Source organism: Phodopus roborovskii, unplaced genomic scaffold (genome assembly GCF_943737965.1).
Source record: "Phodopus roborovskii unplaced genomic scaffold, PHOROB, whole genome shotgun sequence".
Taxonomy (NCBI): Eukaryota; Metazoa; Chordata; class Mammalia; order Rodentia; family Cricetidae; genus Phodopus; species Phodopus roborovskii.
Window position 1 is genome coordinate 17525994 of NW_026126588.1, and position 114987 is coordinate 17640980.

General features: G+C 43.0%; 3 protein-coding genes across 3 annotated transcripts; 1 reads left to right on the plus strand and 2 right to left on the minus strand.

Annotated features, from left to right (window-relative positions):
• The first annotated feature begins 335 nt into the window (after positions 1-335).
• Rab23 (RAB23, member RAS oncogene family) lies at positions 336-20579 on the plus strand. Its single transcript, XM_051204375.1, has 7 exons — positions 336-380; positions 3719-3942; positions 6745-6830; positions 13274-13430; positions 14885-14967; positions 16223-16315; positions 17264-20579. Exons 2-7 carry the CDS (start codon positions 3788-3790, stop codon positions 17401-17403), a joined length of 714 nt encoding a protein of 237 aa, XP_051060332.1. The 5' UTR covers positions 336-380; positions 3719-3787; the 3' UTR covers positions 17404-20579.
• A 3743-nt stretch (positions 20580-24322) lies between these two features.
• Bag2 (BAG cochaperone 2) lies at positions 24323-35313 on the minus strand. Its single transcript, XM_051204381.1, has 3 exons — positions 35003-35313; positions 27060-27169; positions 24323-26075 (listed from the first exon to the last, which is right to left on the minus strand). Exons 1-3 carry the CDS (start codon positions 35113-35115, stop codon positions 25666-25668), a joined length of 633 nt encoding a protein of 210 aa, XP_051060338.1. The 5' UTR covers positions 35116-35313; the 3' UTR covers positions 24323-25665.
• A 4263-nt stretch (positions 35314-39576) lies between these two features.
• On the minus strand, positions 39577-96537 carry Znf451 (zinc finger protein 451). Its single transcript, XM_051204365.1, has 15 exons — positions 96358-96537; positions 95646-95729; positions 86350-86430; positions 65942-66067; positions 63428-63539; positions 61914-62064; positions 61074-61200; positions 57811-57964; positions 57061-57208; positions 54452-56040; positions 51393-51533; positions 49321-49451; positions 48124-48310; positions 44667-44750; positions 39577-40269 (listed from the first exon to the last, which is right to left on the minus strand). Exons 1-15 carry the CDS (start codon positions 96376-96378, stop codon positions 40223-40225), a joined length of 3183 nt encoding a protein of 1060 aa, XP_051060322.1. The 5' UTR covers positions 96379-96537; the 3' UTR covers positions 39577-40222.
• Between the last annotated feature and the right edge of the window lie 18450 nt (positions 96538-114987).

Genomic DNA, 114987 nt, shown 5'->3' on the forward strand with positions numbered 1-114987 from the left:
TGCGCGGCCTCGGCTCGGGGCTGCGGGCTCCCGGCTCCCGGGCGGCGGTGCCGGGAAGTCGCTGTGGGCGGGGACCGCGGCTGCGACGGGCGGCGCTCGCCTCCCCGTCCCGGGCCCTCGTGGGGGCTGCCCGCGCGAGGACCGGCCGGACCGCTCCGTTCCATCCCTCAGTGCCGGCCGCCGCCCGCAGATCGCTGGCCGCGGTTTCCCTGGAGCAGGGACCCGACTGTGAGAACTTCACTCCGGCGGGCGGGCGGGCGAGGCGCGGTCCCCTCCCCCGGGGCTGCGCGACAAGAACCATCCCTGTGCTCCTCCGATCGATCGATCGTACAGGCTGTTGCTGCACGACGTGAACATCAAACCCAGCAACCCTTTCCGTAGTAAGTTGACCCATCCTTTGCTAACCTGAGCGACTGTATTGGTTGCCAAGGGGTTTAAAATTAAGTTGAGAGGGAAGGATATTTGTAATTACTGCCTGTTTTTAATTATACTCAGAAGTGTGCCTTTCTAATGATGCTGTGTGTGTGCGTGGTGAGTGTGTGTGTGTGTGTGTGTGTGTGTGTGTGTGTGTGTGTGTGATTTGGAACTCACTATGTTGCCTTGGCTGACCTGGAACTTGCTAGGTAGACAGGCTGGCCTCAAAAACCCTTGCCTCTTCCTTCCTCCTGCGTGCTGGGATGCAGTGTTTAACTCTAAGTTTCTAAGAATCTCAACAGTATTTGCTGGAGCTACAATCTGCTTCTGCGTCTTTATTATTTTTTAACTTTCATATGGTAAAAATAACCCTTTTGGAGAGTTTTCGTGTCGTGTAACCACCAATACAATCAGGATATAAAATCAGTCCTACTACCTATTAAAACCTCGTGCTGTCTTTGTATCATAGTTCTTATTCCCGATCCCTTGAAATTACTGGTGTTTTTAGAATGTCATTTAGTGTAACAGTTTGGGATATCGATAACTTATTCACGGACTATATATAATGCCATTGACATTCAAGATGCATGCATGCACGCATCCATCCAGTTCTATTGAGACCCGATCTCAGGTGGCCCACACTAGCCTCAAACTTGCTCTAGTAGCCAAGAAAAACCATGAGACTATGATTTTCTGCCTCCTCTCCCAAGTGCCTGGATTACAGATATGAGCCACCACGCCAGGTGTGTGTGGTGTTCGGCATGGAATCCTGGGCTTTGTGGGGCTAGGAAAACACTACGCCAATTGAGCAAGTTATCTGTCCCACATTGTTTCCTGGATGAATAATTTCCTCCTGTTTTATTGTTAAGTAGTGTTTAATTAGGTGGGTGTGCCAAATATATCCAGCCACGTTGTCCACCCATTGAAGGATGCTTGGTTAGTTTCCAGTTTTAGGCATTTGAGGTAGCCTCTGCACAATTGCTCAGGTTCTTAGTTGGGGTCATCCTTGTAGATCTCTGGACATTTCCCTAGTGCCAGATTTCTCTTTAGACCTATAATGACTCCCTCTGTTATGGTGTCTCTTTTCTTGCTCTCCTGTATCCCCCTCCCCAATCTTCCTGTTCCCTCATGTCCTCTTTCTTTCAATTCCTTTTCCCCTCCCCCGCCGCTCCTAATTTGCTCAAGAGATCTTGTCCCTTTTTCCTTCTCTGGGAAACCATATTTGTCTCTCTTAGGGTCCTCCTTGTTTCCTAGCTTCTCTGGCAGTGTGGATTGTAGACTGGTGATCCCTTGCTCTCTGTCTAATATCCATATATGAGTGAGTACATGCTATGTTTGTCTTTTTGTGACTGGGTTACCTCACTCAGGGTGGTTTCTTCAAGTTCCATCCATTTGCCTGTGAATTTCAAGATTCCGTTGTTTTTCCCCCCCCCCCCCACCGAGTAGTACCCCATTGTGTAAATGTACCATATTTTCTTTATCCATTCTTCATTTGAGGGGCATCTAGGTGGCTTCCATGTTCTGGCTATTACAAATAATGCTGCTATGAACATAGTTGATTAGATGTCTTTGTTGCATGAATGTGCATCTTTTGGGTATATGCCTAAGAGTGGAATTGTTGGGTCTTGAGTTAGACTGGTTCCCATTTTCCTGAGGAACTGCCATACTGATTTCCAAAGTGACTGTACCAGTTTACATTCCTACCTGCCATGGAGGAGGAGTGTTCCTCTTTATCCACATCCTCTCCAGCATAAACTGTCCTTGGTGTTTTTGATTTTAGCCATTCTGACAGGAGCAAGATGGTATCTTAGAGTCATTTGGATTTGCATTTTCCACATGGCTAAGGATGCTGAGCACTTTCTTAAGTGTCTTTCAGCCATTTTAGATTCCTCTATTGAGAATTCTCTATTTAGCTCTGTACCCCACTTTTTAATTGAATTTAGTGTTTTGGTGACTAGCTTCTTGAGTTCTTTTTATATTTTGGAAATCAGCCCTCTGTCAGATGTGGGGTTGGTAAATATCTTTTCCCATTCTGTGAGCTGCTGTTTTGTCCTGTTGACTGTGTCCTTTGCCTTACAGAAGCTTCTCAGTTTCAGGAAGTCCCATTTATTAATTCTCAATCTTAGTGTCTGTGCTACTGATGTTATTATGTTCAGGAAGTGATCTCCTGTACCAATTTGTTCAAAGGTACCTCACACTTTCTCTTCTAACAGATTCGTTGTGGCTGGATTGATGTTGAGGTCTTTGATCCTTTTGGACCTAAGTTTTGTGCACGGTGATCAGTATGGATCTATCTGCAGTCTTCTACACACCATCATCCAGTTGTGCCAGCACCATTTATTCAAGATGCTTTCTTTTTTCCATTGTATAATTTTAGCTTCTTTTTCAAAAATCATGTGTTTGTAGGTGTGTAGGATACTATTAGGGTTTTCAGTTCGATTCCATCAGTCTACCTGTCTATTTTTGTGCCAATACCAAGCTGTTTTCAGGACTGTAGCTCTATAGTATAGCTTGAAGTCAGGGATGACGATGCCTTTATTGAACAAGGTTGTTTTGGCTATCCTGGGTCTTTTGTTTTTCCCATATAAAGTTGAGTATTATTCTTTCAAAGTCTGTGAAGAATTGTGGCAGTATTTTGATGGGGAAACAGTTAACCAACAGCTCAGTGTGACACGTGACTATACATCATTACACAAAATGTCTCTGGGGGTACATTTTAAAAAGTTACCTCTATGGCTGGAGAGATGGCTCAGAGGTTGAGAGCACTGGCTGCTCTTCCAGAGGCCCTGAGTTCAATTCCCAGCAGCCACATGGTGGCTCACAGCCATCTGTAATGATATCTGGTGACTTCTGGCATGCAGGTGTATGTGGAGCGGAACACTGTATACATAATAAATAAATAATAAAAAAAAGTTACCTCTAAGGTCGAAAAGCATTGTTCTCAGGTTTTGTTTCTGATAATGCATTTGTTGTTACGCTGTGTGGGATTGTATTACATAAAATGAATATGTGCATGTGTAACTCACACATTGCTAAAGGTCTCACATGTATCCTTGGTCGGCAACTCTGTGAGATGGATATCGTTGCGGGGAAACTGAGTCTTGGAGAGGCTAAGCAATAAATTAAATACTTCAACTTCAGTGCCAAGTCTTTGCCTCTGTGAAAGAGACAGTTGTGAGGATAAGGGATCAGCGTTGACCTTTCTAAGGTTAACAAGGAAAAAGGTGGGTTGGGAGCCCCAGCCTTGGGACAGATTGGTATAATGTAATGTGACTGTTTCTTGATAAAATAATTTTATGTTAAGTTACAGGTTTGCGGGGAAGATCTGATCACCTGGAATTCGAGTTGGTCCAGAGACTGTTCTTGTTTCAAAATGATGGAGGAAGACATGGAAGTAGCCATCAAGATGGTGGTCGTAGGGAACGGAGCAGTTGGGAAATCAAGTATGATTCAGCGATACTGCAAAGGCATTTTCACAAAAGACTACAAGAAAACTATTGGTGTTGACTTTTTGGAGCGACAGATTCAGTATGTACTTGGAGTTTTAGCCTTTGGTTCTGATTTGTAAAGTGTCTAAGACTCTACGGGAATGAGAAGCTGCCTTGCTGTCCCAGCCAGGAAGCAAGTGGCAGTGGTCCCCGGAGCAGTTAGCGCTGTTGGGTTTTGTTGCTTTTTGTTTGTTTTGTTCATTCTTTTAAACAAGGCCTTATGTTACCCACACTGGCCTTGAACTTGCCATGTGACCAAGGATGACCCTAAACTCCCAATGTCTTCCTTCAACCTCCCAGGCACTTTATTGCACAGGCTTCAGCTACTACACCTGGCACTGATTTTTGTTTTTGAGATGGTTCTTACTGTCGTAGCTCACACTGGCCTCAAACTATTCTCCTCCTCCTCAGCCTCTGAGAGCTAAGAGTATAGGTATGTGTCATCATGCCAGGCCTGGGGTAGTTTTCTGTGGAGTTTTGTTTTGCTAGCTTTTTGTTTTGTCATATACTTTAATCTTTGACTCTTTTATTTTTCCCCCTTTCCTCTGTTGGTTTCCCTCTTTACCCCTTCCTTCTCGTCCTGTGTGTTTTATATTTATTAGTGACATTTGGGGACTTGATAAACACAAACCGACTTGGCTGATTTCTCCCTGCTCTGTCACTTACAAGGAACATCTCAGCTGTCTTACAATTTTCATTTGAGAGGCTCCTTTTGTTTACATTGTCTCTTTTAATTTTATTTTTTTGAGCCAGGGTCTTGTAGGTGTCCAGGATTACGTTTGCTCACCCACCACGCCTGGTGTTTCCTTAAAAAAAAAAAAACAACAAACAAATAAACAAAAAAAAAAAACTGAACAACACTACATAGAAGTTTGAGATACAGTAATAATAATATACTTTTGTCCTAAAGAATAAAAGAAGAAGGGTTTAGAAGTATTAAATTTGCCCACAGGAAGGAACTCCTATTTCAGTAAATCTAACTGAACTCTAAAATACTTGGGAGTGATGCTTTTTGTCACTAATGTTGAGAGCCTTCAAGCCTCTTTTGGATTGTACCTGACTCACTGCCCCATTAATAACTTGCAGCGGAGAAAATGGTCATCATGGATTCTGGTCTTTCTTGATATGCCTCTGTATATCCATTTTTGCCTCCTTAAAATACACTTTAAGAAGGCTCATTTTGTCTTGACGATATTTGTATTTTGTACTTATACCTGAAACAAAATTAATTAATATTTAGGATATAGTTGATTTTCATTATTCATAGGCCTTTATAAAAACGATTTATTTCATTTTTAATTGTGTGGTGGGGGGGTGGGCATGTGCACATGAATGCAGATGTCTTCAGAGGCCAAAGACTCCAGATCCCCTGGGACATGAGTTACAGAGACACCAGATTCCCTGGAACATGAGTTACAGAGACACCAGATCCCCTGGAACATGAGTTACAGAGACACCAGATTCCCTAAACATGAGTTACAGGCAGATGCAGATGTTTGCAGAGGTCAGAGACACCAGATCCCCTGGAACATGAGTTACAGAGACACCAGATCCCCTGAACATGGGTTACAGAGACACCAGATCCCCTGAACATGGGTTACAGAGATACCAGATCCCCTGGAACACGGGTTACAGGCAGTTGTGAGCAGCCTGCTGTCCGTCTGGGGACTACACTTAGGTGATCTGTAAGCGCAGTGCGTGTCTGCTTTTAAACACTGAGCCATCTTTCCTGCCCTTACTCATAGGCTCTTTGTTTGCAAATTCACCTACTTGCTAAAAGTTACTTGAAACCACAGTCTCTGCTTTTGTGGTCACTTAACTGGACAGACAGACAGACAGACAGACAGAGGGCTACAGAAACATTCGCGGTGTCCAACATGTACTTTCCCTGCTGTGGTCAAATGAGGAGTTACTTCTTGTTTTAGCCCTTACACGATAACCCTGTCCTGTTTTGTTTTGTGTAATGCACATTTTTCACCTCTCCTTTCGTGCTGGTGATTTGGCGTCCCACGTGGCTCCCAGCTGTAGTGTGGCAGCTCTGTCAGGTGCCTCTGAGTAAGAAGGCTGTGTGTGCCTTACAGAGAAGAGCACCGTGTTAGATCCGGGTTCTTCATACAGCAGTTACTTGCTCTGGTGCTGGGCATGAGCTCAGTGAATTACTATGTAACAAGGTGTCTTTAGTAGGTAGAAACACATAAAGCAAGGCTAGGTCAGTGAATGACACAAACTGGTAGTTCCTTCCCTTTTGTTTTGAGACAGTGTCTTTAATGTAACACAAATTCAAGATTGTCCTGCCTCAGAATCCAGTGCTGGGATTACAGGTATGCATCATCATGCTGAGGAATCTGACCTTTTATTCTCCCCAGGAATAGGATGGCTCTTGTTTTTGCTAATTTAACTTTCACATTAACATTTGAAAGCAGAGGGTATAACTCGGTGGTAAAGCACATGACCAGCATTGACTAGCATGCAAAGTGTCCGGGGTCTGCTCTCCAGCATGGCAAAGTGACATAGACCATAACTGCTGAGGTGAGCATCAACTATATGACAAAATAGAGGCCTGCCAAGCAGGCTGCTTCCTTCCCCATTTAGAATGGCGCAGGGAAGTGATCTGACCCACAGGGTTCCCCTTTCCCAGTTCTGCTGGTCTTAGAGCCACGAAGACTGTCATTGTTGGAAACACCGGCAGACAGAGTGTAAGGTCTTAGCTGTGCCGTTACGACTGGAAACAGCCCCATCGTTTAAAATGATTTTGTTCAGAGTGAAGTCAGACTTAGGGTCTGAAGAATAAAAACGTACACCTTTTTCATTTTGTGCAGAATAAATCCCTCTCTTGTTTCAGGGTCAACGATGAAGACGTCAGGCTAATGCTATGGGACACCGCAGGTCAAGAGGAGTTTGATGCAATAACGAAAGCGTACTATCGAGGTGAAGTGGGAAACTCTTCGGGCCAGATGAGGGGCATTGCTTTTCTGGCTTCTGACTGGGGGTTTCTGTTGCTGTGATAAAACACCATGACCAAAAGTGACTTTGGGAGGAAAGGGTTTATTTTGTCTTACAATGCTCACTCAGATCCCGTTCCATCACAGAGGGAAGTCAGGGCAGGACCTGAAGCAGAGGCCATGGAGGATGCTCATTACAGGCCCACTTTCTTCTGCCGTCCTGGACCTCCTGCCCACAGTGGGCTGGGCCCTCCCACGTCAGCCACTAACATGGAAATGCCCTGCAGACCAGTCTGATAGAGGCATTTCCTCTTCACAGACATGTCTAGATTGACATGATGACAGTACCAACCAGCACACTTTGTTTTCTGCTTAGAAGCTTCTCTTTAAGAATAAGAAAAGGGCTGTGGCGTAGCCCTGTTACAGGGCTTACCCAACATGCACTGAGCTCCCCCAGAGTTCAATCCCCAGAACCAGAGAATAACAATAACAACACAAAGTATTGGCCAGGTGTGGTGACACGTGCCTGTCATCTCAGCACTAGGGAGGCAGAACCAGGGGCAGAGCAGGAGGGTTATGACAAGTTTGAGTCCAGCCTGGTCTGTGCTCCAAGCCAGCCAGGGATCTACAGGGAGACAATAAAAATAGAGTTCATTCAAAAGCTCTGGTCCAGTATCCTTCATTGGCATCGGGCTTATTTTCTTCTCCATATTGTGTGAGACTCTGATTTTGCAGTTTTAGTTTTCATGTTTTGGAGCTGCTGAGGCTTAAAACTTGGGCTAGGCACATACTCTTGGGTTCTCCTGCCTCAGCCTTCTGGGTACTAAGATTACAGCACTATACCACTGAGCCTGTCTACGTCAGCAGTTTTTAGGTAACCTCAAATCATACCATTTCTCTTTAGTATGTTTATAAAATACGTTCTTTGCCAGAACTAAAAAAAAAAGACCATCATGTAGCTGCTTGCATTCTGAACATGATATTTAAATTAGTTTCTACTGTTCCCCTTGGATGAAAAGGCTTTAAATAGCTTTGGTTTCTGTGAATTTATCATTTTAGCTTAAAGTGGCCTTAAGTTTGTCAATAGAGTCCTGTTAAAAGCGCATCATAATAATATAACTAACTCTTTATCCAGTTATGTTAAAATGGCAGGGAGGGAGGGTAGGGAATTGATGGTTCTTCCGTATGGTTCAGGGTTATGAAAATTCCTGAAACAGTCACTGTGTAACCCAGGTGCTGATCTTCCTGTTGGCAAAACTGCATTTTGTATCTTGACACTGTATGGCCCTTAGCTAGTCACTGCAATCAGATCGTATCTTCGAGAGTTAACCTGTAAAGGAGATCACGATCAGGTCATTGACTTACTGCGTCGGGGTAGACTCCTGAGAGCATTGTAAATCAGACCTAAGAATTTGAGAAAACTCTGTGGGACTTTAAGTGTATCCCCATGGCATTACAATGCACATGTATGCCTGATTCTCCTACATGATGGCAAACCAATATTGGCTGTTTCACTTATCAGGGACACTACAAAAGGCACCGCAAAGATCTGGCATGGACAAACAGGCTGCTTTTAGAATAGGGTTAGATAACAAGATGTGTGGATCAGGTACCACTGGCTGGTGAGGGATGGCTTGCCTCATTTATGGCTTGGAGCTCCCGTACAAACTGACTTTCTCTTCCCTTGGCTTCCTTGTCGGTCCTGGGGTGTTGCAAGGGGTTAAAAGCCCTTTTCTCAGAATTCCTCTGTGGGGTTTGTTCCCGTTAGGGCTTCAGGGGGTACCTGTGAAGGAAGGCTATCGGTTTCCTCTTTTAGGGATCGTCTGACCTTCATAGGTGATGTGGAGACAGTGGGGGACCAGAGGATTCCTGTGTCCCCAAGTCTGAAATCATCTTTCCCTTTGGGGAGACGGAGCTATGACTACTTTGTGTTTGTAAAACATCATGTCCTGACAGAGGAGAGGGACACCAATCACCAGTGGAAGGGTTGACCGTTTCTCCAGCTGAAAATCCACAGGGTTTGTCTTAGAGGCAGCTATGGGAGTTCAGAGACCTCCACCGTTGTAGTTTTACTTTTCTATGAGGGAGAGCTTTTAAACGCGGGACTTAAAGCAGACAGCAGCTCCTGTACGAGCACGGCCTTTGCTTCCTCTCAGTTAATAATTACTGTTGTTTCTCCCAAGGCATAACTAACAGAAAAAGGAAGGACTCAGATCCCCCCAGAGCAGCTGTATTCCAGCTTAGTGCTTTCTTTCAAGGTCTCTCAGGTCTCTTGTCCACTTTGGGAGAGCATCAATTTCAGGTTCTTCGAGTTTTGGAATGTCCAGGCCTTTTACAGTAGTAAAAGGTAAGAGGAGTTAGTAGGTCCCTTTGTCTGGAAGCTTAACAGTTTTAATTACAAGCTTTTAATTTGGGCAGTGAGTTGATCTTCTAAGGTGACGAGGGCATCTGTGGGAAGCGAGGGCCATGCATGCCTATTATTCCGCTCGACCAAACTGGCCAAATCTTCCCGCCTTTCTGTAAGTGCAGAATTTAACAAGGCATCACTTTGTTCTGTAAGTCCTCAGGGGAATTTTATTAATGAGAAACAACACAGGCTGTTGCCATTTCTCATGGTTTCCCACCGTCTCCAAATGGCATAATCTTGTTGCTGAAGACGCCACTCCCTTTGGATAAAGAACATAAAGGAAACTCTCTTAGAGAGCTAGCTTCTGTAGGGCTGGAAGGCTCTATGCCGGCTCTTGGAGGAGAAAAGACAGCGGTCTCATTCAGCACTGGACCTTGGGTGCTGGAATATAGCAGACATCCCTGGCAGCACGTGCCCACTGGTACAGTAGTGACCTGGCAGTTACAGAGGTGACCTTCCTCCTTCCTGATTGAGTATGGCACTGTTTCACAGGAGCTGCTGCTGCATAAACCTAGTCAGAAGCCCACGGCCGAGGAGATCTTAGGTCCTCGGCGGGGAAACCCACTGTCCATTTGTTAAATGGCCTTCTAATTACCTGTGCCTATATCTGCAGGTTTATGTCGCTGTCAACCACAGACGGCATGCATCTGCTTATGTTGTCAGTGGTTGATACAGACATTCATAAATGGACAAAGTGCTGAGGTAACTGAGTGCTCAGCTGCGGATTAATCATCTGTTTCACCCTCCCCCCCCCCCAAGTCAAAGTGCAGAGACATGGCTGTACAGGGCTGGGAAGTATGTTAGTTAGAGCTGCCAGAAGGGGAAGAGGGCTGTGCAACTCTGACTTCTGGGCACAGCGTGGCTGTTGTACTCAACTCACAGCAGCTGGGCTTAGCTGCTCAAGGCCTGTTGTCCCTCAGGTCAGGCCAGTTAAGACTCCAGCATGTGTGAGGGAAGGGCCCTGACACGCTACATGTTGCCAGTCGGTGGCTCCTGAGGGTGGGAGTCAGTCACTGCCCTTCAGGGGAGGTGGCCATGTCCCGGTGAGATTAAGCTAGCTGTGTGTCTGGTCTGAGGCTCACTGTCCGGCTTGGAGATTTGCTTGTTCTCTTTCCAGAGAGTGAAGCTGGTTTTAGGACTTCCTTTTGTTGTCTCTGCGTTCCTGTTGGTGGTCCGGCTTTTATTGATGTGTTTGGTGGCAGTTTTGTGTTGTGTCTACTTCCCTTCACACAGGATGACTCCAGCTTTCTCCTACGGAGCCGTGGACAGTTTTTTATTATGGTCTTTGAAAAGTTTCTCCTTGAGCCCCACCCCCACCCGGTGATTTATTTGGGGTGCCATCCTAGGAAGAGATAGAAGACTTGGGGGGAGTGGGGTGGGGAGCAGTGATCCGGGAAGGGGGAGCTTCAGTAGCTAACCGTCACTGTAGGAGACTAAGGGCCAGTCCTTTTAAAGAAACTTGCGTAGCTGCCTCAGGAAGCTGGAGTAGTTACCAGGTCCTCCTGGGGATGCCCTAAGAAAGCCAGTACTCCACGGAAACAAGAAACCACAAGTAAAAACATAAACCCCTTGGGGGACAAGAAGAGGAACCTGCTGGAGGCGGTGGGAAACCTGTGACTGGCATAGGACAGGCCTCGTCAGCTGTCCCACAGGAAGGGGGACACAGGTAGGGGCTGTGCCAGGGCCAGTGTCGGGCGGGTGTCCACCAGTTGCTTAGTAACTCTGCCATCTCAGTTGCATCCGTGTTACACTTTCCTGTCCTCTGACACCCCCCCCCCCCCCGTGGCCTCTGCCCACCTGTCACCTACCTAATAGCTGGAGGGAGGCCATGTTTTCCCTGGCCCTTCACTTCTGAAATAACATCGAGCTCTTTCTCCCTCTTCCTGGTTCATCTGGCACAGTTAGCAGAAGTGGGGGTGGGGGTACTGCTCCGCCCTGGCCCCGCGGCAGCCTACCGCATTGTCTGAGGACTCTGAAGTAGAGTTAGAGTCAGTTGATCTGGAGAAGAAAGAGACGACAGCACGGATGCCAGCCTCTTGGAGAGTCTTGCTTCATTACCGTTACACAACTGGAATCTGTTCTTTCTGGCAGGGGGCTTAGCTGTTGTCGTCAAAGAGTTTTGGAGGAACCTAAATGAGAGCCCAGGGTGGCTCCTGTGACCCACAGGAAATGACGTAGTGTTTTCTGAGATTCCAGAAAATTCTCTGGAGCCTGTTCTGTCACTTTCATAAAAGGGCACAGTAAATACACTGAACTGGACCACTGTGGGTAGAAAGAAAAGTTTACTGGGGAAACAAACTGATGGGAGATGTCATTCTGTATATGTTTCTCATACTGGTTAATGAATAAAGCATTGTTGGCCAATAGGAAAGGAAGATAGGAGGGACTAGGAGACAAGGAGGAAATAGGAAGTAGTAAGGGGCCAAGATGGAGAGACCAGGGAGACCAGATGCCTGCCCCACTCCCCGGTAAGAAAAGACCACGTAAAAATACATAGATCAGCAGAAATGGGTTAATACTTAAGACAGAGCTAGCCGATAAGAAACTAGTAACGGGCCAACAAAATTATATCAAATACAGAGTCTCGGTGTGTTAATTGAGACAGGCACGGCGGCGGGACAAGACTGGCGGCAGGCAGAAAAACCTAATCCTTACAACAAACTACTGGTCTACCTTCCCGAATAGACGACGGCAACTGGATGGGATGCACACAGACTTTATATAGTCAGCAGGGTGGAAATTCTGAGCTGTTATGGGCTGTTACGGTCAACCGGGAACTAGATGCCCAGCCTGAGGTGGTTGACTGTTGGGGTGGATAAGGAAAGACCCTGAGGAATGCTGAATTTAGGCCAATGTCAGAGTCCTTCCTTTTAGGACGATGTCACCAGTATTTGCTGGTGGGGAGCAGGGTAGGGGCATGTTGGGCCTAACATCACCAGGGTTTTTCGTCACCAGGGTGTGAGAATTAAGATGGAGTCACTGCTTTTTCCAGGGGGTTGCAGTTTATTTATTGTTTTGAGATAGGGTCTCAGTACGTAGACTTAGACTGGGCTGGCCTGAAACTTGCTGTGTTCCTGACTCTGCCTCCTAGCGCCCGGCCTAAAGGTGTGCACCACCACACCCGGCTCTGTTTTCAGTCTTAGATATCATTTGCTTAATATGGCAGCTGACAGCTAAAATTTTGTCAAAAGAACAGTGAGGCCATTATGGTGTGAGTGTGTGGGCTCAGGGCACTGAGTGTTGTATGGTTTTTTAGATCACTGTGCTGGCTGGTTCATGTCAACTTGACACAGCTCAGTCATTGCGGAGGGGGGGAGACTTGAGACAATGCTCCCATGAGATCTGGCTGTAGGCAAGCTTGTAGGGAATCTTCTTATTAGTGATTGATGGGGGCGGAGTCACCCGTTGTCAGCCGTGCCATCCCTGGGCTGGTGGTCCTGGATTCTTTAAGAAAGTGGGCTGAGCAGGCCAGCAGGCAGCGCCCTCCTGCCTGTGAACAGTCCTGCCCTGTGTGAGCCCCGCCCTGTATGGGACTGGGAGAAAAATAAACCCTTTCCTCCCCAAGTTTATTTTGGTCAAGGTGTTTCATCACAGCAGTAGTAACCCTAAGACAGTCACTGATATTCTGACGAAAATAATACAATTTAAAAGTAAGTAAGTAGGTCAAGTAAATCATTTGCTTTCTTGGAGTTTCCTGAGACCTGTGCTATAAGCAGATGACAGATCTTAACCTGGAAGCTTTTAGGAAAAGCTTGTCGTTCCCACTTAGCTTTCTGCCCTTCCCGCCTCTCAGTTGGAATAAGCCATGCTTCATAATGTTTTAAGTCTGACATGTTGGGGTTTACATTGACACTTTGGCCATTGGTGCTTCGTAAGAGCCTGTGCTGAAGTATAGGAGACTGTTAGAGCGCGTGCAGTGTGGCTCCACCCGAAATTTGTCTGAGTAGGTAGAAGCTGTCCGTGCCCTGCACACAGCCGCTGTGCCGCTTGGGGGTTAACCGTTTCCTTCTGTGATCTTACAGGGGCCCAGGCTTGTGTACTGGTGTTTTCTACCACAGACAGGGAATCTTTTGAGGCAATTTCCAGCTGGAGAGAAAAAGTGGTTGCGGAAGTTGGAGATATACCAACTGTGCTTGTCCAAAACAAGATTGACCTGCTGGACGACACATGCATCAAAAAGTAAGACGACTCACACATATCTGTTCTTCACTATTCATGTTTTGCTGACTTCATACACTTGCTTTAAGTTTTCTTTCTCATGCTGTCGTCTTGCTTTGCTTTTTGAGCGTGTGTGTCTCCCACTGTGGCCTAGGCTGGCATAAGCTCCTTCCCCACCCAGGTTAACCTCAGACTCATCCAGCCTTGGCCTTGTACTTGCTGGGTCTGTGTCCATGACCAGCACACCTGCCACAGGTCCGCTGGAAGGTGGCTCACTCACTCAGGGGCAGCCCTCTTTAGGGCTAGAAATGTTCTCCACATTCTTACAACATGGCGGCCATTTCCTGGCGAGGAACTGAAATGACTTTGATGACCTCTCAGAAGCGTTTTATTGGACACGGACCAACCTTGGTTACAGGGTGGGGAGAAGTACACAGGGGATGCACAACAGGAATTTGGGGACTGCATGGAACCATTTGCAGCAGGGTGACCACAACCTCAGTAAATCTACAAACAAAACAGTTCTCTTGAAACTAAAATGTACTCTTGTTATAAGTATGCTTCCCACCAGCCTGGTCCCACAGCCGCACCAGCCCCAAATATCCCACAGAGACGCTGTATTAGATATAAAACTGCTGGCCAGTTACTAGTGTTTCTTATCGGCTAGCTCTGTCCTAAATATTAACCCATTTCTATCAATCTAAGTATTTCCACGTGGTCTTATCTTACCGGAGAGAGGGCCCGGCGTACTACCCTGTTGGTCCTACATCTTGAAACTCCTCCCTGCTACTTCCCATGTCCTCCTTGTCTCCTAGTCCCACCTATCTTGCCTTCCTATTGGCCAACAGTGCTTTATTCATTAACCAATAAGAGAGACATATTTACAGAATAACATCTCCCATCATACACTTACTGATGTGGCCATTAATGTGCTCTATTTAGCATTAGAGTAAAATAAGCAGTTTACAGTGTAACCAACTCAAATAGTGTTAAAGAGAATCTTTTACGGTGGTCTCATATAACCCAGACTGGCCTGCAGTCCTTGTAACTGAGGGTGACTTTGAACTTTTGACCCTTCTTCTGTCTCGCTCTGAAGGGCTGGAATTCACAGTCCTGCAAGCATTCTACCAGCTGAGCTATATGCACCAGCCCCAAATTAAGATGCTCTTCAAAGAAAAGTGATGCATAGTTGTTCCGTGACTTTATAGCAGTGCATTTGTTCACAGTTGCGGTGGGGGACTGGTGTTTGTCCCACTAGAACAGTGAAGGCGAAGGTCCTGTCTGAGCATTGAACACTCAGCGTTCCACACATTTTAGTTAGTTAAAGGGGAGCCACGTCAAGCCTCTTCCGAAAGGGCCCTGCAGCCCTCCTCCTACCCTCCCCCTCCTCCCACCAAACCCCCACCCCCTACCCCCGCCATGCTCCAGTGTTACTCATCAAATCCGACTGAAAAGTTTGTTTGTTTGATGTGCAGTGAGGAGGCTGAGGCTCTGGCCAAAAGGCTAAAGTTAAGATTCTACAGGACGTCTGTGAAGGAAGACCTGAACGTGAACGAAGGTAGTCACCTCTTTAAAGACATATTGCAACAAGAATCTTGTGGGGGGGGGTCTTTAAAATGCAATTTCTGTCATGCTTAGAAATTGGATTTCAAAACAGTGTAAGAACAAAAGTTTCTTCTTGTCACAAAATGTTTTACTCATGATTACTTGTTACTTACTCCTGAGATTTTCAGTAGGCTTTTTATTTTATTTTTTTTTTTTTTTGCCTGTTTTTGTTTTTTATCTCCTAAAATCTAAGCCATAGGGCCAGCAAGATACTGGGCAGATGGAGCTGCTCCCTGCCGACCTCTGACTGTGTGTGTTCAACCCCTGGGACCCACAGAGTGGGAGGAGAGGAAAAGCTGCTCCCACAAGCTGTGTTCCAGCTTGCACACACTTGTGCCGCACACACAGTAAAGAACTGAAAGAAACATTCTAAAAAACCTAAGTATGGATGTATACATCTATGTAGTTCTCATGCATAAATTTTAGAAGTTACTGAATTGCTTTATTATTGTGCCGTAGTAGAGACTCCACCAGACAGCAAAACTTTGTCAGTATTTTCAAGTTTAATAAAACAAGGTTAGCTGGGCATTGGTGGCGCACACCTTTAGTTCCAGCTCTCGGGAGGCAGAGGCCGGCACATCTCTGAGTTCGAGGCCAGCCTGGCCTACAAAGTGAGTTCCAGGACAGCCAAGCATATAGAGAAATCCTGTCTCAAAAAGCCAAACAAAAGAAAGTAAGATTAAAGAAAATTTTGAGAGGTTTTTTTTCTCTCTCATTCTAGAATTTTCATTTTTAGATTGTAACTGGGTGATCAGTGGACTCTTTATTCTGTATAGTTTTCCTCAGACAAGGAAACTGAAAGCAAACTGGGTTAAGCAGGGCATAGCGGTTGGGTGCCTGTTACCCTAGCACATAGAAAGCAGAGGCCAGCCTGGGCCTTGTCTCAAAACAAAAGCAGAAAGGGATGAATCCTGTTGTTGTTAGTGGGATCGTTCATCATGATCCAAGGTTTTCAAACGGCAGAGCCAGTGTGTACAGGTGGACTTCCATTTCTCACTGGACACGCTTTACATATACTGCGATTATCACCGTTCTCGGATACTGTACAAGTAATTTTTAAAAGTGGATTTTTTTTTTAACTAAATTGCATGCTTCTAATCTAATGTGCTTTTAAAATTTATGTAGTAAATCCAAATATTGCAGTATGAAAATTGATTTACTTGCATAGTCATACTGTGTGTGTATGTGTGTGTGTGTGTTTATTCTAGTTTTTAAATATTTGGCTGAGAAACATCTACAAAAACTCAAACAACAAATAACCGAAGACCCAGAGCAGACACATTCAAGTAGTAACAAAATCGGTAAGTGCTTGGGAAATTGCAGCCCTTGTGTTTACCTGGGACTCACTCCACGTACTGTGTTGTGTTTACCTTTTTTACGTGCAATGTGCTCATTTCCTTAAGAAATCTGAGCTAAACTGTCAGAATGAGATTGCTGAGCTCGGTGAGTATCCGCTCTCTTGTTGAAAGCGTTTTGTTACTGCTGAGTTTCGGCTTCCCCCAGCAGACACGCTAGTGCTTCTGAGAAGACCCGTGTGTACACAGCCAGGGTCCACAGCATCACGTCTTCCAGGCTAGTGCTTCTGAGAAGACCCGTGTGTACACAGCCAGGGTCCACAGCATCACGTCTTCCGCGTGTGTAACCCTCTCCTGCTTTTCCCTCCTACCTCACCGCTTCTTACTGGTCTCTCTGCTGTGTTAGACACTGTCCAAGTTTAGCGGTCCCTGAAGTCTACGTTATCATCTTTTCACAGTAACTGGCCATGGATTTGGGCTTGCACAAGGTTGAGAGCCATGCTCGGTACATTGTCATGTAGTATCTACCTGTATGTTGTACATCACCTGTTAGACTGCAACTTCCTATGGGCAGGAACTGGTCTTGGATTCTGTTTCTTTGATGGTGTCTATGCCCAGAGTTTCATGTGTCTAGATGCTCGGGCGCTTATAAGTTAGAGGCTCCATTTTGAGCGTAGCACATTTGAAAATGTAAGCACCCGCCACTTGTCACTTTTCCCGTAGGGCCAATTTGATTATGGTATTTGAGCCTCAGAACGCAAGGAGGTAATGGAACTGGGTAGTGGCGGAGCAGCCTAAAGTTTAATAGAGCTGAACCTGCCTGCCTAAAACGTTTCTGTTCCAGTATAATAAAGATGAAAACCACCGAAGGTACTGAATTATATAGTAAATAATGTGTATGTGACAGGTGACTTTGGGGTGCATCAGTCATTCTGTTTTTCCCAATTTATACAGGTGTCTTTAATACGTCCGTTGGAAGCCACTTGGGTCAGAATTCAAGTGCCCTTAATGGCGGAGACATCATCAGTCTTAGACCTAACAAACAAAGGACCAAGAAAACCAGAAATCCCTTTAGCAGCTGTAGTATCCCCTAAGTTGTTTCGGGGAGGAGAGCAGAATTGCATTCGCAGTTCACCGAGGAGCTCCCAGCGCCACAGTGTGTTCGAGTCTTAGTGGGCCTTGCACCTCGCTCTGAAAGCTGACATTGTAACGTTGCCCTGCCACGCTTCTCAGAATGTAGATGGAGACCTCTGCTGGGAAATTCCTGCCTTGTGGACTCATTCTAGTCATTCTAGTTCTTTACGTTAGACGAAGCTTCTCCTGTTTTTGAAGGGACACCATAGGACATGTCAAAAACGGGTTTTGCTGAATTTTAAATGCGGAAAACAAAAATGAAATGACTAAATATATTGGTTCCCGTTTTACTCTTATGGACCAAGGCGAGATAGCAAGCGTTCTTTTTCTGGAACTGATCATCTAGCTTTTCTGGAATGTTCATTCTGAATGCGTACAGAAAGTACTGAAGGGAAAACTCAGCCTGCACTGGTGTGTGTTGTCAGTGGCCCTTGTGCAATATCTGTAACGTGTAGGCTGTGGGAGTGTGCATGCAGACACCTGGCCCCAGCAAATGAAGGTCTGGGTGCTACTGAAGGGTTTGTAGCTTCTAAGTAGGTCACCCATACAACCATTTACACATTGTGTATCTCTCTGGTCTCACATGAGAACTTGGAGGCATGTTTTACCAAACGAACTTGGACTTAAATGTGCCGTGTGCCAAAACAGCCCCCTAATTTTTATAGTGCTTTACTAGTAGGATTTGTACTCGTGGCATCTTTTAAAGGCAGCGTCCTCTCTGACACTGTAGGTGAAGGGAATGTAAAGATCCGAATGCCGCCTCTCCCTAGTGAGAGTTCTGCAGTCTTCTCCATGGCCACTGTAGGATGGCGAGCTCACACTGTCACAAGCCACTCAGAAGACCCTGGGAAGTGTATGCACATTAGCTTCTAGGCTGCTGACTGAGACCCCAACTCTGAACTTTGAAGATGAAGGGAACCCTTTTTTCAGAATGTACAAAAGGTAGTCTTTGGTCCTGACCCAGGGTATGGATTTTCTGAGCCTTGCAACTCTGAAGTATCCTTCTGTTTACACACCTTGTATAGCATTTAAAGATAATTGCTTAAAATTTTGTGGCCTTTGGTTTACATGGCACCTTATCAGGAGCTGTCAGCACAGAGATGTCTGTAAAGAAATGACCCAGTATGTAAATGATGCTTGCAAACTTTTGAGTTTGGATACTAGCCTGCCAAAGAGAGATAATTTCATGAGGTCTTCTAAAAACTGATTATTCTTCATTGCTGGTTTTGTTTTTAAAGTTCCAATTACTTCTGTCCACATTCCTGGTTTTCACAGGACTTCAAAATATAAAAATGATTTTTTATAAATGATTTTTTTCTTGGAGAATGTGCTGTGATGTCACTGTCTATTATTTTTACCAAAATATATAACTGATTGATGTAATTGTTCTTTTTTTGTTTTTGAGTTAACGCCCATTGTAGCACCCTGGTCCTGCCCACATTAATGTTGAGAGCATAGTAAAAGTCATGGAGTGCCCTTGTTACGTAGTCCACACTGAATGCTCACCTTTCACAGGAAAGGGTCTGTCATCCATCCCCAAGTAGTGAAGATGTTTGTTTTGTGTTATCCGTTGATAGCATTAGCATTGCTGGCGATGGGCTAAGAGAGGGGACACCTTGGTTCCTAACCCAGGGTCCCTAGGTACCTGTGTGAGTCATGGTTTCTCTCTTCACCTACAGTCGCCTTAGTTTCTGCACAAAGCGTATTTGGTGGCAAATGGTCTTGTCGTCTGTAATTGGCAGGGTTAAATCGGAAGAATTCATTATAGAACACTGTAGCTTTATTCATAGTCACTGAATGCGTGGTAAAAGGGTGTGTGGTACTTCTCTATACAATAATGACCCAGTCTGAAGATGGCTGCTGATTCCTTGATGTTTGTAACAGAACTTTACGTACTTTGTTTTATCTTTTTTTTTTTTTTTTTAGTGAAGTCTTTGTTACACATTTGAATTTTTACTTTGCATTGCTGCATTTTATACTTAACTATGAAAGGACTAACATCAGCCACAAGAAATACTGATTTATCAATGTATTCGATCCTAAAACCTTCAGAGGTCACATTGTTTTGTGACTGTAACCTTCGAGAATTTTAACACGAACTTCTGGTGAAGCCCCTAGCTGACGATGAAGAGAGCCCTGTCCATTTGCGCTCCTTTACTCTTTGCATCTCCGCCAGGGTTTAGTGTCAAGCACACAGCTGTGGAGTAATTGCCACACCTAAGAGTCCCTCAGGGTTCTTCAGTCTCTGCCTATGAATTAAATAGTACACAAAACGGCCATGTAAGGCAGTACAAAGAACCGAAGGTCGAATTGTTTCTTTTTAGCCACTCCAAGTGACAGCGCACATGTCATTTCCAGAGTAAAGCTAACACTCCCACAGAGAAGCTGTGCGTACCCTTTCCTGCAGAGTGAAGTTAGACAGTTGCTTCCTGAGTGGGAAGCCAATGCTGAGAAGCAAGAGTGTGGGCCGCCCTGTGCCTGCCACCAGGGACTGGGGGCTTGTCAGAACACTGAGGATGAGGGGTTGGCCCGAGGACCCGATGTCTCACCCTGAAGTGTTGCACCCCTGTCATCCTTTGGAGGGATTCTGGTACCTGCTGTGAGGTAGTCTGGGGATGCCTCACTGGAGCATCCCTCACAGACGGTCTGCAGGGGACCCACAAGGCCAGCGTGTCCTCTGCAGTAGCCATCCAGTGACATCTTGATACTCTTCATGGTTTCACAGATGAAACTTAAAAAGCTGGCATACACAGGAAGTTATCTGCTTACAGGCACATTAAACCCCAGTGGGGTCTGAAATACCCAGGCACCAAGCTCCCAGATAAGGGAATGATTTGGCCACAAGACTCTCTGTTACCACGCCTTTTCTGTTGTCTCTTGAAATATCCAGAGTAGGATGTTGATAAATGGTATTTTAAAAATGAAATCTTTGGATCAAAGGAAAAACTTATCCCCTTCTATATTTTTGTTACTAATAAATAATGCTTTTGTAAATCTGAATGGGAAACTACTTGTACATATTCATACTGAGTGGTACTTATGCCTTTGGGATTAATTTAAAAATGTACTACTTGATTACAATTTCAACAAAGATGAATTCCAATAACCAAAATAATAAAACATTTCAAAGCTAGAATTTTGTGTGATGTGTGTGATGTGGACCGCCAGCATCGGGTGGAATGCACCAAGGACCTGGGTGTGGCGGTGAGTTCCAGACCAATATGAACTTTATGAGAACATGTACAACAAACAAATGAATAAATAGGCAGGTGTGACTAATTTAACTACCAAAATAACTTAAAAATATTTCATACTTAGCTACTTCGTCACTAATGCTCCTAGTCTGGGTGCAAGTTATTTAATGTAACTTAATATCATGCTTTAAATGTTTTTTTTTCCTAGAAGCTAACTTTCTTCTTTAATCCAGTTACAATTACTACTAGTCGTGTGTGTGTGTGTGTGTGTGTGTGTGTGTGTGTGTGTGTGTGTGTTGGTAAAGAGTAAGGAGGGTTTGAGACAGGGTCCTGTGTAGTCCTGGCTGTCCTGAAACTTACTCTGTAGACCAGACTGTCCTCAAACTCAGAGATCTACCTGTCTCCCGAGTGTTGGGATTAAAAGCTATGTGCCACCACCTCCTGACTACTATTGGTCTTTTAAAGAAAGTTACGTTCATGCTTTAGGCTTTTGGCTCCAAACACCGTTATCCCATCTTAGGAGTAAAATAACTATATTGTTTTAGTTCACTGTATCAGACAACCCACTCGCTCTCACATTCACACTTCCTCACTCATCACCTTTATCCGGATTTTCAGAGACGGGAGAGCAGGATCTGAACCATACATAAATGATGCTGCCTCCAACTCCCCCCCCCCCGCGTGCCTGCGCCCTCTGCTGGCCAAACGGTGGGGCTACACCGCTCCTGGTGTAGCACTGTCCAGCTATGTTGTGTCCATTTTACCCCATTTCCTTGTATGAGTAAACATACAGCTGTTTAAACTCATTCACATCCCTGCCGCTGCCTCCTCCAAGTTTGCAGCCGTTTTTACCTTACTTTGTGCCCTTAGACACTTGTACTGTCCAGCTTTCAAAACAGCATCATCATATAGATGGACTTCAGATGTAGTAGCTTGTCAGGATCGGTCATTTGAAATGACAGATATTTGGTATTCAGAGTTTTGGTTTTTGTACTTTTTAGTTACTCTGTTGCTTCCAATGACTGGCAAATTCTTTCCTATTTTCCAGTTTCAAAATGGAACTCGGGCAGGAGAGCTAGATGGTTCATTGCAGAGGACCCAGGTTCAAGCCCAGCACTCACATGGTGGCACACAACTCTGCAAAGCCAGTTCTAGGGGATCCAGAGACACGGGCCTACATTCAGCTAAAATACCCAGACACATAATAATTAGGAGAACGGAGCTCCGAGAGTGGGGTCACAGACAGGACTCACTAGGTAGCCTAGGCTGACCTGGAACTCACTCTATAGACCAGAAGAGATCTGCCTGTCCCCTACAGCTGGGGCTGAGATGAAAGGCCGGCACTACCACACCCTTGAGTCAGTCACCTCTTTAGGGCGATGTCTAAGCACTCTGGTGAGGCACTGGACAGAGCTCCACCCCATACTTCCTGTCCCTGTGCACAGTACTGTGTGTGGGTCAGGAGGGGATGCTTGTCTATATTTTGTTAGCTACTCTAATGGAGACCCGGGAGCGGCCTTTTCCTCTCCCCTCCCCCTCCCATGGGGCAGGTCTTCCCAGGGGCCCCTGCCTGAGCCTGCTGAATGAACCCCTGCAAGTTTCCCTCTGTTGCTCTGCCCCTCAAGGTCCTGAAGCTGGGATTTGTAGCATTTAGTTTCCGCTATGATACGATCTAGCCTTTCCACCCACTGTGGTCTCAGCCTCCTCCAGCTCCCGCTTGACAAGCAGGGGACAGAGAAGCTTAAAGGCCCCGCTGTATCCACCCTGCCAGGCCGGTTCCTTTATCTTCTGTTAGTTGTGCCTCAAGCTTCAGCCTCCCTGACGTGGGAGGCTGAACCTTCCAGGGTTGTCTCTCCGCTCCTCCCAGCGACTGCTTTTCCGTCAGCCACAACAGAGCTGACAGCCTCCTGGGGGGGGGGGGTCGCTGGGGTTCAAGCTCTGGAAGGCACCAAGCTTCCCATTTTGGCACCCCTTGAAAGACAGGGCTTCTCTGCAGCCTTTTGAGCACCACAGCCTCTCCTCACCCAGAAGAGCCGCTCCCTAGGAAGACCCCAGACTCTCACAATCTTTAAAAACTAGTATCTCCTGGAGCATGCAGCCCGGAAGCCATGCTTCACACTCATCATGACTATTCATCTTCCCATGCACCCAGAGCTTCAGGAACACTTCAAGGAAGGGTCCATAAATCACTCACACGTCATTATGTACTTAGTTTTTTGTTTTTTTTTTTTTTTTTTTTTGTCTGTCTGAGACAGGGTTTCTCTGTATTGCTTTGGAGTCTGTCCTGAAACTAACTCTGTAGACCAGGCTGGCCTCAAACTCACAGAGATCCGCCAGCCTCTGCCTCCCAAGTGCCGGGATTAAAGGTGTGCGCCACCACCACCCTGCTGTACTTGGTAATTTTTAAAGGGGCAGAATTTTCACTCTGCCCTTAGCTGATGAATCTGAGTAGGTTGCTGCAAGCGCCTCTGTAGGTTCTGCTGCTAGCTGCCCTAAAAGGGAAAGGCAGAAAGAGGTTTTAAAGGGCTACTGTAGAGATGAGCCCTGGGAAGCAGAACTATGGGACAGCAGAGGGACTGTCCTAAAATGTGTGTCACATGCAGCTGAGACACAGCAAAGAATGTATTTAGCAGGGCCATCCCCTGGAGGTTCCAAGGGCTGGGGACACAAATCAGCAACTCCAGGAGTCAGGATTGAGCGCAGTCAAGTCTGTGAGAAGCAATCAGTGACCATCCAAAAAGTTCCATTGTGAAGAAGGAGAATGAGGGCTTAAAGAGACTGCCCGGTGGTTAAGGGCACTTAGAGAGGACCAGAGTTCAATTCTCTGCAGACAATTCAGGCAACTCAACTTCCTGTAAGTACAGCTCCAGGGTATTTCACACCCTCTTCTGTCTCTGTGGGAATGAGTGCTTGCACAGATACACACAAAAATCTACAAAGAATGAGAAGCAAATAATGCAAAGAATACAAAGGTCAAGGAGACGGCCAGAATTTGTGACACGGTTCTGAATGGATTGAGAGTGAGTGAACCTTCCCAGGGTAGAAAGGAATCAGGGAGGGTGACATTTGAGAGCCTAAGGGAAATCTGTGTACTTCCCAAGTTTAAGAAGCTGACACAGGCCAGGCAGTGGTGGTGCTTGCCTTTAATCTTAGCACTTGGGAGACAGAGGAAGGCAGATCTCCATGAGTTCGAGGCCAGCCTGGTCTACAGAGCAAGGTCCAGGAGAGCTAGGGCTACATAGAGAAACAAAAAAAGAAGCTGGTAAAGAACCAGGCGACAGAAACTGTGACGGCAAGCCTGGTGGTAGGCGTAAGTCTGCAGGCAGATGCTTTTGCCTTGGCTGGGGACTCTTTCCACAGAGACTGGCTTAGCATCTCAGCACAGAAGGGTCAGCTCAGTAACACCTGTGCTGAGAGATTGCAATCCATATAGATTTTTGTGTACGGTATGGAAACTGTCTCCGTCCTAACGAAAACGGTTGGAGGTGACTCACTTCAGAGTAGTTGCTGCTGAGCGGAGTGTGAGCCAGTCACCAGCACTATTTACTTTTAGTTGGAACGTGTCCCATCACTGCTTCCTTGGTCACAGAAAGATGACCTTCTGGTCAGGGTTCTCAGCACACCAGGCCGATAAGTCAGGGGGGCTTTGTGTCCAATGGGAGAAAAGCAATGCCCGGTGCTAGCGTTCGATGAAACGGATTCTTTTAATTACTGAAGGCAGTACAAACTGACAAAACTTATAAAAATTTAGAAATATGTTTTTAGGCCATGAAAATGTATGTATCTCTTGGCCCAATGAACCCAAGAATGGAATTTTATACAAAGAAGACCAAGAACAGAGGGGAAAAAAGCTCTAAGGACACAAATATGCTGTAGTCATAGCAACAAGTTGAACCCACCCACATGCCCAGAGAAGTGACTCCTGGGTCGTCGTCCTATGCTCCCACTGCACACACGGTGGCTTCAGGACAGCCCATCCACACCCACGCTGGAGGGAGGCAGCTGCAGCCTGGTGGGTACAGATCTTCACCGTGGGGTAAAACAAAGGCCGTTTCCTCGCACAGGATGTCATGCTTCCACACACATAAAAATACATGTTATGAGATGCATAAAACAGATGGCCCAAAAACTGAGAACATGCAGGGTGAGGCTCTGATGTGTTTCCTTCTATCCTTGTAGGCACACCGTGTGGTGTGAGTACACTGTTCCCCGGGTGCTGGGTGCTCCATTCACACTGGGGTGAACACACTGCTCCAGGTATTAGGTGGGTGCTCTGTTCACACTGTGGTGTGAGTGCACTGCTCCAGGGACTGGGTATTCTAGTCACACTGTGGTGTGACTACACTGCTCCAGGGGCCGGGTGCTGTTCACACTGAGGTGTGACTACACGGCTCTAGGGGCTGGGTGCTGTTCACACTGTGGTGTGACTACACTGCTATCGGGGCTGGGTGCTGTTCACACTGTGGTGTGACTACACTACTCTAGGGGCTGGGTGCTCAGTTCACACTGTGGTGTGACTGCACTGCTATCGGGGCTGGGTGCTGTTCACACTGTGGTGTGACTACACTGCTCCCAGAGCTGGGTGCTCAGTTCACACCGGTGTGAGTGCACTGCTCCAGGGACTGGGTGCTCAGTTCACACTGTGGTGTGACTACACTACTCTAGGGGCTGGGTGCTGTTCACACTGTGGTGTGACTACACTGCTCCAGGGGCCGGGTGCATCTGTACTGAAGTCAAGGACAGAGCAATGATGCATCTGTTCCTTTATTTATTTTCCCACATGCTATGTGTGCATCAGAGGGTAAACATACAGTGCTGGAGTCCAGCTCAAGACAAGGCAAAACTTCTTAGGAGGCAACCGAAATACTTCTTAAGTGTTGTGTATCTGTTGACACTGGGACATTTCCTCATCTGAAACAGTTAACAGTGTGAGGTGTAAGTGGTTATACCCAACACAAAGGACTGGTTATTTAAAATAGTGGTTTTTCTTTTTGTTACAGCCTTTGTAAGGGCCCGTGGGTTTCAAGTCTAATTAAGTTTGCTGTCCATGTTCTGCAGAGCTTTGGGACCGGGTCCTTTAGAGTGCTCTAGGAGTCTGATGGCCTTGTCGGAGTTGTCAATGTTCCTCAGCAGCGTCTCCAGCCGTCTCTTGATTTTCTTCTGATCTTCAAGAGCGCATCCGATCACTATGGACTGAAATTTCTGGTCCACTGGCCCAGACGGCACCTCAGACGAACACGCGCTGTAGAGGGACATTAGGTGGCTCTTGGCAGTCCCCACGTCATCCAGGAACTTACTGACCACCTCGTCTATAATCTTCGTGGCATGCTTCAAGGATTCCTCCTGCTGGGGATTTCGGATTGTTTCCACTGAGACCTCAACGGTGAGGGTCCGGCCCATCAGGCGGTTTGCAGTCAGGTTTAATTCCTCTCTTTCTCCTAAACATGAAACATCAGTCAGTAGGAGACAGAAAGTTGCCAAGGCGCGCACTTATGGCTGCCTTTATTTTGTGTAAACACTTCAGTGAGTTTTTAAAGGTAAAAGCCAAAACTACCCCCAGCATGTGGGATTAACTGAAGGCGTGTTGGATGACAGAGCTAGGTTACAGAGTACCTTTCTCTGGAAGTCATCCAAGTCTGTGCGTGCACGCCTTGGGCAGAGGCACCTACAGCTGGGGTGGAAACCAGATAAATTCACAGGGCAAGCGGAATTTAGCTAGAAGGATGGATGGCCGGGGCAGAGTGGAGGCGATGGTGCACACGGTGTGTGTGTGTGTGTGTGTGTGAGAGAGAGAGAGAGAGAGAGAGAGAGAGAGAGAGAAAGTACACTGCACACTTTCGGCCAGGTAGTAGAATGACAATGGAGGGCCACCGGGCTCCCGAGCCAGCCCTGGCCTTCTCCTCCCTCTGCAGACACACTCAAGCTGGCCCTGGGGGCGAGTCTTGGCCAGTGGCAGGAAGCTGTGGTGGCCACAGGCTCTGGGAACATCTCAAGGGTTACTCACTACCTCCTTTCTTTTCCAGTTCTGGAACTCTGTCAATCCACTGATCCTTTGCCACGATGATGGCGAAGGACTAGGCAGGACCCATGCTGGATGGGCAGCACTTTGGGTCGGGAGTTCAATGCTTATCTCCCCAGCGCCCCAGCCCACTGCACTCAGTGACCCATTCCTCCCGGGGCTGCCACACTCCTCAGATGAGCACAGTGGCACATGCTACATTAGTCCCATCACCCCTCAGGCCATCTCACCAAGCCTCCAATTCCCACCTCACTCCTCTGCTTTTACTTCCCTGCAGCCCAGGACCATGCCTGTCCTTCTGGAGCTTGCAGGGGGGGGGGGGCAGTCACACCCAAGGCAGGCAGGTGCTGCCACCCAGCCCTTCAGGGGCCAGCTCTGCTCGGGGGAAGCAGTTCTCACCCACCGTCACTAATCTGCCTCATGTCCTGGCTGTTTTGGATACTGTGGATCATCTCCAGGAGGATTTCCTTCTCTTGTTCAACAGCAGTAGCTGCATCTCTCAAAGCTTCAACCCTGTGTGAATTGGCAAAACAAAACAGTCGTTACAGCGACAGGGTCCCCTCAGCTGCCATCTAAGTCAGCTCAAGTTTAAAGGACAGTGAGAAAGCGTGGCAAAAACCATTTTGGGCCAGCCTGGTCTACAGAGAAAGTTCCAGGACAGGCAGGGCTATCTGTCTCAGGGAAAAGAGAGAAGGGGGTGGGGAGCATTACCTAAATATTTTCTTTTTTTCCCCTAAAGGGTGTTTTTGTCTTGTTTTCTGAGACAGGGTTCCAAAGGCAGGCCTAGAACTTGCAGCAATCCTCCAGACTCGGGTGGGGCGGTAAGCATGAGCCACTCCCTCTGGCTCCTCTGCTGCTTGCTGAGTTCGTTTCCTTGCCCAGGGCAACCTTCCAGGCCACGTACATCTATGTGGACTTGTTCTTTAAAGTTTGTGTTTGCATACTTGCAATTTAAACTTGTACGCATTTCTTTTTCAGCTTCCTCTTCAAAACCACCTGGCTCCTGGGTGTCCTCTGAGCTGCACGCTGTGCCCCGTGCACATCTGTCCGGTTCTCTTCGCTCTGACCACTCGGAGATGGCCACTCGAGTTCACTCAGGTGACTTGGAGTCTACATGCTCAAGACATTAACTCCTTATTGGCTGCAGTCATGGAAATCGTTTTCCTGTGAACTTTGTTCAGGGCGGCCCTCACTGAGCAGACACCTCCCCACGCCCCAAGATAAACGTATACTAACTGTTACCCAGGGTGCCTTGTGCTGTTTCAGCCACAAGCACCTGTGATCACCTGCATGTTTGTTGCCGGTCTATGTACCTGAGTATTTTAACTGCACGCATGTAAGTGCATTAAATATGTGCATGGTACCGGCAGAGGACAGGAGGGCTTCCAGTCCCCTGGAGCTACTGGAGTTACAGATGGTTATGATGGGTGCTGGGAACCAACCTGGATCCTCTACCCTAGCATCCAGGGCTCCTAACCACTGGGCCATCTCTCCAGCCGCTCATTTTATTTCTTTGAAACAGGTTTCACGATGTAACTCAGCTGGGCTTTCTTGATCCAGACTCCTGAGTGGTAGGAGATCACTCTGATGTGATTAATTTCCTGTGGCTTTGCCTTGTGGCTTATGCGTTTGAAGTTTTATGCGTTCCCATCACAGCCTGGTCATAATATTTTCCCACATTCTATTTATACTTTTACCTCCCTGGTATTTGTTTCTTTAGCCCACTAGGATATGCTCTGGCTTTAGGCAATAACCCAACAGCCATTTTCCTTCAAATTCTTTGCTCTAAATCCCGTGTTACCTACAGGAAATGTACTTTTGAGATCTCTCCCCATTGGTATGGTGGCTGCCCTCACCCACACTACTTTACAGCACCAGGGGCTTTGTACCACGCAATGACTGGTAGAACAGGCTCCTCCAAACTCTTCTATAATGTGGGTATTTATATACCTTTATTCCTCTATAGAAGCGGTTCAAGTTTGAGCTCTTTAAAAAAGGAGGAATTTGGAATCCTTTTGACAGTATAGTTTAATTTATACCTCAGTTTATATATTCTTTTTAAAAACTATTTAATTTTATGTGCATTGGTATGAGGGTGTCAGATTCCCTGGAACTTGAGTTACAGACAATTGTCAGCTGTCATGTGGGTGTTGGGAATAGAACCTGGGTCCTCTGGAAGAGCAGCCAGTGCTCTTCACTGCTGAGCCGTCTCTCTAACCCCTTATATATTCTTTATTAGTGTTGAAATATTTTCCACAGTAGGCTTATGGATTTCTGAGTGTCCCAGAAACCTTGTGGGTATTGCTGCAGGTCATGCTGTTTTTATAAGCTCAGCTTAGAAACGGAAACCTTGATTACATTTTAATGGTCCGCTGGGTGTTGGTGGCGCACGCCTTTAATCCCAGCACTCGGGAGGCAGAGGCAGGTGGATCTCTGTGAGTTTGAGGCCAGCCTGGTCTACAGAGTGAGTTCCAGGACAGACTCCAAAGCAATACAGAGAAACCCTGTCCAGAGGAAAAAAAATTAATGGTTGACCTGCCACTTCTATCATTTCTTCTGAGTTAATGATCATACTGTCTGGAGAGAGAGAGAGAGAGAGAGAGAGAGAGAGAGAGAGAGAGAGAAAGAATTTCTGTCTCTTTTTCATCTAGTTGTTTTTTCTCTATAGGACTGACTAATGTCTTTTGGTACCACATTAGACAGTGGAGTGATGGGGGTTTTGCTTTTTCCCAAATTTAAAGGGAAAGCCTCTTTAAGATTCTGGTGTAAAACCCTAATCATACATACCACAAAACACTTCATCCACTACACGCAAGCACACACACACACACACACACACACACACACACACACACACACACTTAATGAACAGGCAAACAAACTCTCGTATTCAAAACTAGGTTCTGAATCATGAAAAGCAAGAGAAAAACATCTCACACATTTAAATTTTCTATTTCCAGGTCACTTTCTTATAGGTAACAGTGACTACAGTTCCAGCTTTTGTAGAGACACAGTGATTGATGACCCCAGAGGCCACAGTCTCACCAACCTTTTATTAGCACACATCAACCCGTGACCTTCCATTCTCCTACCATCCGCATGTCACCCACCTGTCAAACCCCAAAATAGCACTGGCTATAAAGAGCCAAGTAAAGCAGCCAAGCATCGTATGTACAAATTTAGCCGAAAACAAACAAGACGAAGTATCGGTAGGGCAACTGGCTTCTTCCAGTACCCTGTATTACAGTAGTGTCCTCCAGCAGAGAGGCCCAGCTGGCAAGATGTGAAGCGTTTATAATTAGAAACTCTAATTATGAGTCCAGTGTTTAGAGAAATGGTGCGCGCACTCGGAACGGCCGGATTACATTTTAGCACTTGTGCTTGTGTTAAATACTACTGAGAGGTGGATGCTGTTCTAAAAGGGGTTCATTTACAGTAACCATGCACAGCCATTAGTCTGCCGGGTTAACGAAACAGATTAAAAAGAAACATCCAAAGGGAAAAACACCTCTTCTCTGTGTGTAAAGAAGCTACTTGAGCCAGGGATGTAGCTTTGAGGTTCAGAATGTGCCTAGATTTGTAAAGCCTTGAGTCTAATCTCAGAGAGGGAGAGAGAGAGAGACTTATTGAATGATACTGACTGGTGGCGTGGGGGGAGCACTTTTTTCCCCTGAAAGTTCCTTATGCATAGTAGAAATTGCCAGAGTGACATACATGTCTACATATATTTATACATTTATCATGGGCCTTTCACTTGCCGTCCTTTCTTCCTATACGTAGGGTATCTTTCTAAAAGTTCTGCTTCCCTTGGGCAGAGCTTGTTCACAGCTTCCCCCTTCCTTCCCTTAAGGGAAGGCCTTAGTCTGATGCTGTGATGGATCAGTATGAGCAGGAGCGACTCGGGGAGGAAAGGGTTAATTTCTCTGACTCTGCCCCATCATGGGTGGGTGCACACTTGGAGGGGGATTACTGGCTGGCTCCCTCATGGCTGGCTCCATCTTTCTTATAGAACCCAGAACCCCCAGCCCAGGCATGGCACCACCCACAATAGGAAGGCTTTTTCTACAACAATCACTAATTTAAAAAAAAGGAAACAAAGCAAAACACCCCGAAGCAGTGGTTTTCAACCCCTTTTGGGGGTGTGTGTGTGTGTGTCAAACAATCCTTTCACAGGAGTGACCTAAAACCATCAAAAAACACATCACGATTCACAACAGCAGCAAAGTCACAGTTACAAAGTAGCAACGACAACCATTTTCTAGTTGGGGTCACCACAACTGGAGGAACTGTAACTGTCACTGGGCATTAGGAAGGTTGAGAACCACTGCCCAAAAAAGGCTTTCTTACGGAGGCATTTTCCAGTTGAGAGTCCCTCTTCCCAAATGACTCTAGTTTGTGTCAAGTTGACTTTAAAAGGAGATAGGACAGCACTGTTCATCTGTGCTTGGAATACACTGGAGCTTCTGACCCTCTGACAAACAAAAACAACACCCGCTTTATCTGTGCTGGGGATGGAACCTGGCGTTTTGTGTGCACCAGGCCAGCATTCCTCACTACTCAGCTTGTTTAAATTATGTTTGCACTGTTTTACGGCTGTACTTAAACTCAATTCACAGACGTTTGTCTACGTAGCTTTTCCATTAGTCTGAGATTAGTGTCTGAACCTCTGCCTGCCTCCCTTCCTATTAGTTTCTTAAGTAGCTAGGATCGATAGAAACATCCCGTCTTGATAAACTTAACAGTGCAAGATTCTCCCCTCGTCATCAGGGGGCGTTCCTGTGGGGACTGGGATCCAGGGAACAGCTACATGTCCAAATTGGGAAAGGGAGCATCTCACATCCCGCTGACTGGGACTGGCACCTCTGGAAAGCTGCACCCTGAGCAGGCTCCGGCAAAGACACTGTAGGGAGAATTTCCACACGCACGAAACTGCGGCATCCAATTGGTCCCCAGCCCCCCCAGGCATCTCATGAGCCTGAAGTAAGGGTAAACTGGACAGCAGCTCACAAAACTGACCGCTCGGGGAGCCACCACCCATGCTGTGTGAGGAACTACTGCTAACTTCACCAAAATGTCCTCACCCAGGACACTGATGATAAGGAGATGTGGCTGTGACCGAACAAAGCAAACCAGACTGACAGCATGGGCTGAAAACTCGGGCATGGTGTCAGCATGCGGGAGATTCGTGGTAGTTATTCTAGACTCGCTGTCATGGACACAAGCTCATTTGTTAACAAAAATGTGTGCTTCCACGAGCAGGGAAATGGCAAGTGTTCACATCCACGGGTTTCTGTGAAAGGAATTTTCTCCAAAACAAGTCCTTAAACTCATAGACGAGGCTCCGTGTGAGGCCACGGCATCTCCTGCAATTTCTGATACTGTCAGGAAAGCAAGGGTCTCCACATCACCAAAATGTGGCAATTCATTCACAGTCAGAACCACTCGCCTGAGGCAAGGCACTTAGAGCCTCAGTTTCTTCTTTTCACCCCAGACAGGTCTCACGTATCCCATGCTGGCCCAGAACTCACTGTGTAGCCCAGGATGACCCGAAATCTTGTCTCTAGGACTGGAACTTACAGGCATGCACCACCATGCTGACTTTCTGAAGCCAGGTATCAAAACGCAGGGTCCTGAACATGCTAGACAAGCTTCCTACCAACTAAGCTCCTTACGGCCCAATGCTCTCATAGTTGAGAGAGATAATGACAGCTGTCTCCTCCCCGGGGTTTTAGAAGTTTCAAATTACAAGGTGTATGAAAAGCGTTCTTTCAAATTACAGACTACTACTCCAATTAAATATGGTGTCACTTGCTTTGTGAGTCGTGGGACACTGGGACATCCTAACACGAACCTTAAGAAGTAAGAGACCAAAGCAGGGGGTGGTGCATTTCCCTGACCAGGGCGACAACCATCATTTCCTGCCTGGGTGGAATGGAGAGGAACTACTCACCAGGGGATCATTTTGGAAAAATGTACAAACAGCCAATCTCCCAGCCAATCCCCGAAACCCAGCCCTTGGACAGCTTGTTATCAACCCACAACTTCTAGAAGCTACTCAATACTTGGCATGTACTGGGTACTCAATATTGACTCAATTAAATGCTAAATTGATTTTCTTCTCTTTTAGTAAAAGCGCATTTCTATGCCAACTGGACATTTTGAAAAACGATATATTCAATACTAGGACACATGGTGTCTGATCTGAGCAGCCCAGCCCGTCTTCCGGGGCTGCAACTTGAGGCGTGATGTTTGCATCTGAGCCTCAATTTCTCATCTGTAGAATACAGATAATGGTAACTCCCACAGAGGCACGAGGCCGAGCATGCAGATAGATGCTAACATGTATTATTTATAAACTAAGATTAACATTAAAAAGTAATAATTAAGCTATCTAGCCACAACAAGGGCAGAATCCCATAGAAAGGACAGGGTTACCTCTTTAGAGGAGCTTCAGTAGAAAAAAAAATTTTTTTTAATGTCAGATAGTATAGTTAGTACTATGGACTAATAGAAACAAATGGCAAACCGCTAACAGCTTGTAAAACAGGGCTGAACATTTTAAAGCATTTTAGACGTCTCACAGGTCAGTTCAGCCTCCAGGCCATAAAGCTTTTGATGTGGTGTCAGTTTCATGACGGAAAAGTAACTTCCACAGTCAATAGAATGCACACAACTGAATGGAAAATGCATACCAGCTACAAACCAGGGCTCTACAGTACCGGATTCATGGCTTTACTAATATTTCTACACCAAGGAAGCTTCATCTTTTCTATATCTTCCATATTTAAAAGTCTAAGTTTTTGTTTGTTTGTTTTTTGAGGCAGGGTTTCTCAGTAGCTATGGAGCCATTATTGGAACTCACTCTGTACACCGGGCTGGCCTCGAACCCACAGAGATCCGCCTGCCTCTGCCTCTCGGGGGCTGGAACTGAAGGTGTGCACCACCCGGCTAAAAGTCTAATTTTTACTAGTGCAGTGAGTGTCTGCCAGGTGGCATTGTCAGGGTGGCTTCTAAAAAGGAGCCCCACGCCTTGAGCCATTCATTAATCAAACTCTCCCCTCAGCCCAATACTTAAGTAACAGAATCTAATAACATAATGTGCAATAACCAGAATTCCTTTTACTTTAACCAAACATTAGACTGCAACACCACTCAAAGCCAAGGTTTTCAGGAACCCCCCTCCCCCACCCCTCAGCACCAGGGAGGCATTAATTCAGGTTTCAGGACAGTGACTCAGCGTAAAAAGGAATAACAACTTCACGAACCCGTTCAAGAAAATAAAATCTGAACAGTGGAGAACACACTGTCCAAGTTCGGCGCCTACTTCGTAGAGGGAAGCATTCCCTCTCCTCAGAAGGGCTTGAAAGCTGAGGCCCATTTGTCTCACTCCGGATTGGGGACATATGGGTCAGGCTTCTCTTGTGGCTACTCAGGAAATTGTGAAAAAATTCTCACTTTCTGGTTCTTTTCTCCTAACAGTAATAATAACAAACACCCCGCTTGAAACAAAGCGGCTTGTGGTAGTTTTCTACGCAAACACCCGTCCGCACCGCGTGTTTGTTTGGTGGACGAACGGAAGGAGGTAAAGGCACACAAGGCTCTTAAGATTTTGGCACATATTCTTTAGCTCATGCAGAACCTGGAGAAAACTAGGGAACAAAATGTTCGCAGTTCCAGGAGACCCAGGGTGCCTTGATAAGATTTTCATGGAACAACGCCCGCACACAATCAAGACTTGCACAACTTTGGAGACAATAACGTTGCCACCAGATAGGTAGGTAAGGTCTGAAACGGCTATAGGCAACAAAGTATTTACAGCAGTTGCTAGTATTCAATATTTAGAAATTTTACTACAAGGCTGATCCCGGGATAGAATCTTAGGCAGGCGGGAGTGTGACCCTGCCTTTTCAGGCCTGTGGCTGGCACTTCCAAGGTGTTACCAGTATCTTCTAAATGCACAACAGACACAGACAGGCTGCGGAGGGCACTGCACGTGGTTAAGAAAATGAAGGACCGCATCCAACTTTGGCACCCACTGCGGCCCCCCGTGGGCCTAATTCTTGCTGGCCGCGGGAGGGGCGGGCAGCCTGGAATCTTCCTTACTCTTGTGTTGCTAGGGAGTGGTTTGGGGCAAAGAAACTTAGTACAGTGGGAGGGTGGGACGGGGGAGAGCCCGCACCAAGCTCTCCCTCCGAGGAGCATTACTGGCAACGTGAAAGTTAAGGGCAGCGGGGACCACGCAGAAGGTTCTGGAAGTTGGGCAGGCCGCGCTCGCTCGCTCGCTCGCTCCCCCCACCCCCGGGAGTGCAGCCCGCCCGCGCCCCCGGGCCGCGCGCGCGCGCTCACCTGAGCTCCAGCTGGTCCAGGCTCTCCAGCAGGCGGCTGGAGCGGTCTGCCATGGACGAGGAGCGACAGAAGCGACCCTCGTGGGCCTTGGCGCTGATCTTCGCCTGGGCCATGAGCTCCGGGGGTCCGCGGCGTCCGCGGGCGGCAGTGGCGCGGGCCGCACGTCGCCGTCACCGCGGGCGCCGCTGACGCGGACGGCACCGCCCCCGAGGCCGCGCGGCCAAACAAGGGCAGGCGCGGGCGCAGCCGCCCGCACGCCGGTGGGGGACCCTGTCCCGGTGCGCGTCGCCCGCCGGCTCGCGGGCGGCTTCTGCAGTTTGTGCCAGCACCCACAGTTCACGGCAAATGCGAGATCGTGTAGCCCGTGACGTGGGAGAGAAGGACAATCGAGTGCGTGCGCCTTAGGGGAAGTCTCTACTTGCCCGACCTGCCCGGTTACCAGGCAGGCTCCTAAGAGGACAGGAGGAGCCTGGGCACCTCTGTGCTCCAAATAAGGAGACGCCAAGTGCATCTATACTGTCTCGCCTTTCTAGTGAAAGGTTGTTACTTCCACACCCGACTTATTGAAATTCTCGGTGAATAATATTCAATAGGCTCCCGTGTCAGAAGCCGCAATGGTCAGCAAGAGATGCAGTAGGGCTGAAATCCAAAGCCTTGCCTGGTTAAAGTTGTGTTTTCCTCTCTCAGGGCACAGAAAAAAATGGGAACTCAAAGCCATTCGCTTACACAGCTGGCTTCTAGCCCTCCCTCCGCCCCCAACTCATCTTAAGTCTAAGGAAGAGTGGGCTGTCTGGCTTCATTAAACATTGTGATTTCATGACACAAATGTGAAATCTGAACGTTTTGTGAATGTTTTGAAAAATCTAAGCTTGCATAGGTCTAATGCCAGTTCATGTGGACACTGAGAAAGGATGTGTCTCTTGGGCCAGAGTGAGTTCAAGGCTAGGCTGGGTGGCTTTGGCAAGAGCCCCAAGTCTTAAAAAGGAAAATGGGTTGCAGACATGGCTCAGTGGTATAGAATCTGCCTTTGTCCGAGGTTAGCAACTGAGCAAGGGAGGTGCAATGGATTCGATGTCTCTCATGCTCTCTGGCATCTGGTCCTCAGTTGGTGGCTGTTTGGGGACGATTATGTGTGGCCTTGCTGGAGGTAGTATGTCACCGTGGGCAGGTTGCAGAAGACTAGCTATTCCCAGTGTCTCTGTGCCTCCTGGAACTTGCTCTGTAGGTCAGGCTGGCCCTGAATTCACAGAGATCCACCTGCCTCTGGCTCCTGAATGCTGGGATCAAAGGTGTGCACCATCGTCCAGTTTAAATGATTTATGAGTTGCCTTGGTCATGGTGTTTTATCACATCAAAAGGAACTAATATAGCAGACATCTACAAAGTATCCATTTTATTTTAATGTTGCTTCACAAGTCGGGCACACAAAGGTGTTTCCAGACGTGTGCCAAGTGTGTACTCCTATCTAAAGGTGTGTAGAAAGTATGCTCCTGCAAGGCCAGGCTCCCACTTGTATAGACTCTCTGGAAGAAGCCCCCAGTGCTTTCCGAGTCTGTGGAGAGCTTTGTTTTGATAACTGCTCCCGTGTTCTTCCTTTCTGCCCAGTACAGGTTGCCAACCTTTGCCGTTTACATCCTGGCTGTGCTTATTTTGGTTTCACAACCAGCAGGGCGTTTTGTTACAGATTTGGTAATTTTCAGGTTTCTAGAGTAGAATTACTCTGGACTTTCAATCTCATGTCTTAGACCCAACCCATTAGTGAGTCCCGACGCTACCTTCAGAATGTATCTTGCGTCTTCCAATCCCACTATCGATGGTCAGTCTTCCCTGGGTGACTACAGAGTTTCATCTGCTCTCTCAGCGTCGATCTTGTCTCTCTTGTGAATTAATACAGTATTTAAGCACGATAGATTGTGCCAGACTCTCAGAAATCCCGTTGCTCACCACAGAGTAAACAGGAGACGCACCATCTCTCGCAAGTGCGTGTCATTTTTGCAAACATCCTAAACCAAACCACAAGCCAGGGGCTACCTTGTATATTTTTTTTTTTGCATGGGTCATTCTTTCGCCTTCTTTCAATCTTTGCTTAAGTTCACTTTGCTTAAGTGAAATTTTCCTGACCACTGTTAAAAATATCAAGCCTGAGCTAAGCAGAGTGGGTGCGAATCTGTAGTCCCAGTGAACAGATAGATACCGGCGGAGGCAGGACCTGGATTGGAGGCTAACCTAGGCTACACAGCAAGATGCTGGCTCAAAACAAGAATTGTAGGGCTGGAGAGAGCTAAGTGGAGAAAGTGTTTGCCTAGCATGTATGCTGTCTCAGGTTTGATATCCCCGGTCCTGCAACCAAGCCTGAATCCTGAACCATTCTCCTCCTCCCCATTTACCGAACCGTCCCCAGTAGGTACAATTTTATCTATCTGATTGTTAGCCAAGGCTATCCATGTAGCCCACTCTCCATGTCTGAGCAGTCGAGGGACCGGAGCTCTTAGGATCAGTGTTGCATCTCATGTACTGCAAGCAGCTGCTGTTACTTGGTGGATCCACAGTACTTTGTGAACAAATGAATTAATGATGAAATGAAAGAGAAAATTGTTATCAATTTTAGAAATATACTTGTGATAATGATCTACAACTTTGTTATTAATGATTCCTGACTAAATTCAAATGATAACAGTTTTATAGTGTTTTAAAATATTCAGCGAGTGATGATGTCAACACAGTAAAGAACACCATTTGGGGGTGGTCAGTGTACGGGTGCGAGCAGAGTGGACATCTCACTACACTGTTTCCTCCTCCTAAGAGCCTCGGTGAGATCTCTTGTCAAACCAAGAGGTTCATGTGAGCAAATCACCTTAGGCACCTACACAAACACTGAGCCACACACCTAACACAAAAGCTCCCTAAGAGACCAGTACCAGTATACACCAGGCTTGGATGTGGAATTTCTAGCAAAAGAACGCAAATGTTTCTTCTTGTTCCAGATCTGCTTAGCTACTTTTAAGGTTGTCTTTCTTGCTGTTTAGCAAGCTCCTGCAAACGTGTTTAAGATCAACACGAGGACTGCCTTTTAGACTCTTTAACATGAAATGTCAAAGCAGCCTGGGCTGCACGATGACACCTTCTTAAAAACAAAAAGAAAAATAAAGCATAGTCTGGTTGATTACGCAATACAAATAACAAATTCTCAAGCTATAATATCGACCTAAAAACAATCTCTAAGCAGGGCTAAGGCATAAGGCACGGTGGCAAACCCGTGATGGGGATTATTACTTTCAGGTGTGTGACTTTTGTCTATGCTGCATTTGTTTAACTCTGTGAAGCTGTGTTACTTTGCCTGCCTAAAACACCTGATGGTCTAACAAAGAGCTGGGCGGCCAATAGTGAGGTGGGAGTGAGGACGGGGTAGAAGAGAGTGATAGCTGGAGGCTATTCTAGCACTAGCTCCTCCAGGACAGCTCTGCAGAATCTGGTAAGACTTTGTGACAAAAATAAAGAGTGTAGGCAGAGGACAAGCGATGCTTTGAAAACAGCCCCTGGGATTGAAGGTACGCCAGGAAAGGACCAAGATTATATGCAGCTCAAAAAGTGACATTAAAAAAAAAAAAAAAAAAGATTTCTAGTATGGATAGAATGCACCAACAATTCTATTTCATATTAGACTATTCAGTATTCAAGCCATATCTTTAAAAAAAAAAATGAAACAAAACAAAGCAAAAACCCTTCTTATTTAGAAATTAGCGTTTTAGTCTTTTGAGGCATGATCTCACCATAGGGTGGTCCTACTGCCCTAGACTTCTTGAGTCTTGGAATCACTGGTGTGACCAGCTAGAGAAATTTGTTTGTTTTGTTTTCTTCAAGACAGGGTCTCACTATATAGCTCTGGTGGCCCTGGAAATCACTGTGTAGACCAGGTTAGCCTCCAAAGTGCTGGGATTAAAGGCGTGCACCACTATGGCCCAGAAAGAGAAATATTTTTTAATACTGACAAAGTAAGACTTGAAAACTTTGTATGAGATTTCTGCCTAAAAACATGAAACATACATGCATATCAAGACAATATGAGATTCTTATTCTTCCACTGATAAAAGGGTTTACTCACAACGGAGCTTCAACACTTAAAAACTAAATATGTCATACCAGATGTAACTCAATGAATAACTAAAATAAAGTCAACATGAAACTGAATTTTTTTTAAGAGTGAAGAATTATTCCTCAGCAGACAAGACCTTCAATATTATTTCTTGAAAAGTATATATATATATATATATATATATATATATATATATATATATATATCATCAGAAAACTTCTTCCTTTCTATTTTTTTCTTTTTATTTTTTTTCCCCCCGAGATAGGATTTCTCTATGCTCTCTGTGTAGACCAGGCTGGCCTTGAACTGAGGGATCTGCTGCCTGCCTCTACACCCCAAGTGCTGGGATTAAAGGTGTGCATCACCACTGCCCAGCCAGAAAACTTTTCAAAATAGATTTGCATGGATATATAAAAGGACTAATATTAAAATAAGTATAATTCTAAGTATATACTTTGATATTTGAAGTTATACAAAAGGCTGAAAGGGATAGCAAAGTTTCATTTTAATTGTTTTAGAGATATTTTTATTGTAGCAATGTGCAGCTCTAATGAGAGCAAGATACAGCTGCATGACAGCACACAGAACCTTGCTGGCTTTAATCTGTTTCCATAATCAATTCCTATTACCCATTTCTAATAGTCATAAGCAATCAAAGTATATTATATATTATGGTCACACAACACAGCAAATTCCTGGAATAAACTGAGTTATCGCACCTTTTATTCATATTCATTTTCATTCCTAAAAAAATAAACTAGAGACATTTGTACAGTACAAATAAAGATATAATGCTACAGGGAAAACATACAAGTCAAGAGCTTTACACATTTTTCCCCCTTTAGAAAATGATTTTAACCTAAATGCACGAATTCTAAATTAGCTGGAGAAACACTGACACCATTATTAGAATATAATTTATGTTTTCCATACCTTTCATTCAGTTTTACCCAGTAGCACAAAATACAAAGCAAATACAAGATTCCAAACATAGGAAAGAACAAAACATGTTTTTAGATACATTTATCCTAGTAGATTTCTGGTCTCCTTTAGAAAACAAAGTCCAGAATTCATTTTCCTGAGTCTCTTCAAGGCCACTTGATGTTGTGTGGTAATAATAACTTTAATTACATTTCCTCAAGGCTTCTTCTAATAGCTTCTTCTAATTCCACATCTGCAATAAAAAACAGAATTTTAAAACAGAGTGGGCAACTAATCACGGTGCTGCTTGTGAGTTTTATTAACACATACCTTTCCAAGAAGCAGGGTCCGAGTGGATGAACACACAATGCAATGGAGTTCCTCGATAAAAATCAGTATTTTGAAATAAGAGAATCTGGACACGACCCCAAGTCACCTATACACCTGCACTTAGTTTAGGTTCAGAGCCGGAGAAACTCAGCAGACTTTATTAGTACAGTGAACAATGTCATTTATCTCCCGAAGGATTCAGGATGACACATGTAAGAAATGGAACAGTAGGTTGGTTGGGATGGCTTAGGAGCATTTGACAATCCTGGGGAAACGTTAAAGAAACAGAATCCAAGCATGACAGCACCAGCCTTTAGCACCAGCACTTGAGAGACAAAGGCAGATGGAGCTCTGTGAGGCCAGCCACAAGGCTACAGGGGCACCACTCACGGGGGCGGGGGGGGGGGGTCAAAAGAGTCAGATCTCTGAGTTTAGGGCTAACCTGGTCTACATAGCAAGTCCTAGGCTAGCAAGGCTACAGTGAGATCCTGTCTCAAAACACAAAAGAAAGGAGGAGGTGAAACTAGGTAAAAAGGGGAGAAGGGAGGGAGGGAGGCAAGGTAATACTATTTAAATGGCTGTTACATTTGCTTCTGTCTGTCAGCTACACCTCAGTAAGGCTCAGGGAAAATTAGCTTAGCGCTAAGGCAGAAGGAAGCTCTCAGCGACATGACATCTGAGAAGTAGGCGGGGTAGGGGCGCACCTGTCACAAAGGTTTGCTAAGTGCATATAACATGCCAGGGACAAGAATATAGTCCCTGCCACATAAGCATGAGACCGTGAGTTTGGATCCCCGTGACACATATAAAATTCAGGCCTGAAGGTGTGAGCTTTGTAACCCCAGCACTGGAAAGGCTGAGACAGAATGACAGCGCAGCTAAAATGGTAAGCTCAGTTCAGATTCAGTGAGATACCCTGTCTCAAAAAAAACAAAAAACCAACCAAACAAACAAACATACCAACCAAACAAATGAAAAAACAAAACAAACACCATCACCACCAAAACAGAAGTGGAATGTTAACCTCTGGCTTCCCCATACATAAACACATGAGTACACACATGCAATACACACACAGAGAATACAACAGTGAACAGGATAAGCATCCCTGGCTCCCAGGTCGTTCTCGATGCTCCCACTGAGAATGAGACTGAAACCCACAAGGGTGGATTAAGAGTGAATGCATTATTTCTTATTAGCTTCTCACCACACCTTTCCCCATCTGGGCTTCCATGCACAGACACTAGTGGCACCTGTAGGAATTCTCCTGAGCCTCATTTTCCTGCAAGGGGAGCTCTGCAATTTAAAAATACTAAAAGCTAGTCTAGACCATGCATTAACTCCAGGGGTAGTGAGATACCCTAAGATGAATTCAAAGAAGTGAGGTTAACACAAGCAAAGCTATGATACTTTGCAAAACGCAGATTTTAAACGTCTATATAAACTTAAGTAATTAAGAATGTGGTGTTACTGATAACAGAGCCAAAGAACAGCAGAGTGCCTTACATAGACAACAATGCATGTATGGGCACCTGAATACAACAAAGACAACCTAGGAAAATATGCTCTTTTCAGTAAACGGAGGTAACTCAACTAATAGGCCATGTAGGAAAATAGAGATTTAGCCCTATCTTAAGGAATGTACAAAAACAATTTCCTCATATACTATATAGCTAATTGTAAAGGCAAAAACAAAAGAAAAAATGCAAGGAAATATAGATTAATGATATAAGGATAATTCCCAAGATTATGGAAAAGGTCGATAATACAACTGAATTACAACTACTTTTATTGCTGGGCACTGGTGGAGCATGCCTTTAGTCCCAATGCTTGTGAGGCAGAGGCAGGTAGATCTCTGAGTTCAAAGCAGCCTGGTCTACAGATCGAGTTCCAGGGCACCCAGGATTACACAGGGATACCGTCTCAAAAACAAACAAGCAAACAAAAACAAACAAGCAAACTACTTTCATCACTCAAAAGGCACATGGCACTCCACAGGATAAGACAATGGGGTGACTGGAACTCGGTTTGGGCATACAGCCCGAGCATGCAGCTCAGTCCTGACAAAAAACAAACAGGCTGGAGACATGGTTCAGTGGTCAGGAGCGTTTGCTGCTCCCTCAGGACCTGGCCTTGGTGCCCAACACCCACACGATGGCTCACATCCATCCACAACTGCAGTTCCAGGGGATCTGACCCTCTTGTGACTTCCGTGGGCAGGAGGCATGCACATGGTGCACACACATACATTCATAGAACGAAATAGATCTTAAAAACAAAACAAGATAGAACACATGGCATTGCTCAGTGTCACAAAAGGCCAATCAAAGTCACAGAGTGGGAGAAAATATCTGCCATACACAAAACTAGTGCCCAGAAAAAAAAAAAAAAAAATCTTTAACCCATAAGTACCTAATTGATCCAATAGAAAAAAGATGTTTGAAAGGGCATCAGGTACCTAGTTAGTTAGCAAACATTACTCATTCGGGGAAGGAGTAGCATGCCTAGGAAGTACACTACAAAACAATAACAAAATAACCACACACACTATTAGTGATCCAAAAATGTAAATTAACCTACAATGGCTGGCAAAATAAGAAAAATAAACACCAGTATACATTATTTAACTAAGATTAAAAGGATGAACGTCCTAGGTGTGCTAGTTCACAACAGATACCCCACTCATGAGACTGAGGCCGGATGGCCACAGGTTCAGAGTTGGCCTGGATTACATAATAATAATAATAATAATAATAATAATTACATAATAATAATAAATTCCAAGGTTGCCTAGACTAGTTTCATGATCAATAGTGAGGTTGTCTTATTGCATATAACACAACCACATTGGAAACCATTATAGTAATATGTCAACTTCAAGTTCAACCTCAGCAATTCCTGTCCAAGGCATATATTTCCAGAAATAAGAAGAGATATACAGCAAGAATCATGAATGGCATGAGAAAAACACAGCTGAATCACTTCCATCAAAATATACAAAGAAATTAAAGGTCTATTCAACAAGCAATCGTTTAATGCTCAACACCATGCTAAGTTCTGTTGGAGGAAAGAAATAAACAGGCAAAAATCTGAATTCCTCTCAATGGTGTTTATCTTCCAGTGGTCCCGGCAAAGCAACTTGACAATACTTTCTGTTTAAGCTCAACTGAAGTGTTTTGTTTGTTTGTTTGTTTTTCTCTGCCAAACCATCATTATGTGAATGCTAAACACAGGCTTAGACGCTAAAGATCATGTTGGGAAAACTTGTGGGGCAAGCCATTTGTTTCTAATTAGGTTGTGGATTTTCTGCCAACTTAGTTAGCCTGTGACTTGGCTAAAAGTTTAGACCACAGTTGAAGTTTATTAAAAAGGTAAAATAAAATCAATTCCGCCACCAAACTCAAATTCCCAAGCTCCTCCAGCACACAGCTATAGGGGACTCTTGGGAGACTGAGTAAATGCTCGGAAGTAAATCAGCTGTGTGTTCAGCCACATTTCCTTCCCTACTTCCCCAGCCTGTACATCCCTGCCTCAGGGCCCACAATACTATTAATTACAGTGATGTAAGTGAACACCGTTTCCCTTTCATTAACAGATACCACTATACTTTCATCAGTGCAATCTGAAGTACTTTTTAACATCTACTTACTACTCTTCCCTGGTTATTAAAAAATACAGTCATTATGGAAAAGTTAAAATTAAAAAGCTGGTTAGACAAGGACTGACAAACAGCTCTGTGGCCTATGAAAGGAAAGAACTTTTCACTGGAGGAGGAGGAAGTGTGCATCTATGGCGGTTTGAATGAAAATGACCCCCACAGTTCTACAGGGCGTGGCACTATTAGGAGGTGTGGCCTTGTTGAAGTGTGTCACTGGACGGTGGGCTTTGAGGCCTGAGATGCTCAAGCCAGGCCTGGTGTTTCACCCTCTTCCTGCAGTCTGCCAATCAGGACACAGGACTTTCAGCTACCTCGACAGTATCCACCATGCTTCCTGCCATGATGAGAATGGATGAAACCTCTGAACTGCAAGCCAGCCCCAATTAAATGCTTTCCTTTACAAGAACTGCTATTATCATGGCGTCTCTTCACAGTATTCAGAAACCCCAACTAAGACAGTTCTTAACACTTCATTTGCAAACTAGGCACTGGACTGGATGTGGCCACATGGCCACAATGTGTTAACAAGCTCTGGTCTAGCTTTACTTTCCAATCATCGTATGTAAGGAGAAAATCTTTTAACAGAAAAGACATAGGGAATTGCAAATGACGACGAGGATGATGACGACACACGCTCAGGTGTGGCAGGGATGAGCTCTTACCCTCTGTGGACCTGAGCCCCTCTGCTGGCGTGCCTTCCTCTGCTGGCGTGCCTTTAACTCCGGTGCTGCCATCACTGTCACTCTCTGCAGGGGACAGATGCAGACAGGGTTCTGAAAAACTGTGGCCTACGTCCCATATTCTCAAACAGTCCCTCTACGTTGTTACTGGATCAAACACAACAGAGACAAAAACAATCCCACTCTGTAGCCAAGGCTGGCTTCAAATTCACAGCAATTCTGCCCCAGGTGTGGACCACTTCGCTTGCCAAACGACAGTATTTTCAAAGACTTTTCTCATACCAAGTTTATTCATAAGTAACCCACTGCTAGCCCCGAAGGCACGGTTGTTAATGTTTACCTAGTAATATAAAAAACTGACTGTCTCCTATATTTTCAGATCATAGGTCCTCTTCTTTACAAAGATAATAAAAAAGCCCTAACTGACAATGGCACATGGCACAGGCTCATCGAATGCCATCCAGGCTTTCATAATGAGCCTCAAATTTCTATAAACTGCCATGACAAACCAGCTATTAGAAAAATCACTTCTGGTATGACCAGTGTCCTTGTTATTTATTTGGCTAATCACTTTTAGTAAAAATTTAAATGGACATATATCAATGTATTAATATACAATTATCTAAGAAGACCTGTACATGAATAACATGAATATATCACAGGGACTGAATTACAGTCAATATAAGTAAATGTAAGTAGTACCTGGTTCTGCAAAAATATAGAAAACCATTAAAAAAAGTTCACAATTATCTATGAATAAAAATTAAATTTCTATATTTTACTATATACTTTCATTGCAAAAATTTTGACTCTTAAGCAAAATGCTTCAAATATTTCAAGCAGTAGCTTTTCATTTCACTTAGATTCTTTTCTTTTTCTCTTTTCTTGGTTTTCCAAGACAGGGTTCTTTGTGTCCCCTTGGCTGTCCTGGAACTTGATCTGTTGTTGGTCAGGCTGGCCTCCATCTCAGAGATCTGCCTGCCTCTGCCTCCCGCGTGCTGGGATTAAGGGCATGCGCTCCAGCCATTTCATTTAGTTACTGATCCTCATGCCACTATTCAAATGGTTGTTTCTGATTATACAAGACTCTTCCTTCTGTCTAACAAATGTTTCATTCGACCTTGGTGATGTTGTTTCTGAGAAGGACAGAACTTCTCGCTGTGTTACCTACAGAACAAGCTGTTGCAGGGCTGGAGCTAGAGCTGACTGCTAAGAGTGTATGCCAGCATGCACAGGGTCAGCTTCAAGTCCCAGCAACACTGCAACAGAAGGCGAAAGCACTTCTGTTTAACCCTAAAAATGAGAGTTCTGCTTGCTGGTTACGACTTACTACGGAGACAAACTTTTATGTAATACTATCCATTCACTTTTGAAAGAAAGCTTTCGACAGATTCTCAAAAAACTCTAGTGGGTCCCCCATCCCAAAACTAGTCTTAAGAAAATTGCCAAGAAATCTATAGATAGCTATCAATTGCTAGCAGCTCCTCAGCCGGGGGTAGGACTTCACACTGGGGATTTGGACCGGTGTGAGTTTATTCAAGGCCCCTGTACGTGTCTCAACAGCTGTGAGTTCCCAGGTGCAGCTGGCTGCCCTGCTGTGTCTGGAAGACAGTTACCTTACAGGCACCTACCACCTCTGGTTCAGACACTCTTCCTGCCTGCTGCTCTGCATTGATCCTTGTCACTTTTATTACTTTACAAACACAGCGGCTAGGAATAGCTCCTTTTTTAATGGCAGGCCTAAAAAACATAGTCTGATTCTCTGAACATCTATAGTGCTTTCTATACTGTGTGAAGACACATTCATACAAGTCACCAATTCTGGCAACCTAAGAAAACAGTGGAGTAACCCGCCTGACATCACTCAGCTAGGAAACTACAAAGTCAGCCTCCAATCAAGGCCCACATGCCCTTCCTTATTTGGGGCACTATCTTCGCGCTTCACACGGTTCCTCCCAAAGCAGTAAGTTCAAATGAACCCTGAGTACAGCAGCATGGAGAAGGACTGTGGAGACACAGAGTGTGCACGAGGCACATGCTGTGGTCACCGGGAGACTGCTGGTTACCTCCAACCCAGGCCCCCCCACAGACCTTCCCACACACACCACAGCACCCAGGCAGATAGAGGCACAGCACGTCTCGCGTCCAGAACTCCCTGAGAAACAGTCCCCACTACAGCACAAGGGAAGAAACATGAGGCTGCTTGCTGCAGCGTGGCCAAGGCACAAACGGAGGCTGCTGAGGACAAGAGTGAGGACAGACGGGGACAAGGGTCCTAGATAGAAAAGTTAAGTGGATGCAAATCAAACCTAAGAGAACAGGAAGGTAACGTTCAGAACTAAGGTAGGGTACAAATACGGCAGAGCTCATTTCCTCTTTGAATCCTGCACCAATACTGTGACTTTTTTGTGTGTGCACATCAGACACAGCTCTTTGGCTCAGCTCTGCTAAGGGCTGGATTACAGTCACATGCCATCACACCAGCTTCGTTCCTGTTTCAAAAAGTGTGGTTGAGCGCTCACATGCCTTTAGTCCCTGAGGTGGAGGCAAGAGGATCGGGAGCGCACATCAGTCTGGGCCATAGAGACCATTCCAACCCCCTCTTCCCCAAAAGAGGTCGAATAAAATCGTAATTTGTAGAGTCAATTGATCTACTGCGACTGATGATTAGAATAACATTCTTCTTTATGAGTTTTCAGTAAAAATATGGTTTCAAATATATTAAAAGAAAACACCTAGAGACAGAGCTGGGAAATGCTACACACTCCCGAGAAGTAGCCAGTTTTCTCTGAGGCCATTTACCTAAATCTTCAAATCTTTTTGCATTTTGTTTTGAGACAGGGCTCACGTATCATTATCATTACTGGGGCGTCTTTTTTTTTTTTGGTTGTTATTTTCAGAAACATGGTCTCACTTTGTAGCCCAAGCTGCCCTGGAACTCCTATCTATCCTCCTGCTTCAGCCTCTCAATTGCTAGATGCACCAAGTGTGAATCACTATAGCTGTCTATTAGAACATTAAAATATCATTCTTGCAAAGATATGAATTCTGAGTTTTACTGTGTTTTAAGACATGAATATATATTTTACACAAGTGGATACTGACTTTATCTAGTAGACTAAAAAGGGCTTTGTAAAATTTCTGTGAATTACCCTCATTCTGAAATAGTAAAGAATGACAATTTAATGCCAGGGCGGAAGAGACGGGGGGGGGGGGGGGGGGGGATCAGGAGTTGAAGGCTAGCCTCGGCTACATCAGCCCGTACCAGGCAGAAGTTTGAGGCCAGCCTGAGCTAGAAGAGCTCCTGCTCAAAACAAACGAGAGCACAAAGGGTTAGGAAGTAGGCAACGGTTCACTAGCAGACAGAAGTTTATTGGTTTCTCTCAGCAGTGAAATCTCCTCCTCTTGGGTGGCTTGCATTGTGGCGGCAGCTGCATACCTTTGGTAGTATCGGATATGCTATTTAACAAGGCACACATCATGTCTCCTTCCAAGTGGTGAGGGTTTAGTATATGAGCAGGCCTCTGAGTCTTCTTAAATTGATTCTCTAGCTCCAGAAAGCCTTGGTCTCCAGAGAGGATGGTGAAGGGAATTTGCTTGGGCAGTTGTTCATCTAGTCGGCCAGCCTAAGTTGGAACAAATGGCACAGGTTCTTAGAGATGTGCAAGTTTCAAATCAAGTAAAATATATTTCACAGTGAGCACATACCTAGGAAAGTATGTTAGAATCATTTCCTAGCCAGCCTTCATAAATGAAGTATGATATCCATTAAATCAAATATAAGATGTCAATAACACAAGATAGCCTACGTATGTATGTACCATTAAGGAAAAAGAAACAGCCAACTAAACTCCATGTACAAAGGAGGCACCTGAACGAAGGAGGGACCCAAAAGGCCACCGATGCAAGAAGGCAAAGAAGCCCTCACAGGGAGGATGCACAACAGGGGAACTGTGGGGCTCAATCCAAGGAAGAAGGAACCTCGTGAGGTTAAAAGAGCAAGTGACACCTTTGCAAAAGCATTCATTCACATTACAGGAGTGACCCAAAACATTCATGCAGAGCAGAGGACTTAATAGAAAGCGAGTCCTGGCTCAGCCCTTTCGCTGGGTGACGGGCAGAGGCAGATGTAAGTGCGAGGTCCATCTGGGCTACAGTGACCGGTGCAGTGTCCTCCGTTTCAGATCTTAATGTGAAAGTATATTAGTACACAGCAAGTACGGCATCATCAACTATTTATCCCGTAAGGAACCATACAGATGAAGATCGCCTAGAGGACTGACCTAAGCAGTAATTAAGCGTGTGGTGGGTCCTTGCCAGACCATACAGCAGCAAGTAGACCGATGCAGAAAGCTTCATAAAACTCACACTGAATAATGAACTATGCTGCCATTCCAGTTCCAGCGGGAAGAAATCCAAATGGATCCTGGATTGACATTAGGTTTTTTTTTTTTTTTTTTTTTTTTTTAGTTTTTCGAGACAGGGTTTCTCTGTGGCTTTGGAGCCTGTCCTGGAACTAGCTCTATAGACCAGGCTGGCCTCAAACTCACAGAGATCCGCCTGCCTCTGTCTCCCGAGTGCTGGAATTAAAGGCGTGCACCACCAACACCTGGCTTTTAATAAAACACCTACTTACATGCATACATATGGCAAAATCAGCAGCATCTTTCCTTTTACTACAGCGAGGATGAAGGAAGAAACATCCAATCCTGTTCAAGTAATTATAGATCTTACAGCTGAGTGGGGGCTTCCAGTTGGTGTTTCCTCCTATTAATTTTAGAAAAAAATATAAATGACAGTCAAGCAGGGACAGAGAAGACCAAAAACCTTTTCAAGGTGAAATATAACCTATAAATATTTTTTTTTCTGAAAAGTACTAGACTACAATGAAAGACTCAGTATTAAAGTGCGTCCCACAATGCACAGAGCCTTTGCTTTGTCCTCCAGAACCACGTAAACCAGGCCTGGTGGTGCAAACTCATGTAGGGGGTAGGCATGATAACCCCGAGTTCAAGGAAACCCTCAGCTACAAAGCACATTGGAGGCCAGCCTGGAGCTGCCTGAGATGCTGCTGTCTGGTCGCAGAGGCATCACCACCATACTGCTTTACAGTCTAGGGAATGGAGACGGACTCCTTTAATCTACCCACACGTGCACAAGTTCATGGCGTCGAGGACGGAGAGATGGCTCAGTGGTTAAGAGTACTGGCTGCTCTTCCAGAGGACTGGTCTTTGATCCCCGGCACCCACAGGTAGCTCACAACTGTCTGTAACTCCTTTCAGTAATCTGACATCCTCTTTTGGTCGCCATGAGCACCAGCAGGTAATACATAGACACACATACAGGCAAATCTCCCATACACGTAAAAAGTAACTTTTCTTCAGTTCATATGGATAGTGAGCAGAGTTAAAAAAAAAAAAAAAGTTAACAGTCTTTGAATGGTATCATTCTACATAAATTCAAAATTGTGTGGATCTTACAAGTGTGCCAAAAATCAGTGGATAAAAATGCATAGCATCTAAAGATTTCTATTTATACCCTAGGATAGTGCTACCCTTGCTCTCAATCTTCCTCAGAGAGGCTTCTCTAGTATGGGCTCAAGTTAAACCAGAGACTCACAGCTAGTTTTAGTGCTGAGATAGTTAAGGTTGAATGACCAGTTACATCTCTGTAACTAACCCCTTCCAATGCCCAGAAAACACAATGGAAGAGGAAGAGGAAGAGGAAGAGGAAGAGAAAAGAACATGAGAGCCAGAGGCTGGAGGGCTGCTCTGAAACCCCATCATCCGGACAAGTCAGGGCGGGCGCCTCAACTGAGAACTCACATCAGCATCCCCTAAGGAACTGGAGAGAAGCTCCTGGGAGTTGGAGGCAGTCATTGGCTTGAGTGGCGCAGTCACTGTTAACTGCCCCTGCTCTCCGAAGAGCCTCCAACCCACTCATGAAAGCAAAACCCAGGTGTGAAAATAGAAGGAGCATGTTTTACAAAATAGGGGTAGAAGTGAGATGTGAGACAGAGATGGGGCTGAAAATATACAGAGATGGGGCTGAAAATATACATATACATACATGTACACATATGTATATGTATGTATGTGTGCATATATATATATATATGAAATTAACAAGAACTTTCCAAAATTAAAAAAGTGAGGCAATCAGCAGAGCTAGACTTACTAAAACACTAGTTTGTAACAGCTGAGTCATCTCTCCAGCTTTTATGATTTTAAACAACACACATAACTAGTCATATACAATCCTCTCAGCCTGCTTTCTTGTATCTTAAAAGCCTGACACATTTTAAGTGTTGAATGAATTCTTCAACGTGTATCAAAAGAAACATAAATTCTGGGTTAACAGTGCAATACTTTCCATAGAAATATGTTAACAACAACAAAAATCTAGAGCCAGCATCCAGATAGCTACTAAGTGGGAAAAGATGCTTGCCACCAAGATTCATGACCTAAGATTGATCCCTGGGACCCATATAATGTAGAAAGAGAATAGATTCCCACAAACTGTCCTCTGACCTCTACACACATCTACATAAAGTAAAATAAATCTGAACAAGTAATCTAGCAGAGTAATGCACAGTAATAATACACAAACTATGTTTTCATGTTCTATTCAGGAAGGTGCAAAGGGACCTTTTTAAATGAATCACTTTCTCAGAAGAGGTACCTCTAATGCTTCCCTTCTTAACCATACCTTGAAAGCCCCAAATAAACGTTCCTTGATTAAGGTGCCCAGGTAGATGACCAAAAAAGTTCGACCAGTTATCAAAATCTACAAAGACGATATGAGTCATGGTTCGCAGGTAGTCCACATCTGGAAGCTCAACTTCCTCCTCTAAGAACACACACAAAGAAAACAACATGAATTCAGTAAGAATGCTCCATAAAATATCCTAATTCCTCAAGTTTAGAAGACATTAGAGGTCCAATACGCAAGAATGTTAATTGTTCCTATTATTCACCTCTACTGAAACCTTTTCAAGGAATCCAAATCTGTATACACTTATACTAGATTATACTTAACATATTCACACCTGATCATATATCCTTCTTAAACTCTCCCTTGACAATAAGACCTTTGTACTTTTGTTTTGTTTTGAGACAGGATCTCATTTACTCCAGAATGGACTCAAACTCACTGTCTTATTGAGGTTAGCCTTGACCCTTTGTGCTAAGACCACAGGCATGCACTATCATGACTGGTTAGGGCTTTATTAAAAAAAAAAAAAAAAAAAGGAATTTGTGATAGATGTGATAGAGATTAATTTTTTATTGAAAACAAAGTTATTTTAAACAAATTAATGTACTAGTCAAATAGAAGTCCAAAGTTTAAGACTAAATAAAACTTCCCTATCCATAAATATTCAGTGTACATGAAAAGATTCATTAAGTTACGTCAAAACAGAAACACACAAAAATAATCTAACGGAATAATACAATACATAGTAGCATTAAATTATGCCCTAATGCTCTACCTAGAAAGGCTCAAAGGGACTTCTAAAATGAAGCAGAATACAAGTTAGGTGGCACACATCTCCAACCCAACGCTCTTGAGGCAGGGAGGAGATCGAGGTCTGAAGGCAGTCTGGGTGACCCAAGCAATGAAACCCCACAGACATGACTTTCAAGGTTATTTACCAAGAGTGCTCTTGGCACAAGAATTTGCTTTTCTTAATCTAGACTGATTTATTAGTAGCCCTCTGCCTTGAGGATTAAACATTCACGGCAGCACAAGGCAACCTCAAAGCCTGATCGATCCCACCGGAAGGAGAAATAGGTGTGGGTAGGAAGCGAATATCCCCAGCTTGGCTCTTCCTCGTCTCCCATTCTCCACTTCTTAGCCTACCTCCCCCTTCAAGCTTTCCCACCCTGACAAGGCCTTATAGTGTCCAGTGGTACTCATGCAAACCTTGAGATATTTTTAAATGAGTACTTTCTAGTGGGCCTAACAGAGGCCTCTTCAATGTATTACTTTCAGGTCAAGCTCTATCTATAGCTGTTAGAAATCTCAGACTTAGATGCTAGAGTCAACTTCTGTCCAACACAGACAAACACACATTGCCCCAACACAACGAGAAGACCAAGGGGAAAGCACAAGAAAAGGTAGAGCGGTGTGGCCGCTGCTTTACTTTTTTGGAACTAGAACTGATTAGACCATGAGAAGATTTAAGGCTTTCCTTCACTGAAAACCCACCACTAAAGGTAATATGCAGACCTAGGTGGGCTACAGAGCAAACCTGTGAGGGCGGTGGTTTATAACTCCACACACCTGTAGTTGGAGGTTCTACTGAGGCTGAGATAAGGAGGGTCACTCGAGCCCCCAAGTATGAGAACAATCGTAGTAACAGTTTAAGACACCACGCCACAAAATGGATGGGTGGTAGGTAAAGAAAGCCCAACCAGACTGCTGCTTGCACCCTCAGCGGCTGGGCTGCTCCCAGCCAACTGAACCAAGGCCAGAGTGCCTATGTTTGCCCAGGGAGGCTGAGGCAAGGTGCTCCACCCTGAACAACTGTCCTGGAGTCCAGCGGGTGCCAACACAGGGACAAGAACCAAGGGTCTTCTTTGTTTCTCAGCCGAAACCAGGGGTTTCTAGGTACACAGGCCCATTACAGAGGCCTTCGCAGGCCCCTCCTTTCCCTACTACAGAGGCCTTACACCATGTAGACAGATTGTGACAAATGTTAGAAACTATTTATTACTTGAAATATTATTGAAATGCTACTTTACAAATAAACAATTTAAAGAATAAAACACGAACCACAGAAATTGTATTCTATCAGCCAAAATTTATTCACTGTTACTATTCTACCTTTTACAATCCACAGGTTAATGGAAAAAGTCTACAGATTTATTGTATCTAGCCACAGTAACTTTTAAATAACATAAAGAACTATTCTATTTACTTAGGGCAGTCACACAGAGGGAGCTTCAAAGGAAGCACATAGGAAGGAATTTGCCTCTCAGCTCCACATCCTCATTTTTAGTCTTCTAATCACTAATTATTTACCACAAAGCTATGTTGCAAGGTAAGCTGAAGTTACATTTATGATTTTTCATATTTAAAGAATAGGCCAAGCAGAGCATGATAGCTTATGACTATAATCCCAGCACTTAGGGGGCAGGAGAATGGGCACAATCTGTGGACCATCCTAGGCTACAAGGTAAGCTGCAGGCTAACAGGCTAGAGTGTGATATCTTGTCTTAAAAAAAGAAAAAAAAAAAAAAAATCAAACAAAAAACCCTAATGTAAATAAAGTTAAAAAACAAGCAAACAAGAACAAGGCTAAAGAGATATAAAAGCAATTCACCCAGGGCGAGTGTTGTAGCTCAGTGATGTAGCACGCACTTAGCATGTAAAACCCTAAGCACAACACACACAGAAAGATACAGATGTGTGTGCCCGTGCATGCATGTCACACACACACACACACACACACACACACACACGGGTAGGGGGGGACACAGATGTGCATACACACAGAGGAAAAACCATTTACTTTTCCATGAACCTTCATATTTTTAGAAAAACATGACTTTAAGGTTCAGAATGACTTTAAGAATCTTTACGGAGTAGCAACACCTGTTATTTCTCAATATTCTCAAGAAGAGATCTCTATTATTACAGACCACACCCACACGGAACCCTGAGAGTGGACACCTCTGATCTCAACATTCCCTCAGCTTCTGCTAGAGAGTACACACACTAAGCTCCAGTGAGCGCGGGTTACTTGCCCCTCGCTATGCCCGTACCTATATTCTGGCAGTCGGCGTCACGCTCGGCTCCGTTCTCCACGTCCGAGTGTTTCTGATGGTTTGTCTTCGTCAGCTTCTTCTCAGCATGCGACACACCGGCGTCGCGCTTGCCCGAGCTCCCTCTGTCATTCGAGCCATGAGTCCCACTGGGTTTCTGGCAGGTGCTGTGCTTTCTGTGGAAGTGCTGTTGGGCGCTCTCGGTGTCCCTAAATGCTTTGGTGCAGACGCCACACTTGATCACATACTGCTGTTCCTCGCCACTGTTTTCTCTTCCGTGCACTTGATGGACGTGAGCAGCAATGTCGGCTGAATTCTGTGCCGTCGCTGAACACAAACTGCAGCGGAACCACAGCTTACCTTTGTCCAGCATGGTTTGAAGACATCTGTCATAATCTTCCTTTCTGTTGAGTTTACAGACGTAGCTCTCATGACAACCACAGCTTAGCAAACCACTGGTCTCTATTATTTTAAAATCATCCTCAGTTTTAATTGAGGTTTCAGCTTTTTCTGACACAAACACATAATCTATGCTGTGGTGATCCGTATAATGACTCAGAAACGCTTCTTCCTTGTTAAAAATAAGATCACAAAGCCCACAGAAGTACTTAACCTTGACCTCGTTGTCATGCTCGTCCTGGCAATGCCGGTACAGAGTTTCTACTTTATGGAAAGTCTTTCTGCAGTGGGCACAGCTGTACCTATGGAACTGATGGCTCGTCAAGGACATGCAGTGCTCTTTTACACATTCCTGGGAATCAAACATATCTTCACAAATCCGGCATTGCCACCTGCCCTTTGGAGGGCTGCTTGTCAGGCAATGATCAGCAACAGTAACAGGCGGAGGCGGTTTGTCGGCATCCAGATGACTCGCCACAGAGGACGATGGCAAGACTTCATCTTCTACCTCATCCATCTCATAAAAATATCTATGCCCATTATGGCGCTCAGTAATGTGTGCCATGATGGCACCTCTCTGTATTAGCTCCGTTTTGCATGTCCGACACCAAAATAGAAAGTTATTTAAATGTGCCCCTCCATGAAACCGGCTCATGTGTAAACGCATGACCCCTGAATCTTCACACACCTTTCCACAGACCACACATTTGTAACACATTGTGTTTGCTGAGAAAACATGCCTTTCCACTGCATCCTCACTAGGAAAGCGCCGATTGCACTCACAACACCAGGCTGTAACTACAGCTGAATTCTGTCTCTGCACACAGGCTGCTTCCCCCTGGCTTCCGCCTCCTAAATTCAGCTTCTTTTTCGGAATGACACAGTCCTCTGCACTGGACTCTTTAATAGGCATAATTCGTTTGAGTGACGAAAATCTTGGTTGATTGAATAAACGCAAATCACAGGGAGGCTTACTGCCTTCACTGATACGGCAGTAAAGTAAGACTGATTCTTCCACCGAGTTAACCACTGTGACTTTGTGTCCTGAGTTCTTGTGACTCTGGATGCTGGTTCCATCCACAAAGACCTGGTTGCAATCTGAACAATAACCTCTTACTATGAATTCTTCTGCAACCTGAGTAATGGTTTTCTCAGCTATAGCTACCGGTCCAGCATTTCGACAACGAACCCTAATTTGGATTATAAAAAAAAAAAAAAATATATATATATATATATATATATATATATATATATATATATATGTTTACTTTATATGTTAAGAATTTTAAAATAACAATATAAGTAGTAATTTTTCAATAAAGCAGTTAAGTGATACTCTATGATCTTGAAATACGTTTATATCACCTCTATCTTATCTCTCTAATCCATATAAAAGGACTTAAAAGTGGAATCAGAAGATTAAAAATATTAAAACAAACTTTAGAAAACTTCAGTCTGAAGTAAATTAGATTCAGAAAGGTCATTAAAATATATGAATGAACACTAAAATTCTAGACAATATTCCATTCTTTTTTTATTGCTGTTTTCTGGCTTTATTGTGGGATTTTTAATAGATTAATTTCTTTAACTGTATTTATCTATTTAGCATGTATGGGTGTTTTGTCTACACATCTGTTTACTTCTTGTGTGCCTGGTGTTGAAGGAAGCATCTGACCCCATGGAACTGGAGTCACAGACAGTTGTGAGCTACCAGGTGGGTGCTGGGAATTGAACCTGAGCCTTCTGGAAGAGAAGTCATGATGTGCTCTTATTCACCACCCAGTTTATTTCCCTTTTGGATAGTTTCATCATGTAACCAAGGTTGACCCTGAACTTGTAATCATTCCTCCTCAGCCTTCTAAGTGCTAAGGTTATAGATAGGCACCACAACTACCAGCTCTACTTATTTATAATTGACTAACTTATGTCAGACATATACTCTATCCATGTTTGCTTTTCTGCTGGTGATAAGCTGGACAGTCTGATAACGCTGACTCACATGAAGAACCCCTCTGCCTGTTAACTGCCATTCTATACCTCCATACTTCCCAACCACACTTCTCCCACTACGTTAGATTTGGCTACTTTCCAGGAAAACTACATCCTTGTTTTAAAGAAGAAACACGGAATAGAAAATACTTGCTGGACCCTCGCAATACTGAAAAACACACCATGATTTCTTTATGGCTTAAGTTTAGACCTGTACAAACCTGAAATGGGCAGTGAGCTCCATGTGGGAACGCAGAGTCTGGCGGCAGGCCACACACTTAACTTGAAACGGAACATCTTTGCACAGAGAGACCAAAAGTTTTTTTGCAAAAGATGGAAATGATATCGGATATGCTGTTACCTTATCATCTGAAAGACAAAATAAACTATAAATTGCAAAGTAATTTAAACAGAGGGTAACCCGATCTTTCTCTTCTTTCCCTTTCTGAACATCAGCTAAGTAAAAGATAGTTACATAGTTAGTAACATAAGGGAGACCATTTTTTTAGACTGAAATACAAAGAGTGCCTTCTACTAAAAGGAGTCTTAAATGCAGAGGAAGATCCAATTTCCCAAACTTCCCAGATAACAAAAACACTATCCTTAATAGATAGATGCTTTCTTGCAAGTTTCTTTCCATCCCTCAAAATGGGTAAAACATAGCTGTGTGGCCGAGGCACTTCCCTTTAATCCCAGCACTCAGGAGGCAGAGGCAGGTGGATCATAGTGAGTTTGAGGCACTCTGGCCTCCACAGTGAGTTCCAGGTCAGTCAGGGATACAAAGACCAATCCTGTCAAAAAAAAAAAAAAAAAAAGAGGGGGCTAAAACGCTAAAACATACAGATACAGATAAGTATTTCTTTAAAATAAGAATTTAAAGGAATGCATTTCTTTGTATGGTCCTAAACTGATAAGCATAGTCAAACAAAGTTTTGAAAAGCATGAAATGTAGCAGCAACACACTGACATACCACCCAGCTTAAAGCTCTGACGGAAATGACTCTTTGCAGACATATGCTTCAAACACTCGTCCTTGGTGGTGAACAGAAGAAAGCATTGTGGACAGGCAAAACACTGAATGACCTGAGGGGGGAGGCTACTGCTATGCCCATCGGCTGCAGCTACCTAAAAGAGAAGGGAAAGCCATGTCACAACTAAGAGCCGTGTGTAAACTAACACAATAAAGAGGGAACTTTTAAAACTTCCAATTTTGCATTGGGAAAATTTCATACCAAGATTACAACTAAAATCAATACTCAAAACACATTTCTAAAAAATTAAAACTTCCCATTTCATTTATCTGGAAATGTTCATACCAATTTTTGACTTTTCTTCCCTAAGTATGAATTATGTAACTTTTACCAGTAACAAGATACTGTAGGTAAAATTAACTTTTTTTCTGAAAATATTATAGACATCTTTTATACTAAATAACATTCATTTCCTATACACTTTCATTTCTGATAAATTCATGTATAACATATTAATAAACAAATATGACACAGTACACACTTCTGAATGCTTTGTTTTTTCTCTCTACCCTGAACTTCACTGATTACAATAAATATTTTTCAATAACCTTTTCTGTGTAATGATTTATAATCATACTGAGAAATTTATGAAGGAGAACGCTTATATGAAATGCTACCATTTTGTAAACTTTTATTAGCTCTTTCACTCCACAATAACTGACAATTTCCAAAAATCTACTGGCATCACTTGAATCCATACTTCCTACCAGCTGCAAACTAAGTGACAGTGAACATTTATTCTGAATCAGTCAAACATTCATTGTGAGTTTCCCTGGTTTGAGGTCACCCCACCACCCACCACCAACCGCCACACACTATAAACAGTGCTGTTGTAAACAACCTTACAAATGTACCTCTGCTTGTCCTCATTATTCCGGGGATCTCTATGTAGAAAGAAGGTGTGAACAGTTGGAAACTGAAAGATATTGCATGATTGCTTTTCGAAGGGCTCTATCAAGGTACTAGTATTCTCTAGCACAGAATAAACCTAGCAGCAATAGGGACTGGAGAATCTTTTTTATTATTCTCAATCAAGCAGGCTTACACCCCTTACTATTTTAATTTGCATTCCCCGCCTACAATTAAGTTTGAACACGTATTCTGACACTTCTTGGGAAATCTGGAAGTTTTCTTTCATGGATTCCTCACTCAAGTCCTTTAGAATTGTTTTCAGTTCTTTTGCTTGGTTTGTTTTCCAAGATAGGGTTTCCCTGAGTTACAGCTCTGGTTGTCCTGGATGGCACTGACTCTGTAAACCAAGCTGGCCTTGAGATCACAGAGATGGTCCCTGCTTCTGTTTCCCAAGCCCAAGTCCTGGGAATAGAGGCGTGCACCACCACCGCCCAGCCGTTCTCCTATCTTTAGCAGTGCTGTATCACTGGAATCACTTCTTTTTACTCCCTCTTCATTATGCAAATATTTCCCCAAACATCCCCTCGTGTTTGCTTATGGCCACTTTAAAAGTTCTGGATAGTCAAAAAGGTAGACCTTTTGTTTTCTGAGACGCAGTCCCACTACCCTGGTAATGTCAGACTCAGGGACTCAAGGGTTTTCTCGCTTTAGTCTCCTGAGGCTGATGCAGAGCACACAGGTATACACGACCATGCCTGGTTAGAAGTTTTTTGTGGCATCTAATTTTATTAACTCGATTTAGAGCCTCCTCTATCCCAAAATTAAATTTAAAATTGCACATTATAAGAAAAGGTATGTGTGTGACTGCTGTAAATTTCCTTCCTATTAACCAGCCTTACAGCAATAATCTTAAGATGTACACCATGTCTTCTTAGATGTACCTATCAGTGAAACCAGGAACTCAACGACTATACAATGCTTACGAGACACAAGAGGAAAGACGAGGGATTCACATTTACCCTGAGAACATGTCAAGGCCACACTAGGACTCCGAACACGTATCACGGGGCAGCGTTTCCTTCTTCAGTTGCCACCCCTGCTCCCACCACCTCATAAACCAGTTCTGCCCTCCAAGAGACCAATCCCGGATTTAAAGCTACCTTTGTTCCTCTGGCTCTGGTTCTACGCTCTTCTCCTTATTCCCTCATAAAACGCGATTGCGTTTTAATCTGACGAAGGCCACAGAAGATAAAAATCTAAGACAGTCTGAATTACATTTAGAATTTTATCAATGATGAGAGCAATAAACGCATTTACTGCCAATCTACAAGTTTCTCCTAATTTAAGAAACCATTTTTAGTTCAATTTCAGGTTATAAGCAGATCCAAAGTAAAAACTGAAGGTTTGCTAAGCAGAATCATAGAATTCTGCTTCTGCTACAAATTGTCATTATCTGTCAAGCAGTGGTGACACATGCCTTTAATTCCAGGAGACAGAGGCAGGAGGATCTCTTTGAGTCTGAGGCCAGCCTGGTCTACAGAGGGAGCTCCAGGACAGCCAGGGCTACACAGAGAAACCCTGTCTCAAAACCCTCAACCCCTAACCCCCAAAAAATGGAGTATTTGTAGAAACCATCTAGACATTAGACAAAGGAATAGGAAAGAGAATTTTCAGTAAGTCAAGCTAGAAAAATTTCTTTTTATCATGTTTTTAGTACATTAAAATAATATACCATACAAGGGACAGAGATATGGCTCAAAGGTAAAACTGCTTTGCCACACAAACTTGGAGATATGAGTTTGATCCCTTAAACCTTGTAAAGTTGAGAGACCCAACAGAATTTGAGAGCTGGAGAGACAATTCAGTGGTTAAGAGTGTAATGCCCATGCAGAGGACCCAGGGTCATTACCAGCACCCTCACTGAGGAGCTCATAACCTGTAACTCCAGCTCAGAGGATTCAACACCTTCCTCTAGCCTCCAAGGACACATGCACACATGCGCGTGAACACACACACACACACACACACACACACACACCACAAGGTTTTCTTTTTAAAGAATAAGATGCAATTCCATGTGTGACCAAAATCATAAGAGTATGTATAATATGGTAATTTCATGTACCACAGAAGGAAGAGTTTAATGATAATCTCTTGGACTGCTAGAGTTTAGCTAATAAAATTAGTGCCCTAAGTCATTTTATTTTCAATATTTAAATTTTGTATCTTTATGTGCATCATTAGTGACTGCAAGATTAAGAGCAACATGAAAAAAAAAAAAAAAAAAAAACCAAAAAACTTTACCAACTCCATGGTTATCTAGAAAAAGATTACACAGTACATGCCCTTACCTTAGCAAGAAGATGATCCCTATACTGCTGTTGAGTAGCAAAATGCTCGTAACACAAAACACAAGCAAAGGAATTGGCCAGAGGTCCACGTAATGTAATTGTTGGATCACATGGGGAGTGATCAAACCTACACAACCAAGAGACGTAATGTCAGAAAGATTTACTTTCCAGGAGATAAACAAGCTTGCTTTGCTTAGGAAGCTGATCCACATGAACACAAAGGACACAAAAATCTTTCTCTACTTCTCCTTGAGACATCTGTGAAGGGAAACGGCTGGAAGCCCCAAACCCTCAATTCCCCATCTTTCAGCTATCTGACTGCAAAACCTCTGCTTTCTCGTGATCTACTAGAAAGAAGCTCAGCCAATCAGGGAACAGCACAGCATTTAATTGTAAATTCTGCCTTGGGTGATTACTTTGGAATGCTACATCAGAGTACTTAAGATAGACTAAATGCTCTGTCTCCTGAAATTTACTTTTATAGGCTGGATTTCTCTACAACTATTTCAACTGCATTGTAATAATGCAAGAGAACAATCTAAAATTTTACCCAGCTTTCTTAAAAAAAAAAAAAAAAAAAAAAGAAAAACCTATATATAAATTACAAATAGCATATCAAAATATCACAGAACTACTTGATTTTGAAATATTAAACTAAAATTGTATTAGTAAAGATATATCAAACTCCATTTAACAAAATTATTTTGAGGACTATTTACACATGAATAAGACCCTAGATTGGATCTTCAACACTACTCACTACGTAAAACAAAAACAACCTCCCCCACCCCACCCCTGGTGACTAACCTTCAACATATGAGTTCCGAGGATCCTACTTACCTTTTCAAATGTCCTAACAGAAGGTGCCCATTGTCAAATTCCTTGTTACAGTGCATTATAGGACACAAAATTGGCTTCTCAGGCCTCCCCATTCTGCCTCCACTTTGGAATGATTTTCTTTTCCCAGAATTAAATGCATTTGTTTTGAGTCCTACAACATCATAACAAATTCTTAGGTTACTATTTTCAGATAGTTGTGCACTGGGCTGGGGTCTTCAGAATAATGACACAATAATAGAAATTAGAGCATAGTATCAAGTAGGTGGTCCTACTTAAAATTAGGTGTTCAAAATCTTTATTTTTATTTATTTATTTACTTATTTATTTGATTTTTCAAGACAGGGTTTCTCTGTGGCTTTGGAGCCTGTCCTGGAACTCACTCTGTAGATCAGGCTGGCCTCAAACTTACAGAGATCTACTTGCCTCTGCCTCCCAAGTGCTAGGATTAAAGGTATGCGCCACCACTGTGCAGCCTCACAATCTTTCCTAGAAAATAGCTTTAAAGTAAGTACTTATTGGGACACACACACATTCCTGCATGCAAACACAACCCAGCTCCCTCATTTATACAAGTCAAAAAAGCTCTTCCCCATGAATTCTTATTTTCCCTTTAATTTAAACTGCTCACCTCATTGAACTAACTTCTAGAAAATTCCCTGTGATGGAAGTGACATGGAAAGTCAGGTTCTGCTACTAGCTCTTGAAAATTCCAGATTACTCACCCGGAGAAAAACTGCTCCTCGGTGGTCCTTCCAGGAAACTCAAAGAAAGTAACAAAAAAGGCTAGCCAAGCTTTAAAACAGTCTCAAGGGAACACTTCCTACAAAGTGTCAGCACGGCACGGGCCACGCTGATGAACTACCAGATCTCACTCTACATTTTAACCGTCACACATCTCCCCAAGACACATGGAATACTTTACACAATGTTTAATAAATATCTAAGAGCACAGCGATGACCTATCTTGTTCACATTGGGCCAAAGAAGCCAACAGCTAAGTAAGCAACTGTAAAACAGGCCACAGTTGTAGAGTGATATTAGTATCACTGAAACTAAATTTGTGTGTCTGCGCACGTGTGTGTGTGTGCGCGTGCGTGCCTGCATGTACATGTTCACACATGTGCACACCACATGTGGAGGCCAGAAGAAAAGCTTGGGTATCCCTTCAGTGTCTGCCGTTTCTTGGTTGCTTTAGGCCTTTTTGGAAGCAAGGTTTCTCAGTTGCCTGACCTCACTAAGTAGGCTAGGCTGGCTGGCCGGTGAGCCCGGGGTCTCCTGTCTCTGTCTCCTCAGCACCAGGCTTACAAACACATGCTGCCGCCATGCCTGGCATTTTTGATGTGGGTTCCAAGAATCACACTGACATTCTCTTGCTCTCACCTGACCATTGCTCCATCCCTAAAACTAAATTTCACTGTCCTTCATGTTCCCTGGCAATGGGACCACACCCACACACTTTCTACCTTAAGGCTCGCAAGAAGTTCAGGAGCTGAAATGTGATCCCTAACAGATACCTGACATTTTTAGCCACTGGTCCACACACTGTCTTGCTGCTTCTGTTTCTGAATGTCCTTGAATAAATTCCAATTCTTGTAAACCATGAGCGTGCTGAAAATCAAGTTTTTCCTAAAGATAACCAAAAAAAAAAAAAAAAAAAAAAAAAACTTTCAGTTGATGTATGATAACTACTACTTCTTGGGGAAAAGATTTTCTATCATCAGTGATAGAAAAATTGAATACTCTGTATCCCAAAAACTCCCTAGAAATTTATACCAAGGATTACACATATGTCAAAATAAAGTCATGTGTACTGTTCTAAGATGTTGAGCCCACAGCTATTTGCACAAAGTTTGCTACACATTACAACTCCAACAATAGGGAGGTAGATGAATTACAGCACAAACATTTGATATAAATCAATAAACAATGACCAAACATTTTCCATGTTGTAAGAGCATATTTTTGTGGGTCACCAAATGGTGTGAAATAAATAAGGACAAAATGAAGGAGTCATTCATTTCAAATTATATAAACTATACCTGAAAAAGATTTTCAAAAAGGCTGAAATCAAGCTAAATATTATTAAGGCAATATTGTCAAGGAAATATAAAGGACTGTTTTCATCTTTACACTTTTAGACATTTTCGAATTTTTACAGTTTTCCATACAAAAGAGCTTAGTAAATACTTGTTCAATGACTGATGTTACTATCAGACACTCGGCAGCATTCCTACATGGCAGTACAAAGCGTCTGTTACTGTCTGCACTGAGAGTTGGAGTACGTTTCCAAAAAGGCTAAATACCAAACTAGGCTTAGCCCGCTGTGGAGCCTCCACAACTACTCCTCTCAGGCCTATGTCTATGGCTGCAGCATCCGAGCCGCCACAGACAGTATGTCAACAAGTATGGCAGTGTCCAATAAAGCTTTATTTACAAAACCACAAACAAGTGCGTTACGACTCCTGAAGAGACATCCATGCATTTAGCTCTTCCTAGCCACACTTCAAATGGACAGACATGATCAACTTCTTATCAAAATCTTCTGAAAAAACTGCATCTGAAGCTACATGTACTAGTTTTCTTCTTCTAAGTCCCTAAACAATATAATGTAACAACTATTACATAGCACTTATATTTTACTAGGTATGACAATTAGCCAGAGTCAGTAATTCAGGGTTTTTCAGAACCTAGAGAACAATGACCTATTTAGCCTTATAATGAGACTTTCCATAAGAAAGGGTGTACAGGATAGTGTTTTGTTCCTTTGCTTTTTGTTTGGTTTGGTTTGGGTTTTTGAGACAGGGTTTCTCTGCATTGTTTTGGATCCTGTCCTGGAACTCGCTCTGTAGACCAGGCTGGCCTTGAACGCACAGAGATCTGCCTGCCTCTGCCTCCCAAGTGCTGGGACTAAAGGCGTGTACCACCAACGCCCAGCTTAATTTTATGTGTGTATGCAGGCCTGTAGGGCATTTTCTTACTTAGTGATTGATAGAAGAGGGTCCGGCCCATGGCCGGCATTGCCATTTCTAGACTGATGGTCTAAGGTTCGGGTTCTATAAGAAAGCTGCCTGAGCAAGCTAGTCAGTAGCCTCCCTGGCCTCTGCATCAGCTCCTGCTACGTAACCAAACAAACCTGTCCTCTCTAACTTGCTTTGGGCATGGTGTTTCATCACAGCAATAGAAACCCTAACTAAGACAAGGGTAAGTTAACAGAAAAAAACTGACCAAGACTTCAATATGAAGACAATTTTATAAAATATTGTTCCAAAGGACGGCTATAACGAAGTCTCAAGAATGTTGACACGTACATATTTAAATTTTCTAAGTCAAGTAAACATAGAAATACTGGCTTTAACACAAAAATTTAAAAGTATCTTTCATACAGAACTTCTAAAGCCCTAATGTAATAAAGTGATTTTTCAATGCAGAAAGCATATATCTCAATTGTAAAAGCCACCGGTTTCTTACTATATAATCATTGCAGTAAGATCTTCCTTAGTATTAATATTATCAGGGGCTAGAGGGATGGATGACTCAGTGAATAATGGCCACAAAAGCAGGCGGGCCTGAGTTCACTCCCTAGGACTCACAGCAAAACCAGGCATTGGGGCATGTGCTTATAGCCACAGAACTGGAAAGGTGGGCAGGCAAACCACTGGGACACACTGCCCAGCCAACCTCACCTAATCTGTGAGTTCCAGGCCAATTACAGACTTGTCTCAAAACACAAGGTAGACGGTTAGGGAGAAACACCTCTTTTACATAGACATGTGCACGCGCATGCACGCGCTCACACACACGCACACGCGCACACACACACACACACACACACACACACACACACACACTATAAAACACCACAACTCAAAAACACCAAAATGATTAGAAGACATTTTCAATACTAGTAATTTCAATACTAGAATTCTTCAAAAATTCTATTTATTCTTTTTCCTTCTTGGAAATATCTTTGCTTCATTAAAACCAATTCTATAAATTAGCAAATCCCAACTAAATTACGAGACACATACCCTGAATGCTCTATTCTTCTCTTCCTTTTGTTGCTTTTCCACTTCAACATGACGGGCCAGGCGAGCCAATGTTAAAGCAACTTTGTCCTTCTGATGGTCTATATAGTCTTTGTGTTTAAAATTCTCCTACAGTAAGACAAAGAATTTTCATTCCACTTAATACAAAATTAGCACTTAGAAAATAAACATTCACTTACCAGTTATTGTATTCAAGAACCATTCACTTCTGTTGTAGTTCTAAAACTCTTTCGTGTGTGTGTGTGTGTGTGTGTGTGTGTGTGTGTGTGTGTGAGTGGGGAGTGTGAGTTGGCCTCTTGTCTCCTGAGTATGTATTGTATTTTATTGTGATAGTTTGTAATTGATACGCTAACAGAAGATGTGGAGTTTAGGGGAAGCTTGTGTGAGTTGGTTCTCTATTTCTACCATGTGGACTCTGGGTGAATTTGGATGCTCAAGCTTGGAATCAAGTAAAACACTCATTTAAGGGGCTGGAGATAGTAACAGTGGTTAAGAGCACTAGCTGCTTTCTAGAGAACCCGGGTTGATTTGCTGTAACCACATGGTGGCTCACAACTGTCTTTAAGTCCAGTTCCAGGGGATCTGATGCCCTCTTCGGACCTCCAAGGGCATCAGGAATGCTAGTGCTATACAGCCATACACGCAGGCAAAACATCTATATACATAAGACAGCAACAAAACATATACATACACATAAACAAGCAACTCAAAACTACAAATGGGAAAAAAGGAGAAAACAAACAGGCACTAAATAAAAAGGACTACAAAAGAAAAGCAACAAATAAACAGTAAGAAAATATAATAAATATGGTATTAACCCATGGGTTATGGCAATACTCTAAATATACCAATTAAAAGATACACTGTCAAATACTTAAAAAACATTTTGAGGGCTAGTGGCTTCCACAGTGGGTACATGCTCTTGGTACCAAGCTTGAGCATCCAAATTCACCCAGAGTCCACGTGGTAGAAACAGAGAACCAACTCACACAAGCTGTCCCCTAAACTCCACATGCGCCAGAGCATGAACATACACACGCACACAGCATGTAAATTTTTTGAAAAGTAAAAGCAAGATCCAACTATATGTTGTTTACAGGATTTTCCTTTAAGTATAGAGGCACACAGAAATTGAAAACAAAGGGCTAGGGATTTAGCTCAGTGCTAGAGTGCTTACCTAGCATGTACAAGGCCCTCGGTTTCAAATCCCAGAGGCAGAAGACGGTGGGCAGAGAGAGGGGAAGGTAAGAAAGGAGGGACAGAAAGAAGAGATTTGCTAACACAGAGGTCAGAGGTTGACCTCAGATGTCTCCTCAATTGCTTCCCACCTTTTTTGTTTGTTTGTTGGCTTGCTTGTTTAACGATTTCATACAGGTATAGAGCATACTTGGCCAGTCACCTCCAACCTGCTTTTCTACCCCTTCCTGTCCTTCCCCACTCCGCCCTCCTTCTGACCCCTTTGTTCCCTCCCAACTACCCCCCTCCTACTTTTTTTAAACCTTGTTTGTTTGTGACTCACTGGGTCTTATTTTCTTAAAAATAAACAAACGGAACTCTGACAACTAATCTTGAGAGTAAAGTGAGAGACGCTGCTGGAAACTGATGGCAAAGTGTAGTAAGTGAAGCAGACACACACTCCAGCTTTGAAACCTTTCCCAATTTTGAAGTTAGCTACTTAAAAATGGAAAATATTTTAAGTATTTTCTCTTTAGCTGAGGGAAGGTAAGTAACATACGGCAAGTTTAATAGTTGCAATAGTGCTATTAATACTGTTAATCACAAAATTTCCGTTTGAGGGTCAGAAGAGCTAGCGAAGGCTAAAGGCATGGCACAATGGTAAAGCACTTGTCCAGGCCAATCAGAATCAACAAAACAGAATACAGCAAGCTGCTAATTAGAGCAATGTTACCACTCTCTCAAGAATGACAAATCCCACTGCTAGAGGTACAAAGTGAGTAACGGCCACCAGACCTCACTGGATTATAGTGTTCAGTGGTTACAGTAGAAAGCACTGGCCCTGAAAAACAGTGGTTAGAAAGTCTGCCCAGAGATCACAGGAAACACACACTCTACACAGCAACACAGCACATCATCCAAAGAATCAAGGAACCCACATACAAATTTTAGATTATCAGACTCCAGGGAAAGAAAACTTTCCATCACCTTGTTAGCAACTGTGGTGATTTAATCTTCATTGTCAACTTGAATGAGTCTAGGATTGCCATGGAAACGCCCCTGAGAATGTCTAAAGGGTGTTCCTACTGGAGGATGCACTGGCTTTTGTTTCATGTTCCTGGCATTACGGACTGTGCATGCAAACTGTGAGCCAGGGAACCATTTCCTTCCTCAAGTGGATTTTGTCGACTATGTTACAACAACGAGAAAAGCAGTTAAGATAGGAGTCCAACTAAAAGTGAACAAATTCCAGGACAGTTGGAAGCTCTTAAGCATTTCCTAGAAATCTAAGATAAAGGGGTCCACAATTCTCAGGACTCACTAATGACACAATGCTGTTGTGATTTAACTAAGTCACAATAAAATCATAGAACTTCCCATACACTCAGGCTGGATTTGCCATTGGCCTTTGCTTGAATTATCATTTATAGTCTTAAATGTTTTCTAAGATCATGTTTTTCAGGTGTGTAATTTACCAAGGTCACACTAAACAAACTCAGAATCCACATAAGAAAGATAGGCTTTAAGTTTTGTTAGGGATATTAGCAGCTACAGCATCTCCAGGACTATGCTACTTGCAGTACTCACCAAGGTCACCTTGGACTAACTTCTGTATATGATGCATAGTACACCTGAAGAGTTCCTATGGACAGCAAATGACAAGCTTTTGTGGTAGGGTTAATACAGGAAACCCTTAGGGAATGTTCTGGTGAGGAGTCTCTATTTGCACATAAGGAGGTAGGCAAGCAACAATATGCCTCCCCCAGTACTGGGAAGTAAAGCTAGGGCCTTGCATGCTCAGCAAGTGCTCTAACCACCTACACTACATGCAGGCCCTCTCTCCTCACTCCATGTTTGAGGCACAGTCTCCTACACTGCCTGAGCTGGTCTCAAACTTTCCATCTTCCCGCCTCGGCCGCCTAAGACACTGAGGTTGCAGGCGTGTGGTACCACTCCTGGCTTATCTGTATCTCTGACCATTCTCAGCTTCTCTCAGGTCCAGAACGACTGAATTAATAACAACGGCAATAAAAAGCCAAGAGGTTCAAAGGCAGAAACTGTTTAGCCCATATAAAATTCTTAAGACTTCTTTACGCTGTTGTTCCTAAGATGGTCTTCTACAGGCTAGGCTGTCCTCACACTCAAAGATGGCCCTAAATTGCTGGTTCTTCTGCCTCTACTTGCCAAATGCTGGGATTTCAGGTCTGAACCACCATACTTGGCTAACTTCTTAATGTTTTTCTTTTAAACTTGAGATTAAACATGTACAAAGTATCCTGGTTATCCTAAAAATTGTCAATCATATCAGGATGCTAGTTAAACCTGACTATTCATGCCCATGAACTTCAAGCAGAGACAGATAGATACCAGGATAATTTTTAATCTAAACAACAGGAAGACCTAGAATCCAAAGCCAGTTATGGCTACACAGTGAGTCTGAGGCTGGTACAGGCCACATTACGACCCCATAGCAGAGTGTGATTGGTTGGCATGAACAACTGTCTGGTTCATTCCCTACCATCAAAAGCAACAAACAATTTATCCTTCAATGTAGCTCTGCAAATCTACAAGTGGTGTAACTTATGGAGGAAAGAAAGAGAACTCTCTTTTATGATATCTAGATGAACAATTTTAGCCTTGTGACAAACTAACTATGCTATCCTTTTCCTTTTATGGCAGATCAATAACCACCTCACCAGAAACCAGTTCAGACTATAAACTCAAATTCTAACTCTGATGGCATGAGATTCATTAACAATTACCTCCAACGACAATTCTATCATTCAGACAAAATTTTCACCAAGAGATTTATCAAATGTAAGACACAAGATTCCCAGGAAAGCATCAGAACCTGCAACATTTCTAGAAATTGTGACTTGCTATGCAAACTATGCACTAAAGTACAATCATTACATAGGCAAAACAATGAACTGACAAAAAATCCTACTAATCAATAAAGTGATATTACACTTACATTTCAGTATCTTTCTTTTCTATGATATATACATATGTGAAGATAATACCATACCGCAAATCTAGAAGAGTATAAATCAAAATGCCTGTAATCATTATGTCTCTCTGGAAGGTCTCTCCCTTTCATATCTATTTTCTAATTTTCTTACAATGGGGCCATGCAATGAAATTGTTAATGAACCTATTGATGATCAAGAGTAAATGAAGACAGAATGTGTGAGAGCTTTTAATTTTTTGTTGCTTGGAAATACCCAGAGATAAAATGATTGGATTACAATTTCCCCAAGTCAAACAGAAGCGTATTAATTGTGTCTAGGGGCAGCGGTGCACATGCCTGTAGTCTGACAATACAGCAGGCATCTCAAAAGCTAAGAAATTAAGTTAAGTGACTGACAGAGAAGTTTAGTGGCTACTGTTGGAAAGATACTTTCACAGTTTTGAGACCAAGTACCATTGTCTTTTTAAAGCAAAAGACTATGGTTAAAACCAACTGATATAATTTTTGTTTACTTATGTTTGTGCCTTTCTAATATGTCTGTTTTAAAGAGACTGAGTCCCCATGTTAAGTTTCCAATTCTTGGGTTCCAGTGACACACCTCTTTAAACTTCCCAAGTGGAGGGATGGCGCCCCTGCAGCCACGCCCAGCTCACATGTGCTTTTTGACAACATCCAAAGCACATGCACTAACTTTGTATTTTAAATATTAAAAGTACACATAACCAAAGTAAAAGCTACAATTTTTAAATATTTCCTCATCTAAGTTAGAGCCCACTATCCTCTGTCTGCAACACAAAGCTTGCCCAATAATAAAAGCAGATCACTTCACAAATGTGTTTAAAAGGAGGCTGATTACACCTCCAAGTAAACTCTTATTAGCAGTTAAGTTTCTACCAGACTAATAGCCAATGAATCCCTACATAAATACTAACATTCCTACATAAATGCTAATATCCCTTTAATATTCTCAGAACACTGTACTCTCAATTCTGTATATGGTTTAGCAAGCTGAATGCCATAAACTTGCCAACTCTGCCCTAGTAATTGAGTGCTGGCCTTAACACTGAGTGCTGATAACACTGCACCTGAGCCCTGTTGCTTTTCCTTTTGATACAAGGCCTTACAACACAGCCTACCTTGACTGCCCTCAAAGTCATGGCGATCACCATGCCCGGCCTCTTGAAGGCTGGGAGTACACGCATGAATATGTTTTAAGAACTTTTTGTCAGGTGTGGTAGCAACATGCTGGTGATCTCTGTCAGCAGTGGGGAGGCGGGGACCTAGCTGAGGCCAGCGTGATTATATCTAAAACGTTACCTACAATTGTTTCTACATCCCACCTCCTCTAATTTTAGAGGCAGGGTTATTTTGTGTGGTCCAGGCTGGCTTCAAACTTACACCAGGCAATCTTCCTGCCTCAGCTTCCCAAATATTAGGATTACAGGTGTCAGTTACCTTGATCGGCTTTTTTTTTTTTTGGTGGGGGGGGGAGAGGTGGGAGGGATACAGCCGTACACCACCACATCCAGCCCAGAAATTCTCTCAATTCACTTCTTCTACCACTTTAACGAAAAGATGAGCCCATATTTCCTTTATTGCTGTCTGTTATTGCTTAAATCAGTTGCTCAGAAGTATTTGCCAACATTAACTCAATAAATCTATAAGGAAGGTTAAAGAAGTGAGTCTGCTTTGATAAGTCCTAGAAACAATGTTGAAAACCATGGAACTTCATGAACAAAAGTGGCTTTTTAAACAATAAAAAGCAGACTTAAATTCTTAAATCACTGCTCATCTCTAAAAAAGATGATTTTAATATTAGTATAAATTTTGCACATCCTGCAGAATTATTTTAACTGACACATGATCAAGGTACAGCCATGTTTCAGTTAAGGTAATTTTGTAATTAACTTTATTCTGTAAAGTGGAATAACTACCTGCTTCTAGGGTAACAGAACTTAAAAGAAAAGCACCCTGTAAATGCATTGCCTCAAGAAGTGCTTCCAACAGCCACTCTCCCACCTGACATCTGACTTACAAGGCACTTTCTGGCTTTGGACAAAGCCCCCTGCTTTAGCAGCCATGAAAGGCTGCAAAAAATAAATAAAGACCTAGCAAGACAAAGGCCCTTGGCTCAGCACATGTGCTTAGTTCCCAGCTTTTATATTTTATTTATTTATATTATATATTTTATATATTTCTGATCTTGCAGGAGCTGCCCTAGTCACCAGGAGGTCAGACACCCTCCACATGACAAGGACCAATCACAAGTAGCTGCCGGCTCTGGACTTCTTTACAGTAAAAGTGGCATAACAGTGTCAGTGATGTGCAGAGCATAGCAATCGCCCTGGGAGGGCCTACAATCAGCACAGACAAGTCGGCCAAGTCTGGAAACGCACCAATCCTAAGACTGTTGTGTACCCCTAGACACTCCCCTTACACACCCCAATAAATGTGCTGGCTACAGGAGGTTAAACAGTAAGAGAGGTGCACAGAAAATGACCCAAGGTGAGGGTTTATTTAGTTTCATCCCCTTCTATGTAAGGGGCCCTGAGCTAGAAAAGCTGAAAGGAGAGACCGACTGTAAAAGCATTACACATTAACCATCTGACCAGCACACTTGCTTGGGAAGAATCCCTGAAACAAATGCATTACCAAATTCAAAGCCTTTTCTCCCCACCGTTCTAAAGCAAAGGGGTTGGTCTGCAATTTGTAACCCACAGTTCTGGGCACCAGGAGCCTCTTCTGCCCAATTTGCGATTCAAGCCTCATCCCCCCAAAAAGTTTGAAAGGCAGCAAGTTTTCTCAAGAATTTTATATCCAAATACAGGTAAAGCAGGAGATAAACACAATGCAGTACAATATACATTCATCACCCCAGCGATAATTGTGAAACCAAGAAACCCTCTTTTTACAAAGCCATCTCCTCCCCACTCCAGTTTATTGTTCACAAATACAAAGTGCACAGAATATCTGCTTTATACAAACAAAATCAAAAACAAACATGCAGATGTACCCCATTCTGTACTCCATACCATCGAGAAAGCTGGTACCACCAAATCTGTTAAGATTCTACCTGTCGTATCTTTTGAGTAAACTGTTAATATCTTTCTGTGTATTTTTTTCTAATGATAGACCCTCTTAGCACAAGAAATACAATGTTCATGCTCGCAGGAGTTTATACAACTCTGGAACTGAAGGAGTTCTAACTATCTTTGACTATGTGAAATTGTGATAAAGGAGAGTTACTTTTAAACCCTGAGTGCCACTGTGATTGATGCCTGACAGGAGAAATGGAGGGAAGGGAGGGAGGAATCCAGGAGGAGGGTGGGGAGGGGGATGGAAAGGTAAGCAGGGGTAGGCACAGGGGCTCATGCCAGCAACTCCCACACTCCGGACGCTGAAGCAGAAGGACCGCTGCGGATCTGAGGTTAGCCTGGGCTAGAGTGTGGAAAGAGGACCCGGAATGGAACCATGAGGTGTTTGCCTAGCACTGAGCAAGCCCTGGGTTGGAGCCTCAGCAAAGCATAAACCAAGCATGGTTGCTCACGCCTATTACCCTAGCACTCAGGAAGTGGAGGCAGGAGAATCAAAATTCTAGGTCGTCCTCTGCTATACAGGGAGTCAGCCTGAGCTACATGAGACCCTATAGCAGAAAAAGAAAAAGGGAAAGGAAAAGGAAGAAGAAAAAGGCAGGTTGATGAAGTGTTTGGGGGCGCCTGGAATTACCATGAGCACAAAGCACACAAACACAAAACACCTGCAGATGCCAACTACACCGTTCTTACAATGCTTATTTTCTCCAAGTCTACCTGGAAACTAAGTCAACACATTTAGCTGCTCCCAAGAAGGTACTGGTTAAAGGACCCGATGCAGCAGCTCCAGCCAGGAAGGGCACCACATGCTGTGTGTCTTCAGTGCTCTCAATCAGGCCTAAGTTCTCAGTTTAAGCTGCCCAGGAAAGAAATGCAATGAATGCTGAGGTCTTTCTTGGGCTTAAATTATTTTAGATGGCCGGGCAGTAATAGTGCACGCCTTTAATCTCAGTACGGTTTTTCCGCCCGCCGCCTGGTCTTGTCCCGCCGCCGCGCCAGCACCAAATAATGCACAGAGACTCTGTATCTGATATGATGCTGTTGGCCCGGTACTAGTTTCTTATCAGCTAGCTCTGTCTTAAGTATTAACCCATTTCTGCTGATCTATGTATTTCTCTTACTGGGGAGCCGGCCAGCATACTGCTTCTGACACCAGATATTGCTGTTAAATAAGGATCAGGATAAACAAGTAGGCCGAATAGATGTTTATTCAGGGAGAATTAACTTACAACCTAGACAGATGAACACCAGGAAATTCCACCGGGATGCTCTCCTGTCGGATTCCCGCCAGCCAGAGAGCTTTTCCCGGCTATTCCTCCGACCTCCTTCCACAGGTCACTTCCGCCCATGGCTCCACCCCCCCAACGGGCATGGTCAGTGCCACAGAAGGACTATCTCACTACAGATCTCTGTGAGTTCAGGGCCAGCCTGGTCTACAGGGCAAGTTCCAGGACAGGCTCCAAAGCAATACAGAGAAACCCTATCACGAACACCACTCCCCCCAAAAAGTATTTTAGATGTGCATATCAGATATAGTATAAAATACTTTCTGGACTACTTCCGTAACCTTCAGGTAATGGCCACACAAGCAATATACTTTGAGTCATAGGAACCAACACAACTTCATGCATAACTTACCCTTTCTGCAGTTTAACTTCCTTCATTTCTGCCTCCCTAAATGACTGGCTGTTTCTCCAGCAGACCAGCTACACTAACAGCCTCCCAAGCTCAGCTGATCCAGTTGGCAGAAAGGCCTTCCTGATCTCTCGTTTCACAGGCACCCCTGAGAATCAAGTAGTCACTGCAGTATACTGGCAATCGGAACACCTGGCTCTTTCTTGGCTTTTGTTTTGAGACAGAGTCCCTCCCATGTGAGAACGTACTCCATTACAGTCTTCAGCACACTCACACCTTTCCCAGGCCTCGCCTGCAGATAGTGGATACTGAGGTGAGACGGACAGGCCGCCCATGAACCACTGGAGGAACCCACCCTTGTACACATACGGGCAGCACTAAATGAAGGCAGTGGGATTTTTAAAAAAAGAGCCATTAGGTCGGGAGGGAGATTTCTTTCGGGAGGCCCAAGAAAGCAGAAGGAGTATGGGTGAATAAAATCAAAATTTTCAAAAATAAAAAAGTATTCATTCATTTATACCCAAATATCATCCTATTCACAGGAAATCTAAGAATGCAGAACAACAAAATTAGTTATAAAATTAAATCTGCATTGGGCTTTAGTGCTTTTCAAAATATTTCCAGTTATTTATTATTTGGAGTCAGGGTCTATGTAGCCCTGGTTGTTCTAGAACTCACTAGGTAGACCAGTCTCTGCCTGTCTCTGCCTCCCGGTGCTGGCATGTAAAGGCACGTGCCACCACACTCAGTACCGTAAAGTAGGGAAACTGAGGCTGAGACAAAAGGTGACGTGCTAACATTGAGGTCGAAGCCTTCAGTGTTTTAAAAATCAAATCCTCTGCGCCATTTCACCTTTGTTTCGTTAAACAAAAATGGTGCAAGAAAGCAAGCAGGAAGAATTGTGACTCAAACAATCGGGTCTGCAAGCGAATGGACTATGAGTAAGTGTGGGGGCAGAAGCTGTGAGCATGGAAGAATGACCCTGGTCCAGGACTTCAATGGAGGAGTGAAGAAGACTGTCCGTAAAAGGCATGGCAGAAGTGACCCGAGGGAGCTCTGCACCAAAGTCCCTTAATGACACCTCTGCACAAACAGATGGAGGGAGGGCATGCAGGATGCACATCCTGTCCTTGTCTGTCTTCCCAGACAGGAAGCTGACAATTAAACTTTGTAATCAAGATCAAGGGGTCTAACCATTCACTATACACAGAGCTATTACAGGTCATTAAAGAAATAAAAATACACACACAATCCTGTGCTAAGAATCTGAATGAGGCTATTTACACATCAAATATACCTTACTTAATAAGGAATGGGCTGCATTCCAAACAGGAAAACTGCCACAAAGAAACAAGATTTTGTTATTGTTGATTTTATGTCTTCTTGATACAGGGTTTCACTATGTTGCCTTGGTTGGCCTGGAACTGGCCATATACATCAGGCTGAACTAGAACAGATAGGGTTCTGCTTGCCTCTGCCTCCATAATGCTGGGAATTAAAGGTATGGGCCACCACTCCTAGCAGGCAATGAAATGCTTTGTCACACAAGACTTGGGATCCTAGCACTTAAGGCAGGAGGACTGAAAGTCCTAAGCCACCCTTGGCTATACAATGACCCTATATAAACCCCCCCCCCCCCACACACACACACATCAAGTAACAACAACAACAACAACACACCCTGTATCTTAAAGACTGGGGGTAATTTCATCCCATCATTATTCAGGTCAGCGTTGCCTAACTACTGAAAGATGTAAAGGGTTCACAAGCACAGTAAGTTACTTAACACACGCTCTGCATTATAAAACCAAGAAGTGTGAATAAGCCATCAGACACAAGGGGGAGTTCTAACTGTGTCCCTTCAAAACGAATGCTGTGATATCACAGTCACTCATAGATAAGGAAAGAAAACAAAAAGCATGGCATATAGCTCATGGGAAAAGGAGCACATGAAAAGCTAGCCTTGTACAAGGACTAACAGAACCTCCAATAGCAATACTTGAGTCATTTATAGTCAGAGTTGAGTTTTTTTAAATTATCAACAAATATTCATTTTCACTTATACCAAAGAGAAGAGTCAAGACACACTTTAATACTCAAAAACAAAACCTAAGATCTTCAAAGTTCTAAGAGAAACCTGAGAACTCTGACCTCAAAAAATCCAACCATCCACAACAGTTCTTCACTAAAACTAGTAAAGCCCTTAAAAAGGGGGAGGGGCACCTGCTGGTTAACTTTAAACACATTAGAGTCATACTATACATTAACTTTATGATAATAACTTTATCCATTAACAATATATACAAAATGCATCTGTGAAGAATACACATGGCTCGCTCACTCCTGTACTCCTAGGACTTGGGAAAGTGAGGAGAAATTGTCTTGGAAGTCAGAGTCAACCCAGAGTATAGAGACACTGTATCAAAAGACAAAACCAACAGCAACAACAACAAAAATATACATATATATGTACACGCATATAATACATTTTAACTAGGAGAATGCCATTAAACAAGAGACATTTAAAAAAAAAAAAAATCACTGCAAGTTCAACCGTCAAGAATCACTCCTGAGGCTGGACTGGCTACAGGGCATTTTTCCTTTCTGTCTGAGACAGCGTCTCGTGTAGCCCATGAGGGCCATGAACGCAATATATAGCTAGGGACGCCCTTGAACTTCTGATGCCCTGCCCCTGCATCCTAAGTGCTGGGCTTAAAGACACACCACTGGTTTATGCAGTGCGGGGTTTGAGCCCAGGCCGTCCTACACATTAGACAAGTGCTAGCTTGATTCTCAGCCCTGTATTTTTTAAGAATTTTAGAAAAAACTAGATACATTCTCACCACAAATGCTTATGACTACTAAACATACCAATTAAATGGCATACAAAGTCACATCAAAACCTTGGCTAGTGGGACAAATGGCTCACACTTTGTAATTCTAGCACTTAAGAACATGAGATAGGCTTGGGGGTGGCTGGGGAGGAACATGAGATAGGATTGGGGGGGAGGGCAGGGGGCGACGGGGTGACGGGGAGAAGAGCTTGAGCAAGCAAAGGAAGGAAGAGTGTGGAAATGGCTCAACTGATAAAGCGCTTGCCGCTACGAGTGGGAACCCGAGTGCCCCCGAGTGCCCCAGGGCCCAGGCAAGACGCTGAGCAGTGGCAGGCACCTAGAATCCAGTGTGAGGAGGGGGTGAGGTGGAGAACCCTGGACGTCGCCGGCTAGCCAGTCTAGCCAGCCCTGTGAACTCAGAGTCCAGTAAAAGATCCTGTCTCAAAGAAAGAAAGAAAGAAAGAAACATGTAAAGTAAATAAGGGAGTCACCTGCCATCAAACTCTGGCCTCCAAGTGCTCTACACACATATATCTTCACCACACACCCCACACACATACACACACACACATTTCTGGTAAGTATACAATAGTAGAATTAAAAAATATCAACATCAAAGAGATTAAGGGAAAACCAGGCTTCCTTTTGGAAAGAGATTTTTGGGTAACAACAGATCGGTATCAAAAATCCTCACCAAGATGGCATGACTGAACCCCAATGTGCCATACCCCAAGTCCATGCCTCAGGAGGTGAAGGCTGGATAATCGTTTGGGGCAGCTTGCAGGAGGCAAAGGCTGGAGCAGCCACCTAAAGCCCCTCGTAAGACATAACTGAACTGTGACCACCTCTACATCCTATAGGAAGTGAACACTCACTCCAGTATGAAGACCTCACGCATTACAAAAGTGCATTATGATAAAGTCAAATCAACAATGACACGGGGTACAGAAACGGGACTCCACTAATAAGAGAAAAAGAATTTAATAAAACACCAATCTCATCAATCATCCAGGAAGAGAAACTCCGTAGATTTTAATGGTATATAAAACTTGTTAAATATGAAAAAAAGATTTGCATTCAATACAGTAATAATCAACATTCACTTACTGATAGGTTCCTTCTTTAAATTTTAAGTGAAAAGAACTGACTAGTTTGTATGTCCACTAAAAACCATACAGAATCAATCTGACCAACAAATGACATGCATAAGATGTATCCACAGTGACAATCAGTTATTGGTCTAGCCACCAACATTAAGTACATAAGGGTAAGTTTCAAAAACAGGGTAACTAGACAGTGCAAACTGGGGCAAAGTATGCCTCACATTGAAGAAAAAAAGTTATTTTGTTATTGCAATCTTCTACTTCTACTTCTAAAAGGATCTAACCCATAATTTCAAGCCTTCAGCAGAATCCCAATTAACTACCTTCAAGAATGATGAATGTGTTGCTAACCTTTATGTCCATCCTTATCAGTGTCCAATTCTAGCGTGAGAGGGAATTCTGGGCTTTGTCTTTTCAACCTCCTTGCTTATAATACCTGAGAGGTATATATCCTGGATGTATCAGGCCCTTAAGGACATTATCAGTCAGGTCACTTAGGTATAATGCAGTAAAGTAGCCTGAAAGAGTATATATGCTGCCCTCAAAATGGCATTTTGAAGGCTACGTAAATGCAATTATACTGATAAAGAAGCTGCCAGATTAAAAAGGAAAAAACAAAAATAATTATACTGATGAGAAAGCTGCCACAGACTACTATATATAAATATACAGTGCCATCAACTTTACTGTTTAAAATGTCCTTGCTTCTTCTATCCCAGTAAACACACCCATTAAGCAAATAGAAGTTGTTTTACTATGGCTATGAACAAGGTTAGACGTGAGACAAATGACTCAATCAGAAAATCTAGAACATGCAAAGAAAAGGGCCACTTTTATGTCTAGAAAGAGAACCAATCACTAAAACCTAAAAAGAACTTCTGTGACATTGATTAAATAAAGAGGGAGATTTATTCTATAACCTTCTGAAATTAGTAATAGTGCTATAAAGAAAACAAATTAGCATTCAGAAGTACATTTAAATAGTGCAATCGTACAAATAATAAAGATAAGTAAATCACTGTACAGAACTCACATAAATACCACATCAAAGGTTAGGTCTTAAACATAAGAGTGAAATTGAAAAAGGCACTTTATATAACAATAAATGGAAATAGTATTTCTCTATACATAGTAACTACAAAAAAAAATCATACTGTCTTTAAATACATCTTATGTCTAGCCAAGAAATGACATTTTGAAGGAAAGGATCACTAAACACATCCCTTTTGAGAAAACCAAATAACTTGAAACTATTCCAAGGTGTCTAAGAAGGCTAGCGATACTCTCAGAAGTCAACCTAATAGGAAATCCCGTTGCAGGCTCTGCACATGGCAGACACTCTAAATATTGACGTGGTTAAATCTAAATGCTATATTCTACTGGACTGTCCATTGGGTTTGTCTCACTAAACCATGTACCAACTTTTACTTTTAAAACACCACCATCATCATTCAAGTATGCCAGAGTTTAAAAAAAAAAAAAAAAGATAAACAGGTGAAGGCTATTGGGATAGTTCTTTCTGAGTCAAGTAGCTATAGCTAGCCAAGAGTGTCCCCACCCCACCACACTCTGCCCACAAATAACTTGACTGCCAAATACTTCTATCAGGTTGTCTGTTTGGTCACTAATTCGATGACATCCTGACACTTTTCACTTTCAGGAAAACTGGGTTCTTTGGAGTTCCTTGGGCTTATCAATTAATTAGTAGTCAAGCAATGCTACTTTTCCTTCATTAATGAACACCATAAACATCTAAGTTGAGAGTAGGGCTACCCTAAGAATATTAAGAGTGTATAATAACGTGAAAATTATTAAAGTGCTAAATTTCATGTGCTTTTGTGTTGCTGTCTACTATAAACAGGGATGGGCGCAAATAAATTAAGTGGGAGTGCCAAAACAGTTTTGAAGAACACGTCTTTGAGCATTATTTACTTTCGCTTCATTTTTAAACAACAGGAGTATCTCATAAGTCATATGTGATATGTAGCATCTAACTCGGGACAAAATGGAAAAGGAACAATCTGAAGTAGCCGGAAACCAGTTAGAAATACTGCACTTAGCCACGTGCACCCTTTCCCGGTGAAGTCTGGGTGGCTACTCATTTCTCAGAAGCTACGCTACTACCGGTATGGACCACCTCTTTGTATAGCATTCATTATAATCTGCAAAAGTCTGTTTTTCTGCAGTTCGTTTGAGATATACTTTAGAGAGAGAGCCCTGGTAGGAACCCAAGGAAGTCAAAGTAAAACTTTGTTGACAATACAGAAAAATAAGGTAAATATTAACCCTACACACAATCTGGTTATATCTGCTAAATGACTTGTAACTATTTCAGGTTTAGTCTACAAAGAAAACAAACAGGACCGATACAATACGCTAAAATTATCTGACAAAGAAAGTAACTTCTTCCAAGTTGGGAAACCCGTGCCTTTAATCTACATGGCACAAATGAGAAGCGGCAGCCAGGCCTGGTGGCACATGCCTTTATTTCCAGCACTCCGGAGGCAGAGGCAAGCAGCTCTCTGTGGGTCCAAAGCCAGCCTGGTCTACATATCAAGTTCCAGGTCAGCTAGGTCTATGTAGTGAGACCCTGTTTCAAAAACAAGAGGAAGAAATGCCGATTGAGCAGAGTGCCGACTATGGGTATGAGAGAAGGGACACGTTGTCGAATGAATTACAAAAAGGTGAGCATCACAGGATGTCAACTACTATGATGCAAGAGTCAGGGAAAGAAGCAGAAGCCACATAAACCCTTAAGACAGCGCTATGTTCCACTAATAGTATACCTAAAACATTTTCATCAAGCAGATTAAAAATCAAGAAAAAGCCGATGTTTGAACAACCAAGAAATTACATAATTACATTTGTGAAAAAAAATTATTTTTTGGCTGCCAAGTTACATTGGGTGAAGTGTTCAGACCTCCTCAAACTTGACACTTTTTCTACCTTGAAAGTCATGCGGTAAAGACAAGGACATAAGTGCTGGTATATTATACAGCCATTGCCTTGAGATTAAAGAGATGATACTGTGGAACCCTAACATAACTGAGGTATCTGCTGCCAGCTCCAGAAAGGTGCAGAGTTAGTATTGGGAGCAAAATGCGAATCATCTCTCAGAGTTCGTCCAGTTGGATTACACGACAAATGACCCTAGTTAACCAAAAACATGTCACTGAAGTCTTGATTCCAGCCTTTCAAGAATTCAATAAATTATCATCTAGATATCCACAAACAGCTGTTTATCTTGAAAACACCCAGTCACACTTTACATTTCAAGGATTTCTCAATGAAGTCTAGACTAATTGCATCCCTCTTTACTTCAAGAGAGACCAGATTGTCAGGCATGTTTGGAATTCTTGCTCTGAAGAGTTCAGATTTGCATGCCTGGATGATAGGATAATATTCTGTGTTTCCAGGGCCATGATGATGCATTTGTCTATTGTACTGAGAACGTAATGCACTATCAAGCTCAAAAGAATCAAGTGCTTAGAAGACAGGCTTAAGAAGGCCATTTTACTGAAAGGCCCACATTAGAGAGACTTTTATGCCTGAGTCTCGTAGGTGGTTGACATGAGAGCTTGGTAAGTCAAAGACTACTAGGATTGATGGCAACAAAAGTGATCTCACACAGCGTGATGAATAGTGATGGTGTGGTCGCCATCATAGTCAGGATGAAGATAATTTAACTTTTCTACAGTGATGTTACAGGTAGGAAAATAAGTTTTTCCATTTTGAGTCCAAAAGTAGACCTGTGACACTTAATCATCCCAGTTAGAAGTAAACTGGATTTGGCAACAATTTTAATGAATTCCAGCAGATATATAGCTTCATGACTAATTCTGAAGTCTCACAGAGCTTGGTAATAGTATGAACTATGGTGAGCTGATCATCTTAACATAGGGACTGTAACAGATCTACCACTTTTTGATGACCCCATCAAGCTGAAGCCTGAAGTTCCAGAAGCATTGATGACATAAAAATGAAGGATTTACACTTCAGTCTTAGTAAACACTGATCTAGTAGCAAATTGTTTCCAGATCCAAAATCTGCTAGTCCTCAGTTATCAGTACGATTTTCCTGAGGGAAGAATCTACATATTTTCTTTTAATTCCAGAAGATTCAGATTCCTGAGTACCCTTCTCTGGACTTATTTTGGAACAAAAATATGGGTAAACCTCTGTCCAATACTCCTTAGAGCAAAGTCTCCATTTGGCCAATAAAGCTTAAGTCTTTTTATTATATACTTCATTCCAAAAGTCTAGAACTCAAATATCAGCTGTGATTATTCCAGACATGCATTTTTTTTTTTTTTTTTGAGATGACCCCAACCTGGGGAAGCATAGTAAAATAGGATCGTGGAAGGCTAATCTGCTAAGCATCCGCATTATTAATTTTTATACCCATGTCGCTCTGGAGACTCTCCCTTTTTTCTGTATCTATAAGGGTGATTCCGGGGTTTGTACCAATCCCCTTTGGAGTACCCTCTGTTGTGATAATGTGGTTTCTGCTCATGACTATAAAAGTATCGATGCTGAGTATAGTATTTATTGTGTTCTTTATATTCATTTTCTTTAATACTATTGTCTTCTGCAACAATAGCATTCACATCTTGTCCAAAAAGAGATGTACCATCAAAGGGTAAGTGTAAGATCTTCTCCTGGGTTTTCTTAGTCAGAGATGTGAGTCGAAGCCAGGCTTGTCTTCTATAGTCTACTGCCATGGCCATAACTCTGACTACAGAGTCCATTATGTCCCTGGTGGTACAAAGCTGCCAAAGCCCTGCATCCATGCCATCAGATATTATACACCTTGCTTTCCCACGATCAAACTCCGGATCATGAACCAGATCTTCCATGTCTTCCCAGAGTTTACGCTGATACTGAGTCATGTAGGCCATATAGCTGGCAGCTCGGGCTGCAATGGAAGCAGCATGGTAGAACCTACAACCCATGACCTCCATTTCTTTTGAGGTAGAGTCTAAAGGAGATGTCGCGTTCCCTCTTTTGCTGTGTTCTAGTACATCTATAATGGGTCCCTCAGCTGGAGGATTTGGCTGGAAAGGAGATGTGTCCTTGGCCACAGGATATACCCTGTGTCCCATGAAGGAAGAAGGATGGCAATCAGCAGGGTCTTTAAAAACTTCAGTGGTGGCAATTCTCAAAAGTGGATGCAACGGAGGCACCAAGCGTTTTTTAGAGGTCATCCAATCAGGCTTCCCCTCGCACGTTTCAGCTTCAGACTGTAATGTCACCCTCTTTATAACACCTCTTTGTTCCATTCTCTTCAAAAGACCCGTGAAACTAGACTGCGTGGGGTCAGCTGGCTGCCCCTTGTCATCAGCTGATGGAGATTTGCAATCACCCTCGTCTTCAACTGTGGATAAACTGTCCTCCTTAGAGGTGGACATATCCCAAGGGACCGACGAGTTCTCACTTGGCCTAGAATGATGAAATCTAAAACAACTCCTGGATTGCAGATCACGAATGACTCGGGACATCTCAGCCACTTGTGTCTGGAGATACAGGATGGCATCCTGTCCATTCTGTGAAGCTGAAGACATCGTGATAGGTAAATCTTCTTTGACCTCAGAAAAAGTCAAAGACTCTTGGGGTACCAGAAGTGATGATGAAGGCAGAGTCTGACAATTTTGTGATTTAGGTGTCTCTGTTTCAGAGAGATTAAGCTCTGAATTATTTTGATCATTTTTCTGGTTCTCCAACTGGTTCTCAACAGAAGAAGGTTGAGAAACTATTCTTTGTGGACTGTTGGCACAACTCCCAGAGGAGGAGCTGCTGTCTCCAATGGGAAGAGGAACACTGCAGCTAGGGCACATTTCTGGGCGATGATTCTCAGAGGGTGGCACCTTAGATTCAGGCATTCTCTGGGTTATCCACATGAACAAGAAAACCAAGGAAGAAAAAAAATATGCTTTTAATATGTTAACTTGCAAGTGCAGAGATGCATGTCCAGTAAGTAGAATTCAAATTTTAAATTACTATAAATAAGAATGACAAAAATAATCCACTATAGGTCAGCAAAAGATAACAGAAGCCAAATGCACAGAACTTATTACCCTCAACCCCATAAAAACTATAAGCATTAATGCTGAACATAAAAAAAAAAACCTCATGATTATAAACAAAATCATCTTGGAGTTGGGGAGATGCTTCGATATGTAAAGTGCTTGTCACACAAAAATGAGGACCTGAGTTTAGATCCCCAGTACCCACATAAAGGCAAGGCACACAACTGGACATCTGTAATTCTAGCATTAGGGAGATGGACACAGGCAAACTCCAAATCCACTGGCCACACAACCTAGGCAATCAGTGAGCTCCAGGTTCAACGAGAACTCCTCAAAAATAAAGTAACACAAGCAGGGTAGAAAGTGACTGAAGAGTCCCGACGCTAGCCTCTGCAGAGCCTTCACGCGCACACGTGTGCACCTCTACTTGCACATACATTTACACACACCCATACAAGCATGCACACACTCATGTGCCACACAAATAAAATAAATTTCAGTCCAAAGCAGTGCTTTTCTACTCTGCCGCTTGATCCTAGGCTGAGATGAGATGCTGTGGTGAGGTCACTTTTAATAAAAACTAATAAAAGAAAAAAAAAATCTGTTCAATATATAAAAGGCAGAGCTACTGGATGATAATAATGACAAAGGAAACTTGAATAATGCCCTCCTGAAACTGGAAAAATAACAATCTTTTAAAACTCTCTCAAGTGGAGCCATTTTAACTCTCCTTAAGAACTGTTATTAACTCCCCACGATTAACCTTCCAGTTGTGTATTTCTGCTTTACAGTTTGTAGTTTTAAGGAGCTTACATATTTGGTACTTCATTTCATCCCCACAACAACCCTGTGAGGTAGGACTTGTTCTCATTTGAATTGAAAAACAAAATAAAGCAACACAATGCTAGGGCTAAAACCAAGTGAGAAACCTCAAACTGAGCAGTTCTGACCACAGATCCAAGTCTCAAGTTCCTGCCTCGTACAACAAGGTCCTGGCCACCTAAGTGAGCAAGAGCCAGGAATTCTTTAATCCATCAAGAAAAGCTCATTAACCGAAATTTGGGCTAATTCAGTGACAGATGGAAGCCAACATTGCCATGAAGGGTTCAAGCAATTCAACTCTCAGAGTAAGGCGTTGGTTTAAAGGTCAACCCTACAAGTAGCAAGTCACATGTACAGTTCATGCGGAAGAGAAAAGATAAATTTCCTGTGGCCACATAGTTCAAAAAGTAAAGAATTCAGCTGTATAGGTGCCAGAAAGGAGGGAGGTGAGGGTAAGAAAAAAGCTTGTGGTTTCTAATTATATTTCCGTTTATCAGTTACTACTCTCCAGTATTAAGTTTCCTGCAAATTTAAGGAAGAGCTCACAGAAGCAAATGACTCCTTGAACTACCAAGGCTAGCCCATCCTTAGAAATGAGCATTTTCTAGAGCACTGATGCTCTTAAACACAGCTATTATTGCTTTCCTCACTCTTCAGAAATAAACAAAACAAAACAAAAACACTCGTAACTGACACAAGGGAAAAAGTTTGAGTCAAATGTAATGTACTTACATCACTATGAGAGGTGCTAGGCTCTTCATCATCACTGCTGACCAGATCAATATATTCAAGAACAGGTCTTAATGGTCCTTCCTATAAAAGGAATTGAGGAAATTCATATCATGAACATCATTTAAACCAAACCAGCATTTTAAACAATGTTCTTTGTTGGGATTAGATCTGAGAAGGCAGACACACAAGTAGCAGAAAAAAACAATAAACAAAAGTATACTATTCAGAGTATATTTTTTTATTTAAAGTGACTGAGCAGGGCATGATGGTACATGTCTACAGAGCTAATCAGTTTAAAAGCAGGGGCAGGAGAACTATGAACTCAAGAACAGCTGGGCTATTGCACAGCAAGGTCCAGACCACCCTGGCCTATAAAGTGAGACAGTATCTTCGGAAAGGGAAGGGGAGGGGAGGAGAGGACGGGGAGGGGAAGGGGAAGGGAAGAAAAGGGGAAGGAAGACACCTAGAAGTTAGAGCCTAAACCCCCGGAGACATAGCCCAGTACATTTCAGCTAGAATGAGTATTAACAGTTTAAGATACCCAAGTTTGTGAACACCAGAGTATATAGCACAAAACATGGAGCTCTTTGACCAATGACTTAGCTTCATTTCTCCAAATTTATGAGAATAAAACATCAAACCCAGATGCTTCTCCAATCTTCTTCCTATTCTTATGTCAGACTTAAAAGCCCAGATCTCAATTCTATATGCAAAAAAGAATTAATAAAATAACATTACACTAGGAATAACATAATATAGGAATACTACAGAAGAATATAAAAACTGAAAAAGTAAGTTAACTACTGAGTGTAGACATATAATAAAATACAACTAATATTAGTGATGGTAAAAAGACTGAAATATCCTTAAGATAATCTGGGCACAATGGAAAAAAAAAAAAAAAAAAAAAAAAAAAAAAAGATGAGAAAATTCAGCTCTTATCCCAAAGAGCCAAAACCAACCAAACAAAAACCAAAATCATGGGATCAAAGAAGAGCAAGTGACTAGAATACACTACTGCCAGCACTGTAGATGTGCAGAGACAAAGGTTCCTGGCCAGCAGCTGGACATGCAGGCCTGTAATAAAGGTGTATAAACATTTGGGAGTGAGATTGGGAGTTGCCCACCCCTACCTCAATAAGACTACTAAACTCTCAACTAAACCAAAATGATTATAGACCAATGAAAAGTCATCAGTGCTTCACGTGGGCACAAACACATACACAGTATGTACACAGTAGTACATAATATATACTATGTAGTCTTTTTGCTTTTTCGTTCTTGTTTTTCAAGACAGGGTTTCTCTGTATTGCTTTGGAGCCTATCCTGGAACTCGCTCTGTAGATCAGGCTGGCCTCGAACTCACTGAGATCCGCCTGCCTCTGGCTCCAGAGTGCTGGGATTAAAGGCGTGCACCACCACCGCCTAGCTACTATGTAATCTTACCAAGTAGTTCAATAGTCTATAGTCTTACTACGTAATCTTATCAAGTATAGTCAATAACCATATAATAAAAGGCAAAGAAAGCAATAGAAAAACAACAACAACAAAAAATCTAAAATCTAAGGTATGACTGGTATATGCCTATTTTTTTCAGCACTGGAGGTTAGCGCAGAAGTTTGAGGCTAGGCTGGGCTATGAGGTGAGAACTTGTCTCAAAATTTTAAAATCTAATACACTAGAATAAAAAAGGGGGAGAGGGTAGATAGGAGAAAAACACAACCGATGTTAAGGGTTCCTAGAGCGAAGAAAGCTGCTTGTTGTAGATACAAGATCATCTACTTCCAGATCATCATCTGTTTTTCTCTTAGGTTTTAGTAAACCATAAATTACCATCCTTCTGGATAGTGATGCAGACATCAAGATAAACCAGTGAGCAAAACTTCAAGGCCATGAAATATAATAAAGGAACTGGAATTTTTGGTCAAGCTGTTAAGATGAACATCCAGGAGATGGAAAAAGGGGGGAACATAGCACAAATCACTTGTCAACAGAGCTGTACCATCTACTTTAAGACTAAAGCCTACCCTTGGTATTGACACTGTTCGATCAGTCTATCATATATGTTCTATTTTCAAGATGGAAAGGTATCAGTTTTCACCATTCATATTATCACCATTGTTTGGATCCTTCAAGCAATGATATTTAGGAACTTACTAAATGTATTATTATCCTCCACTTTCTGGCTTATTTGTTTTTGGTATAGGGTATATGTAGCCTAGGCTGGCCTGGAACTTCTTTATGCAGCCCATTCTGAAGCCCACAGGCCTTCTTAACCTCCCAAGTACAGGGATCACATGCATTATGGCTGTGTGTCATCAGGCCTGGCTTTTAAGAACTTAATACTGTACACAGAAACAGTCAAGAAAGTTTCCAGGTATCCAGAGGGATGGGCAGAATTTCCATAAACTGAGTAATGAAAAAGGGTTAGTCTTGGCACATATCTACAACCCCAGCATGGAGAGGAAGGAGAGTTAGTTCTAGTCTAGTCAGGTTAGACCACGTAGGCAACTGCAGGTCAGCTGGACACCACAGAATTATCTCAAGAAAACAAAAATAAGCTGGGCAGGTACAGTACAGGCCTGTAATACAGGACAACTGCTACAAGCTCAAGGCCAGGACTAAAGAATAGCATTCAAGGGACTGGTGGTGGAGAGCTTAGCATGCACAAGGTCGTGGAGTTCAACCCCTGGTGTTAGGGAAAATAAAAACACTTAAGTCAGGTGTGGAAATATCCATCTAAACTCCCGGCATTCAGGAGGCAGAGGTAAGAGGGTTATTAAGTAGCCAAAACAAGCCCAAGGAAAATGCTGGCTCAAACATAAAAAAATTAACAATTCTTAAAATGTTCTGAAGATATGGCCAAAAATAAGAACAGGCAAGATAAAGGAAGACTACCAGAACTTTGCTACCAAACCATTTCAATGATAGGCAACTGTTGTGGAACTATAAAAGGTAATTTCATGTATTTGTGGTAATTAAGACAAAAAATGAAAAAATAACCAGGACATATAAAACAGAGGGGGAAAGTTTACTCATGCAACGAACAATTACTGATTCACAAGCAATAGAAGGTGACAGGGACAACAAAGTGATGATGAATTTTGACTCTTACTTGACAGAACTGAGAAGACCCGGCCCCACCCTGAGCAGCAGCAGCACCCTGTAGCTGGTAAAAGGGCGCAGAGTTTCTGCTTCCTGCCTGTGGACACATGACCAGCGGCTTCTCTATCTCTGTTTTCTTCTCTACTGTGCACTGAGTCAAAATAAACCCTTCACTGCAGAAGTTGCATGTCAAGTATTTGATCACAGCAGCAATGCGGAAAGACTAATACAAAGACATTAGAGACTGGAAGGAAAGTAATTATAACACGCCAAAGAAAGGTTCTTATAAATAAGTAGAGTACACTTTGAACTAATTTTCACTGTAGATACAGGATAATTAGCAGTAATCCTCCTGCCTCAGCTTCCTGAGTGCTGTGATTCCATGTGTTTACCATCACACTCTGGCTTGTCTTGAGATAGGATCTCACTCCCTACAGTGCCCAGGCTGACCCTCAATCTTCCCAATGCTTGGATTTCAGGCACTCACCAAGACCAATTTCCTTCTTATCTTTACTTAAGACTGTTTTCCATACTGAATTTGAGGAATTCAAACATTTAGTATTCCAGTTATTCTACTCCTAATTAATAAAATGTATTGAGCTCCATACCAGGCTCTGTGCTAAGCTTTCCAAATTATACCACCCAATTTCCATAACTGCTTTACAGAGATTCTAATTACTGAAATCACCCTATTATGGAGATAAAACTGAGTGACATACACACAACTGGTGTGTGGTTACTATTAATTCAGAGATACTTTAAAGTACAAATCAAATTTTAAAATATTGCTGCTTATTACCTAAGTTTCCAAGTTAACATCTTCCTTCATCCAGTAAAAAACAAAAAACCACTACTGCCTGTATATTTCATAATGATGCCCAATCAAATAAGTTACTAATTCCCCAAGAAGCAATGTTCATAATACAAGTATGAAGAAAAAGATAATCTCCTACAATATTTATAATGACTACCCATTCCTGTATTAAGTACAAAATACAAAAGCATGTGATCCTTCAATTGTAAGGTTTTGTTTTTGGGTTTTTTTTTTTTTTTTTGGTTTTTCAAGACAGGGTTTCTCTGTGGCTTTGGAGCCTGTCCTGGAACTAGCTCTTCTAGACCAGGCTGGTCTCGAACTCACAGAGATCTGCCTGCCTCTGTCTTCCAAATGCTGGAAATTATTATAAGGTATTTTATCTGACCTTATACTACCAATTAGTAATAGTCTTTATCTCCTCTTCTACCAATACAAAACACAGGATTCAACTCAAAATGCCATTACAGTTTAGCAGCAGAGGCTCATGAAGAATATATCAGAACACAGAAGAGTATTGTTTTAAAATATATTGCCATAAACTATTTGTATTCCTTTAATTAAATACCAACTGTCAAAATGAAAACCACCAATTTTTCTATTTAGAAAGAGATGTTAGATCCACAACTGTTTTACTTCAAAGAAAGCAAAGTTAGGGTCATACCTTATTTCTGCAGTACTGTATTTAACATTTTCAAATGGTTTCCACCTGCCTACTTTTTGTCCCTCACTCAAGATCTGTCATATGGCCCATCTTTCTCCTACCCTAAAAACTAAAGAAAATATAAAAGCACCTATCTCCAGAATTACACATAATTCTGTTCTTTCATACCTTTCCTTTCTTTTCTATTCAAAGTGCCTTTTTAAATATTCAAATATCTGGGGACATAGCACTCAATTAGCAAGCAGAAATCCTAAAGTCAATCCTTACCACCCACCCATACATACCCACCCTCCAACCCACACACAGTCACCCCCACAATCAATACAAATCACCAACCACTATTTATAGAAAAATAATACACTATCAAGTCTTATGCCTTTTCTGTACGTGTGTTTTATGTGATGCCCCTACAGGCATGCGCATGTGAGAGGGAACCTCCGTGCTCTCACCTTCCACTCTGCTGAGGCAGGGACCCTCGTTTCTGCTCTTGTTGTCAGGTTCCCCGACTCTAGCTGGCTGTGAACTTGGGATTACAGATGCTCAACTGCCATCACATTTGTTTATTTTAATTTATTATCTGTAATGGGGGTTCCAAGGATAGAATTCAAGTCAAGTGCTTTTACTCACTAAGCCATTTCCTTGGACTCCTTGTGTCTTGTCTTTTAAGTATTCTGTGCTTTTTATACAGGAATTTTCTATTGGGGCCATTTTCTTCTATCATTTCTGCACTAAAACACTGACAATCAAGGATAAGGCTATATTTCAATCAAATGTATAGGTCTAACATCAAGGACATACAACTTTGCATATTCTAAGCCTTGATACTGTTTTGCTTAATGAGTGATTCATTAGGTAGTCTAAGCAACCTAGTCAAAAGATGCTTTTGTCAACTAGAAAGATGGCTCAGTAGTTAAGTTCATACTGCTTTTCCAGGGGACCCGGGTTCAGTTCTCAGCCACCATGTGATAACTCAATACCACCTGTAACTCCAGCTCCAGGAGAGCAGACACTTTCTGGTCTCTGTACCTACCCCCATGACAAGCAGTTAGACACACACAGTGGTTTTAAATCCATCATTTTAAAATAATGTTTTCTGCATGCATTCTTCCTACTTCAGAAAGAAGTATTTTAATATTCAGTCTGGGTGCTCAGGTTTATGTTTTGAAATTCTGAATATCTTCATAATTATCTTGTTCTGACGATTATAATAGATTCCTAGCAGTTTGCATGCCTTTATATCTAAGGTGGTACTGTGAACAATCCTGTAAGCAATTACTAAGCTCACAGTTTTTTTCTTTTGGAAGTAAAAAAGTTATAAAAGAAATCCCATTTCAAAAGAAAATATTAATTACAAGTTGAATAAAGGACCGTATTGCTAAACAGAAAATGTAATTAACTGACAGGCAGAAACAAAAAGTTCTTACCAATGTTATTCTCTTTCTTGATTTAGGCACTGTCCTAATTTGCTTTCCTGTTGCTGTGATATTCAAAGTCACAGCCCAGCTCTGAGGGAAGTCAGGCAGGAACCTCAAAGCAGGAACTGAGAAGGTATGCTCTTATTGATGCTTGCTCAAGAGCGTTAGCCCTCCCCACAACCCCATGCACAGCTAGCTTTTATATCCAGCAAATAACCACCTGCCTAGAAACATACTACTCAGAATAGGCTGGGTCTCTATCAATCAAACATCAAGAGAATGCCACACAGTCATGCCCACAGGCCAGTCTAATCTAGGCAACTCTCAACTGAGGCTCCTTCTTCCCATGTGACTAGTTTATGTCAAGTTGACAATAAAAACTTACCAGTACAAGTGCCACTTGTAAAATTGTATTGAGTTGAAAGGACTGGAGAGATGGCTCAGCACTTAAGGGCACTTGTTGCTCTTGCAGAGGACCCAGACTGCATTTCCAACGACCATGTGGTGGTTCACATCTGGACCCCAGCAACCACACCATGGCTCACAACCATCCACAACTCTAGTTCTCAGGAGATCAGAGGACCTCTTCTGATCTCTGTGGGCACCAGGTATGAAAGTGCTGCTGTACATGCATTCAGGCAACCAGTCATACACATAAAATAATTTTTTAAAAAGACTGTTAAATTTATTACCTTTGCAAATATCAAAGAGCACCTATGAAAAATGTACTTCCCTGAATATTCCAAGAGAAGTTCAACAAAAGGATTCATTTTCACATCTCCAGATTTATATTACTCCTTTCTTTCCCCATGCTATTTGTGGCTTAGTCTACATCTGAGAGACACAGAGGGTCTCCTGTCCAATGGTAGTTTACTCTTGTGTAACTTTGTCATACATGATTTTGTTATAAATTACAAGCTAGCTGGGCGGTGGTGGTGCACGCCTTTAGTCCCAGCACTTGGGAGGCAGAAGCAGGTGGATCTCTGTGAGTTAAAGGCTAGCCTTGTCTACAGAGTGAGTGCCAGGATAGGCTCCACAGCTACACAGAGAAACCCAGTCTCAAAAAACCTAAATAAATAAATAATAAGTAAATAAAATGCAAGCTAATAATCAAAACCAAGTAAATCAATAAGTTATATTACAATGTAGTTTATACTGAGAAACTTAAGACAGAAACCTGGTTTTCATCTTTACTAGTTAAGAGCTACCAGAGAAATAGAATTGTGTCACAAAGAGCACAATATTCTTTCTGTTCCTGGATACTTTCATGCTTCACTAGCACACAGCAAGTCTAGAACTTCCTAAGTAAGCGGCTCAGTCAGTACTCCAACTCAGGCTCTTCCCCTGTGACCTTCCCAGTGCAGGGTTCCAAATGTATCTTAAAATAAGCCATCACTAATCATCACTTAAATGATAGCACTTACATGCTCAGACAAAGAGCTATACATTATACTTTATTCTTGATGCAAAGACAGAAGTAGCTTTGTACGTTTAAAATAAAATTTAAATACTACTTTTAAAATTCATATCAACAAACACCTGAATTAACTAGTTACAAGCTATAATGGTATTTTATTTCACAAGATATAAAATAAAACAATTTACCTCCCCCATCCCCACAAGATAGGTTTCTTTGTGTAGCCCTGGCTGTCCTGTAACTCACTTTGTAGATCAGTGTCCTCAAACTCAGAGATCCACCTGCCTCTACCTCCCAGAGGGCTGGGATTAAAGGCATGCGTCACCACACCCAGCTACAATGAACTTTTTGAACCTTACTCTTTATATAGTCTATCAATTCCTCAAAAGGGGATGTATTATAATGAAGACTTACTCCTTTTACTCTTACATGAAGCATCAAGGTAAATATTCTGCTCACAAGTACCCTGTAATTCAGGAAGAATCTGGAATACTTGTCCTATAGAGTCATAAAATCCTTTATCACAACACATTGACTTTGGAGTGGTAGTATTCATTACCAACATTCTCCTTTCTCCAAAATACTTCAGTCTGCTAGGAAAAAAGGAACAAGACACCGTGTATCTGGAAACATCACTTCAGATCCTCAAAGTTGAAAATGAAAAGGACAGAGTGCAATGTGCAACAGAAAAACTATCAAGAACATAATTTTATGAGGACTTCCCTCAAAACAACCCCACTAAAACACCATACACAATAGACTGCCACAATGGTTCAATGTTGGGTAGGATATTCTTTATGGATCACTATTTTATAGTTAGCTAAAACTTCCATATACAGATCAGGTGAACGACAAAGAACTATACAGCTTTTATAACAGGCTGTAGCTAACTACAGCATTTCAGGAGAGCTGTAAAGAGCTGTAAGGGCAGGGATATTCTCTGGCTAGCTACTACTTTAGGAAGAGCCAACAAACTTAACCACTACAGGTGAAAATCCAAAGCATTCCTTCCCCTTAATCTTCACTTTATGAAGTGTTCAGAGATCCAAATGTCCCAAGTTGTATTCCAAAATGACAATACCTAGGTTCCGCCCTGAATTCCTGATTCAACAGATCTGGAGTGGACCCAGGAATCTGCCTGCTCACACTTAATGCTGGAAAACTACTGTCCCCAAAGGAATAAACTTAGAAACACATAGCAATGTTCCAGGTGGTGCAGAGTTCCTCATTGTGACCAGCAATTGTACTGTGCTGTAACAAGATGACCTCACAAGTTAGGGACATCCTGAAGCTATCTTAGAAGATATATCACAGTAAGATTCTGGGCTCTTTTTGGTTTTGTTTTCGAGACAGGGTTTCCTCTGTGTAGCTTTGGAGCCTGTCCTGGAACTAGCTCTTCTAGACCAGGCTGGTCTCGAACTCGCAGAGATCCGCCTGCCTCGGCCTCCGGAGGGCTGGGATTAAAGGCCAGATGATGGGCTCTTAATAGCCCTTTCCTATCACCTTCACATTAGCTAGTCCTGTGTGTCTACGTTTGGAATGCATTCTTGCCTCATTTCGAAACAAAAAAAAAAAAAAAAAAAACAAAAAGCAGTCTTAAGAGACCAGACTTTTGTCCCAAGTACAAAATGGACAGACTTAAGATCTGGGAGGGGCCATTATGTGCATAACAATCCTTTAGGCCACACACTTTGTGATGCCAGCTGTAGTTGTTCCGGTATCCCTTCAGGTAAGCAAGCATCCAGGCATCTCTTCCTTGTGTGGCTGCTTTTCGACATTCCTGACTATCTGTTGAGTGATGAATGCATGGTGAGGTTTAATCACACACCGGCTTACCACACTCTTTTTCGGTCCAGAAAACCGTGATTGCCAGCCTCTACTTACACTAACAAACTGAATGTCATCTTCATTTTCATCCGTTGTTGACTCAGATGCCTCAGGCCCAGCTGGTGGGACAGATTCTATTATCTATAAACAAAAGCCAAAACACACGTATCTATTCAGTCACACACTCGAAGGAAGAAATTTCTTTCTTTCTTTCTTCCTTTTTTTTTTTTTTTTTTGTTTTGCTTTGTTTTGTTTTGTTTTTTGTCCCCCCCCCCCCCCGCCGAAAAAAAAAAAAAACCGAGTTAAGACAAAAGCCCCGGAGGGGACGGCGCGATCACGCACAGAAGATCCGGCTCTCACACTGCATGGAGGCGGGTTCTGCTAGGGCGTCTCGGAGCTGCGGCGGAGAGACCTAGCCTTCTTCCCCGGCGAGTTGCCTGCCACACACAGCCCCCCTCCCCGCCTCCTCCAGGCGTGGGGATGCAGGCTCTAAAGCTCCGGGATCGGGGACGCAGGCTTGAAAAGCGAGGCCAGCCTGCCCTCCCCAGCCGTGCCTCACCCTCGGGGCTGCGGCTGCCGCCGCTAAGGGCGGCCGGGGGCTGGGGGCGGCCGGCCCGCCATTGTTGCGGGCTCGGCGCCGACGTGCACCAGGCCCGGAGGCCCAGCACTCGCCGCAGGCCGCGGCCCAACCGAGGCCCCCGCGGCCTGGAAGACAAACCCTTCGGGGGAGGGGGGATCGGGCTCGCCCGGGCCGCCGCCACTCGCTCACCTCCGGCCCCGGGTCTCCCATCTCTCCCACGGCCCGTCAGCACCACGCTCCCGCCGCCGCCGCTGCTGTCCCCGCCGCCGCCGCCGCCACGACTTCCCTCTCGCCCTGCGCCGCGCGACCCGCCCTGCGTGAGCGCCCACGCAGATGACGCCTCGGGCCGCGGGGACGCCGAGCCGCTAGACCCCACCGCCGCGCCGCTTCCAGCGCCGCTTTGTACGCTCCCCGCCTTCCCCCTCCTGCCCCGCGGAGGATCCTGGGAGTTGTAGTTCGCGCCGGCCTCGAGGCCGCCGACCGCGTGGCAAGGGGAAGCAGGCGAGGACCTGGGAGCCCGGCGCTCGCCTGCAGCTCCGGGAGGAGGAGGAGGCGGCGGCGGCGGCGAGGGGCTCGACAGAGTTTTGGCCCCGCGTAAAATCTCGTTCTGCTGCCGCCTTTTACTTGGGAGACACTGGCCCGGGGCGGGGGAGGCGGGGGGGAAGGGGGATGTCCACGACAACAAGCGGGAGAGATGGAAAAATGGAGGAATTTTTTTTCCCCCTTTTACATCTTGGCAAGGGTGGCAGGTGCAGAAGCTTGTGTGGCGTTTCTGAGAGGTCGTTAATTCATGCAGTAGGCTCCCAAAGTGACTTCCTTGTTCACGGGTCTCCAGAAGGCCGATGATTCCTGTAAACCTGAAGAAGCATCACTGATTAGGTTCCATGGGGCTGCCAGTGGTCTTTCATGCTTCTCTCTTAAATCTCCTCAGGCTAGGCTGAGCTGGACACGGAAGTATGGGCAAAAGAGGACCCGTGGAAAACAGACCTGGTGATGTCAGTTAACCCGTCCAGACCTTTATTGATAATACTGCCATAAAAGCAAGACTCAGTGGTCTTTGTTTTGGGCCGCAGGGATGGTGACTGCAAATGGTTTGTTGCTGCCTTTTTTCTCTTTTCCTTTTTTTGGGTTGAGGTGTGGAGTGGATAGGTTGAGGCGAAGTCCAAGATGCAATGCACTTACTTGGACTTTCGGCAATATGCTTAACCCCTTGCCTAGCTAGTATCTACACCCCCCCCCACACACACACACACAGGAATATATTCCCAGTAATGGAAAAAATAGAATCTTATAAGGGAAGAAGTACCCAGAAATCTTTTTTCTTTTATAACTTTTTCAGGTTGAAAAAGAATACAGGCCCTCCTTATGGGTCCAGTGTCCTTGCTTTGTATGTTGAAGAAACCAAAGCTGGTTAAGGATGGCAGCCTGTTGGTTGAAATATCAGATTTATTTGTTGACTGTGGAACCTCACTGTGGTTCAGGTAGCCCACCAAACTTTCCTTCGTACTACTGCAAATGTATTATAAATTTTAGAATAGGTAGCAATGTCCCCTGAGGGACATTCTTTTGGTATCTCAAAACTTAAATATAATAACCACTGATAATCTCTTAAATGATGTTACATTACATGATAAAGAAACCGAGGAAGGAAAACACAAATCTGTACAAACACATTCTCAACAAAACAAGACAGAAACCCTCAAGTCTGCAGCTGGCCACATGACCTGCACCTGGTCATATGACCTTAGGTGGTATTTTTAACTACCTGCCTCTACTACCCATTCTGTATTCCTCCAACCTCAGCAATTCGTCAGCAGGTCCTGGCTCTTTTCCTGAAGCAATGCTTGGATTAAGTTGTTGTAGCTTCCCATAGACTTTAATCACAGGACACTATAGCACTAAGAGATGCCCTAAAGGATGGATCTCTTCCACTCCAGACATTATCCTTCTTACCTCCGTGGTGGAGAAGCAATCCAATTCCCCCATGATAATCTGGATCAATCACCCCTCCTAACACTGTTATTCCTTTCTTCACTTATTGGCTTAAGAGCATCAGAAACCCAAAGTGGTGGCCAGGGGGACTGAGCTTCCTATTCATGAATGTTTGTTGTCTCCTGGCAGGTACACTCCCCACTCCGGAACTGAAAGTTGTAGGCCACCAAAACTTAAGGTGGCAGGATGGAAAGCAAAAATGTTAGTAGTGGATCACTAGGGATGAAAATGAGTGGAACTATTCCCTTTTCCACCCCTCAATTCCTGGACCCATGGACCATAGCTATGGAGAAACTACACCATATATTGGACACTGATTCAAGCATATACTGTCTTCTGGAGAACCCAGCCCCAGCCATATGGGTTGCTGCCACCTAATTGGCACAGTAACTCTGTCTTCAAAAGGCCATTATGTCTTTCTATCAGGCCTGCTGTTTCAGGATGGTGAAGGACATTGTGGACCAGTGAATTTCCTAATCATGACCCATTTTCACACTTTTCTGGCTGTGAAGTGAGTCCGTTAGTCAGAAGCAATACTGTATGTACTATCATGAAGGTGGATAAGGCATCTGTCTGAGTTCACAGATGGTGGTTTTGGCAGAAGCATTATGTGCAGGAAAAGCAAATCCATGACCAGAATAAGTATTTATTCTAGTAAGGGACAAAGTGGTGTCCTTTCCACGGAGGAAGTGGACCAATATAGTCAACCTGCTATCATATCAATGGCTGATCATCTTAGGGAATGGCGTTAGTGTTTATGTCTTTATTGGGGAATTGAGACCATTACTATTGAGAGCAATTGTTTAACAATCAATTACAGTATGGTGGTTTGATTGAAAATGGCTCCCATAGGTTCATAGGGCATGGCACTAGTAGGATGTGTGGCCTTGTTGGACTAGGCATGGCCTTGCTGGGGGAAATGTGTCACTAGGGGTGGTGAGCTTTGATGTTTCAAATGCCCGAGCCAGACCCAGTGCCATTCTCTCTTCCTGCTGCCCGAGAATCTGGATGTAGAACTTTAATCTACTTCTCCAGCACCATGTCTGCTGGTATACCACCATGCTTCCCCCCCATCATGCTAATGGTCTAAACCTCTGAAAGTGTAAGCCAGCACCCATGAAATGCTCTCCTTATAAGGGTTTCCGTGGCCATGGTGTCTCTTCGCACCAACAGAAAAGTAACTAAGACAAACAGGAATTTTCTTAGGATGTATACTGTTGTGAAGAGACACTATACAACGTATAAAAGGATGCATTTGATTGGGAGCTTGCTTAACCGTTTCAGAGGATGGATGAGTCCATGAGCATCATAGCAGAGAGCAAGCATGGCAACAGGTAGGCAGGCATGGCCCTGAACTAATAGCTGAGATCTTACACATCTCACCAACACCAAGAGGCAAAGAGAAAACTGGAATGGCATGGGTGTTTCAGGCTTTAAAACTCACCCCCAGTGCACACGTCCTCCATCAAGATCTGTCTGAGGGTGGGCTGACAGGTTGCCTTTTGGTCCCTTGGTAGTGTGGTAGGTGTAGTGTGGTAGGTGAGGAGACTCACTGGGAGGCAAGCAGACTGGCTTTTGGGGGATCCTTATTGGAAATCAGATTCAACAGGATACCTCAAGGTCCCCAGGAAGCAGTGTTGGGGATGTCAAACAGAGGACTATATTCTAGTTTTATATTACAGTACTGAATTTTGACTTTAGGAATTTTAATAAATATATATATATATATACATATATATGTGTTATGTGTTTGTGTGTATGTATATATATATATATATATATTAACTACATTCTTCACAATCCGTTTATGATTCACTTGGACTTTCTGCAGTGTGCTTAAGAATCCATCATCCTTCTTTTTCTGTTTTGAAAAATCTAATCATTTTACCCTAGGATAAAACTTTATGTTGCCATACATAATTCGTATCTTAAAAAGTCATCTTTTATTTCCCTTATCAATATCATGACAAAGCAACATAACAAATTTATCAAATCATCCAAAATAAAACTGAGTCCAAACTACATTTGTAACCTAGTGTAACAAATTAATATTACCTGACCATACATTATTAATTATGTCTGTTGCCAGTCCCAGACAGATTTTATTGTTGCTTGGATTTCTTTAAAAACCTTTCTTACACATTTTTCTCTTGGCGTCTCATGACTCTGGGCGTTACAGAATGTGACATTCTTGCAAGAGTTGATTACAAATCTTCCAGCAACCTTGACTAGTAAAACCATATCAACACAGGCAAAAGCAGAAGAAAGATAAACTACACAGAGAGCCAAAAATCTGCCCATGCTAACCCTGTTATCACAGTTTCAGATACAAAAGACATCTGCTTGAAAGAACCGGGAGAGGTTGTAAAGTATTTGTGTCAAGGAGAAGTGAAGAGATTGTGCCCAGTACTGCAGACTGGACAAGAGACTTGCTGTTTGAGCCAGAGCTGACAGATTATCCCCAGAGCATTTGTATTTCAAACAGGTCAGACATGAGGAAGGAGACTTGTAGCCAAATGGTACTGAGGTCCCCCTGAGATCAAATGTCACTTCATTTCATTCCCCAAATCATTTTTAAATGTTTTTAAATTTTAACTTTATTTTTAACTTCACCTTTTCCCTATCTTTCCCCAATCCTGTATACCCTCCTTTCTTGATTCGTCTTGAGATCATGGTCTCTTTTATATATATACATACAGAGAGAGGGGGAGAGAGAGAGGGAGAGAGGGAGGGAGGAAGAGAGGAAAAGAGAGAGAAATAATAAAAAGAAATACACCCCGATTCAGTGATTTTAGTGTTGTGTGTCTATGAGTGCAGGGCTGACCACTTGGAATTGGATAATGCATTCAGGAGCTGAATGTAGCTCTTTTTCTACTTATGGAATTCCAGAAATCTCACCCTTCCATGTTAGCATGTCTATTGGTGGTGTACTTTTTCTAGTCCTGTTTAGGTAGTCATATTTTTAGTGTGTCTTGAGTTACATTTCCATCATTTCTATAGGGACAATTTCACAGATTTCCCGAATTTCTGTCTCTTTCAACTTTTCATCCCGTCCTCCATGATGTTCCCTCAGCCTTGAGTGCCAGAGTTGTGTTGTAGATGTATTAGTTGGGACTGGGCAACACAAGGTAATTTTTTCTATACATTACATTTTTGACCGTGTGTGTGTGTGTGTGTGTGTGTGTGTGTGTGTGTGTTTCCTATTAATGATCTTCATCTTTGATTAAGAGTGTGAGCTACACTTATGGGTTTAATGATAAATATTTAAAATGCAGTTATGAATTATACTGATTTAGTAAAATGGCAATAATAGGTTCTATTCTAATATTTATGATCTCACTTGTCCCAAGTAGTTGACTAGGTTTCCAGTACGTGGCATTATTTCCCTACTATTGAATTGACCTTAAGTCTTGTTAGCCAGATATTGGTAACTATCGAGATACTGTGCCACATGGACAGTTTGTAGCTCAAAGGTTTTCCACTGTATAGGAATATTGGTTGTTTCCCTCCCTCTAAAGCTTACATGGCAGTCTCTAGTACTATAAAGTTAGTCCTCACAGAGGAGGCTTTCAAGTCAAATCCATCTAGGATCCTCTGGGTCTTGTGTCTGTAGAATGGTCATTCTCACAATATTAATTCTACCAATCAATGGCTTGTATATACATGGTTACTGCGGCACTATTTACAACAGTCAAGCTATGGACTTAGCCTAGGTGCTCATCAATAGATGAATGTAGGAAGTGTGGCATATATTAAAGGGGAAACATTATTCAACCATGAAGAACAGTGAACGCATGCCATTTGCAAGGAAATGGATGAAATTATAGTCCACGTTGTATAAAAACAAGTGTGACATGTTTTCACACTTATGTGACAGCCAGACAAAAATTAGAATGAACTGAACTTAGTAGAGGAACTAGTACAGAGAAATCAAAGGACAGGGAGAAATGGGAAAGGAGGGTGAGATAAGGCAGTAGTCAGAAGAGAGGCTATGCTGAAAGCACAATTTATGCAAGTGTCTTAGGGTTTCTATTGCTGCAACAAAACACTATGACCAAAAAGCAAGTTGGGGAGGAAAGAGTGTATTCACCACCAAAAGAAAGTTAGGACAGGAACTCAAGCAGGGCAGGAACCCGGAGGCAGGAGCTGATGCAGAAGCCACGGAGGATGCTGCTCACTGGCTGGCTTCACATGGCTCGGTCAGTCTATATAGAACCCAGGACTGTAAGGCCAGGGATGGCACCACCTACAATAGACTGCCCCTGCATTGACAAAACACCTCCCAGCTGGGTCTCATGGAGGCAGCTACCTCCTCTCTGATGACTCTAGCTTGTGTGAAGTTGGCACAAAACTAGCCAGTACAGCAAGCAGAGACGTTACAGTAAAGCCATTAATATGCACAGTTAACATATGTTTACTGTTCTAAAGGTGCTGGGCACTGGGAGAACAGAGCCAATAAATGAGACTGACTAAAGTCTAATGCAGTAGCCATCTTTATTCAGAGCATCGGACAATTTATAGTCTGAGGGTTAAAAAGAGTCACATGAGTAAAGTTCTCATAAGTTCAAGCTGTAAACAATCACAAGAACAAGCTGATGTGGCAAAAACAAAACAAAACAAAAACAAAAACAAAAAAACATGTTTCTTCATACAGGCACATCAACAAGTAACAATGGCCAGTTATAATGAAAAATCTGAAGCAAACTCACTCTCACCTGCTACTTCTGGGAGGCACACAAAGACACGTTCTAAGAACAACTCTGGGTTTTTGCAGAAACTGAGGTCTCAAGACTCTTGTCTTGTTTGCTTGGAATTTTTTCACAAGCACTCAGAATTCTCCTCACATGGCTTCATTCTTGGACCGTGTTCTGGAAAATATGCATAATTATAAGTTTTTAGAAGGTAAAACAAAAAGTCTGAACCAAGAATCTTGTGTTTGGGTCTGGAGACAACACGGCTCAGTGGTTAAGAGCACTTTATTGCTCTTATAGAGGACCTGAGTTTGGTTTCCAGCATTCACATGGTGGTTCATAACCATCTATAGTTCCAGGGGATTTGACATTCTCTTTTGATCTCCATAGACACCAGGCATGTACATGGTATACCTACATACATGCAAACAAATATTCAAACACATAATTAAATAAGTCTACCTTTCTAATTTAAAAGGAATCATATCTCTAACCCCTAAACTAGGCATGGTGGCACATGCCTGCAATCTCACCATTTGGAAATGAAGTTGGGAAGATAAGTTCAAAGCCATCCTCAGATTGATCGTGAGTCTGAGCCAGCCTGGCCACTTGGGAAACCATTGAGAGCAAACAAGCAACAACGAAGATAACAAAAATCATACATATGGCAAAACTCCTTTCGGGACTTGCAGAGAAAAGGAGAATATATTGCTAGTAAACCTGGCGCGCTTTAAGTTAAAGCTACAAAGTCAGTATCAGGCCAGTGTACTAACAAAACCACAGCACTCATAAAGGTAATTATGTGATCCTTTTGTGGTCCTTGTTAATTTTTACGCATATCCATGCGTACTATGGTGCACACGTGGAGGTCTAAAGACAACCCATGGGAAGTTCTCTTCCACCGTATGGTTCCACCCTAGAACATATCCCTAACTCACAGCTATGTAATGTTCACCTTTTAAAGGTTTGTTTTTATTTATGTGTCAGCAACATGTTCAAAAGTACTGTTGGAGGCCAGAAGAGGGTACCAGATGCCCTGGAGCTAGAGTTACAGGAGGTTGTGAGTGTGATGTAGATGTTGGGAACTCCAGTCCTCCAGAAGGTCAGGAAGTGCTGTTAACCACTGAGCATCTCCACAGCTCCATAATTTCTTTTCTTTCTTTTTTTTTTACAGCTCCATAATTTCAATGATAGTTTAATGCATATTTTCCTCCTCTGGATTAATTCAGAAACCAAATATATATATATATATATATACATATATATGTGTATGTGTACTTATGCATATATATTTGTATATATACATATTTAGTGTGTATTATATATATATTGCACATATATATACATGTAACATACAGAGATGTAATATATTGGAAGAAAATTATATTGAGCTAAAGAAATAACTGGCATTAAATTTATTATTACAACAATATGTTTCGGGAGGTTCTTTGTCCCATCTGGTCCCGCTGCCCTTCTGTGCCCCAAATGAACACAGAGACACTAAATTAGTTATAAAACTGTTGCCTGGTGGCTTAGGCTTTTTATTGGCCAGCTCTGTCTTAATTGTTAACCCATGTCTGTTAATCTATGTATTTCCGTGTGGTCTTGGCTTATCGGAGAACACCTGAAGCATCCTTTCTCCCCTGGCTCCACATGACGATTCCGTCTGCCTACATTTCCCAGAATTCTCCTCATCTCCTAGCCCTGCCTATACTTCCTACCTGGCCAATCAGCCAATCAGTGTTTTATTCATCAACCAATAAGAGAAACATATACAGAAGGACAACCCCCATCAATATATTACTGGTTTGCAAAAAATATATTATTGGTTTTGTAAACAGGTATATTATGCATAACAATAACACTTCAGCAAAGGCAATAAAACAATATGAATAACGGTTTTTTAAGCTAGTGGAAAAAAATCTAAAGCTGATTCATTTGACAAATCGTACAGCAAATGTTTTTTAAAAAAGAGTGAAAAGATCGTTAAGCTAAAATACTACTTTAGGAAATCCTGACAATAAAGCAAAATGAAGAAAGTCAGAAATGAGGGACAACACGACACACCCATGAACAAACAAATAGATATAAGCATGACTCTAGTGACCGTAACAATGACAGTAAATGTGACTATCGGTGAGTCAAGGAACATGGCAGAATGAATGAAAAGGTGCAGTGCATTGTACCCGATGTTAGCCACGTAAAAAGTGCTTAGATGGATGTTTCTGTCCACAAACGCGACCACCTCAAAGCCTAAAGTGGCACACGTAAAGCTGGCTTCAGCGTCCCATTGTACAACACGCGTGTTCCAAAACGACAGGGCATACCCCACAATACTCTCTTAACTAAGTAAAATATTCTTGAAGAAATACAGAAGCCCTCAGACCAGCAAGCTAAGCATAATCCCTAGATTCTCGGAGGAAAGAAAGGTAAACCTAAAATAAACAGAAAGAGTTGAGCAGGGATATAGTGAAGAGGTAAAGAGACATCGATGGCACAATCCTAATAGCATCATGTAAGTGTTGCTTTTACTTCTCATCAGAGAAATGTGTCTTTGCGATAGCTGTAGATTATTACAGAGATCTATAAATGAGCAAGTGCATAAAATAAATGTCTTCGGGATGCTCAACCCCAGTTGGTACTTCTGCAAAGCAACCCCTACACCAGGCTCAGGGAAGATCATGGAGTAGTGTTTGCAAAGAGTGTAAGAGGTAAAGAACCAGGCTGCCTGCTACTAGATAGTATCTTCTTGACACAGAGAAAAACTACACCCATAAGATCACAACATAGTTGTCTGAATAAGACCTGCCTAGTTACAATACCAGTTCACATGTTAATATAGTCAGGAAAAATTCCACAAGGTCTCAGCATTAGATGAAGAGCTACAGGCTGCCAGTGGCTGCTGAGAAACAGAGACTCAAACTTGAGCTGCCACATAGGTTATACAAATTCAATGCTGTCAGCCCTTTACACATGAACATACAAACGTTAAATGGACTCTAGGGTGTGGTGAGCATAGGTGTGTGTGTGTGTGTGTGTGTGTGTGTGTGTGTGTTAATGATAAGAATTAAGAGACCATACATTTGGGAGAGAACTATGAATTTGGATCATGGGAGTAGTTGGAGGAAGTAGGAAAGAGAAACGATGTGTATGAAGTTCTCAATAAAATAAAATAAATAAATTTAAAATCAGTAAGTAGATAAAACTTTAGCTAAACTGGCTAAGAAATGGACTCAAATTATCAGATCAGAAAGAATCGGGGCTCATTTATATCACCTTCCCAAAATAATTTTTTAGGCTACATAATGAGCAGTTGTGCACAAATGAAACAGGAAAATTCATACCATAAATGATGTTAGAAAAAGTAAGGGTTCTGGGGAAGATGGTGGCCTGCAGTTTTCTGTGAAGGAGGAGAGTCCGAATAACAAAGGAGAGACCATGTTCTCAGAAAGATCGTCAGAGACAAGGAAGGTCCACAGAAAGCTGGCAAGTATCTTGGAACTCCCACCCTTACGCCCCCGGAGACAGGGGACCCGCAACAGCAGTGGTTTGATAAGCCAGGCCGCCTTGGTGGGAACAGACTGGGATTCCTGGCCATGTTAGCACCCATGACTGCCAAAAGATATAAATCCAGTGTGTGGGTTTGCTCTCAAGAATTCCACTTGTAACTCCTCAGATCACTGAGTGCTACAGCGAGGCAGCATTTTGAGAGAAGGCCTATTGTTTGAGACTGAATCACCCTGGGGACCTGAAAACAGTGAACAATTAAGTTAGGGCAGTTGAGGACTCTTTGCCGTGGCATCTGGGAAGAGGACGGTCACCACAAAGAAAGAGAGCAAGGTCAGACAGACTTGCTGAGAGGCCTGAGTAGCAGAGTTCCCAATATGGGGGATGTATGTAGGTCGCTGGCCCGGCCTCCGTGGTAAGCAGCAAGTGCATGGTCATCGGATTGCTAGGAACTACAGCCATCTCCCTGCTCTCTGTTTCTGGAGAGACTTAAAAACTGTAATTATTCAGCATTAACAGCTCTCACCTCATAGGATGGTGTCCTGCTGGCCAGGCTCTGGACACACTGAGGTCAGTAGGCAGAGCAGCTGGCCACACCCACTCCTGGCATAGTAGGGAAACAAACACCTCTTGCTTTGGAAATCTGATCTTGGCATATCTAGATTGAAAGCGAATCTACCTGACCCACAGGCCCCAAAGCACTAACAACACTCTCTTGCTGGGTCCAGTATTGAGCCTGCTTCTAGCACCAACGTACAGAGAAAAAACCTCCCCAGCTCCGCAGACCAGACAGGTTCTAATATCAGAGACCTAGAGAAATCTTCTTAATCTAGAAAGGTTTTTTTTTTTTTTTTTTAAGACTATATACTTAGTATTGCTGTTTAAAATATTTAGTATAATTACACGTATCACATATATATGCATGTGCCTGAGTGTACGTGTCCCGTGTTCTGGAGTGTATGCATGTGTACCTTGCACATGTGGGTATCACAGGAGGTCAGAGGGTATCTGTCACCTGGAATTACAGATGGCTATAGACTGCTTGATGTGTGTGCTGGACCCTGAACCTGGATCCTCATACTCAGCTCTCTCTAGCCGCTAGCATTATTTTTCTAGACTTTATTCTCTAATATTTTTGCGTGGGTCAAGTTCATTAGCTATTAATTCCAAGTCACCAATAAGGCATCAGTGTCACGTGAAGGAGAAAAATAAAGCGCTTCCCCTGGTGTCGTTTAACCCAGAGAACAGATCTGAATTCTCTATTGCACGACCCCTGTGTCTTCTGTTCTTTGTTGCAGGATCCGAATCCATGCCTGTGTCTCTATTTGTCAGTCTCTGTGGGTTCTGTGTGTCTGACTGTGTGCATCTGTGCCCGACAAATGCTAGCTCTGTCTTTATTGAACAGCACAGAAAGCATAACATGAGGTGGGGGATGGGGGTAGGACAAGGTACTTGACAGGAATCTTCAACAGTTTTACAAGGGAGTCAGTCACTGGCTCTAATGACTCAGACAACAAACAGTGGCATATCAACCAACATTCCTAAGTGGATATTAATTTTAGAAGGCTGCTTTCAAGCCCTGCATTCACTGCTTTTGGCAAATGACACTCATGCATTACTCTTGGTCAAGGGTATGCAGGAGCACAATACTTAAGATTGCAGCTGTGCCTTAGCTTAAATTGTGAGAGCCGATGACTGGGCAACTCAGGACAAGTGAGGTTGATGGTTACATTGTTCTCTGAAATGGGTTGAACTAACAGGCTGAATACAAGGGAGGACACAGTCTCAGGTCCTAAATGATTTCAAGGTGTATTATCAACTGTTCCTATGAGGTCCAACAAAAGCTCCAGTCTCTTAGGATGAAAGATATATTTTTAATAATATTGCATCATCACAATTTTAAGTGTCTTATTCCTCCTTATATTGCTTTCTGGTTTTATTTACTTTTTTCTTTTATTCATTTTGTCTTTTGGTTTTCCTCATACTATCATCTCTTCTCTTTAAGCAATTTAACTTTGCCCCATCTTTTCCCCTTCTCCTGGCCTCTCCTTTATTTTATTCATTATTAGTAATACTTATATCTTTATTGATGGTTTTTTTTCCCTAACATTTATTTAGGAAGAAATCTTACAAATTAGGAGCATACCAACGTTAAGTCAACTTGGAATCTAATCACATTCCCTGTTCTAAAAAACGTTTATGGGCAAAATCTGCTAAAAAAAAAAAAAAAATATTCCACCCAAGGGCTACAAAAGGGAAACAGGTCACTAGCTCATCCTCACATCACACGAACGGCATCTCTTGGGCATTTGTTACTCCCATCACAGACCTTCCAAAGGCTGGGGTACAGTTTAGCTAACACTTAGGACAGTCTTGGATTCCATCTCCAGCACCGAAAAACAGCAAAATAATGTTTCATCTCCCTGTGCCCTCAAACGACCCAGACTGTTATGGCAAATCCTATCAAATCTCAACAGAATCCATAAAAAACACTACCTCGGAAACATCCAGCTACTTTTATTGATTGCTTGTTTCTCCTTCTACTTATCCTCTCTGCCTGCCAGCTCCACCTACCTTTGCCCCTGCCTCAATATTGGCTGTTCAGCTCTTTACTAGACCACCAGGTGTTTTAGACAGGCAACGAATCACAGCTTCACAGAGTTGAACAAATGCAGCGTAAACAAAAATCACACACCTGAAAGTAATATTCTACCACATAGTCCCATGATTATTTGTGGTTCACTATCTCTCTTTGCTTAAAAAAAAAAAACATTATCTCTGAATAGCTTGTGGCCATAGAGGATGACCATCTGGTTTTCCCCACCGAAGCCCTGAGCCTGCAGGCCCAGCCATGTAGCCCTCCATGGACAAAACCTATAAGGCCTTCATGAGGTCCCTTGCAGGTCAATGAATTTCAGATTCCTTGGAGGCCCTTTTGAGTTCTAGCCAAGACTTCACCCTGAACATCTCTTTACACCTTCCTCCTACAGCTACACAATGGTTCCAGATAGATCACCTTGTGGGTAAAGACACCTGCCTCTAAGCAGGCTGACCTGAGTGTGAGAACTGATTTAAACCCAAAGGGAAAAAAATTAAGCACAGTCCCTTCTCCAGAAGAATGAATAAATGATTATGGCCCCAAGGTCCAGTGATAAGCACAAAGTAGAGATTACAGGAACTGGATCCATCCAACCTACCAGTCGAAGCAAAGGAGGACGAGGAAGGTAAGACTTGTCCAGAGGGTAAGACAAATACCTGTGTGACCACAGATGCACAGGTCAAAGCAGATGGTATCATTAGAAAGTGGTTCTGAGGTGACATGGGCTCAGTGTGTTTTGTAGAATAACTTCTCCCTTGGTACATAGGGCCTTGACCTGGGCCCAGGTGGGCAGACTTGATTCCTGATTATGTGGCTAGCATCTCCTTTTTTTCTTTAGCTGGAGGTTTGCTGTCTTTCTGGTGGCTTCGTCTTTGTCTTCACCCTATGCTGTTGTCCTTGATGGCTGGCAGCTAGAGGAGCTGAAGAGGAATTCATAATGTTCCAGTCAATTTACCTCCAATGACAGGTACATACCCCTTTCTCATTTTCTTTGGTCAATTGGCCTTGCATGTCTCAAACTGTTTAAACTACATAGGTCTATTTAAGGCAGTTCAGGATATTCTGCAGAGAAATGCTTTTGAGCTCTTGAATATATGTCACCTTGGGGCAAATTTTTAAAATTAAGGGTAAATAAGGAAAGTGCAAGAATATCTCTTGGTGCTCCCCCTTTTATATTTTTAAATAATTGTTGTTTTAATGTTCCCTGTGCTATTTCAACTATGCCCTAGTCTTGAGACGTATAAGAAATGCCTGTAATATAATTAATATTTTTTATAAAAATTATTAAATATTTAACTATGATAGGCTGGTCAATTTTCATTTGTTATAGATGTAGCTACTCCCATTCCTGCAAAAGTTTGCATCAGAGAAGAGCGTATTGCAGAGGCTGTCTCTGAAGACTGAGGTACAGCCCTAATAAATTTAGAATATGTATCGATGCAAACGTGCAGGTCCAACATCCGGAGGCACAAGAGTGAACTGAGTGGCACCCGTTTGCCACAATTCATTAGTATTCTTAACTCAGGAATTAACTTCAGCTACATGACTGTGACAGGATGGGGAGCACTAATATGACATTCCTGCACAATTTGTCTCTCTTGTCTGAGTGGGATGAGGCGCTGTCCATGGAGTCTATTAGTCTTAGTGGGTAGGTGTTGATGTTCCTGTTCTGAAGAAGCAGAAACAGAGCAGCTTAATGCATCAGCTTACATATTTCCTTCTGCAAGAAAGCCAGGGAGGTTAGAATAATAAACAAAGGATGCATGCAGGTTTTTTTTTTTTTTTTTAACCAGATGTTGTAGTTCCTGTAGCAAGGGGAGCATATCAGGATGTGAAGACAAAATGAAAGTGGTTTCTATTGCTGGAAATACTCCTACAACGTGGGCAGAATCTGAAACGATATTTAGGGGCTCATGAACTGACCGTATTAGGTAAATCAAAACAGCACGTTCCACCTGCTGAGCCGAGGAAAAGGATGTGTGAGTAGACTGATGAATATCTGGACATGAATCCTTCCTATACCCTCAGCCTGTAGGATAGGAGAAGGCTGAACAAGTTTTTGTAACCACAAATTCAGTTTGTATGAGAGAATCCCATGGCTTACCAGCCGGATAGTGATTTCCTATCCTTCCATAGTAATCTGCAAATGAAAATTTAAAAACCGAAGAATTCTGCAATTCTCTTTAAAACTGATTGTTAGTTAAGGATAATATGGTTTGGCAAGGGTCAAATCCATATAATTGCTGCCAGCCGGCCCTCCCCTGCTTCAATGATTGAGGAAGAAGAAGAGTAAGGTAAGCAGTTAGTATTTTTATGGCCCTTACAGTAAAATAAATCCACTCCTATGCTTTATCCTCTTGTGTTATAACACCTGTAAGAAACAATTAAGTGGGGGAAAATCAAGTTTAAGGGCAATGAAGAACACAAATGGCACTCAAATGTTCTTCTTTTGCTTCTCAGGGCAATATCTGAGGATTATCCAATGCTGCCTCTCCTAGAGTTTTAAACAGATTGGCTAGCGCTTAGGTATTCCTAAAGTAGGACATAGCCAATTAATAGTCCCTAATAATTTCTGAAAGTTGCTAAGTGGTTAATGGTTTAAATTGTCTAGTGGGTATTCTTTGTGTAGCTTAACATTTGTTCTCATAACCAATTGTCCCAAATAGTGCACCGTGTCTGATCTTTATGCCTTTTCTGGTATAATAATAAACCCATTTTTGCGTAGCATATCCTCCTCTTTGGAGGAGACTAACAGGTTACCGTCCGTTTAATGAATAATATAGGCACGAGGGAAGGCCTGCCTCACATGCTCTTAAACCTTTCCTACCTAGTATTGACACGTAGGAGGGAGTTTGCCATGCCTTGAGGTATTGACAATGGAGCTGAGGTTCTTCTTCATGGAGCGAGGGAGCAGAAAAGGTGAATGCACTCAATCATTTGCAACACAAGCAAAGAAAGAGCCCGTGAATCCCGCCCGTCTGCATTTCTGCATTTCATCACGCCAGGCTGCTTTTGGAGAATTAGGACTTTGTTGATTCTGACGATTTTCCTAACAGTGGGTCGTTATGGAACAATGGTCAGGATGAATATGCATAGCATAACAGCAATCTTTTAAATACAAAACTACTAAAGGCCAATCTTTAGGAATTACTACACAAAGCAGGCTGTAAAGCTCCCAGTTGGCCACATGGTGGCATGAACATTCCATAAGTCAATCAACAATTTCCATGTATCAGATTTCTTTTTAATTACAGAAACAAGAGGATACAGGCCATCACTTGTAATCTGCCCGGGGACCGTCCCCATTCTCTGTTACCTCAGAATCATCCCTAGTGCTGTAACAAAACATCAGCTGCAGCCCCCACCCCCCATCGCACCTGTGGATCAATCCCTGAGATCTTCCCCTGGACTACGCTTTCCCCACCTTCAATACCAGCAAGCATATTCCACCCACTGCAACACAGCAGACCTAAGAATAATAGGAATAGAGGAAGAAGAATCCCAGCTCAAAGGTCCAGAAAATATCTTCAACAAAACCGTAGAAGAAAAATTCCCTGATTGTGGTAGTTTGAATGTAACTGGCCCCCGTAATCCCATAATCCCATAGGGAGCGGCACTATTAGGAGGTGTGGCTTTGTCGGAGTGGGTGTGGCCTTGTTGGAGGAAGTGCATCACCGTGGGGGCAGGCGTTGAGGTTTTTTTTTTTTTTTTTATGCTCATGCTACCACCTAGTGAGTCAGTTGACTTCCTGTTGCCTGCTAGATGTAGCACTCTCCAGTACCACCTCTGCCTGCACGCTGCAAGCTCCCTGCCATGACGATAATGGACGGAACCTCTAAAACTGTAAAACCCTCTCAATTAAATGTTCTCTTTATGAGTTGCCGCGATCATGGTGTCTGTTCACATCAATAGTAAACCCTAACTAAGACATTAACCTAGAGAAGGAGATGCCTATAAAGATACAAAAAGCTCCCGTAACACCCTGTTGTGAAATATTCACCTTGTCTGCACCTGTGGCATAGACCACGCCCATTGGGGGTGGAGACAGGGCCGGAAGTTACCTGGGGGAGCTTTCTTGGTTGCAGCAAGGGGACAGGAGCACATTGGGAGGCATCCTTGGGACAAGGAACCTGCTGGTGTTCATCTGTCTATGTTGTGAGTTAATTCTCCCTAAATAAACATCTATTCAGAAATATATAAAATATATAATATAAATAAAATATAAAATCTGGGAACTAAGCACTTTGTCTTGCTAGGTCTTTTTTGTTTGTTTTGTTTTGTTTTTGTTTTTGCTGCCTGTCATGGCTGCTAAAGCAGGGGGGCTGGGTCATGGTCTGGTCCCTTCATTACCAATTGTAAGGTTTGATCATCCAGTTTATATTCACAGAATTAGTCATCTCTTCCTCATCGGTTAACATCCTCTTTATCTTCCTTAAGTATTTTTTTAATAATAGTATGAATTAATGGCCAAGTGATTCAAAATTGAACAGCGATTTCCCCCCACCCTGCCCCTTTATATGCTTTTTCAATATTCCTTTGGGCTCTGTCCCATACTCCATGTAAAGTGCCTTGTAAGGAGACTGCCTACAGAACTGCAGATGGCTTGATCCTGGGATGTCGGCCTTAATCTGCTGTTTGTCTTTAGCACCTTCTGTTTGAAATATGTAAATCGTGAATGAGAGTTTCCCAAAGGTGCAAATCTTGGTTAGGAAAATCCCAGCAAACCATGGTATTTCTTGATGGAGAGTTTGCATTTGGCACTGTCACATTGAGAGGCTTAGGTAAGATGTTTTGGGCTATGGAAATGAACTTGCTATTGGAAACAATAAAAAAGGAGAGTGTCCTTAGAGTGCCTGTGAACCTACACCCATTCTACAACAGTTCCTTTTTCTGGCAGCCAGAGATCGTAATCATAAATAACTTGCAAGCAATCCAATAATTGTGATTTTGATATTTATTCTCCTTTCTTTAAAAAAATGATGCACAAGCTCCACATAAGGCAAAACCTACCTTAGTGTCTTCTCCATTGTTCTTATTCACCCCCCTCTGTGAGGGTCCCAACTCTGTTATCTTGCAGCCAACTTTATGTCCCTATTTGGGTGACACTTATTTATCACTGTAGAGGATGGTGTCAATAAGCGAGGTGGAGTAAAATCTCATGCAATAGTCAACTTTATTCAGAACATCAGACAATTTATACTCCAAGGGTTAAGAAAGGCTAAAATGTAAAATTTGTTAGGAAGAAACAAAAAGAACAATAAGAAAGTGCATTAGGTTTCATAATGGAGTTTAATTTTATTTAATTAAAAGTAGCAAATGTTGCATAATATATTTCATTGAGAATATCTGTTTTTACAGCTGCACTGTTACCAAGCAATGTTTACAGAATACTCCCTGGGTCCATTGCACTGCATCTTAGGAATCCCCCTTTCCAAGCTTCAACATCGCTTTACACACCCAAGAAGCAGAGTTTCGACAGGCATGGTGGCTCACCTTCAATCCCAGCATTCTCTGAGTTCAAGGCCAGCCTGGTTTACAGAGGTTGTTCCAAGACAGCCAGAGCTACACAGAGAAACCCTGCCTTGAGAAACCCTGCCTTGAAAGAAAAAAAGAAAGGAAGGAAGGAAACAAAGAAGGAAGAAAAGAAGGAAGGAAGAAAGGAAGGGAGGAAAGATAGCTTTACATTGCAAAGTAGTCAGGTGATCTGCCATCAAGTGAAAAGTCTCTGAAGAATATTTTATCTTTTGTTGATTTACACAATGACATTTTTCTGTGCCATTATTAAACAGTATTTTTTTTCGATTCATTTTCCTTCTGTTACAATGGAAATAAACAAGTTAAAATTAAGCAGTTTAGTATCGATCAAACATGGCGTAACGTGCACTTTAGGTGACATTGATGTCTGACATCACACATCTGTATGTAGTACACATTGGACAATGAACACTGAGAGGTATGTCTGCTTCACAGACTAAGAGCCTATTATAAAAATCAGTGCATCATTTTAACAAATAAAAATGGGACTCGGGG

Bases quoted from the DNA above. Each gene is read 5' to 3' on its own strand.
- Bag2 (XM_051204381.1), bottom strand. From the start codon at position 35,115: ATGGCCCAGGCGAAGATCAGCGCCAAGGCCCACGAGGGTCGCTTCTGT. The intron at 27,170-35,002 runs GTGAGCGCGCGC...CAATTCACACAG, and splicing joins CTGGACCAGCTGGAGCTCAG to GGTTGAAGCTTTGAGAGATG. The intron at 26,076-27,059 runs GTGGGTGAGAAC...TTTCATGTTTAG, and splicing joins CATGAGGCAGATTAGTGACG to GAGAAAGAGAGGAATTAAAC.
- Rab23 (XM_051204375.1), top strand. From the start codon at position 3,788: ATGATGGAGGAAGACATGGAAGTAGCCATCAAGATGGTGGTCGTAGGG. The intron at 6,831-13,273 runs GTGAAGTGGGAA...GTGATCTTACAG, and splicing joins AACGAAAGCGTACTATCGAG to GGGCCCAGGCTTGTGTACTG. The intron at 14,968-16,222 runs GTAGTCACCTCT...TGTTTATTCTAG, and splicing joins AGACCTGAACGTGAACGAAG to TTTTTAAATATTTGGCTGAG.
- Znf451 (XM_051204365.1), bottom strand. From the start codon at position 96,378: ATGGGAGACCCGGGGCCGGAG. The intron at 57,209-57,810 runs GTATGTCAGTGT...TTTGTCTTTCAG, and splicing joins TCAGAGCTTTAAGCTGGGTG to ATGATAAGGTAACAGCATAT. The intron at 44,751-48,123 runs GTATGCAGCTGC...TGTCCCCTGCAG, and splicing joins CATATCCGATACTACCAAAG to AGAGTGACAGTGATGGCAGC.